The sequence below is a fragment of the Trichosurus vulpecula genome, chromosome 4 (assembly GCF_011100635.1).
Source record: "Trichosurus vulpecula isolate mTriVul1 chromosome 4, mTriVul1.pri, whole genome shotgun sequence".
Classification (NCBI taxonomy): Eukaryota; Metazoa; Chordata; class Mammalia; order Diprotodontia; family Phalangeridae; genus Trichosurus; species Trichosurus vulpecula.
In genome coordinates, this window is record NC_050576.1 from 307422494 (window position 1) to 307566672 (window position 144179).

At 36.7% G+C, this 144179-nt stretch overlaps 3 protein-coding genes across 7 annotated transcripts in view; 1 reads left to right on the forward strand and 2 right to left on the reverse strand.

The window, feature by feature from the left end:
- Window positions 1–5048: 5048 nt before the first annotated feature.
- On the reverse strand, window positions 5049–97576 carry NAA16 (N-alpha-acetyltransferase 16, NatA auxiliary subunit). 5 transcript variants are annotated; one of them, XM_036757642.1, is made up of 20 exons: window positions 97288–97576; window positions 83294–83378; window positions 81757–81861; window positions 78017–78174; window positions 74670–74804; window positions 72148–72301; window positions 66791–66910; window positions 63793–63888; window positions 57805–57911; window positions 28376–28448; window positions 28068–28237; window positions 27522–27674; window positions 24322–24450; window positions 19364–19577; window positions 18560–18753; window positions 16624–16732; window positions 11987–12085; window positions 11124–11267; window positions 10481–10578; window positions 5049–6558 (listed from the first exon to the last, which is right to left on the reverse strand). In XM_036757642.1, exons 1-20 carry the CDS (start codon window positions 97339–97341, stop codon window positions 6358–6360), a joined length of 2598 nt encoding a protein of 865 aa, XP_036613537.1. In that variant the 5' UTR covers window positions 97342–97576; the 3' UTR covers window positions 5049–6357. The 5 variants fall into 5 exon arrangements, with proteins under 5 accessions (XP_036613537.1, XP_036613539.1, XP_036613540.1 ...); XM_036757644.1 differs by lacking the exon at window positions 74670–74804 and having other exon boundaries at window positions 97288–97563; XM_036757645.1 differs by lacking the exon at window positions 27522–27674 and having other exon boundaries at window positions 97288–97563.
- LOC118845968 (60S ribosomal protein L32-like) lies at window positions 67987–68388 on the reverse strand (the record flags this gene model as incomplete). The annotated part of the gene is made up of 1 exon (XM_036754074.1): window positions 67987–68388. A coding segment is annotated over exon 1 (402 nt), but the record flags the coding sequence as incomplete, so codon positions are not given.
- Window positions 97577–115935: 18359 nt separating the features above from the next.
- Window positions 115936–144179, forward strand: part of MTRF1 (mitochondrial translation release factor 1) — a 34509-nt gene continuing 6265 nt past the window's right edge. The window contains exons 1-7 of the mRNA XM_036755955.1: window positions 115936–115979; window positions 118237–118656; window positions 127597–127688; window positions 129316–129397; window positions 131816–131923; window positions 133671–133843; window positions 138807–138924. Coding sequence (XP_036611850.1) covers window positions 118245–118656; window positions 127597–127688; window positions 129316–129397; window positions 131816–131923; window positions 133671–133843; window positions 138807–138924 — 985 coding nt within the window. The 5' untranslated portion in view covers window positions 115936–115979; window positions 118237–118244. The remainder of the gene's footprint in view (window positions 115980–118236; window positions 118657–127596; window positions 127689–129315; window positions 129398–131815; window positions 131924–133670; window positions 133844–138806; window positions 138925–144179) is intronic.

Sequence of the window (144179 nt, forward strand, 5' to 3'; positions counted from 1 at the left end):
TGTTACACACACCTCCTTTGATCTTCATAACCTCGGGGTGGGGGGAGTGCACATGTTACCACACCCACTTTACGGATGAAGAAACTGAAAAGTGGAGTTGCCCAGGGCCACACAGCTAAGTAAATATCTTTGGCAGTATCTGAATATGTGTTCCTGTTTCAGGGTGCCCGTGTCCTTCCCACCAAAAACATTATGCCTCATCTATACTTACACAGGTACATAGTACTCTCTATGATTAAAATGTAAGCAACTTATATAGGGACTATATAACCTTTATCTTTATATCCCTAGCACTTATCCAGTTGTTCGGTCGTTCCTGTCTCTTCATAACCCCATTTATTGGGTTTTCTTGGCAAAGATACTGGAGTAGTTTTGCCACTTCCTTCTGAAGGGTCCCTAATTTACAGTTGAGGAAATTGAGGGAGAAGTTACGTGACTTGCCCAGGATCATACGGCTAGCGTCTGAGGCTGGTTTTGAATTCAGGTCCTTCTGACTCCAGGCTCAACACTATATCCACTAAGAAAAAAAAAAATTTTTTTTCAGTCACATCCAACTCCTCATGATCTCATCCTGGGTTTTCTTGGCAATTTCTTTGCCATTTCCTTCTCCAGCTCATTTTACAGATGAGCAAACTGAGGCAAACAGGGTTAGGTGAATTGCCCTTGATCACAGAGCTAGTCGGTATCTGAGGCCAGATTTGAACTCAGGAAGATGGGTCTTCTTGACTCCGAACAAAAATATACTTACTATCCCACTAGGCTAGTCAAAAGTATCTATGCTCTTCACTCCTGCACTCATTAAAGCCATACAAGAAGTCATAAAATATTATTTCAGTATGGCAAATAAAACCAAACTCCTCACTAGCAGTAATTCTATGATTAGGAAAAGGGACTAGGCCTATAATCTCACTGGCATGATATGCTCCCAGATGAGAAAAATCCCTCCAGCACCTTCTCTGTAATTTATGGTCTTAGGTGCCTGGGTCAAAGAGCCTGTATTTGTCATAAACATGACTTCAAGCTGCGTCTTCCCGGCTAGCTACACCACAGAAATATACACTCCAGTGGGAGAGTGTATACTCAGAAATGACTGATATTAAAAATAAGAGGCAAAAATAACTTTTTTTTTTTAAAAAATGCACTTTTTTAAAAAAAGCCACCTCCCTTTTTCCTTTCTTTTTAAAGTCCCTATCAATAAAGAGAATAGAATTGGGATCCTATCTGCGGAAGCACAAGCAAAAGAGCAGTGGAATTCCGGTCAGGTCCAGGGTGGATTAGGCGACCTGGAGGTGCCTCCCAAATCAGAGGTTTTATGATTGTGACAGAGCTTGTGGAGTGTGTTGGGAGGTTGGGGGAGAACTCATTGAGGTCTCTTCTTTGATCTTAAACGTTCCCTAGATGCTCTTCTCCTTCAGAGATATGAGAGAAATGCAATACTTCAAGTTATAAACAGCTATACTGATCAAGTCAACAAACATCTAAGTTCCAAGTGCAAAGAACTGATTAAAAAAACTGATAGAAAAAGGCAGTCTCTAATTTCTAGGTCTCTTTGAGCTATCCAGAGCCAAAAACTACCTTCCTAAGCAAAAAACATTGCCTTTTCTGGTGCCTGTAAAGGCAATCAGTGAATGGGAAGATCTTTCCCACCCATTTGAGTGGGCTTCAAGGGTGGGGCTCTCACCTGGGGGGAGTGGCTAAGACTGGAGCCAATGGAAACCTGTGTGGGAGGAGCTTGCTGAACAGTTGGAGCAGAGCCAAGAGGCAGTTGGGGAGAGCAGTTGAGAGCTAAAGGAGAGAGGAAGCAGTCAGCTAGCTGGAACACAGCTTGGACCACAGCAGGTGCTACAAAAAGGCAGGACTGACCATTGTGGAGACCGAAGAGTGCTAAGCAGGGGCTTGAGGCCAGTGGGTGGTCTTCTTGCTGGAGGGCCCTGGCGTTGGGGGGAAGCACCAGTATGCCTTGGCCTGCTGCCATGTTTTTCTGTGGCCTCCTGGTCACTATTGTGAGATGGGCATACTGGTTTTGGAAGGTTCTTGCCAGGATGTCGAACTGGGGACACTGATCCGTGGGTCTGCTACTTTTGAGTTTCAATAAATGCTTTAACTCCTCTGCCTTCTACAGAGAATTCCTTATAACCTGCGATTCTGGACCATTCAGGCATATTCATGGTTATCTTTGAAGTCATGAATTCTGCCTTACTGATATAGTGCCAAACATAAATGTTCCAAGTCCCTCCAGCCTTCCTTCTTCTATATGCCCTGATGGTTCCCCAGGATTTCTGATGGGGAGTTGTAGGAGTATCTGATACAGCAGAGATTGCTTTGTTTTGAACTCTGTATCCCTAAGGCCCAGCACAGCACTGTGCACATTAGTTGTAAATTGATCTACCAAGTTCCATTGTATCTAAGCAATAAACAATGACTGGTAGATAGATCAGACTTTACCTCTTAGACTTTTGTTTGACTCATTTTTCAGGGGGCAGTACCTTCCTCTGCTGTGTTCAGGACTCCTTCTACATGAAGGGTTGGAGTGCACTAACATAGAAATACCATCCTAGATAACTAGAAGTGTTATCCTCACAAAAGCCTTGTCAAACAGGCAACTATTTTCATTCCACAATTGGCTCAGGTTTAAGCTGCCGTATAGTGATGTAGCAGGGACTTGTACATGGTTCTGTCTTCGCTCTCACTGCACCATGTGAGGCACTCAAATTCAATTAAGACACATTTAATAAGGCTTTGAAAAAATTTTCTTCATTAGAACAGATTTACAAAACTAATTTCTCATTCTGTCTTCGCTGCATTACGTCTTCAAGTATACAGGGTATCCCTAAAGTCTGGACACACAGGCAAAAATGCATATTTTCAAGAAATGAAATACATGAAATTTTCAACATTTTACTTAACTGGAATATTAAGAAATAACATCTTCAATATGATTTCCTTCATTTGCGATGCAAAGGTTGATGCATTTCGCAAGATTCATGTGAACTTGATGCAATAACTCCACACTGCCGTCAATTTTAGCACATTCACTCTATATGCATTCTATCAAGTGTGCTGCATCTGTGATTTTGAGTACACCTTCTCCTCTAGCATACCCCAGAAAAAGAAGTCGCTGAACAACATGGTCTTCGGTGAACCAGTTGAAATGTTAATGAGATTTCCTATGTGTCCAGACTTTAGGTACACCCTGTATGAGAAGCAACATGGTATCATACACAGTGCTGGGCTTGAAGTCAAGAAGACCCATGTTTGAATCCTGTCTTAGACACTTACTAGAGGGATGACCCTTGGCAAGGGCCCCAGTCACCTCATCTGTAAAAGGGAAGGTTTGGGTGAGATGGTAGATGGGTTCAGCAGTAAAGAGAAATGCAGGACCAGGGGCTGGTCTCACCGCCCCTGGGCTGCATCGAGGTGATCGTGAAGATCTCTCCCAAGGCACAGGGCATCACTCAGGCGGCACTGGTGCTCAAAGCCAAGGCCAGGAGCTCTTTGCTCAGTACCTGGCCACTTAGTCCTATACAGGTGGAAGCAGAATATTTATCAAATACTGCCAGAGTCAGAAATCTTTCAATTTCATACACATGTATTACCAAAGATTTTAGCCAGTAAACACCTGATAGGAAGACGGTAAGAATGAAAATAAATGGAAGAAGCTGCACCTTAAAACATAAAAAGCAGCACTTTATAATTAGCCTCCCTAAATTAGCCCACTTCTAGGAACAGCACCCACTCTACTGAACAGAGCTGATAAATTTCAGTCTCTTAACTTTTCTAGAGGTCCAAACAGATTATGTTTTCATCAGAATTTTAGATCCAATACTTCTATCCTCTCCAGCCTGAGGAGTAAAACAAAAGCCTCCAAGGTTCTTGGTCTACTTTATATTTGAAGCCATGACTGATCTGTGTATTTATCTCAATATCATCTTTGTGGCATCAGGCATTGATCTTCTGTACCTTTATGAAGTGCTTACCTTTTTTATTAATCGATATACAATTAAGCTGCTGTGACGATAATAAATGTAAATTAATATCATGTACATATTATGAAATTGTTTTACTTGTGGACCAAACACATTTTCAGTTATGTATGTAGTTCGTTGTTGTTCAGTCATTTCTGGCATGTCTGACTCTTCATGACCCCATTTGGGGTTTTCTTAGCAAAAATACCAGAGCAATTTTGCCATTTCCCTCTCTAGCTCATTTTACAGAAAAGGAAACTGAGCCAAACGGGGTTAAATGACTTGCCCAGGGTCACACAGCTAGTGTCTGAAGAAGGATTTGAACTCAGCCTCTCCTGATCAATGTCTGGTGCCTTATCCACTGAGCCCCTAGCTGCCCATTCGTGGGTAACATAACACTAATTTCTATATAGCAAGAATCGTTCACTATTTGCTGAGTCCATCTTTTTAACTATAAGGTTTTCCCATGCCATATTTTTTTAAATGTACTTAATTTTCCCCAGTAAAATGTTTCATTCATTTCATAAAGAGAGATAAAATGATGGGATTGTACTCAGTGATCTCTAAAGTCACTTCTTCTAAATCTATGAACAGACAAATAACCTCTCAAATACAGCCAACCAAGCACTGCATCACCATCTATGAAGAACTCATTATCAAATTCAAAAGTCAATTAAATACTGCTCCCTAGAAGTTCAGCTTTCAAAAGGCTGAGATCGATCAAACACATCATGGCTAGGTATATAGGAGGAGGGGAATGTTGGGTAATCAGTTGACACATTTTTGCAAATGGTCCTTTGCCATACACTAGAATTGTTTTTCTTAAAGATTAGGTAGAAACTAATGACAAACGCAAATAAGATGATTCAACAGCCGCATAAGGAACAAAATACAAAGCCTACTGCTGAAAAGTCTAGAAACTTAAATGTATTTGATCCCCAGGTGAGAATGACTCTCTACCACTTAAAAAGATTTAAGACTAGGTTTTTACCACCTCTGCATAAAATGAACATTATACAAAACAAATAATGCTCTATGGTCATGCAATTTATGTAACAAAAAAGCCAGCTCCAAAAGGACAACTGTGTACAAAATAATTTATTACAGCATTACATTGGTTGGCATGATTTTACAGTGAGTTTTTTATCCAAAAACTCAAAACCTAAATACACCAGGCAAAAAATAAACCATTTCAATTGGAACAGTTTACTTGTCTTAATAAAATCTCTCCTTGTTTTTGCCTTAAAGGGTCTAGTTAACATTACTGAAATATTTACATAGCAGTGAAATAAAAACAAAAACACTGACTGATTTCAATTTTTCTGTACAAGCCGCAGTACACTTTAAGGTTTGAGAGTCATTCCTATAGAATGAAAAGCTACTGCCTTCCCCCAAAAAAGCTGTATTATTGAGCAGGATCATATTTTATTAGCTAAGCCAATCAAAGTTTTAACATTCATTTTGCTATGTGGTACGTCTGAATACATTCACTAGTTAATGCACCACACACACAGAGTAAAAAAGTGCTTCATCATAATTTAAAGTCAGCCTATTGTCCCCTTTGAAGAACAACTACAAAAAGCACTTTTTTAATATAAATTCCTTAGTAGTACTGAAAGCAATTTAGTGAAGAAGCATTACATTTCTTGGCTACGACTTGTATAAAATACGTAAACCGATCAGTGAATTTCTATGACTGAGGAGGGAATTAATCTTCACATCCTTAGTAAATCACAAAACTGCAGTATCTTGGTTAAACTGCTAAATTAGTATTTCTGAAAACAAAAGAAGGGCATTGGTATTTGAGCAATACTTCTCACTGATAATGTGTGTTTAAAATGGTATAACATGAAAAATATAAAGAAACAATTCCAACTTATAATTTTGAAAAGACACCTCTATACAGTGGGATCCATATTTCAAAAAATCATGCAAACAGCCAGTATAGTCATAGTAATACGGTTTTTAAAAAATGCACCAAGGCAAATTAAAATTAAAAAATTGAAATAAAATGTAGGGCAAACACTGGTATTATATCCAACATAATTAGCTAAAATTGTCCAATGTCTAAGTTTACCAGTAAGAAATGATCATATTTTTGTAACACTAAGATGAAAACAGTCCTTATATACTGTAATGCTCATAATTTGGGAGTTCTGTTGATAAGACAAGTATAAGTATAAATATGACAAATGGTGATTACAGAAAAGATTTATATAAACAGTGACAGTTGGGAGTCAGGAGAAGAACAAAAGTTAATGGTATACTCCATTTTTAAATTTTACTACTCAAATAATTCACCTTATGTCTATGAGATATTAAAATGCACCCTTGAAAAGTAACCCTGATCTGAATCCAGCCATGAGATTGTAAATCAATTCTTTTATGATATTCAAATTTCATTTGCCATCACATCATGGTTAATAGTTGTATAGTTTATTGATGCAGTACTACTATCATCCTCATTTGCAGGAGGCAGAAAGGCAGGTGAAAAGGGAAACAGTTTATGGCATGCTGTCCGGTATTTTTCACACTGGGTATTACAGACCCCAAAGCTGCCATCAACCAGTGCTTCAAAAACTTTTGTTAAAGTCTAAAGAAAGAAGAGTAAAAGTATATAAATTAATTAAACATCCTCTGCCAATAAGCTGTTTAATCAAACCTATAATTTGTACACTAAGAAAACCTAGATGACTTCCATAGACTATACAATTAAGCACTATGCCCCTCTATAGTTGGGAAAATTTTTCCTGTAGAAAGATTGTTAGAAATCAAATTGTAAGGCACAAGAAAAGCAATACAATTTCAAAAGCATCCTTAAACAATGCAAAAATAAAATAAAAATAACTAAAAATGTAGGTGCTAAAAAAAAGCCTTTCTAAATGCATACTTAAAACAGCTCTCTTAGAAGGTTATTTTGTATCTATAAATATGAACACAAGTTTGAAAGTTCATCTCAACAATTCTGCACCTATTAAGTGCAAGGCCCCCCACAAAAGTGATGTTCTCTTGTTCTCTGAATACACAAGGGCTAGGAGAGAGAAATACAACTTCCATCATGTTTTACCATACTAGGGAGTCTTTAAGTATTGACTGAGAGACAAACTATGCCTGCTGCCTAGAGACCAGTCTAACTAGGGAGGGGCTCAGTAGCAGCAGGCTGGCCACTAAATAAAGAATTCTCTGGCCATGGTAATCCATGGAATAAAGAAAATGTAAAATGGCCTCAGTCTTAGTAGTTCTTCCTACTTCTTCAACAATAGTGACAGAGTGGCAAAGGGTGGGGGGATGGAGGGTGAGAAGAACATGAGGGGGAACACACATTACACTAAGAGTCACAGTTTAGAAATAATCTTTAAACATTAATAAAACTATTGTCTGTAAGAACTTTATCTAATGAGAGGCCATACTAAAACTGAAACACAGAAATACTGTCATTCTAATAAATGAAACCAGAAAATGAAATTCCAGGTAAATTTTTTTAGTATGTAAAGGATGGCTCTCTGGGAGATGGAAGTAGGGAAGGACAAGGTTACAGAGGGAAATTCAGACAATGTCAAAAGGTACAAATACAAAATTATTTTTAAAATAAATATAACAGATAATGGGGGGAAAGAAACTATAGTTACATCCTCTTCTCAGAGTAGAACAAAGAAGTTAAATGAACAGACGCACTTAAAGATAGGAATATCATTCTATGTGATACTTGGGCATCTGGCCTTAGAGGGCTCAAGATGAGTACAAGCAAAATATTACCATGAAGTTGCAGATTACGTGTCAATATGCACGGTGGAGGGTAAAGTAAATGAATTCCACAAAAAAATTTGACAAAATTCTCCAACTTCAACATATACTTTGATAGTTGGTAGCTTTGACATAGTCTCCTGGGGAGGATAGCAAAAACTATACTGTACATGTAAAACCAAAACATGCTCCAAATAGGTACACAATTTAAACATAAAAGGTAACATCATAAAAAAGTAGAGAAGTAAGGAAGATATATGGAAAGGGGACGTAGGGATATTTGGACATGAAACAAGACATAGACAAACATGGATAAAGAAGAACACAGAAGATAAAATGGGCAATTGTGATTACATAAAATTTTAAAAGTTTTGCACAAACAAAATCAATGCAGCTAAAACAAGGGGAACAGGTAACTGCAACAAGTTTCTCTGAAAAAGGTTCCCTTTCCAAGATATATATGAAACAATATCAAATTATAAGAAAAAAAAATCAATTCTGATATAGACAGTTCTCAAAGGAAGAAATCCAATCTATCAATAGCCAGATGAAAAAATGCTTCAAATGACTAATTGGAGAAATTCAAAATAAGGCAACGCTGAGGTGCCACCTCACAGCCATCAAATCGGCAAAGTTGACAAAAGAAGAAAATAACAAATATCGACGGGCTGTGAGAAAACAAACACATCAACATCAATTAATGCATTGCTAGTGATGCTCTAAATTGGTCCAGTTATTCTTAAAAGCAATTTGGAACTATTCGCAAAAAAATCACTAAATGGTACCTTGTACCAGCAATACCGCTACTAAGACTATACTCTAAGAAACCAAAGAAATTATGATATATGAATGCAATGGAACAGATTTTAAGATGTGATTACAGAGTTGATTTCAGAGAAATCTAAGACATGTATGAAGTGATGCAGAGTGAAATGAGCAGGACCAGGAAAACAATTTATACAGTAACACTGTAAAGACAAACAGCACATATGCGCGCGTGCGCACACACACACACACACAAAGATATAGATATATTCTACAGTATAATTCTATAATTTTTTCCTGTAGAAAGATTGTTAATGGAATAGAGAGCTTATAAATATTTTTGATTAAAAGACTTGAGCTGAATAGGAACTTTGAAATAAAAAGATAAGATTTCAGAAAATCTTAGAAAGGTGAATATATTTGAGCAACTAGATGGAGCTATATGATGATGCACTACTAACATTCTAATGAGGAAGAAGAAATAGGTGTTCCTTCAGAACCTTAACATCTTCAAAGAATACTGAGGGAATTAAAGAATAAAAACAGAGCTGGGGGGTGAACTAATTCTGTTCTAAAGGTTTGAGGAGGGGAGGAGAGGGAAAAAAGTTAAAAGAAAAAATAATGTAGTAAAGAGAAAGAACTTTTCATTTCTCATAGTTGGATTTTGTGAAGAGAAAATACAGAGATGGATGGAAAGGGAAGGTGAGAGAAGGCATCATATGAAACTCATTATTATCTGGCAGGTAAAAAATTTGAGAAAACAAATGCACACATTATTAGTATAGAGATACATTAAACTCAACAGGGAAACAAGTAAAGATAGGGCTAAGAGGGAAGATAATACCAAGGACGGAACAGTCCCAAGCAAATCAAACTTCCTGATCCTAAAGGAAGACAAAGAACTAGTGTCTAATGGAGTGCCTTGGATTGCCTCTTTAAAAATTAAGAAATGGCTAAATAATTTGTAGCTCAAAATGTAATGGAATATTATTGAGCTGAAGAAAAATGACACAAAAGAAGATTGCGGAGAATTCTGGAAAGTATGAATTAACTCAGAGGGAAGTGACCAGAAGGAGAACAATTTATACAAGGACAGAAACATTGCAAAGTAAAACAACTATGAAAGACTTAAACAATGCAATGACCAACCATGTCGACAAAGGACTTAAGATAAAACACATTTTACTGACCTCTTGACAATCATGAGAGACTCATGGTGCATAAAGAGACAAACATTTTTGGATGTGACCACTGTGTGGATTTGTTTTTCTTGACCATGTTTATTTGTTGCTCAGGCTGTATTTTGGGTTTTTTTTTGATTGGTTGTTTTTTTTTTTAAATCTCAGTTTTTAACTGAAAAAGGAAGACTAGGACAGGGAAAGAGAGGATAGTAATAGTGTTACCAAAAAAAAAAAAAAGAGGGCCATTGGAAAAAAAAAAAGTTTTAATGCACTTAAGAGAACAAAAAGAAGTTCAGAAGGAAACACAGAAAAGCAGGACAATTTTGAAAGTAATGTGGAATTCATTACACACACACACACACATTTTTTAAAGCAAGCAGTATGAAATACATTATTTTACATGTTTAATCCTCTTTTAATGTTCTGATATATATATGGAAATGCTCTCTTTTTGAATAGTAAATTTTTTTAAAGGGAGAAAGAAAGGAGGACCAATGTCCTGAGTATTGGATACCACCAGGATCTGGAACAGATGATAAATTTGGATAATATGAACCTCAATGGAAGAAAGACTGTGGAAAGATGGCAATAGAGGGAGAATCTGGAGAACCTGGAAATGGCAATGGGAAGCAAATAAATCATATGGTATAACAGAGGGTGTAGCTAGTACCAGAAAGATGACAAGCAATGCAGGGTCTTCCAAAGGGAGTCAGGTCTCAGTGAGCGTGAGAAAATGGCAAGAGTAAAAGAGAAAAAAGTAAAGCTATATATGGAAAGAAACACAAAGACATTCAGTTTGCATCACTTATAAACGTGAAAGTTTACCTTCACATTTTTATCTTTTACAGTTTCATCCAATCTAGTGGCAATAGCAATTGCTTTTTCTTGTCTTGATTCATCTAGGAAATACATCATCTTAGCACCTAAAATCACAAAACGGAAACGCATTTAAAGAGAAGTACAAGACACATGAGCTTCCTGATTTCTTTTACAAATATGTTCCTCCAAGTCACCAGTAGTCAAGTAATTATGGCCATCTTGGTGTTCAAGTCCCAAAGTTGTTTCCATTAAGCAGGCAGGTACGAACCAAGATTTTTACCAATATAATTCAACACAGATTCTACCCTAGACTTTCCTTTCCCCATAGTCTCTAAATAATTATTTTATAATTCATAAAGAACTCTGAAATAATTTTTAAAATCCCTATCTACATTATTTCAACACACATATACCATGTCAGGTATGCTGGAGGGTGATTTTTTTTTTCCAGGTATGGGTTGGACTAGATGTCCATTGAGGTCCCTTTTAAATCTAAAATTCAGTGATTCTACGACCACCAGGCTACCAATTTAATAGACTAAAACAGAAACTTTCTAAGTAGTATCCTAATGACTTTAAAGTTACTATGTCTATAAAGAGCTATTTAGCTCACTAGATTCTAAAACTAAAAAAATTACAGCGAGCCTACCTGAAAGTAGATGCCGAATAGAGGTAGCATTATGTTTGAGAAACTCTTCATTAAAACTTTCCAAATCTTTGTTGACAAAGATTTTCTGCATTTCTTGGGTTAGGACTTTGTTCACTATTTCTGGGAGATTACTATGATTAGACACTAAAAAAAAAAGTTTATCATTAACTAAGATATCATTAGGTTTATCTCAAACTATACACATATGTTCTCTCTCTCTCTCTCTCTCTGTCTCTCTCTCTCTCTCTCTCTCTCTCTGTGTGTCTCTCTCTCTCTCTCTCTCTTTCTCCTGTACAATAAGATAACAAGAGCAGTGCTAGACCTAGAATCATCATAGCTTCTGGATATATTGATATATACATATCCACATATACATATGTATGTGTATATATAAGTAAATACATGTTACTATGAATTTATTGCTATTCTTTAAGAAACACAAAGGGTAACATAAGTAATATAACTATTTCTTACTTTATAAGCTTGTATTAAAGATTCTTAATTTTTAGCTAATAGCAGTATATGTGGTGTGTCCCAGTGGATAGAGAGCCAGCCTGAGTCAGGAAATCTCTAAAACATATTGGCTGTGTGACCCTACAGACTGCTTAACCTTCTGGAGCCCGCGCAGCTTTGTACAACCTTAAGTTGCAAAGCTGGTGCTGAACTGCACTAGGAGAGGAAGTTTTGTAACCAGTAGTTACCAATACCAATGAAATCACACATCTATCTATGCTCCCTACCTGCCACTACCACTATTTTCTATATTGTGTTATTTGTCTTGTGGATGTATTTTTATTTAGCCACAACTATTTCCCTCAAAGAAAAATCTAAGAATAAGTATGGATAGTATTCATTATACTTACCAGATTTAGAGAATTTAATTAAACACTCATGTAGCCAAGGGTTGTTACGGTTAATAGCAAAAGCTCTTTTGACCGACTGCAACATTAACAAAAATTTTCCTGTATCATAAAATTAAAGAAAATTATTCAGAATATTTTATTTTTTGCTATATTTTAATTAAGTAGTCTTTCCTGCCCACCTCCCAGAGTACTCAGTTTATTATTTTCTCAAGCATATAACAAAACTAACTATGGAGGACAAACAAGCAATTTTGAATCAGAAAAAGAGTTTTCTCGATCCTTCACTCTGAGCAGCAACTATTATAAAATGGTATTCAACAATGTTGGGCAAGTGTTAGAAAAACAACTAAAAATAATAAATTCATTATTTTTAACTTCTTGATCCAAAAAAGGAAATCCATGAATATATTTCCTTAGTTATGTTTCTAACTAAAATGAGGACAAAACAACCATTTATATTTATCAATCCAAATACAATTCCAAAACAATCAACTTCCTTTAGCCCATCTTCCTAAGCTGTTCCCAGTGATACTGCATTTGTTACATGTCTAATACTCTCTAATGTGAACTGAAACATTCTTTCTGGTCACATAATCTTCACTGGTCTTTAATATAAGAAACGATTATTCAAGTAACTCGTATTGATATTTTTAAAAAAAACTGTTTGACTATAGAAAGTATTTGATATAAACCAAAATTCTCCCTTAAAGGCTTTGCTCCCAAAAAGGATCTCCCATTATTATGTTAAAATCATACAAGATTCCTTGAAAGATACAAGAGAGACAACCCAGCTCAATGACTCCTCAAATATAAACATCAAGTGACACAGAAAGAAAACCCATGTCCATCAAAAGTTGCATCACTGCTTTGGAGGATGTCCAGCAAAGATTAAATGGAAAAGGGACTTTGCATAGATTAAGTCCTATAAATGTTCCTACTCATAGATAGCACTGCTTTGATTACATCAAGCCCAGCCCTGGAATACTTAAGGGCTTTACTCACTGAAAATCATACTTTGACGGAGCAAACGGAAGCTAATGATTTTATGAGAAATCAAGAAATTATAAAACAAAACCAAAAGAATAAAAAATAGAAGACAATGTGAAATATTTCATTGGAAAAACCACTGACCTGGAAAATAGATCCAGGAGAGAGAATTTTTAAATTATTGGACTACTTGGAAACCATGATCTTAAAAAAAAAAAGCCTAGACATTATCTTTCAAGAAATTATCAAGGAAAACTGCCATGATATTCTAGAACCAGAGGGTAAAATAGAAATGGAAAGAATCCACTGATCACCTCCTGAAAGAGATCTCAAAAGGAAAACTCCTAGGAATATTGTAGCCAAATTCCAGAGTTCCCAGGTTAAGGAGAAAATATTATAAGCATCCTGAAAGAAACAATTCAAGTACTGTGGAAACACAATCAGGATAACAAAAGATTTAGCAGCTTCTACACTATGGGATAGAAAGGCTTGGAATATGATATTCCAGAGGTCAAAGGAGATAGGATTAAAACCAAGAATCACCTACCCAGCAAAAGTGAGTATAATATTTCAGGGGGGAAAATGGAATTTCAATGAAATAGAGGATTTCCAAGTATTCTTGTTGAAAAGACCAGAGCTGAATAGAAAATCTGACTTTCAAATAAAAGAATCAAGAGAAACATGAAAAGGTAAACAGGAAAGAGAAGCCATAAGGGACTTATTAAAGTTGAACTGTTTATATTCCTACATAGAAAGATGATATTTGCAACTCAAGAGACCTTTCTCAGTATTAAGGTAGTTAGAAGGAATACACACACACGTATCTGTGTATGTGTGTGTATATATGTGTGTATGTATATATGTATATGTGTGTGTACATATGTGTGTATGTAAACAGAGGGCACAGGGTGAGGTGAATGTGAAGAGATGATACCTAAAAAATAAAATTAAGTGTTGAGAGGAATGTACTGGGAAAAAGAGAAAGGGAGAGGTAGAATGTAGTAAATCATCTCACATAAAAGAGGAAAGAAAGAGCAGTTGCTTTGTGATAAACTGCTTAATCAATTGACATGATGACAACTCTAAAACAGTTAAAATAATGCAGCGTAGACATGGTTTCCTATGAAACCGCAAAGACAAATAGACTAGCCTAACATAAAATAATCAAGATAGCTTTTTTTTCTTAAACAAAATGTGCTAGGAAGAGAGCTTAAGAACCACAGCTACAAAAAGGACAGTCTTAATATCTCGACATTGTTAATCACACACATATCTTTGAACATAGGACTATAAGACCTAATGGTAATATACATACAGTCTAAAATTTTTAACAAATGACATCTGTAAAAATATAATAAATTTGTAAATTGCTCTTCCAATTTCCCCAAAGATTAGCAGCGAAGAGCAGCAATAATCTGGTATCCTGATAAGTGAGCCAGTGTTAGTTTGCAAGACTCCTCAAATTTAAAGTCTGCCAAATCTAGATTAAGTTAGCTCAAATGACCTTGAAAAAAAGGTTTTCATATAACATTTGGGGCACAAACTCCAAAGATGGTTGAGTGGATTTCCGTGCTCCATGTTCCCTAATATCCAAATTCCACACTTCAATAATTTCCTAGGGACAATAATAGAGTTGAATACATGTATGTCCTAATATGATCTTAATCATAACAGGAAGCATTTCTGTTGCAAAGTAGTAGTAGTGTAGACAGGGAGCAAGCCCCTTTTTCTGGATGATTAAGCGATATCCAATGAGTTCTGGTGGATGCCTGAAGTATCTCTGCCACACAGTGAGCAAAACATCTTAACCTGAAGGGAATAGCGGGAGGTACATGAGTGTAGTCACTTCACTTTCTGACTTGGGTGACAGTGGAATATTCCTGAGAATCAATATGGGGCAGTAATAAGACCTGGCTAATATCCATGAAGAGGAGTGATGAGAGAGGAATTCATGTTGGAGAGCAGAGGAATTTCCTCTAAGTTACTGGAGAAAAAAATCATTGAGAATAATTTCTTTCCTAGGTCTTAACAAGTTGGGATGAGGGGAAGTCATAAAACCTGTAGAAAACATAGATGCTGGATTGAATAATGGCTAAAAGACCCAAGGACTAGATCGGTAGAACCATAAAGATGACAATGGGAAACTGGGCTTAAGTCTTGGTTCTGAACTCAATGATTATTCCTGTTACTATGACATGCATTTTAATTAAAAGTTATTAATAAGTATGCTATTTCAACTTTCCAACAGAAAGGACATACCAATCAGGCTTTGATAACACAACAAAACAATCCAAAGCAAACATCCTTATGCCAACTTCAAGGTCCATGTGATAACCAATTTCTATGATGAAGCATCTGATTACATATAGTTTGTGGATCATTCCCATTTGCTAATTTACTTGAAAAGCTAAACTATGGACATTTTTGCTTATTTCTTCATAGTGTTTTTGAGTGGCTTCCATTGTTACTCACTTCTTCCCTTAAAAGAATTTTTGCCAAAAAAACCTAACTAAATTCCCAAGCAATGTATTAAAGAGAACTGAAGAAGACAAGTGAAGTACTCCTCCCGGGTTCTACACTTTAGGAGAGCCATTACAACTCATCCAGAGTAGAGTGGCTACTAAGTATCCTGATCAAGTCATATGAAGGAGGATGGTTAGAGAATTGCTGATGTTTAGTCTTGAGGAAAGAAAATTTGAGATGACATAATTGCTGTCATCAAATATATTTAAGACTGGCAAGTGAAAGAGACTTAATGTGGCACCGGGGTGGAACTAGGACCAATGGGTGGGAAAGCAGATTTCTGCTCAATATAAGTTAGAAATGTCCAAAAGAAGAATGCACGCTCTCACAAAACAGTGAGTGCTCCACTGAAGGTGTTCAAGTACAGACCATTCTGGGGTACTGTGGTAAAAAGGAATCATATGACAGGTAATCAGTTGGATAAAGTGATTGTCACTGGCTAAGGTCTCTATGAATGTGAAAAATTCAACTGGATCTGAGACCTCACAGATCTGGATGTTTTCTCCAGCAACACAGATGGCAAGCAACCTGACCACGCATGCCCATCCTGTGGGACTCCTATCCACATTTTCCCAAAATTTTACCACAAGAGGTCTATCCAATGTGCTGGAGGTCTCTCTTGCTTTTTTCCTGGAATTTCTAGGATATCAGTGGAACATGCTGGCTGCTCATACCATCATCTCTTCCTATCATATATTTACCTGACAGCATTTTTTGCTTGGGTTCTTCTCTGAAGTTTCTCATTGGTTAAAAATAACAGCTTGCTCACACCTACCATGAACCTCTCCATAGCTCTCTGTCTGATATTAATTTTCGATTGTTCAGTCTTATTCCAATGCCTCTTTGTAGTATAAAGATGACTCTGAGTTCTCAAAGATTGCAATAGCAAAGTATAAGCTCTGGGACGCCCCAGCAGGTTATAAACCAGTGAGTATGGCTCTGATAATATTAAGTGTGGTTTTTGAGGAATGACCAACTATAAGTACAAAAAGCCTCATCACCAGGCTGGACACTTGGTAATTAAATTGGCCATGGCAATCCAAATGGATAAAAAATGGTAAATATGTGTAGTTCCTAAAATAATCAATGATTCAAACTAAAAGAAAAAAAGCTTCAAATCACCTTACCTTTTCTAAAGTATATTTCAAATGCTAAAAGATGAGTGTCTATGTTATCAGCAGCAAGAGTCTTAAGTGGTCGAAGGAACTTGATAGCTTCTTCTAATGGATTTTCTACCTGTTTTAAAAGGAAAGTCAATGTCATTTAAAACATAGCACTAAGAACTGATTTTGTCTTCTTTTTACTCTTTTTAACATCAGTCATTTCTCTTCGTGCTCTCTTTTGCCCCACTGATCCCTTCTTTTCAACAAAGAAAAGCAATTCAGGAGTCAAGTGATACAGTGGCCACATCTGACATCACATAAAACTTTCTCCATGCAGAGTCCCCTGAAGTCCACTGAAGAAAAGGGAAATGTTTCATCATGTTCTCCTGAACCCATTTTGTGTATACTTGTTTTAGTCCAGCTATCCTTATCCTCTTCTCCTTTTTCAATACCATTTCTACTTGTCCATGCAGCACTTGGGGAGCTGTGAGATGGAGTTCTCATATTTGAATCCTAATAATCCTTATTCAGAGAACTGATTTACATCAGTTAAGCTTCTTTACAAACTGTTGGCTTGTCTTTTTTCAATGTCTATTTTTCAAAATCAATTTCCAATTCTGAAATATTAACAGCTTTAATAAATAATCCAATCTGAAATTATCTAAATCACAACTGTATCTGCTGTTTTTAATTTCTGCTTCCACTTTAGTACTGATTTTTGTCTCTGCTCTAACAAAACAGTGATTGGCCAAGACAAGTAGCTAACTCAGAAATTATTCCAATATTGAACAAATGACTTATCCATTAGAAGTCAACAAATCAAGAAAACAAACATTTGTTAAGCACCTACTCTATGCCAGATTCTATGCTAAAAGCTGGGGAAATGCAAAATCATCCCCTTTTCTCAAGAAGCTCCTCGTCTCATTAATGGGAGAGATACATTCAAACAGTAACTGCACAAACAAGACAGAGACAGGATCAATTTGATATAATCTTAGAAGGAAAGCATTAGCATTAAGGAGGATCAGGAAAGTTTTCTTGCAGAAAGTGGGATTTTAGCTGGGATCTGAAGGGAGTCCTAGAAGCCAAAACACAGGAGAAGTCTAGGCATGTGAAAATACAGGGAGTCACGAGATGGAGGATTGTGTGCGAGGAACAAATAGACTATAAGAATAGAAGTGGTTGTATTCTTTGTGATATTACTTGAAATTCACCAAGGCAAGAACCTTTCAATTCCCTTCTTGAAGAAAAAAGTTATAGAGTCAAAAAGCTTCTATATAGTTTACAAGTTTTCAGTCTCCCTGATTTCTTAGTTCTGGAACCATATTTTCCACCACCTCCCCCCCTGTGTCTACCTTTGCATTGAAATTACCAAAGATTAAATTATATGACAATTTATTTTGGAAGGTCTTATTAAGTTCTTATTGTAATATCATTATATAAATTGCTCTACCACCAACTACAACAGATATCAGAACATAATCTGCAAGTGTCTTCCTGAAGGTCTTTTTGCAAGTGCTTGCCATGAGTGTTGAAATAAGAGATGATCAAACGTTTCCTGTGAAATGTTTCTTATTGCCTTTAGATAGATGATAAAGTCAACTCCTTAATATGCTTCTTTAGGGAGAATTTGTGCATCATCTCCCGTTTAGCTACAATTTCCTTTGGCTTCTAGTTTCACAGAGTATCTACACCCTTAAAATAATTAGAACTTTGTGCAACTGTGAAAATAAGAATACCTCTAAAATATAAAGCATAAATCATAAAGAGGCCAGAATATGCTTAAAGTTTACAAAATACTTGTTCATGCAATTAATTTTTATCAATTGACAGTCATTTTTACCAATATTATTACTGATGTCAGGACTATGAAGTGACTTCTAAATCAAAGACGAAATTATGTCACTATCAAATAGAAATATCAGAACGTGGAGATATTGTTCGAATAAATCTGTCTCACCCTTTCAAGTTTTTCGGGTACTAATTCTTCCTTGGGACCACTGGTTTCTTCTTCTTCCTCGTCTCGTTTTTTCTTCTGATTTTTTTGTTGCCGTTCTCTCTCAGCATGTTTCCTCTCTTCTTCCAATTTAGCTTTTTTCTGGGCTCTTCTCTGCTTGCTGAGCATTTTCTTTAATTCTTTGGCTGAAAGGTTTTCTACAAATACCAAAATAAGCCAAAGGTTCTTATTCAAAGTTTCATACAGCAAAAACAATATTATTTTGCAATATCATTGAACTCATACAAACCACAGGCCTAACTTGTTGATATCAAGTTTTTGTAAACTATCAATACTGATTCCTCAGATATGTAATATAAAAATACTTTCATTTTTGATGCTGAGGAATTACATGGTATGTATGCATGAAACCAATAGGAATAAGAGAATATAACATTTAATATTCTTCTTATATCAAGAAGTTAATGTGAGATCATACTGCAATAAAATCTACATATAACCAAATCATGGTTTTCTTTTTCTTTGTCCTATTTTACAAATGACATTTTAATTCAAAAAGCCTTTTAATTCTACTCAGTTCATTAAATTTCATAAATTGTGTTATTCTTCTCCAAAGTCAAGTAAAATCATGACCTGAATATCTGTTAAATTATTCTCTACACAGTCTCACCACTGTTACAAAGACAGAAAATTCATGAGATTTATAGCAAGTCCATTTGGAATTAAATCTTCTCATGTAACTTGCAATTTGCATAAATGCTATTCTGAAGCTTCATCCCCTTGTCTTATATAGTTCTTATTAGTTACCTGAATTCACTTCTTGTTCTTTGCTTTCATTGGTTAACGGATTATCATGCAATTTCAAGTATATTTCAACTGCAGATCGAGCAGCCTTGAAATAGAAAGCATGTTTCCTGAGTACATCTTCTAATCGCAAAAGGTCAACGTAGGCACGAAGAGTCATCTTTCTCATGCAGTATGTATGGAAGTCAAACTGGTCGTCTGTTATCTCAAAAAAATGCTTAAAAGCAAAACCAGAAAATTATTACACATGGTCGTGACTCCCATTCTGACATAAACTGGACTAAGTAAACCTCTGAGGTCCTTGCCAGTTTTGAGGTTTTAGTATTTGATTACTAAAACCTGGAAAATTATTTTTATTTCTATATAGAAAAACACCTGGGATTTGAAAGCACAATTTAAAACATTCACAACTTCTCTTGGCAGCCCATTCCAGTACTGAATCACCCTTACATGATAAATCTTCCCTTGTGTTTAACCTATATTTCTCTTGTTGAAATCTACACCTATTTCCTCTAGCTCTATCTTCTTTGAATAGAGAGAAACAGCATTTCTTCATATTTGATACATTTTAAGGCAATTATCAAGTTATACATCAGTGGCCTAACATAAAGAATTTGCTATTTTTCAAGTTTTTGTTTATATTTTTCTTCATTTAAAAAAAAATTTCCTCATATGTCAAGTGCTCTCATCTGTCTTTCCCATGTATGAATCAATGGAGATAGAATGCTCCTCTAGAATCTCTGCACCTTAATTTTCCTTACTCAATAGTTCTCCTAATTTTTATGCCCCTTTATTAAAGTCAAATGAATGGAGAAAATTGAAGGGTTCTTAGCAGGAAAGAAGTAATAGGAGAAAGAGGTATATAATCTTTCGACAATTTTAGCCAGTTGGATAAGATAGGGACACATTCAACTAAACACAAGCCACACAATGATTAAAGATATAGAGTTGGAAGCAACCTTGGAGGTCATGTGATTCAGCACCCTCATTTTACATATGGATCACGTAGGTTAAGTGATTTGCCCAAGGTCACATAAGTATTAAGTATTAGAGATAAGATGTGAAGCCAAGGTCTCTGAACACCCAAAGCCAGTGCCAAGGCCACTGTGTTCTATTAAACTTTAAAGTTTTGTTCTAACAAAGGAATTTGAAGTTGAGGACTACATATGTATAACACAAGAAAATAAAGTGTATAAAGGACAAAGTTAATAAGTTCATATTAATTTGCAAATTTTTCAGAAATCATGTAGTAGGCATATGAACAAACATACATATGAACTTCCTTCCCATCAAAGAGCTAGTCAATTCACATATGGAAAAAAAATGTAATTGACTTATTTTTTGACAAAGGTGAAAAGATGTGCATTTTGCAATGAAGAGGTAGTTTTCCTTAATATGAACCAAGTTACATCTAGCACACCCGAGAAAAATTTTAAGTTCAATAACATTGTTGAGAAAGACCCAGAAAGGTGAAAAAAAAATCAGTACTTAAAGTGAAAGAATAACTATGAAAACCATTAAGAAATTAATGGATTTTTTTTCCCTGTTCATTTTTAAAATTGACAGGCATTAGTTTAAATAAAAAAGGCAACACATAAGCTTCTTACCAGTTAAAATATATTCCAGCAAACATATTTTAAGTCATGCTTCTGTTCACTAAGATAGGAGGGAACCATTTAGATCTAGAAATTTTTATATCATTTTCTTATCAGTAACAGCCCACAGGCTGCCTCTCTCCACCTGTCTTCCATTAGTTACATGGTTACACAGTTTAGGGTTGGCACAGTAGCTAGTTTAGGATTAAAATCACTTTGAACCAGACAAAAAAGTATACAGATAGCTTAAGCAATTTATACCATTTTGTTATTTCTGCTTTTTTGAGGGAAAAGGTATAAAGATGCCACATAGAAATAAAGACAAACTTAATAACCTGGGAGGATTTTTACTCTCAAATTTTATAACACTAAGAAAAGCTAGACAAGTTAAAAGCAAAGAAAATAAAGCTAATAACTAAAATGAAATCCCCAATAAGTCTACTAGTATATTAGCCAGTCAAGTGAAAGTCTGAAAATTAATCAACTGTAGAAAACTGTAGGAAAAAACACACATTTACCATATATGACAAAGGAGTGAAGCAAAGATCTATAATTTCGTTTGTAAGTAATGAAAGACACCAGGAAGAACAGATTTAATGAGTCAAAATCAGGTTTGAGTTAAACAAAATTTTTGACAAGATATTACAGACTCAAGAAAAGCCATTTACTTCTCTTTCCCAACATTCCTTAAACTTTCTCACTGTAATGGCTCAGACTTCCATCATGAGACTACAACAATACTGAGTTATGTGCAGACAGGTAACAAAAGACCTCAGGATTAAAGAAGTAGTAATTCGATAGTCACTAGACAATTTAGCAATGCCAGGTAGCTACCCACTTTATTTCCTTAATAAAGTAGCTGCTATTGATAAAGAAGACTTAAGCACCAATGGAACATAAGTAAAGTGATGAATTTCTTATGGTTCTGGATCTAAGCAAAGACTTTTTTAAGAACATGTTGTACAGACTGCAGTACTTTGGGCACTACAAATGCACAAGACAAGTGAAAACCAACTTTTTAAAACCTCAATTCTTTAAAGATGTAAGATGTACAAAATATATGATCCTGCAGCACAGATTTTCATTGTCTTCAATAAAAGGGGCTATTTTCCCTACAAAAGATATCAAAAAGAGAAAGATGCTAAATACGAACTTCTGGATCATCCTAGAACTCTAGCATGTTTATACATAAAGTACAAAAAAGAATGAAAGAACATTCAGAATAATGTTGTCCTTCACGTGAGACTTCTTGAAGTTAGATCGAAGAAATCAGACATGGATTTGAATTGTTTTCTCTTTACCCTCTGAGTTTTATTTTAGAGATATAAGAAAAAACAGGAAGAGAGCATTTAGCATATTTTAGAGATCTAAGACAAATAGGAAGAAAGTGAAATTTTGTGTAAATGGAAGACACTTGAGAGTCCTTCAAAAAAATTTTTTGATAAGCCTCACCAGCGACTACTGTAATGATGCCTTAAAGATGATAATTCAGTTTCTCTAATTTTTAGTTAAAATGAAGTCTGAGTTTCTTCTCAAGTTTATTACCTTTAACAAACTTTATCTTTTTAGATACTGAATTTATTTAGAATTCAATACTTAGATATTGAATTAACATTTTTTACTAAGAGAAGGGAAATAAGATTTTTTTAATTTTAATACAAATTTTTAACTGCAGAGGAAAAACTGGCTTACTAATGCCTTGATATTAACAGTGAAATCCTTTCTACAGTTTTTCCAGTTCACTCCATTTTTCCAAACACAACCAATTGCTACTTTAAGACTTATAATAATAGTTTATTTAATTAGCAATTGGTGTATATGTCCAGAGGGGGTGATTTTTGTCCCTGGTTATTCTATATAAGTATGAATCAATATATTAAACAGGATTTAGGGATTTTATGCTCTGCTTTTTGGCACAGTCTAAATCTAGTTTAAAGAAATCACTGACTATATTCTGGTAAATATAAAAGTATATTCTGTACACTATAGCTAAATCTATTGGGGGAACAGAATCTAAGGTAAAGAATATATAGCCTCTCTATACAATGTCACAGTTATGATGATAACTGGACATTCTGTATAGTGCTTTTTATCCAATTGTTCCAATTTAGAGCTGTAAGAAATTACCATTAGCAGATAAATGGCAGTCTCATGACCTATTTAAGGAGATGACCAATTTCCCATGGGTGTAGTACTGGTCATCAAAAACCTGCATTTTCTTCTTTAATGGAAAAGTTGGGGTTTTTTCAGTCATTTCCATTCCCACCCTGCCCCATAAAAAGACTAACTTATAATGTTCAGGTATTAAATGCTTGTTTCAGCCAGGAACCTTATAGGCTTCCAGAGTAACAAGAAAAAGATGAATAAAAAATGTTCCCACAGGTATTGGACACTTAGACAGACCGATTAAGACATCTACCAGCCCATGGGCACAAAATCTAGATTGTCCCTAGAAGTACTTGGATATAATTAATTCTAGTTGGTCACTCCTTTCAATGTCCCCCATTAAGATGTCTTCACTTTGGGTTGACACCCTCAGTGTCTTCACATGGAGAAAAGGCCAAAGTTACTGCCATGGTGCAGACATCAGGCTCACCTGACTACGATGCCTGTGGGTTTATACTGCGTCAGCATGGGAACAGTGGTGCAGAATGACCCCACAACTGAGGGCTGCTGAGAACTGCCACAAGTGGTGCATTTGCGGCTCTTTTCCTCCTGTTGTCCATTTTGAAGGAGAGTGCTTCAGAGATGACAAAGAACAGGAAAACAAAATTCACACAAAGGAAAAGAAAAGTCTCCTCAATAAACCTTTTAAAAGTATGGAACAGTAAGACATCTCACACACACACACATACACGTGCATGCATGCACATCCCTAAACATTTTTTTAAAAAAGCCTTCAAACTGGACACAGGTTGCTGTGAAAAGCGCTGCACATGAGTACGAATGTCCTGGGAAGACAGGAAGACAAGTTGGAGAGAGACTGGCTGGGGTCTAGATCCTGATGTACTGAAGAAAAAATAAATTCAATGGGCCCTACAGATTGCCATATGCTTAAATGGTCCCTCCAGACTAGTGGAAAATTAAATAACTGCCAAATTATAGGACAGAAACTATTAAATTATGATCATTATTAAATTATGCCAGCTAGTTGGTTTTTTTTTCCCTTCCCTAAGATGCAAATACAACAATTCTGTGAAAATCATGAAAACCTGAAGTGCCAAAAGGACAAACAACTATTCACAACTTCTGCAAGTTTAAATAGTTCCCAATGGAATTGGAATGGACAGGCACAGAGAAACAAACCTGCTATCTATGGCTAACCACCTCTGGAGACAGAAGATGCCAAAATGTTCAACCACTTACCCTTTCTATTTCATGGCACTTTTTTAAGGCTTCACCGTATTTTTCCAGTCTCTGATAAGCTGAAGCACATTCTGATTGATACCACATACACTGCATTTCATTTAGATTTTCCATGGCAGATGTCCCTTCCTGAAATGAGAGTATGTAAAACTTTAGTGAACATATATATATGAAGTCCTAAAAATCTCACTCTCTCTTATACAGAAAGTTCTGATCGCCATTCTATTAATAGAATTAAATTCTATTATATTTAAATTTGCTTTCTTCCACCTCTCAATATAAAAATCATAGCTGTAACTCATTCTACTCTGAATTAACTGTTTACGATTTCAATTAAGTAGAAATAATATAAAGGATCTACTATAAGTAATCTTCCCATCCTTTCAAAAGGTTCAAAATTTCTCATACAATTTAGATTCTCACTTCACTCTCCTAGTATTATCCAACACTTGGTGGGGAATTAAGTGTTTCACCAACATATATTTTACAAATAAGTACAGTTTATGCTTTGAAGCATCAAAGCTTCCACTTTTAACATTTTTAAGGGAAATCTAGGAAGATTGCTAATGAAGTACACAACTTCCCAGCACAAACCCTTTTTATGAGCATCCATTACTGCACAGTCATACAGTTCTGGGATCTGCCTTTTCTTCCCTATTTTCTCCCTGGATATCATGTCAGCTTTTATTTTTCTGGCATCATAATTAGCTAATTCCCTTCTACTTTGCTGCTCCTAATCTACTGTGGGTTAAAAAAAAAACCAAGTAATTAAGGATTGTATAAGGCAGAGGATTTCAGTGGAGGATTTCAGTAGACCTTTTTTGTTTACCTTGTGGTTTGGGAATATGTACAAAGGGATGGTGGATGTCTGAAGTCTGGCATTTTTCCACACCATAAAGGCAAAGTGGCAAAAGCACATTTTGAAAAGAATCTTTCCTCCCTTTCCTTTTGAACTCTCACTTCAATGTGCATAATTCTTACTCATTAAAAGTTCACTATAAAGTATGTATGAAAAACTGCTTGGTAGCAATGTGCTTTGTGGAAAGAATGATGAAAAAATATACAATTTGCAATGAGGAAATTATTTTGCCTTAGGAATGTTGGGAAGAATTAGTTTCTTGAAGATAAAGACTGTGTCTTACTTATTGTCCTCAAAATCCAACACATTACATTGTACACAGTATGCATTTAATAAATGTTTAAATAAAGTTATGAGGGTGATGTGGGCTGAGAGAAACAAAAACAAAAAGCCACTCTGGGGCTAGGAGAAGTTTAATGATTTTTTCCAAAGTTGTACGGCAAGGTGACAAGGAATAAAAAGGATCATAGGACCTTAGATTGGAGCTAGAAAAAACCTCTAGAGTAGGTGTCAAACAGACAGTCCAAGATCATAACACTCCCTCCCTAGTGTGGCCTGAAAAGGATTAGAAGGTACTTGGGAAATATTTAACAAAATAAATAAAACACAGATAATGTTAATATGTAGTTTTCTAAGCAAATGTATGGCCCACAGGGATACTTATGTACAGTTTAGTGGCCTCATGCATATTTGGATTTTGATACCACTGATCTAGACCAATTCTTTCATTTTACAGATGAAAAACTGAGGCCCAAAGAGTTTGTGACTTGCCCCAAGTCTGGAACTTAGGTTCTACACTCCTAGTCTAGGACCCCCTACGGCCTGTACCACACTAACCTCCTAAAATCTTCCGCTTTCAAATTTTGTAAGCTTTCAAATATTTAGAGCACTTTTCATACATATTCTTTTCTCTTACAATTTTTACAAATACTCAACCTTGATTACATTTTTCTTTCAAAATTTATCACCCTAATACTTTTATTCATTCAAACATTTATTGAAAGCCTACTACGGATAATGGAATGTGCAAAGTTCTAAGGGAGAGAAATAAGATGCAGTCCCTGCCCCTCAGAAGCTCAAACTCACAACTTCCCCAATAGTCCAAAGAAATACTACTTGGTAAGCTCAAGTCAGTACCTCAAAGACTCTACATGTGTATTTCAGAGCCATTAGTCCTCAATACTCCCAATTCTACATGAAAATAAAGATGGAAATTTTTATTAAAAGCCCTTTCAAAAATAATGACAAGTTAGCAGTTGTCTAAATATCAGACTATAATATCTAAATAGCAGATATTCATGAAAGGGTATTTTTCTATTGAAAATAAGCATTACCTCTAGACACTACTCTTGTTCTGGAAAAAAATACATACTATTAGAATACATAATAAACCTTCAACACTAAGAACAAATTTAATTTTACCATGGAAAATTTTATGCCAACAATATAAATTTGTAAATCTAATAAAATCTTGTGAATTAGCAGTATACTCATTAACGAACACCAATCTAACAAATAACAACAATGGACACCTCATACACAGTATTGGTTTTAATAATCATAATAAATATGCTTTTAGTCTTACAGTTGCTACTTTATTCAGAGTACCTACCACGGGTCATAAACCAAAGCCCTGGTCAATTTCATTCTTCCACTGCTGCTACTGTCCTTTGCTCAGAACCTTGCCTCAGTTTTACAGAATTTTAGAGGTGGAGAAGGTCTGGAAGTTATGTAGTCCAACCTCCAAAATTGTAAAAAAGCTTGTTAAACTTTGCAGAAGCTCATCTAATTAGTCTTTGTTCCTGATATTCTCTCCACTACTCCTCTTCAATGTCTCCAAAAAGGCAGCTTTTTCAATAACAGCTTCTCCTTCCCTTCATCTACCTTTCCAGGTCTAATCTTTTATATAGTCTGAATAAAGTTTCCTTTTCACACTTCCTCCCCCCTATAACTCAATACACTGAAATGGTCTTTGGTTTCACTATTTAATATGTGCCTGAAAACAATAAAACTCCACAGAAAAAGTAAATTAATTGTTATCAAGAACCTAGCCTAACACTCATTCTTAAAGGTCAACTGCATTCTATCATACTTTGACTATATGTAAGGGTTTACAAGTATAGGAATCCTACAAGTATGAACTTGTATGATACTATTTAATTTGTGGCATATTTGAACATATATAATAACAAGTTATGTTTTAATGGAATTCAACTGTATTTGATAATTCATAACTTTTGCTCATAATGATCATTCTTTTGATCAGTCCTAATTAGTGAGGTTTTACTATACTTCACATGCCCAAAACACAAATGTTCCAATGGATATTAATATTTCCTACCCTTGTGAACTTGGAACACATATCCTCTGCCTCTTTCACCATATTTGCTTGTAGCATGTATTTAGCACATTTCGAGTTTATGAATCTATCAGCTGTGTCCAAAGACTGTGCTTCATCCATCCATTTAGCAGCTTCCTTTAAATTACCTATGTGCTAAAAGAGACCAAGGGATCATCACTAAAGGACAAATATCATATCATAAAACATAGACTATAAGAAGTTTAATTTTAAATCTGCCATCCGCACTTTTGAAATAAAAGTTTATTTATATAGAATGATATCTTTGGTATTACCTAAATGTTTAAATCAAAATCCACATTGGCTCTAAAATACAACATTATTTTGCACTGAGAACACATTTCTAATATCCCTATCTACAATGTACCTTTCTCTCTCTCTCTCTGTATGTATATATGTGTGTGTGTATATATGTGTATATGTGTATATGTATGTATATATATGCAGCCACTTTAGAATGAATATACAATTTTATATATACAAATATACAAAAAATATACAATTTGAAAAAAATCAAAGTAAACTTACTTTATAAATTTTTGCCTTTATACAGAACAGTTCTATTAAAGTTGGAGTGCTTGCAATTGCAGCATTAATGTAATCTAAAGCCAATGAGCATTGGCCAAGTCTGTCAAAGTGCTGTGCCAGGAAATATCGAACCCAGAGGAGTGTTGTTGGAGGTTCCTTCTCTCCATTTTCTGCAACAAAAAAAAAGATAAACAATAAAGTCAAAAGCCAACAATGCTTGAAAACAACTAACACTGTATCATTCAAAAAAGGACTACAAATTGACTACAAACTGCTTAGAAATTAAATTCAATCTAATTTAGACTTACCATAAGGACTAAAGAAGTCACATGTTTTTAGAGAAGCTTCATAACTAGTAACAAGTTCCTGTATCATAGAAACCTATTGAAGAAGCAGTAAAAAAAAAAATCAACTCTGGAAAATGAGTCCTTAATAATATTTAAAATATGTATATTCATAATGGATATACTTTCTAAAGATCAATATAAAAAAAACCTTAAATTTGAAAAACTCGCATATGTCCTTTCAGAATCATGCAGAAATTAAAAGAATATTAGGCTTTTCTCAGATGCCTAATACATGAACAAAAATCTTCTCAGTGGGAAGATCAAGGAAAGAAAAGATCTGTGGATATTTAAAAACAAAACCTCAACAAGCTTTTATTTTACAAATTTCAACATAAAAGAAATATATCTTTTTTAATAGAGTTTATAAAAGAAACTATCACTAATTACTACTGAAATACACATTATCCTGCATTATTTCAGCATACATACTATAGAGATTTGCCATTTTCTTTCTAGGTTGGAAAACCCATTATATGTTAATGAATTCATGAGGCAGACAGAGGTGGCTACCTATATTCAGATTAAAAAATCAATACCATACAAACAGATTAAGCGAAATGATGCAAGTTATAAATCATAATGGCAGGATAAAATGAGGTAATAACTAGTTAATTAGAATACAGCACTTTTAGGGAACCAGCACTATCATCATAGCTACGTTAATACCAGATCTAAGGATAAATCTAAACACTGCAAGTGACTTTTGCAGGTCAAGGGAAAAAAGAAGAGTCCCTATCTTTAAATTATAACAAAATGTCTTTGAAAGTACAAGGTGAGAGGCAATAAAAATGATGAGTTTTGACAAGGACATTCTCTGCTGCTTCCTTTTATAGATCTAATTGTATAGGTTTAACAGCACCAAGTTCATCAATAAAAGCCACTTTATACTAGGTAGCTAATAATGAATTAGATGGCCCACTTGATGTTCTTATTCCTTTTAAATGCTTAACTAATCAATCAAAAAGCATTTCTTAAGCAACTAGCATTTACCAGATGTTTTGCTGGCGATACAAAGACAAAACTTAAAACACCTGTTCTCAAGGAACTTCAACACTAGAGCATAATTAAAACAGAAAACCAAACCTAGGGTGATGATTTCAAAGTGCTGATGTTGAGAAGACAATGAATGATGCTGTCATTGTTGACATATACAACAAGGTAATTAGATCAATTATGTGTACGTGTTTTGGCTGCCTAAGTTACAAAACAGCACAGACTGGGAATACACAATTCAAGTAACATGAAATTTTAAGTCCTGTCCTAGTAATGTAAGTTCTTAAAAATCACCTTATTGACAATTCTTATTGAAAAGCTAATCTACACTTTAATAAAACTTCAGGACTAAATTACCCATATTCTTTGATTGTGAAATCCCATTTCATACATAGTAAGTATGTCAAAGGCAAAAAAAGTAAGATTCTATATCTATCAAAATATTTACTGCAGTACTTTTTGTGGTAGCAAAGAACTGAAAAAGTAGGTAGGTGCCTATTGATTATGGAATGGCAAAACTATCAAACAAGAATAAAATGGAAAAATAATAGCAAATACTTTGGGATTTGCAAAGCTCTTTACATATATTCTCATTGGATCCTACAACAATCCTGAGAGGTTCATGATATTATTAACACTCCCATTTTACAGATGAAGAAACTGAAGTTCAGAGCTTTTAAGTGACTTGCTCAGGGTCACACAAGTATGAATTATCTGAGAACAGAATTTAAATGCAGGCTTCCCTGACTCCAAAACCAGCACTCTATCTTCCATGCTATCTAGCTATATCTTAACATTACTCTGCCATAAAAAAAGTTATTCAAGGAAACATGGGAAGACATAATTTGAAATGATGCAGAACAAAGTAAGAAGAAACAGGAAAACAATATACACAATGACTACAACAACGTAAATGGAAAGAATTTTTTTTAAAAAAAACCCAAACATTGTGTAACTATAATAACCCAGCTTTGCCACTAAGCAGAGCTGAGGAGTGCCACACCCTCCCTTCATTGTAGAGGTGGGGCATTATGACTACGGAATACTGCATATACTGTCAGATGTCAACTGCTTGACTTTGCTGAACTTTTTTTTTAAGGGAAGGTTAAGTAGATATAAGGGAGATATTTTCTGATTAGAATGTAACAAAATCAAAGGTATCAATAAGTTTCTTAAAATAAAATCTCAATAAATTACCTTATTTTCAACAAAAGAGGCATTTTCTGTTTCTAATGGTCAAATTGCATGATTTAGACATATACACTCATTGTTTGGTCCCATAATACTGGTACTCTAAAATGAGGTAAGGTGCCCCAGCTCTCTTGTATTTCAGACACAACTTCAAGAGAGGAAGCATGATGCGATAGAAAGATTATTGGACATGGAGTCAAGAGAGCTTCAGTTTTCAGATTCTACCTTAAACTTATTACCTATATGGCTAAAGGCAATTCACAACTTTTCTAAGCCCCCAATTTCATCATCTCTAAAAATGAGGATAATTAATGATCACACGATCTAATGTACATCAAATGCTATGTCACACTTCAGTTATTATTATCCTTGTTCCATATTTTGTTTATTGGTTCTGCATGAGTGACCTTATGTACTTACCATATATTATTATTAGCCAGTTACAGCTGAACGATTCAGCCCTTTTCTATACATACAAAGTCCTCCTTATTTAAATTTGTCTAAGGATGACCTCATTAACTAGTTGATAAACAAATCCACTTCACAGCTATATTCTCCAGCCTTCTTGGCATGGTACTCTTTTGGAGAAATACCACAAAACAAACAACAACAATAAAGAGCTGGCATGCATATACAAGGAATTTATATACATTAACTAATTTGAACTTCACAACAACCTTGTAAAGCCGGTGCTGCAGGTATCATTAGCTCCATTTTACAGATAAGAAACTGAGATCCAAAGAGGTTAACTGACTTGCCCCTAGTCAAAAAAACTAGCACTATCAGAGGCAGAAGCTGAAACCTCCGTTTCTGCTGACTCAAAGTCTAGCATTCTAACAGTCTAACACTGAAGGGCAGTGTTTATGCCTTAGAGTGGATACACTATAGAACATGCCCCAGAATGTACTCTGAGAAATTGATTCTAAAAGAAGAGAAAACATTTAAGAGAAGTAGAGGAGAAGGATAAGAGCCAGACAACAAAGAAATGGGAAATGATAATAAAAATTCCCATTGTTCCATAAGGTAAACTTCTCTATGATATTAGAGGCTGCAGTCTGGGCAAAGGGAACGAGATCAGGATACCATACTTTTACCACTGTTTCAGGGGATGCATCAAGTAAAAACATAATGGAACAGCATCCAAAGGAGAAAATAGATGCACTGAAAGAGACAGAATACCTAAATAGACACTAAAGAAAAAAAAATTATGAAAGTATTTTCAGTGATTTTTAATATGTCCTTAATCTATACCAACAACATTTTTCTAAACGTTTTGCAAAAAGGAGCTTCTGATAAGTCTACAAAAATCTCCAGAGTTCTTCGAGATTATGGAAGCATTTTCCAGGAAACAAACAGGACTTCCTCGCAAAGCCCTAAAAATGTCATTTAGGTATTAGACCTAATTTTTTATCATATGCCATAAATGAAGCTGTATCATTAGGTTAATCATTGTCATTGCTAATATTCTAAACATTTATGACCAGGGTATAACAATAAATGAAAGAAAATATATTCATTTCAACTATTCCACTGTCTGGTAAGTCAGTTTGAGGATCATTACACTAATACTTCCAAAGAATGGAGGAAAGAAAAAAATAAAATTTTGTTTGTTGCTGTTTGCAATGCTAATTTTTTAAAAAGCTGGCATCATAAATTACTATGATAACTGATTGTCTTGTTTCCTATTGTCACAGGTAATCAGAGTCAACTTGATCCTCAGTTTGCTAGGGAAACAAATCTTGAAAAAGACATGGACTTGAAATCTTTCATATTTAGATTCAAAAACCCAACTGCACACGTAAAGGATAAAGGAAGAAATGCCTCATTAAAAAGTACATCAATCGGGGAAGCTAGGTGGCGCAGTGAGTAGAGCACCGGCCCTGGAGTCAGGAGTACCTGACTTCAAATACAGCCTCAGACACTCAACATGTACTAGCTGTGTGACCTTGGGCAACTCACTTAACCCCAATTGCCCTACTTTCCCCCCTCAAAAAAAAAAGTGCATCAATCAATCAAATAAGTATTCCTTAAGAACTTAACGCTGCCAGGCATTGTGCTAGCTGTTAGGGATATAAACACAAAAAATAAAACAAGGCCTTACAATAAGCTTATGTTCTAATGGGGGAGAAAAGAAGTACGTAAAATATATATGCCATCATGAATATAAAGTTAATAAACACTAATATAAAGTAGCTAAATACAAGGTAGTTTGGAAGGGATAATACCAGCAACCAAGGGTAAGGAAAGTCTTCAAGCAAAAGATAGAACTGGGCTGTATAATAAAGGAAAAAAGGGATTCTAGGAGGTGGAGATAAGAAATCCATTCCAGGAATGTGGGATAGCCAAGACAACGGCAAAGAGATGGGAAATGGCGTGTCATGTACGTGGAACCCTGAGGTCAGTTCGGCTAGATCACAGAATGTAAGGGGGGCAGTAATGTCCAAGGAAATAGTTGAGGGCGAGACTGTGTTGCCTTTAAAAGGTAAGTAGAGGAGTTTAGGCTGTGACCTAGAAGCTAGTAGGGTTGCCTGAGTAGGGGAGTCACATGGTCTTATCTGCATCTAGGAAAATTATTTGGGCAATAGTGTGGAGAATGGACTGAAAAGTCTTGAGGCAGGGAGACTAATTAGGATGCTAGTGAGAGGCAATGAAGGAGTAAAGGTAGTGTGTGAATACAGAGAATGGGTCATACACAAAAGATATTGTGAAGTTAGCAGCAAGATCTGGCAACTGACTAGTGAAGTGGGGCAAAGGAGAGTGAGAAGTCTCAGATAATTCCAAAGTTACAAACCTGGGACACTGGAAGAATGGTGGTGCCTCTGACAGGAATACAGATGTTTGGAAGGGAGAGTTCAGAAGGAAAGATAATGAGTTCAACTTTGGACATATTAAGTTGAAGCAAGCAACTGGTAGTATAAGACTAAAGCTACGGGACAGCCTGGGGCTAGGTATGTAGATCTAAAAATTATCTGCATAGAGATCATTTCATCTGAATTATCTTAGGAAGATTCTGAAGATCACCTGGCAGGATGAAATACCAGACACTGAGATCCTTACTCGAACTAAAATGCCAAGCATTCAAACTCTGCTTCCGAAAGCACAACTCTGATCAGCTGGCCACATTGTTCGAATGCAAAACGTACGCTTGCCAAAGAGACTATTTTATGGAGAACTCACACAGGGCAAGTGTTCACATAATGGTTAGAAGAAGCAATATTCAAAGTCTCTCTCAAGAACTTCGGAATTGATTGTGTGATATGGAAGACATTGGCACAGGACTGCTCAACATGGCATTCCCACGTCAGAGAAGGTGCTGTACTCTATCAGCAAAGCAGAATTGAAACAGCTCAAAGGAAACGCAGGATGTGCAAGTTTGGAGTATACACCCCAAATGTTCACATGGACTATTTGTGCCCGACCTGTGGTAGAGCTTTCTGAGCTTGGATTGGCTTGATCAGCCATAGTCGGACACAATGAATCTTGACTGAAGCATAGTGATGTCATTTTGGTCCTCTTCGAGAACGAAGGACAACCAACCAGTATAGAGACCATACTTACGCCCATGGGAGCTGATGAGTCACCAAGATATCATAGAGGGAGAAGAGAAGAGGGCCCAGGACATCCTTGGGGAACATCCACAGTTGCAGGGGTAAGGACAAGGGGTAGTGGTATCACAAAATCCCAGGTATGACAGAGTATCCAGGAGAAAAGGATAATCCATACTGTCAAACGCAGCAAATAGTTCTATAAGGATTAAGACTGAGAAAAGATTACATGAGATTTGGCTATTAAGAGACCATTGGTTAACTGGAGAGAACAATTGCAGCTGAGTAATGATGTCAGAAGGCAGACTGCAAGGAGTTGAGGAGTGAGATAAAGTACAGACAGTGAGTATAGACAACTTTTTCCAGGAGTTGGGCTGAGGAAGGCAGGACAAAAATCTAGGACAAAGTTTGAAAGGATCATGAGGTCTAGACAAAGGTTTTTAAAGAATGAGAAAGGCTTACGCTTGTTTGAAGGAAGCAAGGAAGGCACCAGTTTATAGGGAGGGAATAAAAATTCAAGAGGTACAGGGGAAGTCCGAGGAATAATCTGCTGGAATAGACAGGAGGGAATAAGGGAGGTCTTGATGACGGCAAAAAAACAAGTTTAAGAGAGCACAGAAAGAGGTAGAATGATAGGCTAGGATCAGATAGGGGAATGTCAGCTTCTAATTAGAGAAATGTAACATTCATGTGAACATACCTATGTGGCTGGGGTAGAGTAAAGGAGTAAATCACTGGATTTTAGGAGGCAGAGGAAAAGGAACGTTAGAGAATTTAAGGGAACATCCACATATATATTAAAGTCCTTTATCACAAGGGATATATGTAAATTCAGGTAAACAATACCACAGGATTTGGGGGGTAAGGGGAGTGGGGGAGGCTCAATATGATTCAACACTGTAAAATAGTCAAAAAAGCTAATGTAATCTGTGACTACGTTAATAGCTGCACAACTCAGAACAAAAAAAATGTATAGTGTTATTATAGGCTGCCATAGTTTTATGTTCATTTTTGAGTGCCACATTTTAGGAAGGAACCAAAGGATCTCCAGAAAAAGATAAGCAGGATGATGAGGGTGACTTGGAACCTTTATATATGTATATATATATGTAACGATCATTTGAAGAAACTCCAGATGTTCAGCCAAGAAAAAAAAAAGACTGGGGAATGGTGGAGAATCAGGAAAAACGCAATGAAAACTCTTATTATTCATGTTTTAATTAATTCAAGTATTAATTCCCTATCCCTCCACTAAAGACAACTCTAATCAATGGCTCAATATGGCAAGAAGGTAACACTGGGTTCTAAAAAACTATGCAAGCAAAGTATGAGCTTTGGCAGGGGTGTGTGTGCATGTATAGTGTGTGTATTTAAACAAAAGAGGTTTATTACTAGTATTATATATTTTCCCTCATAGTTAAGCTTGAAAGACCATCTCTAAATAGTTACAGAAGAGTTGCGATTTAAATTAATGAGGGGAAACCTATACCAAGGAAACCATAAATCCTCTAGGTATTGCTATAATTCCCTATCATCTCACTTTTATGTGGCTTTTTAAGGTTTAAGATGTGTTAATTCATTTCCTATAACACCTCTGTAGTAATTCTAACCCACCTTTATGTAACTTCTTAAAGGTTTCTGATTCATGTTTATTTGTTCTCCTCACAACAACCCTGAAGTAATTGCCTATTAGTTCATAGTTATATTGCTTTTTACACTGTGATTGGAAGGAGCTCTCCAAAGTACCTAAATACTGACAGATCATTTATGTATTCTTATCACGCAGACAAGGAAACTTAGGCTCAAGAAGGTTCACTGATTTCTCCTCAACTATGTGTTAGATGGAAACAAGGTTCAATGTTTTTCTACTCAACTATGCTACTTTTCAGGAAAAATAAAGCTCCTCCATCTGTCCCAGATGAAGACTTTTCTCATGTTCTAACACAAAGAAATTCGTTATTGTTCTAGCATTAAATAAAGATCTTTCCTCACAAAAAAAGTGGATTTCTACACCCCTCAACTAAAGTGCAGTCTAATAATACCTAGGCTGTCTTGGGAACCTCCACCAACATACATTTCATTTCATCGTAAGCAGATTTGAATATCAATTTACTGAGTTTGAACTCAACTAGAGGGTTGCAGTTTTACACCCAATTTTATTTTTATTTTGGCTGAAATCATTTCAAAGGATAGCAGTAGTATGAAGTACTTTCTTAGAACTCTGACCCCTCTTCTTCCCTTCTAACAAATGCACAAGGTATGTTTCTAAAGAGAAGCTGGGAACCTTCATATTGCCACCAAAACAGAAGAGCAATAACTTCTCAACCACCACACATCTTATCAACCTCACAGATATTTTTGTTACCCTGACTGCCTGGCATAGCTCACAGTCTAAATTTCATTCTGCGATCGATGCTTAAAATATTTTTGCCACTTGATGTATAGGCAAAGACAAGGTATGAAAGGACCCTGCTCTCAAGGTTTTGGCTTCAATTTCAACTCAAATATCTGCAGAAAAGAAGAGTACAACTGAGTTTTATGAAAACATAACCTTTAAAGGTAAAATGTGAAAATGAACAGGGGTATAGTTCTAACCAAGTAACTGAATAAGATGGTTAGCTTAAAATAAATGGGCTTTTTTTGGTTTTTAGAAAGGAAATCTGGGGAGTAAGGATAAAAGTCTAATGCTTTTTTTAAAAATTCCTTCCCTATGATTCCTAATCATAATTTTAAACTCATAAAATCTTTATTTATCAGTATAGAGATTTGAGGATGTTGTATTTCACTTGGCTTTAGTTTCCTCATTTATAAAACAAAAGAGTGGGGCTGATGTCTCTACTAATATTAAATTCTTTTCATTCAGTCACCCTTCATGAGACAACATTGCCATCTACTGGGCAATTCCAAAAGCTTGATAACAGTTGTTTTAAGCTTACGGAAAGGTTTGCACCTCTAGAATGTGATTTTTATATTTCCCCCTCCACCCCACAAAAGCATAGAACAGCAGTACATATAAAAATGTTACAAATCCACCTGGATTTGCAGTTTCATATGCAATCATCTTTTTTGTTGTACTATATTATGGAAATATTTTATTCCATAAATTTTTTTCAGAATTAATTAAAAAATTTTTTTTCATGTTCACTGAAGTCAGCATTACATATGTTAACTACAAACTAAATTTCTGATACTAATTTTTCCATCCCTTTTTTCCATCCCACTTTTAATAAAAATGTATTAAATTTAAATTTAAAAAATGTCAACTTAATAAAAAAAACCTTAATTTCAAGACAACATGAAAGATTTAATAAAGAATCATTTAATAAAATATTTAAAATAAAAACAAAAGGTATTGATGAAAATTTACTTGGAATGAAATAGTTAGATATGATAAATCTGCTAATCAATTAAGCATAAAAAAAAAGTATAAAACAAAGTAAACCTCTAGTCCTAGTGGCAGCACTACTGGTGGGGGGCAGGGCAGATTTGAGGAATTATTTGAATTGCTTAGTGGATCCTTCCTAACTCAAATATGAATAAATTATATTTCCTTCTACAAATGAGAAAGACACTCAAATATTTACATCAACTTAACTATGGATACTTAGTAGTTTGCTTAGAATTTCTAACAACATAAAAACTACTGTATATTTTTTCTAAAAACAACAAAAATGTCATTAATTCTTCATAGTCCCATCAAGTAGGTTAGTGTGTGCCATTCACTGCATTCAGCACCCATTTACTGAATATTTACAATAAAGCAAGAAAAATGACCCACCTAAGTTAGTTAGTCCCATCATAGAGACAAAATACAAATTCTGGATTAAAGCCTCTGAACTAATGTCCCATTCTTTAAATCACAAAACTACATTTTCTTAGCATTTCAAAATACTTTAAAGTCCCACTATACTTCCCTCAATTAAACCTGTAGTTCTAGCATAGATGTATTTTGTTTTTTTTTTTAATTTTGCAACTGAAGAAAGTTTATTTTTGCTAATCAAAACAAGTATTTATACATTGTTTCTCAAAGTATCTGGTCTCATCAAAAGACTTTTTCTTTCTACAAGGGTTCTCTGCAATAGAAACAATCCTTAATAATTCTTCAGGAAAAGATTAACAATTCTACCAAAAGCTAGAGATTATTTCTTCATGTGACTATACAAAACGGTGATATTATTTTGTAAACCTAACAAGCACAACATGGACAAAGCTAGAAATAGCAAGAGCACTACCAAAGTTCAATCAAATGTTATTCTCCTTTCTTCCAATTTTAGATAAAAAACTCTTTTGTAAAGAAGAGGATCATAAATATGTTAGTTTCAGGAAAATATACAACAGCCTTGAAAACTGTCTCATAAGTCTTACAGCAGTACTGTACAAGGTCACTTGGTTCATTCAGTAAGCTACCTAAAGGCAGGGACTGTTTCATTTAGATCTGCCACAGCCTTTGTGCACTGCAATGAGTCACTGTATTTAAAATTTTTAAATATTTTTCTGATATATACAAGACTCTCAGGCCATTCTTATACTGACCAGAGACCCAATACCCTCAGACCACTCTCTTCTTATATATATTTTAATACTAGTCTGAATAATATTTAAAAGATTACAAAAGAGAAAATGGTTCTTTCATTGTAATGAATTAAATAAAATTCTGGTTTTTCTAGAGAAATATTTCTCTTCTATTACCTTCAAGAACTTCCCTGGTTTTTTTAAGAACATGAAATTTAAGCATTTTTAATAAGTATAAATTTGCGTTCTATTAATGCATGTAGCTATTATGATGATACTATATTTATTAACCTTTATAATTCTTGCAAGTTTCAGTCTCATAATTTCCTTCATAAAGTCTATAGATCACAGACTTAGAGCTGAGAGGGACCTAAACGACCATCTAGTCTAGCCTTCTTATTTTAAAAATAAGGTGAAAAGATTAAGTGATCTGCCCATGAATATCCAACAAATAAGTATCAGTAACAGGATATTGAGCCCAGGTCTTCCTGACTCTAAATCCAGCACTCTTACTAGGAAGGCAGATGAATAGCCCAAATTATTGGAACTGTTCTCAAGTTACACAAAATAGAACACGATGGGGATACGAGATTAGAAAACAAGTCTTTTCTTTATCATGCACTAGCCTATGACTAATTCCTTTGTCACAATGGTCAGGTGGTTCAGTTCTTCCCATTAAAATATTCTAAGATGATTTACACTGTTTGCATATTTCTGCAGTGAAAAGAAAAAGTGGAAGAGTAGAAAGACGTTAAACTTCTATAACTTTTTCAATGTCTTCTATGATTAGTTCAAAGTCTCTAAAGGGCATTCAGAAATAAATGTTCAATAATAACTAACAATCTTGAAATATTTCAATCAAGGATAGAATGAAATGCATCCTTCCTAAAATATGATAAGCAAAGGTCTTCAGAGGAAACAGCCTACCTTCCTGTGTAGACAGCCTTACACATCTCTTTCGAGACATCTGACGCTTCATCCAGCCAATGTATTCTCAGAGCTTCCATGTTGTTTTAAGTTACATACAGAGCACATGTGCACTAATGTCGAGCTTCAATGGAATCAACGCACCTGCAACACAACCGACGCAAACCTTGATGTTGACTGCTCTCAAGAGTCTCACACTCATAAGTGAGAGGAAGTACACAAAAACTAATGAGTAGTTTCAATGACAAGTGAAAAATGAAGTTTAAATATTGAATATTTTCTTGGAATTATTTGCTGTATAAACACTAAAGAAAAAATTATAATTTCTAGCTTTAAGAATTGAAAGTAATGAATACATTAACTGGATATCATGCATTGTAAATACTAAAATTTTAGCCTTACAAAGGAACCCAAAGCCATTATCCTTGCAAATCATCCACTAATCTCTTTCTCAATCAGGTCAACAGACTTTAAACATGGAGATATAAAGAATTTAAGAATCTGCAGGAAAGGTAAGGGAGAATGTGCAGAGCAGGTGCTATGTATGGAGTCCAAATGATTTTACTCTTGTACAAAACTGATATCCCAAAAGAAGTACATAGTATTAAGGAGGCACTACAGAGATGATAAAGATTAAAGCCTACCCTAAACATCTTATTTTCAATTAAACTTCAATGAATTCATGGGAGCATTAAGAATTACCTTTAATTTGGAGTTTTTATTTTTAAACAATTAAAAGAAAATATTCAATTAAAACATATTATGCAGAAATTCTAGTTAGCATAAATTATAGATTGTGGAAATTATTTTTATATTTGATATTCCTATTTAGAAGAGATGAGTTAGTTTTCCCCATTAAGAAACTCACAAAGGATAAAATCAAAGCCATTAAACAAACATTAAGCAAGAAAGTTAAATTTAAAATTAAGGTAAATTACATGTAAATTTATTTAAAAGAAATAGACAGAAGTATTAAAAGGGAATACTTTTCAGCCAATATAGAACTAAAGAGTAAATTTAAAGAATCCATCATGTACTTTGCCATAAATGGACAATTTATGTTAACAACATTTTAAGTTTTAGTATTTGTACTAATACAAAGTATTTAAGTTCTGTTAGAAAATCACTCTTCCTTTAATGCAGGATTCAAAACTATTTCCAGTATTTTAGGTATGACTTTATGCTAAATCTTTGAGTCACATATCCAACTATTGAGAAGATTTATTGTTTAGGGAAATGTACATTAAAGTCAATTTTAAAGAAATAAATTAATTCTATAATCCATGGAATATTTGTACTTGCCATGTGAAAATATGCTTCAAATCATTAGTAATTTAAAAATACCAAGTAACTCTAAGGTTTCACCTCATACCCTTTATATTGTCAAAAATGACAAAAAAGGAAATGGACAAATGTTGAGAGGGTTCAAGAAAATAGGTACATTAATGAACTGTTGGTGGTATGAATTGGTTCATTCAGGAAAGCAACATGGATGCATGTACAAAAAGTCAATACGATGTGCATACCCTTTAACCCAGCAAGTACTATTCCTATGGTTATATCCCAAAGAGATCAAAGAAAGGAGAAAAGGTCCCATATGTACAAAAATACTTATATGGCAGATCATTTTTTTTAGTAGTGAAGAACCAGAAACTAAGGGGATGCCCATCAACACAGGAATGGCTAAACAAATTATGGAATATGAACATAATAGAATGTATTATGTCATAAGAAATGAGGAGAGGGGCTGTGTTAGAAAAACTTGGAAATGGCTGTATGAAATGATGCAGAATAACGTAAGCAGAATGAGAACAAATTCATACAATAACAACATCATAAAGACAAATAACTTAGAAAGACTTAAGAACTCTGATCAATGCAGATGAAGCGTGATACCTGTCTCCTGACAGAGAAGTAATGGACTAAAGACACAGAGTAAGACATAACTTTTTTTTAGCAAGGCCAGTGCAAAATTGGTTTTGCTTCACTATAAACATTTGTAAAAGGTGTTTTGTTTTTCTTTCACTATTTTCAAATTAAGAAGACACAAGTTGGGGAAAGGGAAGGGGGCACTATCAACTCACAAAAAAATTACAATCAAGTAGGAGTTTTGAAAATTATAAAATGTATTATATACTTAAAAAGAAAAGCAAGCTCTAGATGAGATCCAGTTTCATATACAATTCTCTCCTGTCCCACAATGTACATGGAAATGCTCATTTTATTGTGTTTAAGTTCATAATTTTTAAAAATGGGAAAAACACCTGTGCTTGCAACTCATAATAATTTATAGCCTGGACCTGTGGTTTCATCAGTATGTAGAGAACTCCCAATGAGGGAACTACTATCATTGTAGATCCATAAACAATCCTGTAACTTAAGGTCTTAGAGAGTAGCTTGGGACACTAAACGATTAAGTGTTTTGCTGAGGATCATTCACAAAGCCAATATGTAGCCGAGGTGTACCTAAATCATCCTGACTTCGAAGCAAGACCTTCTCTCTCCACTATATCTTGCTGCCTCTCTTATAATAATGGCCATTATTGAATTTCAATGCAAATTATCCTTGCCTATTGCCAAATTTATTTTTAGACTTAACTTGCAGTCCTTTAAATAATCCTTAGCAGTTACACAAAATTACACACTGAAAACAATTAGCGAAAAATTTATATTCTAAATATGAAATGTCACAACTGATTCTAAATACTTTTAACATCACATTTGGAGCTACTTCATGCTTAAAGTAACTAATTGTGATGCATAAAAATCATTTCAGTAAATTAATGTTTAATGGGTAATTCAGGATTCACAAGGTGAAACAACAGGCCTAATCTTCTAAAATGAAGTGAGGGAGGAATAAATGTCAAGTGGTATAAACAAAAACTGGGGAAGTACAGGACTTGGAGAAGGGGCTAGATCAGGGTTGGAAGCAGACTACAAGTCAACAACATTGAAATGCAAAAACCTAATGTAGTCTGAGGCTTCAGTAACAGAAGTAAAGTAAACAGTATGGTTGGTGTACTCTGTAAAGACCAGATCTAAGGTACAGCTATAGTGATGATAAGAAAAAAAAAAAGAACCAAAGAAAAAAGCATCAATAACCAATTAAAAACACAAAGAAGAGAAGAGAGAAGTTCAGAATGAGACACAGGCATTGAGGGGAGGCTTTTATTGTTTTATATTCAATTTTCTTTTCTATTTTTATTTGTATACTGAAATATTCATGTCTGTTAATATTTAACTTTATGATAAAAAAAAATATTTTAAAAAGAAAAAATTTCCACGTGGACACAAAATCTGTCTTCTCTAGCTTGAAGCAGATTTCTTTTTAAGTTTTTTTTTAGATGATACATTAAGCTGTGTGCTTAAAAGAATATTTTTAAATGTGTACTGCAATGTCATTCAAAAAAAGTAAGATTTCCTCAGAATGTCTGCATTGTAGGCAAACTTATATAAAGATACAATGCACTGTGTTACCACTTATACTTTGTATTATGGGGGGTTTTTTGTAACTTTAACTGTCTTCATTGAACATGATACAGAATAAAGTACAACCTGTGGAAAATAAACAAAAAAAGACTACATCTGTGATAAGAGTATTCAGTTCCCCATTTTAGTAAGGACACTAACATGCTGCAACATATCATGGAAAGTGGTCAGAATTGTAAAAGAACTCAAAGGATTATCACCTAGAAGAGGCATTAGATTTACTCTACTTGAGCTACCACTGGGGACTATGAATATCCAATCACTAGAAATGTTTAAGTGGATGGTAGCTGGCCAGTTTTTTAGGGTGGCTTTAAGAATTACTTCATGAAAAGTTTGACAGAGATCCTATTATAGGATCTCTTCCAACTCTAAAAGATTTAGTATTCACTGACAAAAGAAAGAAAAGCACATAAGATTGGAGTGAACTTCAATATATTTCAGATGTAAATTCAGACTTTTTCTCTACCAGTGAGAAGTCAATTTATTTTTTTTTAACTATGGGAGATTTATGGATGCACCAAAAAACTTGAGAACGTTTTTGAAACTTCAGTTTTATTCATTTTCAAAACTATGATTACTGTTACTAAACCAACGAGCATTTTTGCACAAATTTTCATTTACATGGATTTTCAATACAAACATCTTCTGAAATGGCAAAAAAAAAAAAAAACCACGAAAATTATAATAACAAATCTACTACAAATTTAGGAGATTTGTGCTCAACATACACACACTAACTAGACACTGAAACAGAATATAAATGACAAAAATGGTTTCCGGTGCTGTACTCTGCACACACAAAAATGATGCTAGCAACTCACTCATCGGCAGACACTGTCTTTTGAGAGCTTTCTCTTTAGTATGAGTGATGACAGATTATACTGATGTATCTACTTTCTCATTCATCATCCAGCTGACCAAAGAAAGATTTTCAAGATGGCTCTGGAGGGTTAGGAAGAGTCAGCAACCCTAAAAAAGATTTTCTAATACTTCAGAGGTTTTAATCCTGTACATATACAATGCTTTGAATTGTTAAAATGGGTTTTCACAACTATGATCTTATGCAAAATCCATAAAGAGGTTAAGCCTACAAATTGGTTCTCATGGGCAGAATACTCTAACAAGACTTTTATTTTACTACAACAAACAATAAGCAGTTATTAAATTATTCCCAAAGGGTTAAACATGGCATAAGCTTTATTAAGACCTCAAAAACAAAGTTACATAATACTAGAAATAGTATTATGAAATCTATTTTTGATGACTTAAGTGTGGTCCTTTCCAGAAAAGATGATGATTCAACCTCTACTAAGTTAAAAAAAAAAAAAGCTAGGAGGACTGAAATATAGTCCTCTTTGATCTCTTAATGTACAATTATATAAAATTTCACAAAATTTAAAAAAGACCTATTAAATCAGCTGATCTCAATTTCATAAGTGGCAATTTTCATAAAATTAACATGCTTGCATTGCCCAAAATTGTTTCTCTTGGTATTTATCTACATTTTTAAAATGCTCCCCCTCCAAAAAAAACCCTGATTGTTCCTCAAACCTACATTAAAAATAACAAATGGAAAAACAATTTAAATCAAAAGAAAGGTTGCAAGCATGAAGACTTCTAAGACAAATGATTATAATTAGACATAAATCTCAAAGCCTTCAAATTCTGAGGATTACTCATCACATGATTCTCAAAGTTACAAATAATACAATACCCACTAGGAAAGAATCAGTGAGCAAAATAGGTTATATATTTTTAATATTTAAAAATTTTACCATTTATAACACCAAAAGTGTTCATCAAGGTATCTAAAATTACCAATATACAAGCTGTGACAATAAATTTCCACATATTATTATAACAAAATTGAGAAGAGATACATTATTAATATGCTAGATGAAAATAATTGTTTATATATTCTATCATCTAATTTATCTCTAAACATTAAAGAGTTTAGCCTTTAAGTCATTAGCCTGCCAGAACTGTTACCAGCAGGGCTAGCCAATAAAAGATGGTCTATACCTCAAGAAATTATTGGAAATATTAAATCGTGCATTTTGAGCCAGCAATACCACTACTAGGTCTATATCCCAAAGAGATCGTAAAAAAGGGAAAAGGACCTACATGTGCAAAAATATTTACAACAGCTCTTTATGTGGTGGCAAACAATTGGAAATTGAGGGGATGCCCATCAATTGGGGAATGGCTGAACAAATTGCGGTACATGAATGTAACGGAATACTATTGTGCAATAAGAAATGATGAGTAGGTAGACTTCAGAAAAACCTGGAAAGACTTGTATGAACTGATACAAAGTGAAATGAACAGAACCACGAAAACACTGTGCACAGTAACACCAACATTGTATGATGATCAACTACAAATGACTTACCCCTTCTCAACAACATAATGAACCAAGAAAATTACAAAGGACTCATGATGGAAAATGCTATCTACATCCAGAGAAAGAATGGATGGACTCTGAAAGAAGATCAAAGCATACTATTCTCACTTACTTAATTTTTTTTGTGTTTTTTTACTTTTGGTCTGTTTCTTCTTTCATAATTGTGACTGACATGGAAATGTCTTACATGATTGTACATATATAACCTATATAAAATTGCTTACCATTTTAGGAAAAGGGGAGGGGAGAGAGGAAAGGAGAAAAAATTGGAACTCAAAATCTTGTAAAAATGAATGCTAAAAATTGTCTTTACACATAATTGTAAAAAAAAAAGCTATGAAAAAAATTATTGGAAATACTGTAGATAATTTCTTTTTCTATTCTATGGAGGGACTTTGTCATATGACTAAAGATAAATAAACTCAACATATAAGGTCATCGATATACTAATTATATCTTGAGATCCAACTCAAACATTACTAAATGTGCTCAAAGTACTATGTTCAACTTTATTATTTTTGTCCCCTGCCCCCTCAAAAAAACCCAATCCAAAAATAAAGTATGGTTCAATAACACATGAAAATCTTAAAAATATGACAAATCCAAAACATTAAAATATCTCTGTATCCCTAAGTACAGTAACTTTTTAGAATACTAAATGCCTTTTTTTCATCAACATAGAATCTTACAAAAGGAGGAAGACCCAAGGTGGCAGATTAGAGGCAACCCAGCTGAACCTTCTCAACATTCCCCTCCAAATAATTTTAAAACAACACCACAAATCAAATTTTGGAGTAACAGAGTGAACAAAATGCCATTTTTCCAGTCTAAGAAAACTTTGGACATCAGCAAGAGAAGTTTGTAATACCAGGGTGGAAGCCTGTTCAGAGTCTAGTGGCCAGTTTCAGGAGTTCTCAGCCCAGAGAAAGTTAGGGGGTCAAAAATCTGGTCAGATAAAGATTAAAGGGGACCCTCTGCTGGCACTGGGTACAGCTGGTACTGACTGGTAACTCTAAGGTTGCAGTTGAAAGGCTGAGAGGAGTGCTATGGATGAGGAGCAAGGGCCCTATTCACACTTCCAAGGCAAAGAGAGTGCTATCGCTTGTGGCTGCAGGGGACATGAGGCCCTTCCTGGGTAAAGAACAAAGCATAGACCAGAAAAGCTGTGACCATACCTCTCCTAGGAACACATCACCTTAGAAACACCAAAAACTTGCAGACCCAAAAACTAGCTGTGAAAATATCAGTACAAAAAAGCCTGAAACTAGTGTCTCCCAACCTACAGGTGAGCAAAGCCCAACTTTAACATAAAGTTCAAAGTCAAGAAATAAAAAGAAAGAGAGAAAAAGAGAAGGAAGGGAAGAAGGGAAGGGGAAAGTGGGGAGGGAGGAGAGCAGAGGGAGGGAGAGAGAGAAGGGAGGGAGGGAGGAAGAGAGGAAAGAAGGAAGGAAGGAAGGAAGGAATTTGACCATAAAAAGCTTCTGTGGCAGCAGGGAAGAATAAGATATAAACTAAAAAGACAACAATGTGAAAATAGCTACAAATAAAACCTCAAAAAAAAATATGAATTGGACCCAAGTCAAACAAGAATTCCTGGAAGCATTAAAGAGATATGAGCAGTAGAGGAAGGACTGGGAAAAGAAATGAGAGTGATATAATAAAAGTATGAAAAGGGAATTAACAACTTTGGTAAGAGGCACACAAAAAAAAACTGAAGAAAATAACCCCTTAAAAAGCAGATGATTCCATGAGACATCAAGAAACAATAAAATAAAGTCAACAGAATGAAAAACAGAAGAAAATGTGAAATATCTCACCAGAAAAACAACTGACTTGGAAAACAGATTGAGGAGAGATAATTTAAGAATTATTGGACTACTTGAAAGCCATGATTTAAAAAAAAAAAGGCCTAGATATCATATTTCAAGAAATTATCAAAGCAAATGCCCTGATACCTCAGATCCAGTGGGTAAAACAGAAATTGAAAGAATCCACTGATCACCTCCTGAAAGAGATCCCCAAATGAAAACTCCTAGGAATATTCTAGCCAAATCCAGAGCTCCTAAGTCAAAGAAAAAAATACCTCAAGCACCCAGAAAGAAATAATTCAAATATCACAGAGCCACAGTCAGAATCACACAAGATTAAGTGGCTTTCACATTAAAGGAGCAGAGGGCTTGGGATATGATGTTCTGGAAGGCAAAAGAACTAGGATTACAATCAAGAATAATCTATCCAGCAAAACTGGGTGTAATCCTTTGTGTGGGGGGGAGAGGGGGATATTTAATGAAACAGAGGACTTTCAAGCATTCCTGATGAAAAAAACAGAGCAGTACAGAAAACGTGACATTCAAACAGAAGACTAAAGAAAAGCATAAAAAAGTAAACAAGAAAGTATAATCATAAAGGACTCAATAAAGTTAAATAGTTTATATTCCTATATGGGAAGATGATACATGTAACTTCTTAGAACTTTATCATTATTAGAGCAGTTAAAAGGAATTTACATAGTCAGAGAGCATGGATATGAGTCAATTATCTCAGAATGTTCTCTCAAAAAAATATGAAGGAATAAGAAAAATGTACTGGGAGAAGGGAAGGGAGAGGTAGAAGGAGGAAAAACTTTTCACATAAAAGAAGTAGGCAAGGAAGAGCTTTTACAGTAGAGGGGGATGTGGGGGAGAGGGGCAGTGCTTGAATCTCACTCTCATCGGAATTGGTTCAAAGAGGGAAGTACATACATTTCGTGTGTAACTTACCCAATAGGGAAACAGGAGGAGAAGGAGATAAAAGAAAAGGGGTAAGGGATGGTAAAAGGGAGGGCAGATTAAGGGAAGCAGTGGTTAGAAGCAAAATAGACATGAGGAGGGACAGGATAAAAACAGAGAGAAAAGAAGAAACAAGAAAATGGGAGGCAAGGAAAATAAAGTTGATCATCATAACTCTGAATGTGAATGAGATGAGCCCACCCATACAATGGAAGCATGTAGCAGAATAGATTAGACACCAGAATTCAACAACATACTGTTTAGAAGAGACACACTTGAAACAGAAGGGCATACACAGAGTTCAAATAAAGGGCTGGAGCATAATTTAATATGCTTTAGCCAAACTTAAAAAAAGCAGTAGTAGTCTCATGATCTCAAACAAAGCAAAAATAAAAATAAACCTAACTAAAAAGGGTAATGAGGACAACTACATTTTGCTAAAAGGTATCATAGACAATGAAGTAATATCAAAAATTTTACAGCAAGTTTCTCTGATTAAAAAAAACCTTACTTGTCAAATATAGACTAAGTATAGAACTGAATCAAATTTTATAAGAGCCATTCCCTAATTAATAAATGGTCAAAGGATATAAACAGGCAGTTTTCAGAAGAAGGAATCAAAGCTATCTATAGTCATGAGAAAAAATGCTTTAAATCACTATTAGAGAAAGGCAAATTAAAACAATGCTGAGGTACCACCTCATACCTATCAGAAATGACAAATGCTGGAAGGGATAAGGGAAAAATAGATACACTAATAAACTTTTGCTAGACTAGTAAGCTGGTCCAATCATTCTGAAGAACAATTGGAACTAGGCCCAAAGTACTTTGAAACTGTGTAAACTCTTTGACTCAGCAATACCACTACTAGGTCTGTATCAAGAAAATCAAGGAAAAAGAAAAAGGACCTGTATGTACAAAAATATTTATAGCAGCTCTTTTTCTGGTGGCAAATAATTGGAAATCAAGGGGATGCCCATCAACTGGGGAATGGCCAAACAACTTGTGGTGTAAGAATTGATGAGGGGGGTGGTTTCAGAAAAACATGGCAAGACCTATATGAACAAAGAGAACCCATGTATTAAAGGCAAGTGCAGCTTTCTATACACTATACTACACACAGGTGTCGAACTCAAATAGGAAGGGATCCCTGGAGCCCCTTATTGGAAATGTAGAAAACTATAAATTATCTATGTTGTATTATATTTTTATTTATTTTGTTAAACATTTCCCAATTACATTTTAATCTGGTTCAGGTCATATTCAGTTGAGTTTGACACCTTTACATTACACCATGCTTCCTCCCATGCTAGTATTATAATTCAGTAAATGTTAACATAAGCAATACCTCGGGGAGCTAGGTGGCACAGTGAATAGAGCACCAGCCCTGGAGTCAGCAGGACCTGAGTTCAAATCCAGCCTCAGATACTTTATACTTACTAGCTGTGTGACCTTGGGCAAGTCACTTAATCTCAACTGCCTTGCCTTCCTCCCTCCAAAAAAAAAAAAAAAAGATAAACAATAACTGTCGAAATCACTAAAATTGAGACATGTATATTAAATTGTTTTTACTACAAAAATTTAAAATGAAGAGTTCATTAAATAGGGCTAAAAATGTTTAAGGCAAAAGAAAACAAAGCAGTGGAAAAAAAACACACTAAGAAACAGATTTAGGCCTAGAAAACTAACAGTTCTAAATCTGAATGACATTTTTTTAAAGTATTTTATTTTGGGGGTGGAGCCATGATGGCAGCTGGAAAGCAGGGACTTGCTTAAGCTCTCCCCCAAATCCCTCCAAAAACTTGTAAAAAAATGGCTCTGAACAAATTCTAGAGCTGCGGAACACACAAAATACCAGAGGGAAACAGGTCTCCAGCCCAGGAGAGCCTAGATGGTCGCGAGGAAGGGTCTATCGCATGATGCTGGGAGCAGAATGCAGCCCAGCAGGGGCCACGCCAGGACAGACCAGACCGGGAGTCAGCCAGCCAGAACTGGCCTTAGGGACATGAATCATTATGCTGTGGCAGTTACCAGACTTCTCAACCCACAAACGCCAAAGAGCAGGTCAGTGGGAAACTGTGGGATGGAGTTCAGAGCAGTCCAGCCACCAGTCCTGGGGGTAGCAGAGGTGGTGCAGTGGTGGCAGCAGTGGCAGCAGCAGGAAGCTCCTGAGGCTGCTTCCGGAGCTCCAGCATTAGCGTCTTCCCACGTCCCTCGCTCACATGGTGGGAGGAATCTAGCAGCAGATCAGAGCGGGAGTGCAAGGAGCACTTTGTGGACACAAAGGCAGATTCTCTTGCTGTGCCCTGCTTGGATCTGAATTGCAGTCCTGGTTGGTGGTTCTTGCAGGAGGAGGAGCGCTGCTGTGACACAGCCTGCGGTGACAGTGGAGTAGAAGTAGCTCTGAAAACAGCCGTGCTTGGACCCTAAAGCTTGGGACAAAGTACTCTCTACTCCACAAGCAGTCACACCCTGACAAAAAGCTCAAGGGTCAAGTAGTTGCCTGGGAACATGAACAGCCATCGAAAACAGACTCAGACTCAAAAGCAGACTCAAACTCAAACTCTAGATTCCTTTTTTGGTGACAAGATCTTAACATAGGGCCAGAAGAAGTCAACAAAGTCAAAGAGCCTACATCAAAAGCCTCCAAGAAAAACATGAACTGGTCTCAGGCCATGGAAGAGCTCAAAAAGGAATTAGAAAAGCAAGTAAGAGAAGTAGAGGAAAAATTGGGAAGAGAAATGAGAGTGATACAAGAAAACCATGAAAAACAAGTCAATGACTTGCTAAAAGAGACCCCCAAAAATACTGAACAAAATAACACCTTAAAAAATAGACTAACCCAAATGGCAAAAGAGCTCCAAAAAGCCAAAGAGGATAATGCCTTGAAAGGCAGAATTAGCCAAATGGAAAAGGAGATCCAAAAGACCACTGAAGAAAATACCACCTTAAAAATTAAATTGGAGCAAGTGGAAGCTAGTGACTTTGTGAGAAATCAAGATATTATAAAACAGAAACAAAGGAATGAAAAAATGGAAGACAATGTGAAATATCTCACTGGAAAAACCACTGACCTGGAGAACAGATCCAGGAGAGATAATTTTAAAATTATTGGACTACCTGAAAGCCATGGTCAAAAAAAGAGCCTAGATATCATCTTTCAAGAAATTATCAAGGAGAACTGCCCTGATATTCTACAACTAGAGGGTAAAATAGAAATTGAAAGAATCCACCGATTGCCTCCTGAAAAAGATCCCAAAAAGAAAACTCCTAGGAATATTGTTGCCAAATTCCAGAGTTTCCAGGTCAAGGAGAAAATACTGCAAGCAGCCAGAAAGAAACAATTTAAATATTGTGGAAACACCATCAGGATAACACAAGATCTAGCAGCTTCTACATTAAGAGATCAAAGGGCTTGGAATATGATATTCCAGAGGTCAAAGGGGTTAGGATTAAAACCAAGAATCACCTACCCAGCAAAACTAAGTATCCTGCTCCAAGGCAAAATATGGACTTTCAATAAAATAGAGGACTTTCAAGCTTTCTCAATGAAAAGACCAGAGCTGAACAGAAAATTTGACTTTCAAATACAAGAATCAAGAGAAGCATGAAAAGGTAAACAAGAAAGAGAATTCATAAGGGACTTACTAAAGTTGAACTGTTTTGTTTACATTCCTACATGGAAAGATGATGTGTGTAATTCATGAGACCTTTCTCAGTATTAGTGTAGTTGAAGGGAATATACATACATATAGACAGAAGGCACAGGGTGAGTTGAATATGAAGGGATGATATCTAAAAAAATGAAATAAATTTAAGAGGTGAGAGAGGAATATATTGAGAGAAGGAGAAAGGGAGAGATAGAATGGGGTAAATTATCTCACATAAAAGTGGCAAGAAAAAGCAGTTCTGTTGGAAGGGAAGAGGGGGCAGGTGAGGGGGAATGAATGAATCTTATTCTCATCAGATTCAACTTGAGGGAATAACATACACACTCAATTGGGTATCTTACTCCACAGGAAAGAAGGGGAAAGGTGACAAAAAAGGGAGGATGATAGAAGGGAGGGCAGATAGGGGGAGGAGGTAATCAAAAGCAAACACTTTAGAAAAGGGACAGGGTCAAGGTAGAAAACTGAATAAAGGGGGACAGGATAGGATGGAAGGAAATATAGTTAGCCTTTCACAACATGAGCATTGTGGAAGTGTTTTACATAATGATACATGCGTGATCTATGTTGAACTGCTTGCCTTCCTAGGGAGGGTGGGTGTGAAGGGAAGAGGGGAGAGAATTTGAGCAGATGCTCAAAAAAAAAAGTTGTTTTTTGCATGCAGCTGGGAAACAAGATATATAGGGAATGGGGCATAGAAAACTATCCTGCCCTACAAGAAAGTAAGGGGAAAGGGGATGGGGGGGAATGGGGTGACAGAAGGGAGGGCTGACTGGGGAATGAGGCAATCAGAATATCTGCCATCTTGGAATGGGGGGAGGGTAGAAATGGGGAAAAATTTTGTAACTCAGAATCTTGTGGAAATCAACACCGAAAACTAAAATATTAAATAAAAATGATAAAACATTGGCTCAAAAAATATATATTTTATTTTTCCCCAACTACATGTAAAGATAATTTTTAATACTCATTTTGAAAAATTTCTTAGTTCCTAATTTTCTTCCTCCCTCCCTTCCCTCTTCCTAAGATGGTAAGCAACCTGATATGGATTGTACATGTGCAATCATGTAAAACATATTTCCACAATAGTCATGTTGTGAAAGAAAGCACAGACCCAAAGAAAAAAAGCATAAAAAATAAAGTGAAAAATAGTATGCTTCGAACAGCATTCAAACTCCATCAGTTCTTTCTCTGGATGTGGATAGCATTTTTCATCAGGAGTCCTTTAGAATTGTCCTGGAATAGCTAAGTCCTGAATGAGATTATTGGTAACAAGTATATTTGCATTTTTCCAAATGTACTATGTATAACTTATCATTATTTTAATATAACAGGACTATCCATTTAAGTATATTTTAGGTAGCTAAATGTTCTCATTTATGCTACAATTGTAAATATGCTACACATTTTAAAATCAAATAACAGCTATACAAATTTAAATAAAATTTAATAAACTATGGCATTTTATTTACTCATATAATTATTAAACTAAATATTATAGGATAGCAGTTTCTAAATATGTGGCAGTAACAAATGGGATCAAATTTTTTCCCTCTTTTATTCTTTGAGATTACATCTTAATAGTTTACTTTAATATATACCATTAATATGTTCAAAATTCTAAGAATCATAAAGGAAGCTCAATAAACAAAAACAAATATTTTTCCAAAGAAGTTGGCAGCTACATATATAGATAGCATCCTAACATATTCTCAGGCTGCTTTACCATAAAAAGCCTGGTTGCATAGTCAGAAAATGCAAATATTAAACAAAATAACAAAATAGGGACAAAATTTTTACAGAAGACAAATTTTTGGTAGAGCTATTACAATAACACAAACTTTTCTATTAATTGTTCCCTAAACTTGATACGCCATCTCCCGTCACATGCCTTTGCACACATTCTAGTACCCTCATACAATGCATTCTTTCTTCACTTCTGCTTCTTAGAATCCTCCAACTTCCTTCAAGGTTCAATTCAGTCTGATAAAGGTCTCATTTTTAAGATATAAGGAATGAGTCAAATTTATAAGAGTCATTCACCAATTGATAAATGGACAAAGAATATGAAGAAACAGTTTCAAAGAAAGAAATGAAGCTATCAGTAGTACATGGGAAAAATGCTCTCACCAACAGATAAATACAAATTTAAACAACACTGAGGTGCACGCCTCACATCCATCAGACTGTCAAAGATAACAAAAATGGAATGGAAAATAATGATGGGGCTGTGGCAAAAACAGGCACATTAATGTACTTCTGGTTGAATTATAAACTGGTCCAGCCATTCTGGAAAGCAATTTGGAACTACGCCTGAAAACCTATCAAATTATGAATACCCAGTAGTATCTAAGTTATACCCCAAAGAGATGAAAGAAAGAGGAAAAGGACCTATATGTACAGCAACACATTCCATGGAGGAAAAGAACTGGAAAGTGAGGGGATACTCATCAATTGGGGAACAGATAAACAAATTATGGTATATGAATGTGATGGAAGACTATATTGAGAAATGATGAAGGGGATGGTTTCAGAAAAATCTGGGAAGACTTGTATGAACAGATGCAAAGTGGAGTGAGCAGAACCAAGGGAAAAATACATACAACAATGTTGTAAACAAAGACGAACACCTTTAAAAGATTAAGGACATCTGGTCAATACAATGAAAAATCACCATTGCTGAAAGCTCATGATCAAACATGCTATCCACTTCCAGATAGGAGAGGTGATAGACACAAAGAGATGACTATGGCACTTTTTTTGGAAATGGATAATGCAAGAAATTGTTTTGTTCAATACAAATTTGTGCATATTTTTAATGGGTTTTGTTTTTCCTGTTTCCTCAATGGGAGGAGGATAAAGTGGGAGAGAATTCTAAACTGAAAATAAAATAAAATTGGATTTTTAAAAATGATTAATTAAGGTACCACCTCCTAGGTAAAGCCTTTACTGATGTTCCCAGTTGACAGTACTCTCTTGATCCAAATACTACTTTCCGTATACTTAGCTTTACATTTACCCAAACAGCATATAAGCTCCTTGAGGGCAAGGAATATTGTTTCAGTCTTCATAACATCTTGGCACATAGTGGGCATTTAATAAGTATTTGTTGAACTGATTGTCTTTTAAATCAAAATAGTGCTTTCTATATTTTCTTCACTATTACTAAGTTCTATTACTACAGATCAATTACTTCTTTATTCTGGAATCGGATCAAAAGATACCTAAATCTCAAGGCTTTATTTTTTCAAAGTTTAGATTTCCTAAGAGGTCACTGACAAATATCTACTTAAAAATCATTATATGACAGAAAAATTCATCTCTATCACATCAGTAATATCTAGCTACATGTACATTATTTTGCTATCATTTTACACTGAAATCTGACAAACTTATATAAATCTTTCTCATTACTCAAAAACACTATTGGATTCACTCTGTATGAGAAGAATAAGAGCTTCAAAATCAACTGACTTCTCTCTTTACAACTTATGCACCAAAATGACAAATTCTGAACATTTTTAAGAATATGTTTATAACTCATTTCAAACTTAATGTCATTAAAAACCTCATTTTATCACCACTTCAACTGACTTATTTCCATCTTTATACTATCAGACTTTAATGAAACACTGAATTATCCTTCCCAATTCTGTCTTCAAATTCTGGTTTTAGGATCGATCCCTCTTTTAAATATCCCATAATGAACTAAAAGTCAATTACTCATTATAATGTGAATATATATATATTATTAACATTAATATTCTTCCTTTTTAAAAGGCAAAAAAATTTGTTAAATCTTTAATTTACTTTATTGCAAATTTTTTCCTCAACAATTTTTACCTCTTTTCATAGTGATAAATTTCTGATCCACTACTGCACTGAGTTTCTACAGGTTATACTTCATTTTCTGCAATTCACACTAACTTCTCATGAATGATACAGAGCCTTACTTTTTACTAAAAAAAAATTCTCTGGCAAGTAGTGTGTTTACATATTACTGATCTATATATCTTTAGTCAAATGTAAGAATATATGTGTGCGTGTGTGAGAGAGAGAGAGAGAGGGAGAGAGAAAGAATGGAGAGGGGGAGTTATTATTATCAACTCACATTTATACAATACTTTTATTGTTTGCAAAGCTCTTTTCTCACACCAATCCTGAAGCCAGTCACGCCAAGAATTATTATCCATATTTTACAGTTGAAGAAAATTGTGACTTGCCTATAACCACATAGCTAAGAAGCTTCTAAAACAGGTTTTAGGTCCAGTTCTCCTGACTTCAAGCCCACTACTACTACTACTAAGCCTAAGTACTATGCCAAAAAAGTATAAGTTGCTCCCATATAAAGGTCTGAAATAAGTAAATCAAGAATTACCACTTTACTCTCTGCTGGTAATATATTTTACTAATGTACAAAATAGCATTCTGTGTGTGTGTGTGTGTGTGTGTGTGTGTGTGTGTGTGTGTAAAATTCTCTATTATTTCTAAAAATTTCCCCTGATTTTTCCAAAATTAATGGAATTGTTTTAATAAAAAATATAATAGCTTGGAGAAAGAACCATTGGTAGAAATTTAGCAAGATATGTAGAACAACTATTCACTGAACTCAGTGAAACGGTAGCTGAAACGTTAGGATCAAACCACATATACACACTTTGATGGTTTTTAATAGAGGAAATATAAACTATATACGTATAAGCCACTTTTACTAGTTAATTTAATGGTAAATTGAATTTCATCATCTTATCTGAAGTACTCAAACAAAAACTGCCACAATTAAGAGGCTTCATTTTTAAAGACAAAAAAATTTCCATTTAATTTGCCTGTATAATCCACCGTGGTAAGATAAATTCTTTAAGGTTCAAAGGAGAAACCAATAAGCTACACTTATCAACACATCTAAAAGCAAGTCTAATTCCAAAATTCTAATAATTACAAACTTATATGATGGAAGGATACCAGATTAAAAGATGAAAAAGTTAATTAACTTTTCCTTGACAGCTCTATTACAACACTTGTCTCATCAACTAACAGATTTTTTAAAAGGCTGTCATTTCAAAAAGAATTCGAGTTTGAGGAAGGTAATAAATAGAAGGCAAAATAATGGAATGTGAACATAAGTTTTCTACCAATTTAATATAAAATTTAGGTGCAATTTACCTTTTCTCTCTCTCTCTCTCTCTCTCTCACACACACACACACACACACACACAGAGAGAAAAGCAAATCATTCTGATATACCTTGACATTAAGGTCAAGCTAAAAATCTAACTTAATTTTTAATAAACCTAGCCTATTTCTAGGATTTTTTTTATCTGAACCTGTTATTTAATTGGTGTAGGAAAAGTCCCTCTCCCAATATACGTTAGCATTGATAAAGCCTATCACTATTCAAAGAGTAATACTTTGTTGGCAAATTAGCCACACACATTCTCTCTCTCTCTCTGTCCCCTACATGTCCCTACTATAAATCCAGTAGCATGCACAACAAATATGAATGTAGTATAAGCTGGAATTAAAGATACAGTAAAACAGCGGGTAAATTAATGGTTATATCTTTTAATCAAAATCATATTAATGTCTCAAACTATAAACTCACTAGAATTAGTATGCACATACAAGAAAGGATTTAGCTTTTTAAATCTTACATATGCTTAGAAGTCCCTTTATTTTACATGAGATTAACAATTACTTTGCATTTTAAATATACTATCCAAGTGTACATCTTCAGTCCATGTGTTGACAGGATAAAAATCAGATAAACTAATACATTATAAGAAGAAATTGTTAAACTATAATTTGTTTAAATTACTGGGAAATAGTTTCTATAATAATTTTAATTAAGTTAGTACAAAGACCATATCAAAACTGAAATAATACCAAATTTTACCTTTTCTGTATTGTAATATAAAGATTTCAAAGTGGTAAACAAGGGTGGACAGCCTTTACTGAAGTTAACCCTCAGGAACTTATCCATTAGTTCTCTAAATTTTTCACCTAGAAACAAAAGTGTATTTTGTTAAACTTCAATTGTTGTAAACAACTCTTAAAATGATCAGTGTTTAGATTTTAATAATGAAAATAAAACTAAAAAGAAAAAAAATTTCAGAATCATTTCTATCTGTTACTAAAAAAAGAATGGCAATCTCTTTCACTCATCAACAGTATCAGCTATCCTTAATTTTTTTCCTGCATCAAAAGATCAACAAGTTTTCTTCAAGCAGTACTTCAAACAAAGATGAGCTCTATAATAAGGTTTTTTCAGTTAAGAAAGGCTCATAATACACCTACAACCCTCTCTAACTATGAATACAATACAGTATATAAACTATTCAGGAACCCTATAAACAAGCGGAAAATAGTACCATGTCATTGAAGGGAATCCAAAAAGCATATAACTCAGTGTTAACTATGTTCAAAATTATACTCCAGAAGTATAAGGAAAGGCAATAATAATCAAAAATTTCCTTTTATGCTAAACAGTATTTATTACTATTATCCAAAATTAAAATATACGATTCACTTTAAACAACTATATAAATCAATTAAATGTAGAACCCTAATGGCTATATGAAGAAATTCTAAACAAAAAAATACAGCCTAGTGAAAATTATATTGGCTTTAGCATGAAAGGGCAAAGATGCAAATTCTCTCTCTGCTACTTAGCAGCTCTTGCATGTTCTTATCAAAATCCCTTCATTTTTCTAGGGCTCATTATCCACATCTATGAAATAAGGTAATCCTTTGGTAATATTACCTATGAAAGAAGAGCTTTAACCTCAAGATAAAGATGTATTAAGTTTCACAAATAACTGAAAGGACAAGGTAGCTAGTTTCAGGAGCTGATGAAAGAAATACATCTACATCTATATCAGAATATAAAATATTTTTTAAAATTCATTAAATGTTAATCTCCCATAAATTGCTTTTATATAATCAACAATGCTCATCTTTAGCTAACACAAAGCCTTCCCCAATTCCTCCAGTAGTTAGTGTCTTCCACCTCTCAAATTAACCTGAATTATACATACTTATGTACATATGTCATGTTTCCCCACTGTCAGTAAAATGTAAGCTCATAGAGGCCAATGAAGGTTTTTTTTTTTGTCACGGCACCCTAAGGCCTAGCACAGTACCTTAAATATTGTAGGAACTGAAATAAATTTTCACATCCAAAATATGTCTGTTAAACGGAATGCAGAAAACACGTAATTTATCCAAAATTTCACTCTGAATTTAAATTTTCACCTTCCCTCTTTGAAAACTCTAACGCTACCATGCTCAAATATATGCTTAAACTAAATGACTCCTTAAACTAAATAATAATGTGATACAAAAGCAAGAGTCAACAGTACTGTGTAGTGGCCAGATCAAGAATTCACATCTCTCTAATCAAAATGGCAAAGACTAGATATTAAGTTTCTTAAAGGTTCTGCTTTCCATAAATGCTTTCCTTCATGTAGTTAATATATCACTCGCTTTTCTACTGGACTAGTACTCCTTTGTTGTTTTATCTTCACTCTTCACTCAAATCATAAAACTTGGTTGATGAGAGTTTACTTAAAATTCCTAGATCAACTCTCAATTATTCACAATAACAAGGAACAAAAATCAAAAAGTTGTTTTAACATCTTCTGCAACTAAATTTTATCATATTTACTAACCATTTATATCATATTTTTCTTTTTATATCTCTTTTTATTTTCTTGACCACATTTTGCCACTAAGAAGTTAAATCATCCAAATGTAGTTAGGAGAGGAACAGCAGTGGCAAAGATCCTGATTAATCCAACTCTATAACAAAAGATGACTGAGTATTTTCCCCAACATTGGTTTGGACACTTTAAAGGTTCTTTGTTTAATTGTTCAGTCTTTATTTTTATATAAATGGCAAATCTAATAAAAACAAGGGTTCTGTCACCTTACAGAAGCAAAACTAATTCTAATGTTATAAAGATGAAGAGACTTGTAATGAGATTTGATAAATAAAAATCAAAGATACTATGAGTTTGCTGCCATAAATGTGTCAATTCAGCATCCACTAATTGGTTGTGTTCAGTTTGTTTTTTTCCATAAAAATGATTCATATGACCTAGATGAAAACATAGGTCACTACAGGATGAAATGAAGCATGAAGATATAAACTAGAGTAAAATTGGAGAAAGGAGTCAAATACCCTCTCCTCTTTAAATTATAAAATTATAGTCAAAGAGGAAGTACTCACCATCACCCAATCCCATCACCTAAAAACATTCCTGTTTTGCCACTTAATCTAAACCTCATTATCAGCCATTCTCCCAATTGTTTCAAGCGTGTTTGCACATATCAGTACTTGAGAAGGTATCTATATTTACTCAAGGCATAAACTTATTAAACAAGGCCTTATGATGAGGATGACAGTAAATAGACCTCACCTCAAGAGTCAAGCATTTCATTTGATAGCTATTTACACGGTTTTACTTGTTACTGAATTAATACTTATAAGCATGCCACAAAGAATAACTTTTTAAAAAGACAAATTATCTCCTTAAGTCTTTTTTCATCTAATACTTGGGTTCCATTATATCGTTTTGTCTAGGCAACTGAATTCATTATATGCTTCTTTGGCAATCCTTGTCTCACAAAACATAGTATTTTGTACCAATAGTTCACTTGAATATTGCATACTCAAAGTGTTCGGACTTAATTTCATTCATTCTGCTCAAGAGATTGGGAAATTTCACTGAAATATTTCTCTAAAAATTTCTCTACAATAACTACTGAAAGATAACAAATAATTTTTTTAAATCAGACTATTTCTATCCACATAAAATTCTGTCCCACAGAGTAATAGTCACTTAGGATTCCATTTTGAAATTCTTTACCCTCAAGATTACTCACACCACATAATAGAAATGTGGAAGGAAAGGATTCCTAGGACCTTTGTTGTACAAATTTCTGGAATACATCCTACCTTCAATCTCTTTAAACCTAGAGAAAGACCTTCAAAACTTTCTTCATACCCTCCCCCATCATATTCAATGAAATAAGACATTTCTACTATGATTTTCATTTTTTCCCCTTTCGAGGTTTTAAGAGGACAGTATTTCTTTCTTCAGCTCCCATAAACTGTTCCAGTCATACAGGCCACTGCCTGTACACAATCTTCCATCTACCACCTCCAGGCCTTTGTACTAGTGGTCCCCATCTCCAGAAAGCATTTCCTTCTGACCTCTGCTTAGCTGAAGGCCGCTTCCTTCAAAGTCCAGCCCAACAACCACCTCCAATAGACATCTTTTCCTGATCTCCCTCCAACTTCCTAGCAATTAGCTCTCTTGAAATTACTTTGTATTACTCTAAAAATATTTTGTACTTGTTTGTGTGAATATTTTAATACAGCAGTAGAATGTAAGACTGAGTTTGAGTTTTTGTCTTTGAAATAACCAATGCTGAGTAGTGCCTTCCCTAAACATAGTAGACGTATAATAAATGTTTTGAAATGAACTGTGGGTGGTTTTATGCTGGCAAAATGATAAAAGCACATAGAAACTTCATTTCTTTACACACAGGTATAATATATAACAAATCTAAGAGGTGTAATAATAATGATAATGACGATAATAGCTAACATTTATGTAGCACCTACTATATGCCAGGCACGATGCTAAGCACTTTACAATCACTATCTCATGTGGTCCTCACCACCACCCTATAAGGCAGGTGCTCTTATTATCCCCATTTTAAACATGAGGAAACTGAGGCAAAGAGATATGAAAAGACTTGCCTGGGATCACAGAACTGGTAAGTATCTGAGACCACATTTGAACTCGGATCTTCCTTACTCCAGATTCGGTGCTCTATCCACTGCACCACTTTACCAAAAAGATTCTGGTATGTTCTCTAGAATATTTTTAAAGACACCAGAACCTCACCACCAAGCTGTCTATAAGGTGCAAGCCACTAGACTTTTCTACCTCTCACATCTGATATTTTTCTTTTTTTTTTTTAAGTTACTTTTCTTTAAATGTTCCTTCAGCAAGAAAACCTTCCGGATAAGGTCCCGAATTGCCCCAGCTCACACTGAATTCATCCTCAGCAGACAGTGTTACAGCAAGGGGCACCATGGTATAGCAGATAAAGTGCTGGACCAGGAGTCTGGAAGACCATGTGCAAGTCACAACCACTCTGATCCTCAGTTTCCTCATCTGTAAAATGGAGTTAGTAATTGTAGCACCTACCTGACAAAGTTGTGATATATATTGACACTTAAGACTTACATGAAAAGTGCTCTGCAAACTTTAAAGGGCTATGTAAATGTCAGTTGAAGTTTCAGGGTTTACTACATGTCACTGGAGGGTTGCTTCAAGTGCTCCTATTAAAGTAGGTTTGTTAGATAGTTATGTCAAATAGAAGAATAATCCAATCCTAGACTATACCAATTTGGAACTTCAACTTCCACTGAGGAGTCCAGATTATTAAAAATGGTCTTAGAGTGTGTTTCCTTGCCAAAAGAAAAGGTATTTTAACATATTTTAAAGCTTTAAGCTAAGAACTGCGTATCAAGTATATCCTGATATCAGTACAGAACAAATCTGGGTATCCTGGAAATACCCAAAGGAAAAAAAGACTGGGGGAAGAGAGGTGAGGATGGGTCTTGTTTTTAAAAAAAAAAATTGCCATCAGTTACAAAAACAATATTTAACAATAAAACTCAGATGCTTCCAAAAAGGAATTTCTATCCAGTATCCAAGCCAAAAAAATCCTAGTTACATTGTGTTAAAAATTACTCCAGTTGGCAATGAGTTCTTATTTTTCTTACCTAATAGAAAAGCTAAAAACAATAAGCTCACATTTTTAAAACGAAGGAAAGAACTGCCAAGCCAACACAGGTTGATTTAGAAACACACCCCTAATAAAAGAGCCTAAGTGATTAATTTTATAGCTCACATGCCACCAAACTTTATTGATAATAAAATGGCTGACAAAGGAGGTTCCTGCCAATTAACATTCTTCATATTATAACCAACACCTCCTATTTCTAGGTTCTATGGATAGAACAATTTTAAAAAGGATTATAGGTTTTTGGTGGCTCATAAAACCTGGAACATAATATGCAATTATAGTATCTTTATAACCTTCAGAGAAAATTAAATGATCTGAAAACCTCAAATCCAAGAATATAATAAGGTACAGATGTTTCATTCTTAAATGGGAAGTTTTTTTCTTAGTTACATTACAGAGAGACACACATAGACAGATATAGAGACATAAATAAAGAAGTACATAAATAAGAGTTTAAAAAAAAGAGTCTCAACCTTGGAATCCCGATCAAATTTCTGCACAATTTCTGAAATTCTAAAGTGAAATATATAACAATTTACTACAAAAAAATAATAATCTTACTGAAATTTCCCAAGAGAATTTGTAATTACACCATTAGAAGGTCAGATCCTTGAGGACAGGTATTGGGTTTTTGTCTTTCTTTGTAACCCCAAAGTTTGCATAGTTACCTGGCACATAGAAAGCACTCAGATAAATGCTTGTTGACTAAACAAAAAAGGGAAAACATTACGGAGCTATCTTGAAGTCTAGAAACAATCTTAACACAATACATGGTAGGCAACAACCTAGAGTATAAAAAGAAAAATTTTTTACATTTCACTCGCCATAGCATGAAAATTGATTGTTGCATCTCTAAATTAAAATAAACTATTTTAAGATATAAAATCAATGTTTTCCTTGATAGTGGCAGGGAAAAAGCAATTTCCAAACTTTGCATAGGGTACAAAAATGCTTCCATACTGGCTCTGCCCAGCTGGGAAAAAAAAATCTTAAATCCTTTAAATTATGCCAATTTAGAAAAATGACAATAGTGATCTAAAAGATATCCAGATATTACCTGGGACAAAGTTTAAAGGTAATCTTCTGGGTGAAAGTGCTCTGGGGTGTCGCTTACTTATTTCTTCATAAATATGAAGCCTTTCCTCTAAGGTGCCTATTATTAATAAACAACACATATAAGATATAGTAAAATACAATGCATATAAGATATAGTAAAATAAAATGCATAAACAGCAGTTTTACATTTCTGAATTACAAACCTTTAATTATGACAACACCAACTTTTAAAATTATGTAGTGCCAAAATATTTAAAATGTCACCAAAATAGCTTAATAAACAATACTTTAAAAACCTATAGTATTATGTCCAGGAAGAACAGCCAAAAGTCCCAAAGCAGGACCAATTTTACATAGAACACAGATAACAGATTCTGTTTTTACCTCACTCTTTAATATGCCCTCCATTATCAGCAAAGTAACGATCCATTATAACATATAAATAATCATTAAGTACCAAATGTACTTCCACAAAACTATATGGAAATAAATGAAAGTTAATGGGATGGGCTTTGTAGCATCAAAATTCCTAAATGTCATGAATGTATTTGCATTTCATTTCAAAGGTAGAACATTGGAACTTTTGTCCATCTAATAAAACACTAAGGGGCACAACTGACAGAATAGAGAGAGGGCTGTACTGGGTATCACAAAGACCTGGGTTTGTCCTACCTCTGTCATATCAATTATGGAAGGACTTCTTTCTTCCCCCAAAAATACGTTTTGGAGCTCCAATGTGGTTGGATTTTAAAACTGAGTTATTCATATGAGAATAATTACTTTCAGATTATTAAAGATCTGGTGATAATTTGAAATATTAAGTATGCTAACTCCAAAAATTCTATGAAGGTTATTGCACAAAATGTGCTTTATATGGCCGTGCGTTGTCTTATAAAATAGCAAAAATATCTCTGTCACCAAGCTATGATTATATTCTAAAAAAGGTTACCCACTAGCTCCAGAGCAAAAGCCTTGTCACATAGTTAGAATTAGAATGTTGTCAGGACTAAACCATTTCAGTGCCCTATTTGATTTCACAAGTTGGAGCTCCAGAACTTACCATGGGAGAGAAAAAGTCCTAAGGATACCTAAAAAATAAAGTAGTATGGTTAGTTTTTGTAAACTGATGAAATTTACAGTAACATAGGATCCTGATAAACGGAAATTAATGCATTTTATTTTCTAATTAGACACAAAAAATATTAGCTATCTTTATCATTACTTACTATATTAGTCACCACGAATTTATGTTAACATTTCAGCAATTTAAAAAATATTCAAGGAAATAAAGATAAAAATTACTGACCTAAAATAACTACAGACACATATCTTATATCACTTTGATTTTTATACTCTACATCAAAAATTTTGAAGAACATCAAGGTAAAAAGGGACACAAGCAAGTAGTTTTGTTACTACTGTGTTAAGTTTGACATATCTTTTATAAAAACTATGGAAGAAATTCAGTCTCACGTACATCCCTCTTTTTTTGTCCTCCTTAGTATATTCAAAATGTTTGTGTTTGTTGAAGGTTAAGTTAAAAAAAAAAAGACAAGATCAAATCAATGTTCTAAATTCATCAACAATTTGATTAAGGAAAAGAGTCAAAGGCTATATTACAGACAGGTGTCTCTGCTCACAGTGAACACTTTGTTCAAGAGAACTGCAAAACTTATGAAGTGGAATAGAAATGGTTAAACCACCAATTTATAGTCAAAAGAACACACCCAATTTTGCTAACTGAAAAAAAAATTATAAATTTGGAACATACTAACTAGGGTAACTAACTTTTCAATAATATCTTTCGTATTAAATTTGTTTAACTTATTTCCAATGCTGTATTTCTAAAGTATGGGAACTATATAGGCAGGGCCAATTTCTGTCACAATATCTACACATTTACCCATGATAAATTTTGTTTTAGAAGTGTATATCTTTACTCCAGCAAGCATTTAATTTGAGGAAGTATTAACTGAAGAAACTAAAGAAGGATAATCATGAAATCTATGAGGCTTATCAAGTTTATATGATGACAAATTATACTAAATGTTTTTCTTCTGCACTCTATGAATAGAGAAAAAAAAATGTCCAATTTGACAGGGTTGAACGAGAAAGTGTATTCTTATCATTATCATTATAAATTACAACATACTCCAAATCTGTAGGCCTTAACTCTGTTTTAATGGTAAATTTAATACAAGTAAAATTAAGTACAAGTAAATTAACTACAGGACTAAAGACAATAAAAACTCATTAGTTTAGACCTACTAATTTAGAAATTCTGATAGCAAAAAGTAAATTTTATCTCTACTGAAGTTGAGAAAATTGTCTTTGAAGATAAAGTTAATAGAGAAATAAGATGGAAAGGGATAAAACTACTTCAAGAACCAAACTTAAGAAGTTATGTTCATTGACATTTGAACAGTATGTTCAATGAATTTAGCCTAATATCCTCTGACCATTTCTATAGCAGCTAATTATTAGCAGAGTTTATAACTTTGAGCAAATCCTAATTTCTCTGGCTTTAATTTTCTTCATCTGTAAAACAAGGATAATATTTACAGAATCTATTCCAGGGTTATTATGTGAACAGTTGGTTATAAAATTGAAAGTGCCACAAATAATGAGAGCTCTTGCTATTATTCTATGAACCTGAAACATATGAAACTACAATACTTTATAAACATCTTGTACTTATTTTTCATGAAAAAGTTGTATCTTTACCATCAATTAGTAACACTTTAATGTTATACAATGTGTTATCTAAAAGGTAATTTTTAATTCTCTCTAAAGCATTTAACACTTAAAATATTTCCTTAAAATTCAAGGATATTTAAACATTTATTAACATGAATTTACAAAACCGAAAAAAAGAAAGCCTCAATATTAAAAAATACCATTAAAATGTGTTGTTCTCTAGGGTCCAATAATGGAGTTTTACAGGTTATTGTTCAAAACAGTAACATTTTAAAAGCAGTGAAAATAAATTTATTACATACGAGGTTGCAGAGCTTTCTCTAAGCCTTCATAGTAATTCCAGTTTTCAGCATTCCGATCAATCAAGTCTTTGAATATTTCACCAGCTTCCTTCAGTCTTCCCAATTTCAACAGCATTTCTCCTAAGATTAAGTTTAATATTTTTATGTGAACCAGTCAATTTGTATTAAATTATCAAGTACAATAAATGGGGGAGGGGAGCAGGATATCCATGTATGTTTTCTTTCTAGGAATTTTGTAGAGGACAAAAATTTCTATTATAAGGGACATAACGATTCACAGTTTGGTGTCCAAAAGTCAAACTCCAGTTACACAGCTCATCAAATGATTGCTTAGAATTTCTATAACCAGTATTGTATAATTTCACAGAAAACTGAGTTGGAAAAGAAATCTCAACAGCCAACCCATACCTGAACAATAATTTTCTCTACAACACACTGTATGTAACAAATGGTTATAAAGTTTTGTTGAAAACATCTAGCGGAGCTGTGGTGGGGAGAACCTAATACCTGCTGAGGGAACCCCCTCACTTTAAAAGAACTTGTAGTAAATTTATTTTAAAACTAAAATTAAAATAAAATTTCCTAATTTAATGGCACTCCTTAAGTCAGTTCAAAGGACACTAGGGAGGTGGAAAATTAGGAATCTGGTCAAATTTTTTCTATGATTTGAGATATGGTTTTCGGGGTCAAATTACATCTTAAACTCTATTCTCTTGTGTTATACCAGAAAGTAATCGTAACCAAGAAACTTGTAGGTATAACATAAGGCAAATTTTTGGCTCAGAGCAAAAATAAAGTGCTGAGAATTTTTACCTCAATTTGGGCTGACAGGAGCCATAGTTTTTATTTGATTAGTATTTTATTTTTTCCAATTATGTGTAAAGACAATTTTCAATATTCATTTTTTGAAAGATTTTGAATTCCAAATTTTTTACCCTCCCTCTTTCCCTTCTCCCTCCCCAAGCAATCTGATATAGGTTATACATGTGCAATCATGTAAAACATATTTCCACATTAGACACATTGCAAAAGAAGAAACTGCCTCTGCCTCTCCTCTGCAAAGGAAGATAAATTTTGATGACCAAAAGCTGCCTAGTTAACTTGGGGTTTACTGGCTAGATTTCTTTCTCAAAGACCAAACCTTTTTTTTTCTTTAAGTATTTTGAGGATTTATTTAACACAAATAAAATGTGCAAATCTTTTTCCTCCTTTTCTTCACTCCTCAGTCTAGCATTTGGATTGGTGAGCTGAGGTGCTCTCTCAACAATAACTTTCCAATTCTTAGAAGAAACATCGTGAGCAATCTCAGCACAGTAAGATTTGTTGCAAATCAGGAGCACCTCGAGCTCTTTGACACTGTGCACCAAAAACTTCCTGAATCCACTTGGTAGCATGTGTTTTGTCTTCTTATTGCTTCCATAATCAATATTGGGCATCAAGATCTGGCCCTTGAATCGTCTTTGCACCCTGTTGTCAATGCCCCTTGGTTTATACCAGTTTCTCTTGATCTTGACATATCTGTCAGACTGGTACCGGATGAACTTCTTGATCCTCTTCTTGACAATTTTAGGCTTCAAGAGGGGTCTGAGGGCAGGCATGGTGCCAGCGAAGACATAGCGGCCTCTCCATGGGAAACACCGACAGAGAGACAGAGAGAAGGAAAGCCAAAGACCAAACCTTAAACCCATTTCTCTCTGGAGTTCATAGATTGGACAACAATAGGTCCCTGCCCAAGCACCATTTAATGGCTACCATATTTCCCCATGTATAAGACGTACCCTTTTCCAAAAAATTTGGGGTCTAAAAACTGGGTGCGTCTTATGCAGTGGTTGTAGATTTTTTTACTTGCATTTCCTGCTTTTTCATGCTTGTTGTCTTTGCGCTCATTGTTTCACATTTGTTAGCAGTATATTAGGTTACATTTTGCCACGTTCTGCCCAGAAATGGCTCAGAAAAGACTTTCATACAGTGCTGAATTCAAGTTAAAAGTGATCCAGTTTGCAAAAGTAAATGGAAATCATGCTGCTGAAGGTAAGTTTGGTCCTCCTCCAACTGAGAAAACAATCTGAGACTGGCTATGGGAAGAAGAAACCCTACTGAAAACGCCACAGCAGAAGGCCATGAGAGGCAAGTCAGCAAAATGATCTGATTTAGAGAGGGAATTGAAGATATGGATTGAAGAACAAAGGGCAATTGGAATTCCTGTGTCCAAAAAGATGGTTCAGCATGAGGCAAGAAGAATTGCTAATGAAAAAGAAGTTACTGATTTCAAAGGAGGACTGGTGCTTCAGGTTCATGAAATGGAGTGGTCTAAGCATGCGTACACGACTTGCCCAAAAGATGCCTGAAAGCTATGAGCAGATGAATAAAACTTGAGTTCAATAACTTTATGTAATACATTTTTTTTCAAATTTTGGGCCCCCAAATTAAGGTTTGTCTTATACATGGGTATGTCTTATATGTGGGGAAATATGGTATTTTGGGGGGGGCCCTCCTGGCTCAGAGTGAATGTAAATAGTAACTATTTCTCTTTTGGCCAGTCTGAGGATCTTCTCCTACCATTTTGATTTTTTTGTTTTTGATTAAAGGGGCCATCTCTTGAATCACTTCTTAAAGAGGTCTATTCACTGAATGGGCATAACCTTACTCAAAGTGTGAAAAGGCCTTAGCCTAAAAGGGCCAGGGTCGCCCACTGCATCCTGAGCCATCTCCAGTCACCCTGATGAATATCTGGCCACTGGACCCAGATGGCTCTAAAGGAGAAAGTGAAGCTGATGACCTTGCACAGCCCTCCCTCACTCAAATCAAAGTCAACTGCAAGTCATGTCACCATCTGTCTGATGTCATGGTCCTCTTCGAGAAAGAAGGACAAACACACAACAATTTCCACATTAATCATGTTGTGAAAGAACAAACAGAAGGCAAAAAACATGAAAAAAAAAACAAAAAGTATAAATAGTATATGCTTTGATCTGCATTCAGACTCTATCAGCGATTTCTCTGGATGTAGGAGCCATATTCCTAAGAGGCATATTCCACGTCCCACAACAAGCAAACTAGTATCTCACTGCAAAAACTTATCAAGTACGGTAGCACAGTAACAGAATGCCAAAGTATCCAATTTTATGTTGTATTCTTTACCCAACTACATTTATGATTAACCACTGAGCCTTGTTACTGTAATCTGTCATGATAAAGAGCAAAGAAACATGGGGCAGCTAGGTGGCACAGTGAGTAGAGCACCAGCCCTGGAATTAGGAGGACCTGAATTCAAATCCGGCCTCAGACACTTGACACACTTACTAGCTGTGTGACCTTGGGCAAGTCGCTTACCCCAATTGCCCTGCCCCAAAAAAATAAAAAGAAAGAAAATTGCCTTTATATGTAATTGGAAAAAAATAAAATATTTTAAAAGAGCCTAGAAACAGCATGGTATGTTTAGATGAAGATTTGTGATCAAATTGATTTATTTTGTTGAAGAAGACTTTATTACACTACAGGAGAGACATATTCTACTCCCTTACAAAAAGACATAAGATATTTCTGGGAGATAAAACAGCATATACGGTTATAGAAACATACTAATTCAGCAAGAAGATAAACTTGAATTGGGCAAACAGAGTCTATGATATTAATGTTACAATTTTTTGAAAGAATTACTAAACTAGTAGACAAGAAAAATGCTATGAATACAGCTTACCTAGATTTTAGCAAAGCTTTTGATAAATTATCTCATATTATTCTTGAAGATGATGATAATAGATGCACTCACGATAGGCTCATAATTGGAAAATATTTAACAAAATAAAAATGCAATAGAATCTAGATAATATTAATATGTAGTTTTCTGAGACAATATACTGCCTAAAGGGATCCTGGTGTATTAGAGGCCCTGGCTTCTATTTGAATTGGACATCAGTAAATGAGATAATAATCTTACAAAATGCATCTGGAACATGCTGAATGGCTGAACTCAAAGATAGTCATCAACATCAACATGGCAGGTCACCAGTGGAGTTGATCTAAAAACAGTCTTGAGGTTATAGAGGACTACAGGCTCAGTAAGGGTCAGTAACGTGATATGAAAGCCAAAAAAAGCTAATACAATAGCGGGCCACACAACTTCCAGGAACTGAGAGCTCTACCCTTTCGTAAGACCTCATATGGAGGGTTGTGTTCAATTCTTCATGCCACAGTTTAAGAAGAATTTTGATCAGCTTAAGTGTGTCAAGGGGAGAGCAACCAGGATAATGAGAGATCTTCCATTTGTGACATATGAGGATTGGTTAAAGGAATAAGACATGTTTAGACTACAGAAAAGAAGATTCTGGAGACAGGATAGCCATTTTATTTCAAGGGATGTCATGTGGAGGAATGATTCATTTGTTCCCAGGGGAAAGAACCAGAAGCAAGGCAGGGGAAATAGCTCAGAGTCAAATTGAGGCTTTATGTCAGGAAAAGCTTCAAAACAATTATAGCTAACCAAAAGTTTAATGGGTCACGTGAAGAGGCAGTGAGGTCCCCCTCCTTGAAGGTCTTCAAGCAGATGCCAGACAACTACTTGTCAGGGACATTATAGTACAGATTCTTTTCATGTATAATATCAATAACAATAATTAGCATTTACATAGCACTTTAAGGTTTAGGTTTGCTAAGCTCTTTACAAATACTATCTCATTTTACCCTCGGAAGCCCTAGGATGTAGGTGCCATTATTATTCCCATTTACAGATGAGGAAACTGAAGCTGAAACAAGTTAAGTGACTTACTTGGGTCACAGAGATAGTCAGTGTCTGAGGCCAGATTTAAACTCAGTCTTCCTAATTCCAATGCCTGCACTCTATCCCCTCCGAAACATAACTATGTGGGCTGAACTACTGAGGTCCCTTGCAACTCAAATTTTGTGATTCTGTGAAATATACAAAGTCTGAATTGCTAAAACAAATGAACTTACTAGCTTCACAGCACAAAAAAAAAAACCATCTTTAACTTACTTTATACTTAAGGTGCTCAGAAGTTCAAGAACTGTGCATGTGTGCGCATACATGCACATAATATTAAGTTCAATCTGTACTATGCCAGAGACAGTTCTTTCTCATTTCAAAGTTAATTTGTATTATCAGCTTTTTTTGTCACTTAAACTATATCACTGTTCTTCCTTAAGCAGTATGCAGGAAAAAATGTTTTCATAACTAAGATATTATAAGACAATTATGGTTAATTGGTGTCTTTACTCTCATAATTGTATACTACTTCAAATAATCTGGCAAGACCTAGTACGGCACAGGATAAATTCTAGAGGCATAAAAGTTCTTTTGAAGGGTGATTCTCAAAGAAAGAAAAAGCAGAGTAACTTACCCTTAATTTCTTCTACTACAAGTTTATCACAGATTTGATTTTCATATGTTTCTATATGTTCTAAAGATTCTTGAAACAGATCTGCTTCTCTCATCACTTGGTTCTGGTACAGTATCAATTCACTATACTCATAGTCTATTTTATTAGGCGGAATCTAGAAAAAAGGGGAAGAGGAACAAAATAATCAAATATGCAAAATAAAGTTTACCCTACCAATAGCTAAAATTCTGCCTTCTCATACTGAGCAAGTTTACTCAATTGGAGCAGTCTTATGGTGGAACTGTGTGATTCTTATCAGCGTGAGTCCTCTCACCGCCAACATACATCAAGACCCTGCCAAGAAGCCAAGGTAGCAGAGCTTCAAGATTTAAGAAAGGCACAGGGCAAATATATTTTCTGCTTATCATTTGTTAATTCATTTAGTTTCACTTTTTAAATGCTAAGCACTTATGTAATGTTCAGTAACTTATTTTGTGTACTTTTACTAATTTGTTACAAATCTATATTGTAGATTACCTTTTTTAAGTAATGTTTTTAAATTTATAATAAAAAATTCCCCCAAATTGATCGATTTCTCTTTTTTTATATTGCTCAGTTATCACCACACTTCCAAAACCTAAAGACTCTTTTTATCTTTTTGAAGAGAATATTCATGAATTAAAAAACATAGGGCTTCTTCAGAAACTACTCAGAAGTCCGTGCTTGATCCAAAACTTTATTTTCTATAAATTTTCACAGGGCCCTCTTTCACAATGAAATCTAAGAACCTAAGTGTATGCTGACTTAATTTGGAGCATCTTCTTAAGTTATCCCTGAAACTTCTCTACTCCATTATTCTGTGCAAAGAATTTGACTTATAAGTTGCTCTTTGTAGGCCATTAAACTACATTTCATTCACTGCCTTTAGGCACACAATAAAACAACACAACCCACCTTTGTTTACCTCTCTGTGAATCTAAAAACTATCCCTACATTTGTCTGAGATTTCTTTAGACCTTTTGATTTCATTTATAGTAAGAGTGTTAATTTGTTTGAGTCTTCCAATAATAGTCAACTTATTTGTGGTTAACCCAAAGTCACACATTTTCAATACCATAGTTAAATTAATGTTTATAAATAGTCTATAAATTGAGTTTTACCACCTTCTGCCTCCTTTTCTGCTATGGTAACTGAAAAAGCCTAAGGGTACTATATAGTACTAAGGGAAATTTATGATTTTTTTCATCTATTTAATTGGTTACCAAATTTAAAAAAAAAAATCACCTGGTAACCAACATCCTGATGTCTACCTTTTCCATACTAAATTAATCCTCAGCCAGACCCAATCTGTTCCCTACTAGTCCATACTCAAAGCCCTTTCAGTTGGGTCAGACCCACCAAAAACTGCACTCTACTGACACAGCCCTCAGAAAACTTCATCTTCACACATGATGAGGCATTAGAATAGCTCTTTAATAAAAGAGGCTTTAGTAATCTTACACATTTTTTTTCAAGTCCCTAATATACCTACCACTGGTTAGGTAAAGAGAAAATCAGCTCTGTGAGGGTAGACTGGGACTATTTCATCTTTGCATCCTGTGTTAGTAAGCATACCGAATTACTCATAGTAGGCACTTCATGAACACTTATGAAATTAAATTGGGTCCACAGTCATGTACAAATACAAACATAATTAGGAGTAGGCATAAGAACTCATTCTTCAAAAATAGGCCTCTTCCTCCAAAACCTTCTAAAAGCTAAACTTAAACACCAAATAGCAACAATTCAACGAGTCAGCAAGCATTTATTAAGCATTTATGTGCCAGTCCATTGAAAACAGTGTTAATGTGGTTAAATTTGATTTGATCTACTTTCACCGATAAGAGAATTAGAAAGCTAAGAAAAATCCTCCTTTAGTTTGAGGCATAAAGTCCTACACGTGGGTAAGGACCTCTGAAGAGCCATAAAGCTTTTGTAGAAGTATTTCTAAGCATTACCAAATTTTGGTCATTCATTTAACTCCAAAAAAACCTGCACTGTATTCAATATAATAAGCCAACCTTGCAGGCTGAACACGTCTCCCACATATATTATTCTTCAAATGAATGCAGATGTTATCGTAATTAATAAAACACAATTTTACAGTAGCTTTTAGCCCTCACATTCTCCTTAAATGACAAATACTAACAGTACAGAATTACTTCCATGTTCCCATGTGTCTGACAAATTTATTCAAGTTAAAAAATAGAGCATACACTTGGAAACAGCTGGAAACCATAGGACCAGCCCTTGCACCAATAAAAGGCTAAGTCTCCTACATAGGAATATTGCAATCAAAAAAGTTAATCATTTTCTTAATAGAATTAACCATTACTAGGAAAGGCTATCTTTAAGCAAACATATTAAAGTATTAAAAAAACCTCTCACAAACTATCATACTGATGATAAAACACGCCCTATTATTTAGCAAAGCTGGCCAATTTTCCTCCCTCCTCCCAACTGTTTTCAAACCATTATAAGGGCAGTCTCAAAATAAGTCTTACTTGCTGAGTCTTTCTAAATTCTTCCAATAGTTTTAGTGCCATATCATAATCTTTCAGCAAATGATATGCTATAGCATATCCAATCCATGAAGCACGTTGTGTTGGGCGCAACTGAAGAAGTTGATACCTTGTCTCCTTTAATACAGAGCAGGGGGAGAAAGGATAGAATTTTAGAATTGGAAGGAACTTTAGCCATCATATTTGACATGAGAGGCTTCATTTTACAGAAAAGGAATCTGAGGACAAACAGGGAAACATGATTTGCCTTATCTCTTTTTAACTCACTATGAAACAGCTGACCATGATTATAATAATTTCCTAAATTACTAAACTTTACATTTAGCATATATTTCTACTGAACTTAGGAGTCTATGCCTTTTTAAGTAAAATTACTTTCTAATAAGGATCACTTTAATACTTCAAGTAAAATATTGTTTATATTTGTCTAATACATTAAAATAAAGTCTTCAGGCCCAGAAAACTTTCAGTAGACTTTCAGATTTCTCCCCTCACCTTTCATTGTTGGTGATGATACTGATTTCTTATAATGAATTTTTTTCACACACTATTATATTGAAATTCTAGTTGCCAATTAGTCTAGTATTCCATAGCTTAATGATAGTTTTCAACCATGTTAATATTATCACATAAATTTATATAACTATAAATATAATTTCTAGACTTGAAACTGAGGTATGGTTAAAAATGAGAGAAAAAAAATAAAAATATAGTGGTAAGATACACCACTGCCGACACTGGAAACTACAGGCAAAAATCTCAAAATCTGACAAATTTCTATGGGCCTGAAGATTTTCATTTTTTGAAACTAACATTAACAAAGAGGCACCTTGGAGCCAGGGGGAGCTGAGTTCAAATCTCACATCTGACATATACTGACTGTGCGACCTAGCTAAGTAACTTAATCACTTAACATAAATCTCTAAGTTTCCATTTTGCTGAGCAAGTGCTCAGAAGACACTGTTTACAAACCATTTCAAACCTCCATCCTTTAATGAAATCACAAATTCAGTCGTGAACCTCCTGCCTTCTCCCCCCCAAAATAGTGTATGGAGATGAGAGTTTTGGGGACCTGGACCTGTGATTACACAAATTTTATGTGTGTACATAAATAGCTTACTTCTTGTTTATAGTGTCAGAGAACTGACTGGTCCATGGTCACCAGTTGCCATGTGAAATAGGCAAGACTTTACCTACCCCAGATCTTCCTGACACCAAGGGCAGCCCACCAAAAGGTGCTTGTCATATTGTGCATACATAAACCCATAGAAAGGAAGCTCAAAGAACCTCAGAGTTGGAATGGACCTCAGAAGCCATCTAATCCAAGTGACACCTGAACAAGAATACCTTCTCCAACAAGTAAGAAGTCATCTAGACTTTGCTTAAAGATCTCCAGTGAAGGAGTATTCCTTCTAACACAAGGCAACCCACTAAACTGCTAGACAACCACAACTGTTAGAAAGTTCTCCTTTATACCATATGAAAATGTCTCTTTGCACCTGCTACCCAATGTTCCTGGTTCTGCCCTCTGTGTGCAAACAGAACCAGCCTAACTCTCGTTCCACATGAGAGCCCATCAAATAACTGAAGACTAGAGTCTCCTCTTCTCTAAACTAAACATTCCTAGTCTCTTCACTTATCTAAAAGGTCAAGCATGACCATGTCCCTTGCCTGCTATTTCTCCAAGGAGCTTCAAGGGCTATTCATTGCTGTTAGAATAAAATATAATCAATGGCATTATCTTAGTCATCAACCCACCAAAAACAAATTATCAAATTCTTTTTTCTTCTTTTTATACTTTAATTGTAAATGCTAAATTAGAGACAGCACAGCACAGCGGAGAGAGAGCCAATTTCAAAATAAAGATGACCCAAGTTCAAGACTTGCCTCTGACACATATGTATGGGTATGTGCTGGGTATGTGACCCCTGGCAAGATTTATTTTTAGTTTGATTACAGGATTAAACTCTTCTCTTTAGGAAAAGCTAGCCCCGACAGCAAAGCCAGATAACAAAGATAATATCAAGTCTAGGTTACCTATGGATTCAGTGAATAGATAGATTGAGAAGACTTTATCATTTAGCAGTAGATAATTTGAATAAATATGTAATAAAATAATCATAGGATTACTCTTCTTGAAGGCTAAATTCCCCTTTCTAGTCTTTAGCAGAAAGGGAGGTTGACCAAAGATGAGGTTCACCTGTCTGGAAGCTGAAGAAAGGTCAGACAGAAGTTAAATTCCTTTTTCCAGTCTTAGTGGATAACCTCTTTTTTTCCTGAGCTAGAGTCTTAAGTTGAGTAATGAAATCTTCTAAGGAAAATATTGGGGGGAGACACTGACTGCTAACTACCGACCAGAAGGTTTCTCTTTCCCAGTACACTTTCTGATTACAAAAGGCACCACCTGTAAGGAAAGGACTCTTCTGGGGAGGATTAAGAAAGCCGGGGAGAAGCTAACTAGTCAGGTGACCTGCCTTGTCCAACTGAATTATGTTCAAAACAAGTTTCTATCATTCTGTAATTCCTCTTTTCTGTTATAAAAATCAGTTCGATAAATCATTCCTGGTCTCTGACCTCTGAGGAGTCAGGTGACCCTAGCTCTGTAAATTAAATCATAGATGGCTTGGTAACTTTGTCCACAGTTTCCTTTTCATTTCAAATAATTAATTTTTACACAGATCACTTAGTGTCAACATCTGAGGCAACTCTCTAAAAACAAAAGTTGCAAAATAAGTGTCAATTTGCATTATTATTAAAGAGTACCATTGAAATCACAGCCCACTCCCCCCAAAATTAAATCATATATACTTGTAAAATACAAAACTCAATTCACTAAAAGTTACATACTGAGCCTAGGTCAAAGGATATTATGTTATTAACTTAAAGTACAAACAATTGATGGATTTTCTTTTATTCTCACAGTTTCAGTTTCAGAGAGGACTAATGATTGAATTTCAAAGGTAACGATGAGGCTAAAGAAAACTAGAGATATATTGTCTTAATTTATTCCTTATTTAAACCTTCTTGAAATTATTTTATTCACTTTTGATCGAGGCATATTACACATCATATAATAGACACTGAATAAGTATTTGTGAGATGAATGAATGCTCTAATCTCACTTATAATTTAGAAATAAGAACTATGGCCATGATTTAATTGCCACTAGGAAACTCTCAAGTGAGAAAACTCCATGAGAAAACTCTCTCTACCAATGCAAGTTGGCATTTCTCTGTACCATACATTCAAATAAAACTACCTAGAACACTAATTCATCTTTTAAATTTTATCTGTTTCAAAACACACAAAGTCAACATTAGAATACTTACACGATAGCCTTCAAGGTCTCTCATTTGGATTTGTAACAAAGAGAGGTCTCTCAGGATCTGTAGATTGTCTTTATCTAATTTGAGGGCATTTCGATAACACTTTATAGCTTCATCATATTTTTTATCAGAACGCTGCAAAAGTCCATATACATGCCAACCTAACAAGTTAAAGAAATCAACATTCACAGACACTAGAAGATAACACTGTACTTTTCTTTCTCACATACTTTAGAAAGCCTTTTGTGTCAAAATTAGGGCTTTTTACTTCAAAGTGTGCTAGGCATTCATTCTTCATCATAAATATAAAACTAAATCTAAATACTAAGAGTGACCACAAATATTAGGTAATTTTTTTGGTAATATTTTATCTTTACAGTTTTCAGAGGAAGAAATTAAAGCCATCTATAGTCATTTGAAAAAATGCTCTAAATCACTATTGATTAGAGAAATGCAAATTGAAATGACTCTGAGGTACCACATCACACCTATTAGACTGGCTAACATGACAAAACAGGAAAACGATAAATGTTTGAAGATGTGGGAAAACTGAAACACTAATATATTGCTAGTGGAGTTGTGAACTGATCCTACCATTCTGGAGAGCAACTTCGAACTATGCCCAAAGGGCTATAAAATTATGCATACCCTTTTACCCAGCAATACCACTTCTAGGGCTGTATCCCAAAGAGATCATAAAAACGGGAAAAAGACCCACATGTACAAAAATATTTATAGTAGCTCTTTTTGTGGTGGCAAAGAATTGGAAATTAAGGGAAGGAGGGAGGGAAGGAAGGAAGGAAGGAAGGAAGGAAGGAAGGAAGGAAGGAAGGAAGGAAGGAAGGAAGGAAGGAAGGAAGGAGAGAATATGCTTCAATCTGTACTCAGAAGACATCAGTTCTTTCTTTGGAGATGGGACAGCATTTTTCATCATGCGTCCTGAGGGATTGTCTTGGATCGCTGTATTGCTAAGAATAGCTAAGTCATTCACAGTTGTTCATCATACAATACTGATGTTGCTGTGTACAATGTTCTCCTGGTTCTGCTCATTTCACTCTGTATCAGTTCTTGTAAGTCTTTCCAGGTTTTTCTGAAATCATTCTGCTCATCATTTCTTATAACACAATACCATTCAATCACAATCATATACAACATGTCCAGCCATTCCCTAATTGATGGGCATCCCCTCAATTTCCAATTCTTTGCCGCCACCACCAAAAGAGCTGATATAAATATTTTTGTGCAAATAGATTCTTTTCCTTTTTTTAAAATCTCTTTGGGACACCGACCTAGTAATGTTATTGCTGGATCAAAGGGTATGCCCTTTGGGCATAGTTCAAAATTGCTCTCTAGAATGGCTGAATCAGTTCACAATTCTACCAACAATGCATTAGTGTCCCAGTTTTTCCACATCACCTCCAACATTATCATTTTCCTTTTTTGTTATATTAGTCAATCCAATGGGTGTGAGGTGGTACTTCAGAGTTGTTTTAATTTGCATTTCTCTAATCAATTGTGATTTAGAGCATTTTTTCCTAATATTAAGTAATTTTTAAAATGATTTTATATTAATTCATCTGACCAAGAAAAATCTTTGTATGATCCATTCATTAAATTACTCTGACAGGTAACATGCACATAATATTAGGGTAAGGCCTCCAAGTCTCTTTTATTTATGACCAATTAAGGTTTTAGCATATCTTTCAAGCAAAAAAAAATACTTACATGCCCTCCTCATTCTGCAGAGAGCACTTAACTAAAGAAGCATTTAAATATATGGTTACCAGAGAGCCCTATTTGATAATATTACTATGCCTGCTGGGAAGACATATTAACTGATGCAGACTAAAGGCACCAGAACTAAGAAAACATTGTATGTGATAATGACAATGTAAATGGAAAGAACGATTTCTTCCCCACCCTAATAAAAACTAAGTTGTAATTACAATAATCAAGTGTGTCCCTACAGAAGAGATATAAAAATGCATTTCCCTATCTTAATTGGAGAAAGGGATTCTATGGTGAAATGTTATTTATACTGTCAGATTTCATCCATGTTCAGTATTTCTGAATTTTTTTCTCTCTTATTCTTTGTTATAAAGGGATGACCAGGGTGATATGAAGGCAATACATTGGGAAATAAAGATGATAAAAAAACAAAAGAAGTAAATTTTTTTTTTAGAAATACTGTTAAACCTAATCATATTAAATTAGGGTCTGACAAGCTTTTTCTTAAGAATACAAAGCCCCAAAATAAAATAAAAAAAAATACAAGGCCCACTTAAAAAGTTAAAACAAGGGAAAATTTTTAAAAGATCTTAAGAATGTCCATGTATGGGAAAGCTGACATTAAGTCAAAACAAATTTATATTCTCCAGCCTGAAAAGTACTTTTAGAGGATTTAGAGCTAGATCTTACAGGTAAACTAGTATAACTCCTCCTCAACTTTATAGATGAGAAAACTGGAGCCCCAGAATGAATGAATAAAAAAAAATATTTCAGTAATTACTATGTTCCAAATAAGGTGCTAAGCACTGGAGATACAAATAGAAAAATCAAGATGTCCCTGCTATCAAAGAACTCATACTCTAATCGGGATAGACCAACACATGAAAGAAAGTCTAGTTAACAGGCAGATAGAGAGGCCTATTGTTCCTAAGGATTCCACAATAGGCAAAATAGCAAGCAAGATCCTGACATCAGATGACAATCCTAGGAAGCTGAAAGAGGGAGAGAGGACAGATGGTAAGGCCTACTGTTCCTCCATCTCACCAGATGATAAAGAGTTAGATGAATAAATAAGTGTATTTGAATAGAATGGGATTTTAATGAACTGTACCAAATTATCAACTCAAGAAAAATATGGAAAGATTTACATAAAATAATGCAAAAAGAAAAAAGCCAAACCAGGAAAACGATAAGCAATGACTAATAGAATGTAATCAGAAAGTAACCAAAAAAGCAAGAGAACTAAAATTAAAGGCAATGATCAACACTTGTTCCAAATGAAAGATGAAGAAACACATCTCTCTCCTCTTTATAGGAAAACAGGCAGCTGTAATTTCTAAATATTTATGTTATGAGATGCAGTTAGTGTATGGACTGGTTTTGTTTAATTATTTTTCTTTGGGATAAGGAAGAGTTCCAAACAGAAGTAAAAAAAGATATATAAACAAACATCTCATATAAGAAACAAAAAGTATCAATAAAACGGGAGAGGAGGAGGAAGAAGGGGAAGGAAAAAGTACATTCTAACCACGAACTACTCCCATCTGTGAATTATTCCAAGGCTATAAAATGGCTTTAGAGCATGAGATGCAAGCCACAGATGAGCTCACATGATAGAGTATAAATAGTTCTGGATTTACAGCCAGAAGCCTCATCTTCAAATTCTACCTCTGCTACCTCTGTGATCTTGGACAATTCATTTAATCTCTATTTGGAAAATGAGGGATAGTACCACATGACCTCTAAGCTCCCTTCCAATTCAAAATCTATTATCTTGTCAACCTATGACCCTGTCTTGTTTATAGTGATAATTCTGTTAATATCTAGCACCTTTTTGCCCATAAATGCTTAATAAGTGTTTGAATTACAATGTAGCCCCTAGTGCGAGAAGGGTACCAATTTAAGTATCTGTTTTTTCATACTCTAACAGTTCTTGATTTCATTATTTTGACAGAGACAATAAAATACAACATAAGAACTAAAAATTAAACTATTGAAGTACTTCAAAAGGATACAGACATGGCTCTTGACATCATTCCGAAGTCCTTTACGAACAAATTCATATGCTTCTTCTTTCTTTCCTAAACAGTTCAATGTCAACCCTTTCATAGCCAAGGTTTCTGTAAAAGAATGATAAACCTATATATATATATATGAAATTAAAAACAATCACATGGAACAATTTCACTGCTAAAGGGATTAATTTTTTTCTAATTTGTTCCAAACTTTCTGGATCTATCATTCTCTCATCCTGAGGTAACTCCATGCTAACAGAAGAGAACATTTCAAACCCAAAGGTGATCTTTAGGCAAATTAGTTCAAGAAACACCGACCTCCGAAAGTGGGTTTCAATTTAAAAAATAAGATAAAACTGTCAACCCAATTACCCACAAATATGAAAAGATATTGATATTTCAAAATTACTTATTTGGAACTAGAATGGACCACTTTTTCCTCAGTAAATCCACCCTAACAAGTATTTTCTATTTAGAATAATTAACAAAAAGTTGATAATTCCAAGGCAAACACTGGAATAGAAGAGAAGTAACCCAGTAGCAAGCTGAGAAATTAAGGGAAAAACAGCATAGGATTCAAAACTTTCACCTAATGAATCCAAAAAGCAAATTAATTATAAACCTCTTCTTGGTGGAGTAGAACAACAACACTATGAAACAAAACATTCAAGTTCTGCTCCTAGTCTTGCTAAAGTCATTTAAGCTCTTATCTGTGAGATATAAAAATTCAACTATGTCTTCAGGTCCCTCCTATCTTTTATGGTTCTATAAACTTCAGTTTCTTTAATTACAAAATATCCTATTGTCTTCATAGAATCAAACAAGAAAACACTCCTGAAAATAGCTCTGTAAAATATTATATGTGTAGCATGGATGAGTTATTATATATGATATTAAGCTCCTTTTTTTATCTCTAAAACTCCTTGAAATGGCATCTCCACTTTTTTTTTTAAATGGCACACTCACTTTTTTTTTTTTTTAAAGAGATAGGCTTTTGTATCCCTAGAACTAGATAGTTCTGATCCTTATGCAGGTCCGTGAACATCTGTTATGGTCTACATCTCCAACCACTATCTTTAACCCAAACCTCAACCCCACCATTTCTCAAATATGTGTCACTGGTTATAATGGGTTGTAGATGAATTAGCAAAAAATATAACATTACTTAAAAAAATAACTCGGAATACAACTAGATGAAAACCACCATCATAAGACTATAAAGGACAACATACAGACACATATCATGGCTCCTAGCCTATTGCTCTTTCCAATAAGCCAAATCACTACTTTAAGTGAATCAAGATAAGTCTAACATAACCTAAGTTTAACATAAGAAAAATTATCTAGAATAAGCTCCATAGAGGGCTTAAATAATTTTCATTATTAAAAAGCTTCAGTCTTGCTTTTAAAATGAAGCCAGGGCATTGAATATTAGGAAGCATTCTTTTTTGAAATTCTGCAATATACCTCAGCTACAATGCTTCTCAAATTAGTTTTATTTTCCCTTGGGAATTTAATCTTTTAAATGATACAATACCTCCATGTTCAGCAAACTTTGGGTTTGACAGAATCATCTTACAGAATTTGAGACCATTTTTGTACTGCTTCTGTTCATAACACTTCTGGAGAGAGAAAAAAATAACAGATGAAAGATTATTTTACAAAATGAATATATGTTTATTAGCAAGGTCAAGCTTTTTTCAAATAACTAACAATTTACATTTCCTTTTTTCTTTTGACCATTTATCCATTATGAACTAGGAATTAACACTGTAACGTAACATTTTGTTATATATGTCAGATTTCAAGATTTTCTGGTAATGTTTGCCATAAATATTTTCCTAGTCTTTCTTCTTTCATTATATTTTTGTTGCATTTAATTTTAATATAGTCCAGAATGTCTATCCTGTTCCAAATAACTCCTGATTTTTTCAACTGAAAAAAGTCATCGATCTTCAAATGAAATACTTATTCTACTTCCTTCCATCTTTTCTAAAGCTAAGGTTTTTAATGTTTAAAGTTACAAAATGGTTCCTTTTGACTTTTTCCATTACTGCAACTAGACGGTAACAATGTAATCTAAAATGAAAAAAAAAATCTAGTAACAGCATTATACATAATAACAAAAGAAAGAGAAAGAAAAGAAAAAGTACATACTCTATCTAATAACATAGGAATGGTTAGTTTTGGTACATTAATACAAAAGAATACCCCAAATCAATTAATATAGACAATTTTGAAGAATACAAAGAAATTCATAAAGAACTCAAATAATGTAAAGTGGAAGAAAATTAGTAGAACCAGAACAGTCCAAAAAACTGGAATCATATGAGGAAAAAGTAAATGAGAATGGAAAAAGAATCCTAATGGGAACTTAACGGAACTGAAAAAGTATTATGGCACATATCATAGAAAAAATTTCCAGGCTATTCACCCCACCCTTTATCTGCATCTCACTACTCCTTGACATCACTCTTCCCATTTTCTCCTCTGGTCTCTGATGAAGTTAATCTATTTCCTTAACCACGGAGAATGATTACAAAGGTAAATGTACATATATATGTAAATCCCTTACAATCCAATGTTCTCCAGCAGAGAGATTTTATCCCACTTCTTATATGCCAAATATAATGGCTTCTTATCAATCTTCATACTTCCTAATCTCCCTACAGTATTTGACATTGTTGACCACCCTCCTACCTCTCCTACCAAACGTCTCTTCAATCATCTTTGTTAGATCATCATTAATTTTATAATGCCCCTAACTGTGGGTGTACTCCAAGGTTCTGTCCTAAAACCTCTTCTTCTCATTCTACACTCTCACTTAGTGACCTCATCAGCTACCAAGGATTCAATTATCTCCTTGCAGATGACTCCTACATTTACATATCCTGCCATAGTATATCTCCAATCCCACATCACCACCTGTTTAGTGGACATCTCCAACACAGAACTCACCTTACCATCTTTCTCCAAAGACTCATCCGTTCTCCAACCTTCCCTATTATTATCAAAAACACTACCATTATAGTTGCATGGATTTGTAACTTCATTGTCATTCTTTCTGCTACTCAATGGCTCTCATCTCACAAATTCAATCAGGTACTAAATCATTGTTTCTACATCCATAACATCTCTCATATCCATCTCCTTCCCTCCACTCACCCAGCCCCACTCCTGGCAAGGCCTCATCTCCTCTAACCTAGATTATTCCAATGCCTTCCTAACGGTCTTCTCATGAGTCTAACCATGTCACTCTCCTACTGAAACTCCCGTAGCTCCCTATCACCTGTTTGGTCTTCAAAGCTCTTCGCAACCAACCCCCAAGCTACCTTTCTGGCCTTTTCTCACATTCCTTCCCTCACATACTTCATAATCCTTCAGGCCTTCCTACTTGTTGCTCATACATGGCACACCATCTCCTGTCTCCATGCCTCTGCAAAAGTCTGTCTTATCCATGTCTGGAATACCCTCTGTCCTCACCTCCAATTATTAGAATCTTCAGTGTCTTTCGGAAATTGGGTCAAACTCCATGGTCTACAAGAGGCCTTTTCTGATTTCACTCCTCCCTCCCTACCCCTACCCCCCCACATACTCAAAATGCTGCAAAGGAGCTAGAATTACAACTAAGAATCACCTACCCAGCAAAACTGAGCATAATCTGCAGGAGAAAAAATGGCCAAACAATGAGATAAAGAACTTTCCAGCATTCCTGATGAAAAGAACAGAGCTGAACCGGAAATTTGACTTTCAAACATAAGCCTCAAAAGAAGCACAAAAAGGGACACAGGAAAGAGAAGTCATAAGTGGCTTAATAAGGTTAAACTGTTTACATTCCTACATGGGAAGATGATACTGGTAACTCATAAGAACTTTCTCATTATTAAGGCAGTTAGAAGGAACACACACACACACACACACACACACACATACATATACACAGAGAGGAGTTGAAGGGATGATATCTAAAATAAAATTATCTAAGATATAAATAATATTAATATAATATATATGATAATATATAATATAACAATATAAATAAAGTAAAATATCTAAAAAAAAATAAAGGGGCAAGAGAAGAATGTACAGGGAAAAAGGGAAAGGGAGAAGTAGGATGGGGTAAACTGTCTCTCATAAAAAAGGCATGAAAAAGCTTTTACAATGGAGGGGAATAAAGGAGAGGTAAGGAGGAGTGAGTGAACCTTACTCTCATCTGAAGTGACTCAAAGAAGGAATAACATACACACTCAATTGGGTATAGAAATCTATCTTATCCTACAAGAAAGTGAGTATAGAAATTTTGTCCTACAAGAAAGTAGGAGGGGAAGAGGATAAGATAAAGGGGATAGATGGGAGGGCAGATTGGGGGAGGGGATAGTCAGAAACAAAACACTTGAGGAGGGCAGGGTGAAGGGAGAGAGAGAATAGAATAAACTTGGGGAAAATAGGATGGAAGGAAAGAAAGTTAGCAACAGTAACTGTGAAAAAAATTTTGAAGTAGGTTTCTCTAATATGGGCCTCATTTCTCAAACATATAAAGAACTGAGTCAAATTTATAAAAATAAGACCATTCCCCAATTGATAAATGATCAAAAGATATAGTCAGTTTTCAGATGAAGTAATCAAAGCTATCTATAGACATATAAAAAAATTCTCTAACTCACTATTGATTGGAGAAATGCAAATTAAAATAATTCTGAGGTACTACCTCATACCTATTAGATTGGCTAACAGGGCAAAAAAGGAAAATGACAAATGCTGGAGGGGATGTGGGGAAAATGAGACATTTAATGCACTGTATTTTGGTGTTGTGAACTGATTCAACCATTCTGTAAAGCAATTTGGAAATATGCCCTAAGGTTTATAAAACCATGCATACCCTTTGACCTAGCAATTCCACTGCTAGGTCTGTATCCCAAAAGAGATTAAAAAAAAAAAGAAAAAGGACCTATATGTACAAAAATATTTATAGCTGCTCTTTTCTGGTGGCAAAAAATTGGAAATTGAGAGGATGCCCATTAACTGGGGAACGGCTGAACAAATTGTGTGATGTGATTATGATGGCATACTATTGTGCTATAAGAAATGATGAGCAGAATAATCTCAGAAAAACCTGGAAAGACTTATATGAACTGATGCAAAGTGAAATGTACCATGTACAAAGTAATAGCAATATTGTACTATGATCGGCTATGAATGACTTAGCTATTCTCAGCAGTATAATGATCCAAGACAACTCTGAAGGACTTAATGGTGAAAAATGCTATCCATCCCCAGAGAAAGAACTGATGCTATCTAAATACAAACTGAAACACACTTGTTTTTACTGTATTTTTCTTGAGGGTTTTTTTGTCTATGTTTTCTTTCACAGCATGACTATTACAGAAATAGTTTGCATGACTCCACATATATAAAACCCATGTCAAATTGCTTGCTTTTGGCGGGGGGGGTTGGGAATTTGGAACTGAAAGTTTTAAAAACAAATTTGGAACTCAAAGTTTTACCTGTAATTGGGGAAAAAATAATTTTTTTAAAAAGAAAAGAATGGATAAAAATACTCAATAATTTAGTGCAAACAAGAAACACATTTAAAACATAAGCACATACATAGTGAAAGTGAAGGATCCAAACAAAACTCATTATGCTTTACATAACTACAAAAAGGCAGAAGCTACAATCACAAATTCTGATGAGACAATATAAACTGATAACATTAACAGAAATAAATGTGAAAATGACATTGTGTTTCAAGGAATTATTTACAATGAAACAAAAATATTAATATGTGGAAACCAAATAGTATAACTTCTGAAAAGGAAAATCTAATTTATCTTCAAAGACATGATAATAAGAATAAATATGAAAGACTTAAATATTTCACTAAGACCTAACAAAGATTAATGAAAAGGGAAATGAGGACATGAACGGAATCAAGAAAACAATAAAATTTGAAAGACTTCTACCAATTTCTGAATGAAAATTGGCTTTCACATGTACATATCAGCATTGTTTACTATCTTTACAAAAATTAATCCTATGCTAAGGCATAAAAAATAATAAACATAAGTAAAAATAATAAAAAAATTTAGATTATAAAACAATAAAAATATAAATGAATTTTTAAAAAGTCAGAGCTGAACATAAACTAAAGAATGACATCCTAAACAATGAGTGGATTAAAGTACAAATCATAAAAACTAGAATTATTCTACTAAAGAAAATAACAATACACAACAAACTAAACTCATTTCTTTCCTTTTTTTTTTGGCCTCATTTCTTATTAAGCCTTAGTCACTGAATGGGCATTGCCACAGTCAAACTCAAACTGTTAAAGCCCTTAGTTCAAAAAGGCCAAGGTCCCCCACTGCCTCTAGGACCATCTCCAATCATCAGGACCTATATATCTGGCCACTGATGGCTCCAGAGGAGAAAGTGAGGCTGGTGACTTTGCACAGTCCCCTCTCACTTAAATCCAATTCACTTGCATGTCGTGGCATCACCTATCTTATATCATGGTTCTCATCAAGAATTAAGGCCAAACAATAATAACACTGATTATGACAAAGGTATTACTGTCTTTTAAAATGTCAGTGACGAGGTGCAAGGTCACCAAACTACTGAGGTGCAAGGTGTGTATGTGCCATGGTGTCATCTGGAAAGAATTCGGTCAGGCTATCTCCAAATCAAGTAAAAGCATTTATTCCAGGTAACACACCAAAGCAGGCTCCTCCTTAAGGGAGGCAGCAGCCCCTTAAGGGAGGAGGCTATTTAAGGGACATGCCCCCAGCCAGAAGCTAGGGATTCTTATAGAGGAATTGTGCCCTGTGGGCAGAGACATGAGGTAACCTGGGATACCCAGGCAAGAGGCTGAAGCTTAGAGTTTTGATTCCATTGTCCAGCAGGGGTGGCAGGGGAGGGGGAGGGGAGGGCAAAGAGGGTATTAGTTTCAGTATTTCATTGATCAGCCTATTTGAATCTCATTATCTCACTGACTAGTCTATTTGAATCTCATTATCTCATAGACCAGTCCATTTACCTAGGGCTGTGGGGCCTGTTTTTCTCCTTATTTCCAAAAAGGCTTCAGCTAATCTCATCATTAGCAACAAGGGCTGAATTCTCTCCTTTCTTTAAATCTCCATATATATACTATTAGATGAACTTTGAGAATTTGCATACTCATATTCTCACACAAGGAACCAAAAGTAGTTGAATGACCCTAGGCATTATCTAAAATCAGTAATTCTTTAAACACCATACTATTGTTCTTGTAATATTTTTGAACGGCTAGGTTAAAAAAACTTGAAAATCAGTCTTCAAACACAATTTTAGTGACCCATGCTTTCTTATTTGACCATAAAAAAAATGGAAGAGATGGTTGACCAATAAACAAGCAATGATTTTCATTTTAAATTCTTTCTCTTCTACAAGACCTCTCAATAGAAGTGTTAGGCAAACCTCAGAGCAGGGGTGGGGAAACTGAGGCCTTCTAAGTCCTTGGGTGTCTTTTGACCCAGTCCAAATTTTACAGAACAAATCCTTTTATTAAGGGTATCTGTTCTATGAAGTTTGGATTCAGTCAAAGGGCCACACTTAAGGCCTCAAGGCCACATGTTTCCTACCCCTGCCAGACTTTAAACACAGGTTGAGTTTTTTCTTTCTTAGAAATATAAGTTCTAGAAGGCAGACTTTTCTAGAATAAACCTGTTTTATACACATTAAAATTAATTGATCAGTGGCTACAGTAGTTTTAATATGCAACTGAACTCAATTTTTAAAGCAATCAAACCAAACAACTGCATGCAGTAAAAGTTTTTTCACTATCCACTTAATTTCCATTTTCTTTTATTCCCTTAAAAACCTTGAAATTTTGGTCTTTTGAAGCAGTTAGATACCACAATAGACAGAGTGCTAGGCCTGGGGGTCAGAAAGAGGTGAGATCAAATCTGGCCTCAAATCCTAGAAAAACCTGTAAAATGTGGGTCATCATAGCAGCACCCACTTCATAGGATTGTGGTGAGGATCAAATGAGAGAATATTTGTAAAGGTATGTAGTAGGCACTATTTAATGTATGTATCTCCTGCAGCCCCACCCAAATCCCACCCCACCTCAGGCAGTGTTTCCATAATAAGTATTCTTCCTTTTGTCCATTTTGTTAAAGGCTCTTTATAAAAAAATATAAACTGATAACACTGTAACTAGCTTTCAGTGTCACACTGATTGAATCATGGCTCATATGAAATGAGAACTGGTATCATTCTATGTTGTTCTTGTTACTGTTGTTCAGTCATTTCAGTCATGTCCAACTCTTTGTGGCCCCAATTGGGATTTTCTTGGCAAAGTTAACGGAGTAGTTTGCCAGTTCCTTCTCCAGCTCATTTTATAGATGAGGAAACTGAGGCAAACAGGTTTAAGTGACTTGCCCAGAGTCACACAGACGCTAACTAGTGTCTGAGCCTGAGCCTCAAAATATGAGTCTCCCTCACATAAGGCCCTGCACTCTATACACTGTGCCACCTAGCTGACTTGCATCATCCTATAACTTGCACCAAATCAAATTTTGCATTGGCTCAGCTAAAAAGGGATATCCACTGATTATGGCTACATACAAATATGTAATATGACCCAAATTAATTTACAAATTTAGTATTATACCTGCCAGGGTAACACTTTATCAAGTTAAACAAAATATTAAGAAAAATCATTTGGAGGATCAAAATTCTTTAATATCAAAGGACATGGTTTTTTAAAAGTAGGAATTAAAGAGAATATCATTTCTAGAAATCAAGTTATACTATAAAGCAGTAATCATGAAGATTGTTTGGTATATATTTAAAAAACAGAAAAATAGATCAGTGGAACAGACTAGATAAGGATGCCAGGAACAATTTAAGTCAATAACCACAGAGCTCAAGAAACCAGGGCACTTGTATTTGGGGAAAGAATACCTTACCAAACTGGGCATACCCTTTAACCTAATAATACTGTTACAAGGCAGATAGCCCAAAGGGATCGAAGAAAGTAGAAAAGATAATCCTTATATTTACAAAAATATTCAGAGCAGCTCTTCCTTTAATGATTAAAACTAAGGGGATGCTCATCAATTGGGAATAGCTAAATTATGGTATATGAATGTATAGGAAAATTTATTGTTTTATAAGACATCTGGGAAGACTTGTATGAAATAATGAAGAGGGTACTGAACAAAATAAGAACACTTTAAACTAAAATATAAAATGACCATTTTGAAAGATAAAAGAAATCTGATCAACACAGTGATCAAACATACTCTGAAAGACTAGTGATAAAGAATGCTACCTCATAACATAGAGGTGATATGTTAATATGCAGAATGAGACACATGTTTTTGGACAAGGTCAATGTGAGAACTTATTTTGATTATGTTTATCTGTTACAAAGGTTTTGTTTTTCTTTTGAGGGGATAATGTTATGCTCAATAAATGAATAAATTTATATTTTTAAAAAACATCTGCAGCTGGATCTATATTTGATCTTAGAAGCCAATTAAGTTTATTGAGTAGGAAATCAACATAGTCAGATACCAACTTTATGAAAGTCATACTGACAACTGTGTGGAGGATGAATTTGGAAAGGGATGAGACTTTCAGGCAAGGAGACCAATTAGAAAGCTCTTGTCCTATAGGGTAGTGGCTATATAGAGAGAAGAGAAAGAATGAGAGATGTTTTAGAAGCAGAAATGGTGAGATCTGTCAACTGACTGGATACATAAGATAAGAGAAAGGGAAGGGAAGAAGGTGACACTAAGTTTTGAAACCTTTATAGAGGACAGGATGGTGGAGAACTTAACAGAAATACTTAGGTTTCGATGACGGGTTGGTTTAGGGCAGGCCTGCATAATAGAAGGCCTGCCAGGGGAGCCAAAGGATTTCAGGCAGCCCTCGCCACTGAGCACGCTCATGCTTGTCACGTGACCCACAGCAACCAACCATTGCTGGTCTGTCTTTAGTCTAATCTATCTGCAGCCCTAGGAAGTTTACAAGCTGTGCAGGTCTGGTTTAGGGTTACAAGCGTTATATTTAAGGTGCCTACTTTTGAACTATACAATTCAAAATATCCACTAAGCAGGTGGTAATACAGGACTGGAGTTCAGGGAAGAGACTCTGCCCCAGGAGGTTAAAGGTTAAAATATTTATTAAGCATTTTTTGTAGTAGCAAAGAGCTAGAAACAAAGTTAACGATCCGATGGTCTTTTCTCAGTCCTAATCCTTTAACTTTCTGCATCATTTAACATTGTTGCTTACCCTCTCCTACTGGATACTTGCTCCTCTCTGAGTTGGCCTCCCATTGGTCTGAAAGCACTTTATCCAGACTCCCTTGCTGGCTCATCATCCCTATTATGCTCCCACAACTGTGGATGTTCTCCAAAGTTCTCCTCTCCCTATCCACTGGTTCCTTCCCTAATGCCTTCAAAAAAAAAATCTTAAACAGACTATAGCATACCTTTAAGCATTAGCTTCCTATATAATCTCTCCTACTTTGCTCAGCTTATCTCCTAGAAAAAGCTGTTTATGATGATGTAAATGGTGTCCCCATTTCTTCTCTCATTCACATCCCTTGGCAAACTAGTTTCTGACATCACTCAACTGAAATCACTCAGCAATCTCCACAGTTATTAAGGATCTCTTGACTGTCAAATCTGATGGTCTTTTTCTCAGTACTCATTCTTCTTGACTCCTATGTTGCATTTGACAGTGTTGATAACAATTTCTTCCTGGATATTCTCTCCTATCTGGATTTTCCTGACACTATTTTTTTTTCCTGGTTCTTTTTTTTTTTTAAAAATCTTCTTTTTTTGTCACTTTCAGTTTTAATGATGTTTTTGATTTACATTACATACATTTGCAGATTACTACTACTTTGGGAAAGACTTCTTATAACAAAGTAAAACTAATAATACAGTAACTCCACCTAAAAGTTGCATGCAATGTATCACATATGTAGCAGCCCACCATCTCTATTTTCTAAATTAACAGAAATCTATCATCCCTCCCTCCCACTCCACAGGAAAAAAAAGAAAAAAAAACAAACTTATTCTAACAAATATGCATAGTCAAGCAAAACAAATTTCCCCAATGCCTGTACACAAAAATCTATGTCTCATTCTGCACCCTATATTCATCACCTCTCTGTAATGGATAAGCATTAGTCTTCTGGAATCAGGAATAATCATTGTTTTGATCATAGTTCTTATAGTTTTCATAGCTGTTTGTTTTTACAGTGTTATTGTCACTGTATAACTCATTCTCCTCATTCTGCTCATTTCATTCTCCATTAATTTACAACAGTCCTCAAAAATGTTCATTTTTATAATACTGATATTATAGTGAAAATTGGGGGGTTTTTTTGGTTCTGCTCACTTCATTAAAGTTCTGGTTTGGTTCTGCTTCAGTTCATAAAAATCTTATGATGAAGTTATCTATTTCCTCATTTCTTACAGCACAATAGTACTCCATCACATTCAGAACATGATTATATCATGTACCATAATTATTCAGCCATTCCTCAACTGTCAGACATCTTCATAGTTTACAATTTTTTATCAACACAAAAAGAGCTGCTAAAATTTCTTTGTGCATAAAGGATTTTCTCTTCTTTCACTGGTATCTTTTGGATATAGATCAAGCAGTAGATGTATAGCTGGGTCAAAGGGCATGCACTGTTTAGTAACCTTTTCTGCATAATTAAATTGTTTTTCAGAATGGTTATATGCTGATTTTCTTCCTACCTGGCACTCCTTGGTCTCCTTTTCTAAATCTCCTTCTCCAACTGTGAGTGTGTGCCCTCTATCTGTGGGTACATCTCAAGGCTCTATGCAGGGCCTGTAACAACAGTATTACTTGTAGCTACTGTGGCTGTGTAAGATCAACAACACCAGCACACAGGAGGGCTGCTAGCACAAGTTCTTTGATCTGCTTTTCTAAGGAAAGGTTTATAATCTCACTTTGATCAAACATACATATATCATTCATTTAGTTCAAGGGGAAATGCCAGCACCCTGAACTTCAGTGTGGTTTGACCAAGGCAGAGTGAGGGAAACTAGCACCATTCTCCTTCTGTATACTTCTATTTATTCAGCTTATGGCCACATTAGGTTTTTTGACTAGCACAACCTACTACTGACTCATTGAATTTGCAGCCCTCTAAAACACCCATTTTTTTTTTCCCATGTGAATTACTGATATCCCCATCCAAAACTCCTGTCATTGATTTTTTTTTCCAACCCAAGTTTGGGCTTGGTTTAGAATTAGCTTCAATTCATCACCATGTTGACCTTTTTAAACCCCAATTCTGTCATCTAATGAGTTAGCCCTTCCAGCTTTGTTTGCATGTTGTCTTTGAGTTCCTTTGAAAGCAAAGGCTTTTTTGTTTTTGTTTCTGGCTTGGCACATGATACTTAACGAATACTTGTTTACTTGACTCGTGTCACCCACAAATTTAATAAGCCTGACTTTTTATACCTTCATCCAAAACACTAATAATGAGTGGCTAGAACAGGGTGAAAAACAGATGCCTGAGCTCAATACTCCACTAAACTCTTCCTTCATGGAAGAATATGAACCAATTATTCATTCCTCTTTGGATCTAGTCCTTCAATTTCAAATATACCTAACTAAACCATCATCCTGTCCTCCATCTATCTCCACCTGGCCCACAATGCAATCATAAAATACTTTTTAAAACAGAGGGTCCAACACTATGCATTAAGCAGACTACTGACTAAATTTAAACTACTTGAGGACAGGATCTTTTTAAAATTTTCTTTGTAGGCCATGTACCTAGTACCATAACCAACATACAGTAAACAGTAAATTCTGGTTGAAAATAAAGTTAATCTGACCACTCTAAGACCCTGTGTTGCAAAATCTTATCCTTTTCACCTCCACATCTCTTCTTACACCAGTTCTCCTCTCTCCATTCATACAGCCAAACCTCTAGTTGAGGCCCTCATATCTCCTGGCTAAAATACTGGAAACAGCCTCCTTTCAGGCCTCCCTGCCTCAAGTCTCCCTCCAATCCTATCTATCTTCCACAGAACTAGGGGGATTTCCTAAATGACAGTTCTGATCATGCAGCTCTGCTACTGAAACTCTAGTGGCACCTTACTACCTATACAATCAAATATAAAACTCAACAGCTGTTTTGCATTTTAAGTCCTACACATCCTGGCCCCACCCAACCTTTCCAGCTTTATCTCAATCTTTTCTCTTTATTCTCCCACCCATCTTGCTATTTCTTATATTCTGCCTTCTACTCACTGTCTCCATGCTTTACACTGGTTGTCTCCAATGCACGGAATGCACTTTCTGCTCACCTCCTCTTGGAATCTCTAGTTTCTTTCAAGAATCAGCTCAATTATCACCTTCTCAGTGAGGTATTATTCTCAGATGCTCCTCCTACCCTCCCCTCCTCAAATTATCTTGTACCTATTTTGTGTGCACCTATTTATGTATATGTTGTTACATTAGAATGTAAGTTCCTTGAAGTCACAGGCTGTTTCACTTTTGTCTTTGTATGCCCTTAGTGTGGGGACATATATAGAAGCTAATTAATAAATGTTTACTGATTACTTGATTATCTCTTATGCATTCTGTATTCTCAATGACAGGTACTTTGAGAAGGGAAGAAACAACATTCCCCAATATCAATTTGGGGATAAAAGAAACACCATAAAATTTAATAACCTCTAATTTCAAAACCTCAAAGGTCAGTGACTTCAGTGCAGGTACTTCTTCCACAAACACAGGTGGCAAAGTCAAGTCGACAGGTATTTCATTAAGCATCTACCATGTGTCAAGCACTTTGCTAGGCACTGAGGATACAAAGAAAGGCAAAAACAGTCCTAATCCTCAAGGAGTTCACATGGACATGCCAAGAACTATGTACAAAAAAAAAATATATATATATATATATACAGAATAACCAGGAGCTAATCTCAGAGGAAAAGTACCTCACAGAATCATAGATTTAGAACTGGAAACGACTACATTAGTCACCTAAAAATGCATCAGTTGGCAGGCCAACCCCTATGAACTTAGCTAGGATTGTCTTCTACCAAAAAAAACTCTCACCAGAGCCTTCTTAGATTGGTTAGGACTTAATAAAACAAAAAGTAAAATTTAGTGAAGGTATCGGTTTCTTGCATAAAACAGGAATGCATGTAATGTCTGTCTTTATGCTGATCATATCAATCTTTTCTGTCCAGAAAAAAAAAATATGAGGAGAAAAGCTTTTAGTCATTTTTAAGGCATACTGCCAAATGCTCTTAAACAGCTTAATTACTACTTCACAAAACAGCTTTATGTTTCCTGCCAAAAGTGAAAAATCTAAAAAAGAATAAAAATGCAGTTTACCCAATTCCATCCCCTGAAATGGGATGATGCTACAATGAACATATTGTCTCATGAAACTGTTCTTCCTGAAAGTGAACCACAATGCTCGTATTGAAGATTTTAAAAACGTCTTTTCCCTTACAGAGTAAACGTCTCCTTATCTGTTGGCTAATCTGAAAAACGTTGCATAACGGGTGACACTTTGAAAGTCCTATTATGTATATTTTTTGGTATTCAGGAACAATGGGTGAGGGCTAGCTTAGTTTAAAACTTGGAGCAACAACTCTGAATTTTTCTCCGCCTGCGATTCATTCCTCTAACGGTTCTAAAATTAGTGGTTTATTTATAGCAGAGAGGTGGTGGAATCTAGACAGCCCGTGAACAGTTTTAAAACGGAAAGGCTAGTTTTAGGCAGAATGCGGTTTTTAAAAAAGGGAGCTAGACCTATCAACTAACTCTCAACACCGGTTAAAATGTGGGGACTAGTAGTCCTAAATGTGAGGCTTACAGAGTCCTGGAAGTAAGAAAACTCCATTTAAGCCTGTTACACTTGCCTCCCGCATCAGTAATAAAGCTTGAAAGGTGAGGAAGGCTGGCACGCATGCACACGACCTTCTCTCCCTTCCTGCCACAGCAGTTGCTATCGATCACTACCAGGATAACACCCCCACTCCCCCGGGCCCTCCAGCAGCAGGAGCATCTCCGCGGCTCTCCCGCCCCCAGAGCAGCGGGGACCTAGCAGCGGTTCCCGGGAAATCCCTTTTCCGAACAAGTCGGTACAAGGTGAGCGGTCTCCAAAGGGGGCAGCACCAAGCCTCAGCTATGACTCCACTTTTTCTTTAAAAGCTCCTCGCTACGCATTTTCCAGGGGCAGGGGGCCCAGAACACTTGACCGGCCGCTCGTGCCGGGTGGGCTCTAGCACGCGTCCCAAGCCCGAGACCCCCGAAGCGCGAGGATCCGGGCCAGAGCGGACCGGGAAGTGCGACGACCCCGGGGGAGGATGCTCCCTGGCCGATCCCGGGGAGGAGCGGAGGCCGTGACCCGGCCCGGGATCGAGGGGCAGCGCCCCGCGCGCCCCAGGGACCCGGGACAAAGAAGCGGAAGCGAGGCCTGGGTAACCACGGTCCATGAACCGCTCTCTGGAGGCTCCGGCCACTCACCAGGATCCGTTTGAAGAGGTTACTCTCCTTGGGAGGCAGCTGCACGGACGGCATAGCGGGGCCGGAGGGAGGCGGCCGCGAGGCCCCGGGGCTCCGGCTTCTGGGGGTCCGGCACTGGGTGGCCGCCGCGGCTTAGGGGGCTCTCCTCGGACGCCCACCCGCAGGGTCAACTCATCAGCCCCGGGTTTGGACGCGGCTCCAAGGTCAAGGCCGCGGGGGAGGGAGAAGATGTAAGGAAGGAAGGACGGGTCGGAGAACTCTCTCCGACCGGCTCCTCTTACAGCTGCCCGGGCGGGGGAGGGGGCGGGGATGGAGGAGGAGGAGGGGGCGGAGTCACCACGCGCCGCAATCGTAGCCTCCGGCGTTATCCAGCCCCGTCCTAAGCTCCCCGGAGTGCGCGTGCGTACGGAGGCTTGGCTAGGGGCGGGGTTTCAAGCGTGATCGAAAGACGACCGGAAGAGGGCGCCCTGGAGCAGGATCCCTGTTCTTTCCCTCCAGGCTTGGGCTTCTTAAATAAGACCGCCCTGGGGATTTCATTGATTCTCAGAAGTGCAGACAGGGGTCCAAACTAGTGTCTTAAGAATATTGTTGAATATATAGATAATATGGTCCAACAATGCATAGATGATAAAGTCCATTAACATTCTCCTCTTCCAGCTACCTGTCTCTGTGAGGCTGGATTGTCTTCAAGTCCTTCAACCAAAGCAACGCGTCAGCCAGTCGATCAGTCAACAAGCATATACGTGCTTACCATGTGACAGGCACACAGATACAAGTATACAAATATTGTGACAGACTGAATGCAGAAGTAGAGAAAGTAGAGAAGCAGATCTAGCTGCCATCTGTCAAGTCAGATATTAAAGAGAGCTGCAAAAATATGTAAAAGGATGCTACTCTTCTCACTAATTTTTGTTTTTGGAAAATAGTGATTTTTTTTCATTTTTACAAATAGCACGTTAGCATATATAATGTTTTTAATGAATTAATATTTTTAAATTTATCAGTTATAAAAGTATATTAAAGTATGTAAAGCATATAAAATTATAATTTCTAATACTGACGACATGTAATATTGATAACCCAAATCAACAAAATCTCTTGGGGGAGGGGAAAGAGGAGGTCTCAGTAATTTTTTAAGAATATAAAAGGGTCCTAAGACCAAAAAGTTCGAGACTACCAGACTAGGGGACTCCATGCTGAGGAGAGTCCTTCTACCAAGGCAAGTCAGCACGTTCTCTTCAATCAGAGAGTTGACTAGAGCAGGGGTGTCAAATATGCACCATCCTGCTGATTGCTGCCCTGCTGGAACCAGATTAAAATGCAAGTGGGAAATATTTAAAAAATAAAAATATAGTAAAATATAAAAAACACTGTATCTTAAAACATAAGTCAGTATGCTGCCCACATCCTTTGGTATGTATTAGTAGCCCCCATTTCTATTTGAGTTTGATAATACTGGCCTACAGGACTGATGAGTTAAGTGACTCGCCCTGGAACATACAGATAATGTCAGAGGTGGAAGGTGAAGGCCTCTTTTCCCTGCTGTCAAACTACTACAGCATGCTATGTATGAGAATAACTGATATTTATATAGCACTTTAGAATATGCAAGTCCATTAGCTCATTTTACTCTCACAACAACTCTGTGAAGTAGGATTATCACCCCCATTTCAAAGATGGAAAAATTGTAACTTACTAAGAATGGTTGACTTATTCATAGTCACACCTCATAAAGATCACGAGGGGATTTGAACAGAGGTCTTTTTGGCTCAATGTCCAGCATCCTGTCTGCTAGCTATTAAACTTCTTTGATTCTTATAATCTAAGGTACCGTCTAAGTAGCCAAGTGGCCTGTGACTCTATAGAGAGCTCAGGGCCTGGAGTCAGAAGGCCTGAGTTCAAATTGGTCCTCAGATACTTACTAGCTGTGTAACTCTGGGCAAGTAACTTTACCTCAGTCTTACTCAATTTCCTTATCTGTAAAATGGGGGCAATGGGGGCAGTTGTTGTAAGGATCAAATGAGATAATATTTGTAAAGTATTTTTCAGACTTTAAAGCACTATGTAAATGTGGTTTTGTCCTACAAGACAGTTATTTTTATTATCCCATATGGCAAAAGAATATGTTTGCCATCTCCAGGAGAAGGAAGCGTGTTGCTGCTTTGGGGTTTCTATAGTGCTTGTAATACAAAAACAAATTATCATTTAATTATATGCTAACTTTACAGTCTAGCAGCATTGGCCTTCTTGTAGACTTTGAGCTCCAGCTCTCCACTCTGACTTTTCACTAATTGTCCACCGTGCCTAGAATGACTCTTCACTTCCTCTTACTGGCCTCTTCTGTCTTCCTTCAAGACTCAGTTCAAATCCTATTCAGGGGAGGGTAGCCACCCCCTTCACCCTATCTACCCTTCCCTCAAATATTACTTTCCATACACTCTGTATATGTCTTTCACCCCAACAGTATCTTACAGACTGTATGTGAATCATCCAATGGATGGACAAGGATGACATCTGCATGGAAGTAGCACTGACCTAACTCAAATGTATATATTCTCTTCCCTGACCTGGGTGCATGCAGAGCTTCCTTAGCCAGCTTTCTGTACCAAATCCTAATAGTGGTGTTCCTCTGCTCTCTTGCTGGTTGCTAAGAGTAGAGAGGGCTCCCTTCCCCCAAATTAAGCACACATGAACCCACATTTGTGGTAGTGGTCAGTGTCAGTTGCTCCTGAGAGATCTCCAGTGATCCCTTATGCATACTTAAACATTTCCTGAAGTTATTTTTCTCTGTCCTAATAATAGCACTTTTTCTGTTAAAAAGAATCTTATGTGCCTAGGGCTGGGCTAAACACAAAAATAGAGATGGAGGGTTAAAACTTTGTACAATGCACTAAGAGAAAGGGAGAAAATTGGAAGAGAATTTGGAAAATCCTGGCTTCTGGGTCACTAGTTCTCTGTTGTAAAAATTGTTCAATTGAGTTTTTGAATTACACTGATTTCCCAATCAATCAAGGCCCTATTTTTTTTTTTAAGATACAGTACAACAGTGTGGGAGGTAGCCAAAAAAGCACTGGAGTCAGGAAACCTAAATTTTAGTCTTGCCTCTAACACTCTCTAGTTCTTTGACCTTTGACTAAGTCACTTAGTCACCCTTCACTTAATTTTCGTCATCTTCGGAAGGAGGAGAGTAGACTCAGTGATGGTTAAAATCCCTTTCAGTTCTAATATTTCATTTTTTTATTCTATATGTTATTAATTGTCCTCCTCTGGAAATTGATGTTTTCATTCTGATATTTTTGTGTATATAAATTGTTCTGCAGAAACTCTTTCAGGGTAGGGTACCGGTTAAATTATCAGTGTGAGAATTTATACCTCTTTTACAGATTAGGAAACTGAGGCAGACAGAAGTTAAAAGACTTGCCAGGGTAACAAAGGGGTTTTTTAAAAATAAATTTATTGTTTATTTTTAGTTTACAACATTCAGTTCCACAAGTTTTTGAGTTCCATAGTTTCTCTCCCTCCCTCTTGTCCCCTCTCCCTCCACCAAGACAGCATGTAATCCACTATAGGTTCTACATATAGCTTCACATTGAACTTATTTACATAATAGTCTAGTTGTAAAGAAGAATTATAACCAATGGAATGAATCATGGGAAAGAAGAAATGAAACCAAAAAAGAAGGAAAAAAAAGACAGCAAATAGTTTGCCTCAATCTGCAGGCTCCATAATTCTTTCTCTGGATGTGCATAGCTTTTCCCAACATGAGTCTTTTGGAGCTGTCTTTGAACTTTGCATTGATGAGAAGAGCCAAGTCTATCAAAGTTAGTCTTTACAGATACCATGTGTCTGTAATCGTATATAATGATCTCCTGGTTCTGCTCCCCTCACTCAGCATCAGTTCATAGAAGTCTTTCCATGTTATAATGAAGTTGGTCTGCTCCTCATTTCTTATAGCACAATAGTATTCCATTACATTCATACACCACAAATTGTTCAGCCATTCCCCAATTGATGGGCATCCCCTCAATTTCCAATTCTTTGCCACCACAAAAAGAGCTGCTATAAATATTTTTGTACATACTAGTCCATTTCCCACTTGTGTGATCTCTTTGAGATACAGCCCTAGAAGTGGTATTGCTGAGTCAAAGGATATGTACATTTCTATAGCCCTTTGGGCATAGTACCAAATTGCTCTCCAGAATGGCTGGAACAGTTCACAACTCCACCAGCAATGTAACAATGTTCCAATTTTCCCACATCCTCTCCAGCATTTATCATTTTCCTGTTTTGTTGTGTTAGCTAATCTGAAAGGAGAGATGTGGTACCTAAGAGTTGTTTTGATTTACATTTCTCTAATCAATAGTGATTTAGAGCATTTTTTCATATGCCTATAGATATCTTTAATTTCTTCTTCTGAAAACTGCCTGTTCATATCCTTTGATGATTTCTCAATTGGGGAATGACTTGTATTCCCATAAATTTGACTCAGCTCCCTGTATATTTTAGATATAAGGCCTTTATCAGAGACATTGATTATAAAGATTCCCAATTTTCTGCTTCCCTCCTAACTTTTTGCATTGGCTTTGTTTGTACAAAAACTTTTCAATTTAACATAATCAAAATTATCCATTTTGCATTTTGTAATCCTCTCTATCTTTTGTTGGGTCATGAATTCTTCACTTTCCCATAAATCTGACAGGTAAACTATTCCTTGCTCTCCCTAATTGCTTATAGTATCAGCCTTTATTCCTAAATCATGAACCCATTTTGACTTTATTTTGGTATATGGTATAAGATATTGGTCTATGCCCAGTTTCTGCCCTACTATTTTCCAATTTTCCCAGAAGTTTTTGTGAAGTAGTGAATTCTTAACCCAGAAGCTGGATTCTTTGGGTTTATCAAAGAGTAAATTGCTATAGTTGTTGACTACTGCGCTTGTGTACCTAACCTATTCCACTGACCCACCAGTCTGTTTCTTAGCCAATACCAAGTAGTTTTGATGATAGCTGCTTTATAATACAGTCATAATATCTGGTATGGCTAAGCCACCTTCCCTAGCATTTCTTTTCATTAATTCCCTTGATATTCTGGACCTTTTGCTCTTCCAGATGAATTTTGTTATTATTTTATCCAGCTCTAAAAAAATAACTTTTTGGGTAGTTTGATTGGTATGGCACTGAATAAGTAAATTAATTTAGGTAAAAATGTCATTTTTACAGAACTCGTGTCTTCCTAACTCTAGGCCCAGTGCCCTAACCACTGAGCTAGTTTCCTGCCCCAAGTGATGGAAAAAATGTTAATTATGGAGATTAAAATTTTAAAGTGTATCCTGTATGCATTTTTCTTTGCCAGCGCACTGCTGGGTACATAGTGGGACTCTTTCCACCTTAGAAGTCCACTCCAATCCAATAAACATTTAGTAAGCACTTCTTATATGCCAAGCACTATGCTAAGTGCTGGGGATACATTAATAAAAAGAAGTTAGTTGGACTTACTAGAATCTAAGTTGGAAGTCAGTCTAGGGCTGCATTTAGACTATACCAAATTGGGGGAAAAGAGGAGGAAAAAAATTAAATTCTTGAAAGTTCAAAACAGCAGTGAAGACATAAAATTTGATATATTGAAATTTACAATTCTAAGTCTAGAATAAGAAGCATGACTATTAACTCATAGGAAAATCTCTAAAATGACTTGTAACAGGGATAAAGTTTGCTAACTGGTGAGAAACATAGCAGTGGCTGTCCCCATGAACAAAATTAGAAACAACATCAGTCAATATTAGTTCAAAAAAATCAAAATCATGGCAGGATCTTCTGGGATTCTTTAGTTCATCTCTCCTGGTCTTCATATCAGGGAAACAGCTGAACCATACAAAGAAGGACAGATTATTTTTCAAAGTCTCAAAGAGTCTGTTAATCTGTCAGCATCTTATTGTGTGACTGCCCTAGTTTTAATAAAAGTCAGTAGGGAGAATAGAAATAGTTTTCCTTTCTGTGAAAATTTTATCTCAATTTAAGCCAACAAGGGTAGGTAAGTAACCAGACCTTTTCTTCTTTTCCCTGGACTTTTGTTTTGGCTTCATAGTAAGTACAATAGATTTAGAGCTGAGAGGGACTTTAGGGTCATTAAGTAGAACACCCTCATCTGACATTTAGCTATGGGAGTCACTGGCTGAATGCCAAGCTGGTAAGCAGACAGGCTGGGCTGTCAATCACCTGAGCTTTCTCTCCTTCCTTTCTGCAGGTCTAGCTTTTCCTCTCCCTGTGGTGTGACTTGCTCTCTAGACACCTCCTTGGCACAAGTGGTTTCTTTTCAAACCAAGAAATGGTAATGACAGATGCCCAGCTGTCCTTTCATTGTTCTTGACTCGTTGCCCAGAGAAACCCCGAACAAAAGTATTCTCTCTGCACTTGGGCACAGTGGATAGCTACGTGACCTTGGGCCAGTCCCTTAATCATTGTCTGCCTCAGTTACCTTCCTCAGTTCTAAAATGGGGATCATAATATCACCTATCTCCCAAAGTTGTTGTGAGGATCTGTGTCACAGATAACACACAGGAGGCACTGGAGGTTTCAGACTCCAGTCCCAACAGGTTCACTCTTGATCTAGTCAGACAGGAAAACAGCTTCAAAGGGGTTAATAATAAGCTTTATTAAAATCTAGTCTTCTCTAATACAGTTGCTGATAACAGAAACACCACAAACTCCTACAGCATTTCCTAATCACTCTTCTTGCAGGGGCTGGCGAGAAGGGGCAGGGGGCCAACTACATCTCGATGGGGTCAATAGAGACAGGCACAACTTTATGCATTCCCCTAAATCCCCTCAAGGCTTGATGGGGGCCAGTCAAGGCACATATTCCCCACATGGATTCCCCACTCACTGACCGGCGTCCACCTGTTTTATAGGGCAACAGACAAAGAAGGCATCTTGCCAACATTAGGCTCACAAGTTAACTTTAGCAATATCGTCATTCTGCGCAAGCGGAGTAAATATCAATTATGTCACTCCCATATCTCACGGCTCAGCCTCAGTAGGACTGTCTATCACTATTATTCTAAGAATTACTATCTAGGATCCCTGAGACTATCCTAGGAGTTATTATCTAACACCTGGAAAGTAGACATTCCCATGGCCATGGTTCCTGAGAAACTAAACTCCAAAAGGATAACAAAATCCTCCTTACTGACAAGATCAAATGAGATATTTGTAGCACGGTGCCTGGCACATAACAGGTGCTTAATAAATGTTTATTCCCTTCCCTAGGTGGTGTGGAGAAAATGGACAAAACCTGTGCACTGTGTGTTGGGGAGGTGGAACATCTCCCCAGAAACAGTAGCCTTAGAAGTCAAAGAAATGGAGTCTGCAGGGTTATATAAATAAAGCCATTCTCAATCTGCTTCCATCTCAAAGGGATGACTTCACTATCTAGGGCCTTAGGTCCAACCTAAACTTTCTGAAGGTCTTATGAGATTAACTACTGAGAAACACCCCTACCCTACCTGGAACAGACCTGATTTTGGGAGACACCAAGATTACTCCAAAGTTGACATCTCCACCTTCCTCAAATCACCTGATGACTTGTCTCTATTACTTAACCTCCCTAACAAAGAGGGTGAGTGAACAGCCCTACCTGAAAGCTGCCTTTTGCCCTAAAGCTATGTAAAACCTTGTGTGTGTGTGTGTGTGTGTGTGTATCTCCCTTTGTTTTGGGATGCTGCAACAGGCCATTACCTAATGCTAATTAAACTGTCTTCCAAGCCTAGCCTGATTTATTGACCACTTAAAGGTACCTATGTGGGATTAATTGTTCTCCTGCAGGATCTTAGAACCTCTAGGCTGAGAAATGCCCCAACTGTGGCAGAATGCATAGAACTCTAGACCTGAGTTTGAATGAGCCTCAGACACTTATGATTTCTTTGACCCTGGGCAAATCACATGCTTCAGTTTCCTCACCTTTAATACAGGAAAAATGATAGCACCTACATCAAAGAGTAGTTGTGAGGAGCAAATGAGCTAACATATACACAAATAGTTGTATACATTTGCACAGTTGTATATTTGTGGGGTGGTGAGACCACCTGAGTACCCCAATATTTCACAGAGGCTTCTCAGGTAGGGACAGAAAAGGCAAATCTCAAGAAATTTGGGCATCACCTCCACTAGGATGGACTAGTGGAAGGAGGCAGATCACAAAGGCAAAGCACCAACATACATCCTATCACAAAAGAACTCCCACCCACCACTATCCCTCCTCTCCATTGGCTGGGAGGCAGGCTTACAATCTAGGTGCAAAAAGTTAGACAAAGAACCAGGAAATCAAGTATAGCCAATCTGAAACATATCTCCTTATTTAGCAACTAGCTGTTGATGTGGCAATAATATGGCTAAGGTAAAGAAGAGGAATAAGGAAAGAGGGTGGGGGCTTCCTGGAGCAGGGAACTAACAAACAACCCGTATGCGGCCCTTTTTGTCCTTATTTGGTAACAACTCTGTGCTAGCACATGGGTGGGGTGGGGGTGGGGGAGGAAAGGTGGGGGAGGGAAAGAGACAGAGGCAGAGACAGAGAGAGAGAGAGAGAGAGAGAGAGAGAGAGAGAGAGAGAGAGAGACAGAGACAGAGACTTATTGTCCAGGCCCAGAATTCCTGAGAATTAGATAATCACATTCCTACAAGGTTAAATCCCAAGGTCTATTCCGTCCTCTCACTGCCCCTGCTTACTCCGGAAATTTAAAAAAAAGTAATTCTTATATTTTCTCTCTCTGTGAAGTCTTCACAAGAATTATCTCCCACTCAATCCACCCTCTTATTTCATACTATTTGAAGACTTCACACACCACTGTCGATATAAATTATCCACCAACCTATCTTCTTCATTTATCACACTTTCATTACACATTTTTTTCTCCATCATGCGTGCATCCCCATTACCCTTCTCAGACTGGTTCCCCTCCTCCCCTTTTAATAAATATGGGAAGGATTGATCTACACATTGACAAAAGGGGGAAGTCCCCTTTGTAAATACAGATACAAAGACCCAAAGGCAAAAGAACAATACAATTGTCAATGAGGTGCTCTGGTCCTTGAAATCTGTTCCAACCATCTTCAGCATCTTCTTCCTCTTGTCTTCTTGCAGGAACCAGCTTTCTGTCCATCCTCCTAAAAGTCACCTTAGCACAATTTTAAATGACCATTTCTAATCCTTATACTCTAATCATTTTACATTTTCAAAATTGGAACTTTTGACCAATTGTCATGTTTAAGAAATTCACATCACAACCCAGTTTCTTATATTTTACATTAGCCCATTATTAATTCCCCTACCAGGAGGATGAGATTTCTCTAAGGAACTAACAACAGGCTCCAGTACATACATAAATACATCAAATAATCAATTTTTAACACAGTACATATAAAATCTTAACCTTTTAGTCATGCCACATTTCTTTGATGACATTACAAAATAAACCACAAGCCATTGTTCTTTTAACATTACTAATTGTAACAAAACTAGACAAGCTTGATATTAACCAAATAACAACCTCACAAGCCCTTGACCTAATTGTCTAATTGCCTCCATATCATTACCAAGAATTAAAGGACCCTAACTTATACAGGACCACACACAGGAACACTAGTCCCAGTCCTATAGCAATCTAAGATGTTCCATAATTAATTATTTTAATAGATTTGTTACTATACTTACAAAGCCTTGTGATTATAGAAATTTGCCACCAAGAGATTAGGGACTTAGAGTAAGGGGACAATATTTTCCACAGCTTCCTGTCAACTCTAGGCAGAGGTTATGTCAAACTACAAGCTGCATTGAGCCAGGCCCAAAGTCTGCCAGATTTCAGTTGAGGAAGTCAAGAGAGTCCCACCTCAGCACATGCTGAACAGTTGCCCTCTTAACTTTACCATGAAATCATACCTGCTCTTCACAGGGCTACTGGCATCTTGGGTCAGCCTTCCTTGATATTCACACCTGGAGTTAGACTCAGAAAAACAGTCATTTAACAGTCCCATTAAGTCTTTGAATAGCAAGTTCCTATAATCAGTTTAAGATATAACTATAATCTCACATTGCTTAAGATATAACTATAATCAAACATCCTTAAAGCTAGCTCGAAATAGCTTGCATGAATTTCCTCCCTTATTCATAAAATCTTCCCATTAAGATCATAAGTTATTGCTCTAACACTTTTGCATCTGTCTCCCAAGCTTAATGAGAAGAAACATTTAACACTTTACATTAATGCAAAAGTATTCTACAACTTATCTTTCTCTAAGAAACTTACATTGAAATTCTTTCCCTAAACTGAAGATGTCTCTGATTTAGTTCTAGTAATTAATTACACCATTTGTATTAATACCTAATTGCTCCTATATCACTTTGAAATATTTAAGGAGCTTATTCCACATAGATACAATGTAACTTTAAATCCCAGCCTTAGTCTATGGGATAACGATTCAACATTACATTTTCAGTCTTATCTCACAAACTTCTTTTCCTCTTGTCCAAATTGTTCCCATTAATATTTAGACAGAATGTTATCTTTCATATGACTATACAAGAGTACCAATGTACCCAGTCATTTGATTAAAAACAAGATTTCACATATTTGCATTAATCCAGTTTTCCATTTCTCCCTATAAAACCATCTAGGTCTGTAGGTATATACCTTTCCTTTTATCACTAAGTACTCATTTTTGATTACAGAGACCTGCCATAAAAAAAAAAGCAGCATTATATCATCTCCCCCTGAGAGTGGGTTCTTTTACATCAGATGGCAAGTTTCACTAACAAAAACTACCAAGACCAACATCTCAAAATCTAATATTATCCTAAATCAGTTCTGCTGACTTTAAAAAGCCAGGTTTGGAAGGGGGCAGGGGTTGGCTTCTAACCCCCAGCTGCTGTCCCTCTTTCAGTGCAATTCAAATCCTAGTAACTGCTGCCCCTCCCCCCAAGACCTCTATAAGCATTAATTCCCCAAATATAAGGTTCTCACCCAGAAACTCAGAAAATTCACAGTAGGTTCGAAAACTGCAACAAATTAGCTTACAAATGGAAATTCAGCAGGCCTTCTAAAAATTATACAAAAGATTTCACAAAACATTTTTCAAAAGTATTTTCCCTTCTTTTAAAAACAGTTTAAAATTTATCCTGATATTAAAAGGGATTGTCACTAAACTTTCATGAAGAAAATCATTTGGACACCTCTAAAATGATATTTGTCTCTCTCCTCCTTAAAGCAAAAATAACCTTTAAACATTGGGATTCATTCATAGATTTGCAAAGTGCCATCACAAATTAGTCCATAAACTTCCAGATTAACGTACATAAATATATCTTTAGATGATACAGGCTTGAAAATCACACCCCTATATTTTCCAGGGATTCTCATTTGCTCAGTAGGAATTCTACCACACCTAAACCTTTTGCACAGAGAGAGTTTGGAAATCTATCCTAATTTATTCACTCTTTGTTACACACACACACACACACACACACACACACACACACACACACACACACTTCTTAGTCTAAATTCTAGATTATAAGAAAAATTGCTTCTTCATAAATTCCCAAAGTATGGTAACAACTCAATTCTTTGTCATTACAGAACTTCTAGAAATCACAAAGTTTCCTTAGTCAAAAAGGTATTGTAATGGGGAGAACACTTAGTTTCTATAAATTACATGCACAATTAAATTAGCCTTATCACAATAACAAAGTTTACCAAGACTTCAAAAACTTTCTCCATAGGAATACCTCTACACAGAAAACTACACAAGATTGATAAGAATTCATGGCTAGATGGTGCCAACAGTCCTTGTTTCAGTTAACAACTTCAGTTTCTTAATTAAGTATAATTCTGAATCTAACAACATCTAGATAATAAGAGGAATTGTTTTTCTAACATAGGTAATGCAATGTTAACCAAGTTGCACAATACAAGAAAATTTAGAAATATAAGCATACCACAAGCAATTATCATTTATTTAGAAATTGACACAGAACTAATTAATTACCAATCAGGTGACCATAACTTCGTTGGATGAGCAAATCAAATCTGGATTCATAATCACTAGTGGTAACATTTTAATTTCTAAGGCCCAATACTCTTAGCACTTTAAAAGAAAAGATTATTATTTACAAAATCACATTTTTAACAGTTTACTATGTACCCTGAATTGACAGAAATTATAAAAGGACCCAACAAGGCCTTTGTATAAATACTTGATTTATAGCAAAAACAATTTTAAAAGTAATATTACTTGTTCATAACCAAATTTAAGTTTCAAACTATCACATTTTTATCACACCCTTTTTAAAATATCAATCATATATATGACAAAATTTAGACTTCACAAAGATCTCTCAAATTTTACAGCCTAAGAGAACTCTAAAAATACAATTTGGAAATAAAATGACTTCAATTACATTTTCAGATTATCACATATGGAAATCATTGATCCTATTTTCGTATTTATATATCCCCTTGTGTGAGGTAAATAAAATGTGAAGACTTCACAGGGAAAATATGTATGAATATCTATATCTGTGTCTATACGGAGAAATGTTTAAAAATCAAGAAATGGGCAAGTGAAAAAAAAATTCTGAGGCCGTGAGAGTCTGATGGCTCAGCCTCTGGGAAAATTTACCCTGAAACTTTTTGTTCTTTCTTCTGGTTCTGGTTTAAAGATTTGCTCAGTGAGAACAGCGTCAGGCCATAAAGACCTGTTTTTCTCTACTATGAAGAATGGAAAGGGTCTCCTCTTCCCCTTATGCTATTCTCCTTCTTTAGATTTATAGATGTCACCTCAGTTGTAATCATTAACTAAGGGAATGGGAAGTGGAGTTTCTGTGCCTCAATTTCCCCCGGTTCTTTGTCTAGCTTTTGTGCTCAGATTGTAAGCCCACCTCCCAGCCAATGGTGAGAAGGGTCAGAGGTGGGCGGGAATTCTCTTGTGTTAGGTATAATTATGGGTGCCTAGCCCCTTGTAAAGCGCCTCCCTTGCTGGATTGGTTCTAGCGGGGCATGCCCAATTCTCGAGAACTGAATAAAATTTATTTCTGTTCCCATCCTGATATGGCTCCTTATTAACTTTTAATTGGTGAGGGTCTTTCATCCCACACACCCTTAAATACATTTTATTTAGCACTCAACAGTTCTTCTTCTGAGCTACCCACTACCTCTGGCCCAAGTATCAGGAGAATTTGCCTAGCCATTTGAATTTGGCCTCCTGCTTTCTCCAAGCCTCATTTTATACATACTGGCAATTAACAAAATGCCTAAGGATTGGGGGCAGGGGGAGGGCGGCGCAGTCACTTTCTTCCAAGTGAAAAAAAACCCTTTGGATTCTTTAAGTCCCTTAGTCCAAAGTATTTTAGGTTTTTTTTCTCCATTTGTCTGCCTCATAATTTGAGAAATGATTTTTCTCAATTGCTAAAGAGTCTAAGAATTATACAAATCAGTCCCCGATTGACTCACCCACGGTTTTCCAATGTGGGGTGTGTGGGAGGGGTGGCCAAGAGCACATAGCACCCAGAGCCACGTGGACTCAGCCAGCCTTTTACCCCCACCCAAATTCCTCATCTCTAGCTTCTATCTCTCTTTCTTTCACAATTTTTTACTGAAACATTTTACCCTCTGCATTCCAACTTCAATCTCTTTCCTAATCTTGACCCAAACAACCTCAAACATTTCAAATAAATGACAAAAAAAATGTTATACTCACCAAACTTCTTCTGGCTTTTATCTTAAAACTCAAGAGTTAAATGGCTAACAATTTGCTTACTAAAGGAGCTTACCCCCCCCCCAACACTGTTTCTTCCTCCACCACCTTCCAGGGATCCTTTTTGCTAATTAATTCCTTTTAACCTCTCAGTTCCTAGAATTTAAAAATTCCACCATGAACACAGAACATAAAACTTTTCTTAAACACACAGACAGGACATTAGACAAACATTGCACATGAACAATTTAGAATTCAAATTCAGACCCATCCCAAGCATTAAATTAAAAATAATATATTTCATGCTCCACATCTGCCCTCGCAGCGAGAAACCTCCTTTTCCATGAAGCAGTGAAAGGTATTGAAATACAAATCAATCTACCCCTCCCTGAGAGAGAATTTTTTTTTTACTATCCAAGCTTCCAAATCCCTTCCCCCCACTCCCCAACCCATTAGTGCCTTTCCTCAAATCACCAGGAGAAATCCATTCTCCCAACCTAGGTCAAATATTTTAAGAGCTCTTGTCTATGGCCATTTTCCTTTCTATTTTGGTAATTCATCTCAATTTTGGCATCTACTTCCCAATGGGCTATCTACAGGTTCCTTGCATTTCGGCTCCAAAGTTATCACTTTGGACTGCTCCTTTCCCATCTTGGAAGGAGGACTTGGAAGGAGACTCAGCCCAATTCTACCAGGGAGGTAGCCCTACCCTCTCAGTCACCCATGGAGCCCAATCTAAGGAGCCCTTCTGCTGAGTTGTGGAACTAGGCAATCTAACCTTCTGGACCACCTCCAGACCCTTCCACCGCTCACCTCTGGGTCATATGTGTAAAACTTACATGACTGTTCTCATCCACCCGTCGGCAGGATTTTGCTACTTTCCTTTTCCCCAATCTGTTGGAGCCTGATCATTTTCTGTCCCTCCGAGCTCCTCTCTTGGGGTCCTCTCCTCTTAGCAGGCAGGGACTCTCCTGGCTGATCTCAGAATCCCCAGGAACTCCCAGTGCAAGCTGGGTTCCAATTTCTTGGAGAGAGCCCCTCCTCAAAAAGGGGGAGCCCAGGCGAGCCCCCAAAACTGTGCAGGGTGGTGAGACCACCCGAGTACCCCAATAATTCACAGAAGCTTCTCAGATAGGGACAGAAAAGGAACTAAACTTTATTTGACAAATCTCAAGAGATTTGGGCATCACCTCCACTAGGATGAACTAGTGAAAGGAGGCAGAGGAATGAGGAAAGAGGGAGGGGGCTTCCTGGAGCAGGGAACTAACAAGCTGTATGTGGTCCTTTTTGTCCTTATTTGGTAACAATTCTGTGCTGGTAGGGAGGGGCGGGGGGGGGGGGGGGGGGGGGCACTTATTGCCCCAGGCCCCGAATTCCTGAGAGTTAGGTAATCACATTCCTACAAGGTTAAATCCCAAGGTCTATTCCATCCTCTCACTGCCCCTGCTTATTCCAGAAATCTAAAAAAAGTAATTCTTATATTTTCTCTCTCTGCGAAGTCTTCACAAGAATTATCTCCCACTCATATACAACAAAGAATTGTGTGTTGTCTCCCCCATAATTTAATTCATTGTGTTACAGTTTAAACTCAACTTAAAAAGAGAGAAAGAGGCTGATGGGGTGATGGGACCTGGACCCCTAAAAGGAAAATATCATGTCTTTAGAAGCAACCTAGTCCCTGAATTTTCCCATACATTTCAGCAGCCAAGATAGCTGGCACCCTTGCCCAAGGCAACTTCAGCCCACCTCAGCCCACCTACATCCCCTAATTGGCTTACTTGACATTGCTTTCACTGTTGTACCTGGCCCACTCCAGACTACTTACCACTCCAAAATCCCATTCAGATCCTTTTGCATATAAGCATCAATTTTACCCCCATTAAGTTGCAAGTTCACTAGGAACCTCACCCTCTACTACTGGGGTTATAATAAACCTTGTCATTTGACTGCAAGAAGGTTTGAGTGCCATGAATTCATTCTAGGAGAACGCCACCTTGTACCCTGACATTTTGGGGTTCCCAGCAATCCTAAACTGCATCAAGACCATATCAGCACTCCATAACAGATATCAAAAATATAGTGTGTATTTAAAGAAAATGATTCAACAAGAGAATTGTAGACATTCAACTATTCAATTCTCACGTCAGAGAGTAAATGTTTCCATTGTAGCAGCCCTTGTTGCTAATTTAAACAATGTGCCACTTCCTCTATACTAACTGGACTTGCTTCAACCGCTGTCCAGAGGTTTTTTATCTTTGCATTTGTCAAATCAATAATGTGAATAATATGTTTTCTGGGTTTTTAATGCAGCAAACATTTATTGAACAAGGCACTGTGATAGGCCCTAGAGATACAGAGACAATAGCAGTACAGCCCTTCTTCCCAAGCAGCTTACATGCTCCTGTGAGTAGTAGTACCTGCCCAGTGGGGACCCAATTGGCCACTTCAAGTTGAGCAATGCAGCTCCTCCCTTCCTTCCTCTCTTCTTCCTTCCTCTCTTCTTCCTTCCTCTCTCCTTCCTTCCTTCCTTCCTTCCTTCCTTCCTTCCTTCCTTCCTTCCTTCCTCCCTCCTTCTCTCTGTCTTCTCCCTCCCTCTCTCCTGTACCTCTGTCCATATAGGGAATTATACCCTTACCTGCAGGTGCTCTGCCCAAAGGAACATAAATTTTGATTATTATAACTTCACGAGGTATCTTGGGGTTTACAGGCTAGATTTCTTTTTTAAGGACCCTGCATTAAACCCAAATCACTCTGGCTCTCATTGATTGGCCAACAATAGGTCCTATCCCAAGCCTCACTGGTCATTATTTGGAGTGTAAATAGCAATTGTTTCTGTTTTGGTCAAAAACCCTGAGGGTCTTCCCCTCCCAGATTGATTCCCCCCGCCCCCCACCAGGTGAAAGAGGCCATTCTTTGCCTCATCTCTTACCTAGCCTTAATCACTGAATGGGACTGAGACCTGGAAAAGACTTTAGCTTAAAAAGGCCAAGGTCTCCCACTGCATTAGGGCCATCTACAGTTGTCCTGATCTATATCTTGCCACTGGACCCAGATGGCTCCAGAGGAAAGAGTGAGGCTGATGACTTTGCACAGCCCTCCCTCGATTAAAATCCAATTTATTTACAATTCATAACATCACCTCCCTGATTTCATGGTCCTCTTCTAAAAAGGACAAACAACAACTTGCTACTGGAGAGTGGGGAAATAAAATACACAGAAGAGTAAATAAAATACACTTTCTAAAAGGACAGAGATCTAACATTTGGGGACTCAGGCATGGCCTTGGGTAGGAAGGAGCACCTAAGCTGATCTTTGAAGGAAGATGGGGATTTTAAGAGGCAGAGATGAGGCTTGGGTGCATTCTGAGAGTTTAAGGAGAGTTAATTCTGGAAATCAAAATTATTTCATTTCTCTTGGTAATCTGTTTCTCTCCTCTGTTCTCTGGCTTTCTTGTCTGGAATACATTCCCTTCACATCTCTACCTGTCCTCTCCAAAGCTTTAGCTTCCTTCAGAGCTCTCAATAAGCATATCCAGATTGTCAATGCTTTGTCTTCTCAAATTATCTTGTATTGACCCATCTGTTTGTTCATTGTGTCCCAGAATAGAATGTAATGTCCTTAAAGGTGGACAATTTTTTTTTTGGTCTTTGTATGCCCAGCACCTGTCCAACTGTATGAGGGTAGGCTTGAGTGGGAATGTGGCCTTGAGTCTCACAGAGAAGATAAACTAAACTACCTTGGGTAAGTGTAAACAGCAAAAGAAGCTACAACTTGCTAGTGACCTTGGGCTATCCTGGCACTATGCCTTCTTTCTTCTCTTTCTATATAATACCTAACCTGGGCTGGGGTTGATTCAGGGATCCACGATTTTACTTTGTCCTGTTGTTGCCCAGGATGACTGGCTTCTTCAGAGTAAACTCTCTTAACCCAATTAACCTAATTAACCCTAATAACACCTTTAGTAACTGAGCTGGTATGAGCCCCTTTTTGTTTTGTATCTCAATATTCTCTCAGAGGGTATGCCATCCTACAATTGGCATAATTAAGGCAAGATAGCTTGCCCTCCTTACACTAACACTAGGCTTTACACTTAGTAGGTATTTAATAAATGGGTTTTGAAGGTCATAGGTATAGAGTGCTGTCTCTCTCGAGCCCATCCGCAGTTTCTTCAAAACCCCTACATCTGAATTTTTCTCACTTTCTAGTACTTGGGTCAAAGGTCCCATATACAAAATGAAATGAAGAATTGAGGAAATCAGATAAGTCAAGTCAAGAAAAGATGATCTGATTAGTTGGATATTTCAGGGAAAAAAAAAGTGTTTTGGACTTAATTGTTCAGATACAGTATCTTCGCCAAGAAAAGCCTAAATGGGGTCGAAAGTCGAGCACGACTGAAACGAATGAACAATAATAACACTCTCTCAGACTAAATCACCTGGAAGGTGCCTGAACTGCATTGATAGGAGTTCCTTTACCTGGGAGTTCCACATACCAGTGAAATCAGTCAGTCAAACATTTACTGAGCACTTATGGTTGTGCTATGCAATCACAGATCCAGTCCCTATCTATTCACAGACAATAAGCAAACTAATTTTTCTCTTTAAATGTTTCTGTATAGCCAAAGACATCCTTTCGATATTAATAGGGAAGGATATTTTCTCCAATTCTCAGATGGAAAAACTGAGGCTAAATTTCAAAAACATTCCAAGTAACAGAGTTTTCTGATAAATATGAGTACCATCTAAATAACTGTACGTTACCTCCTCTAAAACTACTGACATCATTTGTTTGCACTTAGACACCGATCCCTTATCAATTTCAGTCTCCCTTTCCCCGTTCCTCTCACAGCATGCTGGGATTTGTAGTTCAGCCTTCAGCAGCAGGAATTCTGGGAGATGTAGTTTACCTCCCCACTCCCCTTTCCTTTTCAATGGCTGCGCTCATGTCAAGGTACAGTGTTGGGTTTTAGCGGCGTTTCTTCTTCTTTCCTTGTCATTGATATTCCTTTGGGGCTTAGTCCTTTCCCTCTGCTCCCTCTTGGGGAACGGACTGCCCAAACGACCCCAGATTTCTAACCTAGTAGCCCAGAAACGGGTGGAGATGAAGTCCTGAAAGAAGAGATACAAGAGGGTCTTTGGGAGGGCTCCCCAGAAATGAAAGGGACCTTTAGGGAGGCGTGGCTGGGTGTGGAACGTAAGAGAGGTATTGAGGAGGACCGCGAGGTCAGCTGTCACTTAAAAAGCCTGGGACGTTTGCCACGTTCCTGAGCTACCCGGCTTTTTAATTCCCCTGGTTCACGTGAAAAACCCGGAAAGCTTGGCAGAGGTTGCATTATTGCTGCTTCAGCTTTTCAGGCTCCAGAAGGAAAGTTACGTGATGCGAGAGTCTGAAGCACCGAGTGATTTCTCCTCCTCGGGGAACTGTATGCCTCTTATGCCTAAGGACAGCCAGATCACACATGCGTCTTTTGTGGGATGAAGCTTCCCTCCTCCTGCATACGTGAAGAGTTTATGACTAGCATGTCAGAAGTGATGCGGAATCTGAGGGCTGTCAAAACCCACGCAGCCTTCTTATTTCTGTAGGGCTGGGCAGAGTTGCTGTTCCTGGTGAATGAAAGCTATCTATTCTTTAGAATCAGAAGTTCTTAACCTGGGGGTCTGTGAATTTAAAAAGAAATCGTAGTTATTTCAATATAATTGATTTCCTTTGTAAATCCTACATATTCTGAGAAGGGGTCTATAGGCTTCATCAGACGGCCAAAGGAACCCATAGCATAAAAAAAAAAAAGTTAAGAACCCCTGCTCTAGATTTTAGAGTAATCATTGTAGTTTATGTTCTCATCAGTGACCAGTCATCCTGATGAATATCTGGTCAGTGGACTCTGATGGCTCTGGAGGAGAAAGTGAGGCTGGTGACTTTGCACAGCCCTCCCTCACTCAAATCAAAGTCAACTGCAAGTCATGTCATCATTTCTTTGATGAACTGGACCTCTTCGAGAACAGTTGACTTTGATTTGAGTGAGGGAGGGCCTATAATCTCTCCTGAAGACTGTATGTATGGTTCCCTCCTTTTTTCTCCAGTGCAACACTTGTCTAAGAGTCCTTGGGACAGTGTTAGTCAAATATGCTTGAGGCCTCAATACAGAAACATCAGCTATGGGTTTTGAATGGTTTTCACTTTCCTCTTTTCCACCACTGGTTATAGGCTCCTTCTAAGTGAAATTCAATGAGAGATAGTGGTATTATGAAAAGAGCTCTGGGCTTGGAATCACACAGCCTGGATTTGAGCCTTGGCACTTTCAGCTTTTCTGAAGTTCAGTTTCCTCATCTTTAAAATTGGGAACGATAATAGTTCTACCTACTCCACAGAGTTATTGCGGTAGTCAAATATCTGTTCAATGGTTCTGTTTATTAAAAATAATTTATTAAGTATATTGCTATATAATATGTAAATTATATAAATTATATATTATTTCATATACTTTCTATCGTTACATAAATTATATATAAGATATTGTATAAATAAGAGCTAATACACTGCTAATCACAGAGCCCTGAATAGTTGATTTCTGGTTAACTTTTTTTTATTTCTGAATTATATTTTTCCTGTGATTCAAATCAGTCTGATTACATCTATTAACTCCATCAACATAACAGCTTATGGGTTCCAGACACATTATATTTTTCTTATATTACCCATTTCTATCAAATTTTATTCCCTTTATTATCCTATGAAACCACTATGTGTTATACACTAGTTACCTATTATGGTAATAAATGATAGCTACCCTACAAAGATAATCCTCAAACTTCATTTTTAACACAGTTTCACCCCTTACTCTCAACAGATCCTCTACCAGGCCTATTCTCACTGGAATTTTCTTCCTTTCTGACTACTTTCAGCATAAGGGCTAAGGAACACAGCCCTACATAAATGATCTCTATTCTTCTTCTTCTTATATCAGAAGCCCTGATCATTTGCCTAAATGGGCAGAGAGAAAATGATGTTACTTTCATTCAGTTGTTACCCTCATTTTGCTACTTGAAGAACCGTGGAGGGGTTATTTTATGAGTTGACAAATATTAAGACTTTCAGTGGGTGAGGAGACTAGACAAAATTTTTGAGGTACACCTCACTTTATAACTCTCTTGCTAATGTAATAGAAGCAGCAGGTTTTGTTTCAGCAGTTGTGTTTATAAAATTTCAGATGCTGAGATGAGTCGTTACCTGGGTGTTTGGATCCTTTCAGTTAATTATAACCAGCAATGTCGCTTCTATCACCTTCTTCCTCATCTATCCAGAAGGAACAGGCTTAACCCAAGGCAGTGTATTTTTAGGCCAGACTGGAACCACATATATTGTTCTCCATTACATAGAAACTGGGCCAGAAGATACTGTCAGCAAGATACCAGGATACTGTGGAAACATAAGGCGCTACAGAAATATGTAGAGGACCTGAGGGGAGAATATCAGAGGCTTGATGGATTGTTGCATCACGTCTCTGTGAGTGAAGGTGATCGAAGGACTATGAGCAGAAGACACGCTGAGTTGGCTCAGTTTACTGCCATCTATGAAGAAATTCAAGAGTGTGAGAGAGCAATTGAAGAATTAGAATCAATGTGTAAAAGTAAGTAAAAATATGTACATACATATCTATATACGTATATATATTTTAGCGAGCATTTACATAGAGCTTTAATGTTTGTAAAGCACTTTACAAATCTTATTTTGTCCTTGCAACAACTCTGGGAGGTAAATACTTTGATTATCCCCATTTTGCAATTGAGAAGAGGTTTAAGTGATTTGCCCAGTGACTTGCCACAGCTAGTGTCTGAATACAAACTTTAACTCAGGTCTTCTCTACTCCAGGTGCAGCATTCTATCCACTGTTGCCTTGTATAGTCAAATATAGGACCTTTTAAAAAAAATATTAATGCCTCAGAGCACCAAAATTGTTAAAAGCTTCCAAGTTAAAACAAAGGGAGAGAATGTAAATTCTGACAGTAGGAAAAGCAAGTGTTCTCTGCTTAACATATTAATAATATGGTGTGGTGCACAGGCATCAGGAAGGCCTGAGTTCAGATCTGGCCTCTGTTTGCCTTAATCCACTGGAGAAGGAAATGGCAAACCACTCCAGTATCTTTGCAAAGAAAACTCATGACGGCATTGGCATACTATGATCTACAGGGTCACTAAGAGTTGGACATTACTCCACAACAACAACACGTTCACCGCAGTATAAGTATTCTGTATTACCTGCTGATGGTGCTGATAATTATTGTGGTAGAATCACAAATTTTCCCAGCTTTGCCATTTGGACTTAAGGTATCATAACCTGGGAAAGCCAAACTCCATCTTATTTACCAAGATTCAGAACTACGTGAATGTTGCATACTTTGTGGTCAGCTGGTCAGTTCTGTGACTTCAGCAAACCAAATGAATTCAAAAAGCATTTATTAAGAGCCAATCACTGTGCTAAATCTCAGGGATACAAAGAAAGGCAAAAAAACCAGTCCGTATTCTCAACAGTGTAATGGGGGAGACAACATGCAATCAACTATGTAAAAACAAGCTGTGTACAGAATAAATTGGAGGTAATCTTAGAAGGCATTAGTATTAAGGACCATGGGAAAGGCTTCTTGCAAAAAGTGAGATTTTTAGCTAGAACCTAAAGGAAGCCAGGAAGTAGAGATGAGAAGGGAGAGAATTCCAGGCATAATGGACAGCCATGGAAAATGCAGAGTCAAGAGGTGGAATCTTGTGTGCAAGGAACATTGTGGAGAGTTTTAAAATTTTAAATCATGGCCCATACAGAGAAATGACAAAACACAGTTGCTGAAAGTTTAGATACTGATAAGGAATGGAACCTGGGGGCACTGAAAATAGCTGTGTTGATATAATTTGGCAAAAATGGTGCTAGACTAGAAGGTAGGAGACCTAGGTTTTGGTTAGTCCCCGACTTTGTAATTTTAGGTAAGTCCCCAGAAACAAAAAAACAAACAAAACTACAGAAGAATATGGATCATTATAACATTTTCTTCTTCAGGTCCTTCCAAAGAGAGGAAGCTCAACCCAGAAATCACAGTTGGAGCTAACACACAGAAAGATGAATTTCACTTGCTTCTTGGGTTCCCCCCCACACTTTAAAAGCTGACCTTAAGAGACCTCCTCAAACCAAGTACAATAGTCTAATCTCCATTCTCATCTTAGTTCAATCTGGCCAACATGTCTAACATGCATATCTGCAGCTTTTTTAGGGGTGAAGTGTCAGTTATCCATGTTGGCAATGGTTTCTAATTACATGTTTCACAGAATGTTAGAGCTAAAAAGGACCTTAGAACTCATCTAGCCAAAGATGAGTTTGGCCCAAACTCATGTGGTCCAAACCAGATTAATAAGTAATTGGGAAACATTTAACAAAATAAGTAAAAATACAGTACAACATGGATAATGTTAATTTGTGGTTTTTTAAGTCAATGTGCCTCCCGTTTCTATTTGACTTTGACCCCACTGCTCTAGTCCAAATTGTTTATGTTATGTATAGATAAGGAGGCTGGAGCCCCAGAAGGTGAAATTGTTTGCCATGGTTTCACAGTGAGCTAGTAGCTGAACTGGAATTAGAACTGAGGTTGATAGACCCATAGATTGAGAAATGGAAGGGGCTTTCCAGGTCTAAGCTCTTTCTTTTACAGATAAGGAAACTGAGACCTAGAGAGGATTAGTAACTTGCTCAAGACCCCTGTAGGAAAAGGCCGACCCAAGATTGGAACCACGACAGATTTCGAGCTAGAAGGGCCTTAGAAGTCAAGTCCAAATTCCTCGTGTTACAGATATGGAACCCAAGGCCCAGAGAGGTCAACGACTTGCCCAGCATCACACAATGAAGAAGCGTCCAACATGGGATTTGAACCAAATCTTCCCTACTCCAAGTCCAATGCTCTATCCTCTACCCTATCCTGCCTCTCGTGTCAGAGGTTCTTTGATGACAGATCTAGAACCATGTTAATCACATACTTTCCACTGCACCATGTTTCTGACTCCGTCAGACACTTTTATTACAACAGCACCATGCGTCCAACCTTTCTTTCAGGAGGTTACAGGATAGGTGTCCCAACTCTAAAACATTACATTTAAGATACATGGAACTTTTTTACATGAGTATCCTTAATAGTATTTTGCCCTTCCAAGGGAATTTTGGCCAAAATGTACATGTCTGGGGTAATTCCAAGTGTGATGCAATAATAGCCAGCCAAGCTGATCTGAAGTAGAAATTCATTGTCAGTGTAAAATGACCATTTATTTCTTGTGTATTTATCACTGAGTCCTAGGGCACATGAAAAATAATCCTTACAAAAAGCATTTTTGAGATTTGATATAATGATCATACATCCTTTGGGGATTATTGGTTGAAAGCCACTGTATGCCCATAATCTTGTTGCGATTATTGGCATTGGGTCATTTAAACATTTTAATATAGAGACGGGGAAGAGAAGAGAATGATCATTTATTAAGCACCTATTATGTGCCAGGCACTGTAATAAGCACTTTACAAATATCTCATTTGATCCCCTGACAGCCCCGGGAGGCAGATACTATTATGATCCCCATTTTACAGTTAAGGAAACCGAGGCCAACCGTGGTTAAGTGAATTGCTCCGGGTCATATGGCTTGTAAGTGTCTAAAGCTGGATTTTAACTCAGTCAAAGCATTTATTAAACTCTGTACCTGTCACTGTGCTAAGCAGTGGTAATACAAATACAGGCAAAACAATCCCTGTCCTCAAGGGGCACAAATTCTAATGTGGGAAAACCTCCCCAAAAAGGAAAATCATGGGCTGAGCCATGTTTGAAGTGAGCATGCTTAGCATGAGTGCTTCCTCGAATGGAGAGGATGGGGATGAACCAATGATGATATTCGAGGTAGGCAGTAGGACATAGGATATTGCTAGGCAGAGCTGTGTTGGAGCATGTACAAACCTTTAAGTTTCAATGTGAGCATTGCTAGTTTGGAAATCAGCAAATGCTACAAATAAGGGCTTAATTTATTTTTTTGTGGATTTTTAGACTTAAGAAAACAATGAGGAAAACTGTAAATAAGGAAAACTAAACTTAGAAGTGCTTAAAAGGTTTTGGTTTGGTCAGCTAGCAGCACACTACTGGTACCAGGTGAAATGGTAGAAAATTCTTATCTCAGGTCTGCTCAGCTTAATGCTGACACATTCAGAGGCTTTATTAGGTTTTCCTCATTTTATGCTAGTTGTAATTTTATGCTAGTTATGATTTTAGCTAGTGTGAAAATTCTTTGTATTTGCTAGATTTAAATATTTGCCAAGTTTTTAAAAACTCTTTTCTTCAACATTTTTACAATTATAGGAATCTTGGTTATCATCATGATCAACAGATAATATATGTGAGCGTTTTTCTCTGTGTGTCTGTATTTCACAAGTAACACACAGAAGGCACTGAATTTTTTACACTCCAGCTTCTAATAGGTTCCCTCTTAATCTGTCAGACAGGAAGGACAGGAAGATAGCTTTGGAAGGGTAAATAATCTTACTTGATTCTAGTCGATTCTTCTCAAAAGGGTTGCTGATAATGGGAGCACCAACCCCTACAGCATTCCCTAATCACCCTTCTCACAGGGGCCGGCGTGAAGCAGGGGCAAGTACCCCTACATCTTGATGGGGTCAGTTGAGGCAGGTACAGCTTGTGCACTTCCCTAAATCCTCTCAAGCCTCAGTGAGGGCCCAATGAGGCAGGTACATGCATTCCTCTATACATTATCCAGATCCCAAATGGGTTCCCCTATGGATTCCCCACTCACTGACCAGTGTCCACGTGCTTTATAGGGCAACAGACAAAGAAGTCATCTTGCCAACATTAAGCTCACAGGTTAACTTTAGCAATGTTGTCACTCTGTGCAAGTGTAGTAAGTATCACATTATGTCACCCCGTGTTTCACGGTGTAGTCTCAGTAGGACTGTCTATCACTATGATTCCAGGAATTCCAGGATCCTTGGGGTTGTTCTGGGAGTTATTATCTAACACCTGAAAACTAGACATTGACATGGCCATGGATCCTGAGAAACTAAACTCTAAAAAGGATAATGAAATCAACCTTATTTACAGTCACTGTGAGCCTCTGTATATAGTTGCTTAATTCAGACAAGGCCGTCATTCTGAGGTCTTCTGGTGAACTAGGTCCTTCTGACTGTCAGTTCCAGAACATTTTAAAGTCAGGACGTAAGTATATTCAGTTTGACAATAAAGACTTCCAAGGTAAAAGCATCAAACACTGCCTTCTCATCCCAAACAGAAGTTTAAACCTGACCCATTTTTAGGATTTGAAAAGATTTCTTACGGCATTTTATATCTCACATTGAATTAGGTGACAGGCAGTGTGGCATAGTTAATAGAGCTGGGCTGGGATCCAGGAAGACCTGGGGTCGAGTCCTGCATCCGACACCTACTGGCTTTGTGGTGCAGCACAAGTCACTTAACCCACTGACATTCTGGGCAACTCTCTAAGGCTAAGTTTTGCAGAGAAGGTGCCAACCTGCATAGGAAGAGGGAGTTCCCTCTTCCAGCAATACCTTATAACAAATATATTGCACATCTAGGTCCTGTTGCATGATGTGATCAAATACATTAGATTGGGTTTTTGTTTTAATCTATATTCTTATGAGAAAAAGTACTTGATTGTAATAAGAATTCAAACATTTACATGGGAGCTGTTAGCTGAATTTACTGACTGCCCATTGTGTTCATGGGACTATATTAAACTTTGTAGGGAATTATAAATGGAAAGAAGGAAACAAACACCAACTCCCCCTTCCCCCCCACGTTGTTGTGAGGATAAAATTAAATAATAATTGTAAAAGCATTTAGCATAGTGTCTGGCACAACTAAGACTGTGGCCAAAGAAATCCATCCAAAAAATCCAAATTCAAAGAAATCCTGACCTAAAGAGAAGTCTCTAGTAGAATATAAGCCCCTTGAGGGACAGGATTTTTTTCCTTGTCTTTGTTTCTCTAGCACCTGCTATTGCCGTTTGTCCTCCATCCTCAAAGAGGACCATAACATCAGGGGGGTGATGCCATGACATGCAAGTGAATTGGATTTAAGTGAGGGAGGGCTGTGCAAAGTCACCAGCCCCACTTTAATTTTCGTGCCAGCTGGGTCCAGTGGCCAGATATAGGTCAGGATGATTGGAGATGGCAAGAATCAATGGGGGACAGGTCTTCAACTAGTCTCAGTTTGACTGAGATTAAGGCTTAGTTGTTGTTGTTTGTCCTTAGTTCTTGGAGAAGACCATGACTTCTAGGAGATGAAATGAGGCAGAGAATGTCCTCTCTTAAAAAAAAAAAATATGTTCTGGGAGAGGAAGACCCTCTGGATTTCTGGCCAAAACAAAAACAATTGCTATTTACATTCATTCTAAACCAATCGGGGCCCAAAGAAGGACCAAGTAAAGCTTAGCCTGGGACCTATTATTGGCCAATCAGTAAGAGCCAGAGTTATTTGGCATTAAGGCTAGTCTTTAAGAAAAAAGGGAAAAAAATTTAGACCTCTGAAGGGAATGTAAATTTTGATCTCTACCACCTAGCTTGGGGTCTAACACATTATAATAGCCCCTTAATAAATGCTGAATCCCTTTCTTTTTTTTAAAAAAAAAAATTAAATCATTATTTATTTATTTAATATTTTAGTTTTCAGTGTTAATTTTCACAAGAGTTTGAATTACAAATTTTCTCCCCATTTCTACTCTCCCCGCCACTCCAAGATGGCATATATTCTGATTGCCCCATTCCCCAGTCAGCCCTCCCTTCTGTCACCTCATTCCCCCCATCCCCTTTTTCCTTACTTTCTTGTAGGGCAAGATAGATATTTATGCCCCATTGCCTGTATATCTTATTTCCTAGTTGTATGCAAAAACTTTTTTTTTGAACATCTTCTTTTAAAGCTTTGAGTTCCAAATTCTCTCCCCTCTTCCCTCCCCACCCACCCTGCCTAAGAAGGCAAGCAATTCAACATAGGCCACATGTGTATCATTATGCAAAACCCTTCCACAGTACTCATGTTGTGAAAGACTAACTATAGTTTGCTCCTTCCTATCCTGTCCCTCTTTATCCAATTTTCTCCCTTGACCCTGTTCGTTTTCAAAAGTGTTTGCTTTTGATTACCTCCTCCCCCCTATCTGCCCCCCCTTTCCATCATCCCCCTTTTTTGATCTCCTCTCCTTCTTTCCTGTGGGGTAAGATACCCAATTGAGTGTGTATGTTATTCCCTCCTCAGGTCAAATCCTATGAGAGCAAGATTCACTCATTCCCCCTCACCTGCCCCCTCTTCCCTCCCAACAGAACTGCTTTTTCTTGCCACTTTTATGCAAGATAATTTACCCCATTCTATCTCTCCCTTTCTCCCTCTCTCAATATATTCCTCTCTCATCCCTTAATTTGATTTTATTTTTTTAGATATGATCCCTTCATATTCAACTCACCCCATGCCCTCTGTCTATACATATATATGTATGTATGTATGCATATTCCCTTCAGCTACCCTAATACTGAAGTCTCATGGATTATACACATCATCTTTCCATGTAGGAATGTAAATAAAACAGTTCAACTTTAGTAAGTCCCTTATGAATTCTCTTTCTTGTTTACCTTCTCATGCTTCTCTTGATTCTTGTGTTTGAAAGTCAAATTTTCTGTTCAGCTCTGGTCGTTTCACTGAGAAAGCTTGAAAGTCCTCTATTTTATTGAGGGTCTATATTTTGCCTTGCAGCATGATACTCAGTTTGGTTAGGTAGGTGATTCTTGGTTTTAATCCTAGCTCCATTGACCTCCGGAATATCATATTCCAAGCCCTTCAGTCCCTTACTGTAGAAGCTGCTAGATCTCGTGTCATCCTGATTGTGTTTCCACAGTACTCAAATTGTTTCTTTCTGGCTGCTTGCAGTATTTTCTCCTTGATCTGGGAGCTCTGGAATTTGGCAACAATATTCCTAGGAGTTTTCTTTTTGGGATCTTTTTCAGGAGGCGATCGGTGGATTCTTTCAATTTCTATTTTACCCTCTGGCTCTAGAACATCAGGGCAGTTCTCCTTGATAATTTCTTGAAAGATAATATCTAGGCTCTTTTTTTGATCATGGCTTTCAGGTAGTCCAATAATTTTTAAATTATCTCTCCTGGATCTATTTTCCAGGTCAGTGGTTTTTCCAATGAGATATTTGACATTGTCTTCCATTTTTTCATTCCTTTCGTTGTGTTTTATAATATCTTGATTTCTCATAAAGTCACTAGCTTCCACTTGCTCCAATCTAATTTTTAAGGTGGTATTTTCTTTAATGGTCTTTTGGACTTCCTTTTCCATTTGGCTAATTTTGCCTTTCAAGGCATTCTTCTCCTCCTTGGCTTTTTGGAGCTCTTTTGCCGTTTGAGTTAGTCTATTTTTTAAGGTGTTGTTTTCTTCAGTATTTTTTTGGGTCTCCTTTAGCAAGTCATTGACTTGTTTTTCATGGTTATCTCGCATCATTCTCATTTCTCTTCCCAGTGTTTCCTCTACTTCTCTAACTTGCTTTTCCAAATCCTTTTTGAGCTCTTCCATGGCCTGAGAGCAGTTCGTGTTTTTCTTGGAGGCTTTTGATGTAGGCTCTATGACTTTGTTGACTTCTTCTGGCTGTATGTTTTGGTCTTCTTTGTCACCAAAGAAAGATTCCAAAGTCTGAGTCTGAATCTGAGTCTGTTTTCGCTGCCTGGCCATGTTCCCAGCCAACTACTTGACCCTTGAGTTTTTCGTGGGGGTATGACTGCTTGTAGAGTAAAGAGTACTTTGTTCCAAGCTTGAGGGGATGCGCTGTTGTTTTCAGAGCTATTTCTACACAGCAAGCTCTGCCACACCAGTGTTCCTCCTCCCCCAAGAACCGCCAACCTGGACCAGACTCAGATCTTAAGCAGGCTCTGCACTCCTGCTCAGATCCACCACTTAATCCCTCCCACCAGCTGGGCCTGGGGCTGGAAACAACTGTAGCTGTAGTTCTGTAGCTGCGCAAACCGCTGCTGCCCCTGGAGCGGTGGCCGAACGGTGAACTCCTTTCACTCTGTCCCCTGCAGCTTTTCCCACTAACCTTCTCTGTTGTCTTTGGTGTTTGTAGGTTGAGAAGTCTGGTAACTGCCACAGCTCACTGATTCAGGGCGCTAGGGCCTCTTCCTCCCGGCTCCCAGTCTGGTTGGTCCTGCCGCCTCCCACGCTGGGCTCTGCTCCCAGCTCTGTAAGCAATAGACCTTATCCAGCAACCGTCCAGGCTGTCCTGGACTGGAGCCCTGCTTCTCTCTGCTATTTTGTGGGTTCTGCAGTTCTAGAATTTGTTCAGAGCCATTTTTTATCAGTGTTTGGAGGGTCCTGGGGGAGAGCCCTAGGCACGTCCCTGCTTTCCAGCTGCCATCTGCTGAATCCCTTTCTATGACCACTGAAATAGAAATATTCTAATGGGTGAAATTAGTCCTTTTATGGTTTCTCCAAGCAAAATAAAAGTTGTAACCATCATTTCTGTTGCTGCTTTTTAGGTTTGGACAAACAAGAAGAGAAACAGCTACTTGAACTTGCTTTAGAAGAAAGAGAAGCCATTGATCAAAAGATCAACAGGTTATGCAGAGAGGTAATGTCTAATCTTCGTAGACATCACACAGATCAGTGCTTTTACTGAGCTCTCTTGGCTTTGGAGTTCACATTACTTTCTAGATACTACTTCATTGTAAGTCTTACAAAGACTGAATCATTTATCATTATCATTATTGTTGTTAGTAATAATAATTATAATTGGTAGTATTTATATAGTATTTGCAGGTTTGCAAAGTGCTTTGCAAATGTCTCATTTTACCTTCACAACAGCCCTGGGAGGTAGGTGCTTTTACTAACACTATTTTACATTTGGGAGAACTGAGGCAGATAGAGGTTAAGTGACTTAGCCAGGGTCACACAGCTTCTTAGTATCTGAGGAAGGATTTAAACTCAGATCTTTCAGACTTCACATACAGCTCACTCAAGAGGGAGAATAAAAGTAGGACAGTGGGGGGGGGGGTGGTTTTAGTATGGTCTAGAGGAAAGAGCAATGGATTTTCAATTGGAAGACCTTGACTTGAATCCTGGCTGTGTCATTTACTACCTGTGTGACCTCAGTTAATTCACAGCCCCTTCTCTGGGCCTCCATTTCTTCAACTGTAAATCTAAGAGATTAGACCAGATCAATTCCAAGATCCCTCCTGGATCTACCAATTTATAATGCATTAATGAATCCCTTCTTTTTCTAAAGCTGGCTTAGCTAAGAAACCAGAGTAGAAAACATGCCCTGGTGCCTGGTGGCCACCAACCTGCTTTTATTTCTCACCAAACTAGAAATCCTGGAAATGAGGTAGAGAGATGGGATGAAGCAGAGGTGGCAGAATTAATTTGTTATTACCACTGACTTAAAAATGAGATTACAACATCAAGACAGAGCCAAGATTTCTGATTTTCAATACATTGTTCTTCCTAATAGACAATATAGTTTAAAATTTGAGCTCTATATCTCAGAAAAGAGATAGCTAGCAGAATCTCAATCAGTCTTGCTAGCACTTATTAGTTTCATTGGGAAAGGTGTTTGGGAAGCTGAGAAATGTTTTCCCTTCTTCCCTGGGTTATGTTTTTATGAGGAAATCTCTATTTCTAGTTGTGCCTCAGAAATTCTGTTTGTGCCTTTTTGTCTGAGAGTGAATTCCAAGAAAACTCTTAAAACAGAGAGTGACTGTGAGGAGAAGTCAAGGCAAGGGCATGGTGGAAGAGAGAAGAGGAAGAGAGGAATGAACGGTCATATCACAAAAGCCTTTATCTCCAAGGAAGGGTTTTCAAAGCTTCATTTTTTTCCTTTGGATGAATGAAACTAGTGTTTTGGAAATCATTATAATAAACCCAAACTGGGGGAAATTGAATAGAAGACTTTGTCCTTTGAGCCAACGGTCAACATTTTAGAAAATTAAGATAATACGATAGCAGGGAAATAGAATCTCTCAAATTCATTGTCAATGAATTGTTAACGTCAAATGACCACTTATTTCATGTCCAATATCATCCTTATCACAGTCTATTTGGCACTTAGAGATCATGAACCTTAGTTACCTTACTAATTAAGTGCTTTGCAATTTTTGTGACGCATCTCTTAGGTGCAAGTGTTATTCGAAGTGAATGAGGGAAAACGGACATACACTCATAGCGCATAAAAATTAGATGTGTTTCTCCTCTCTTTTCAGCTTTTCCAGGCTCTAGTGCCAAAGGAGAAAGATGACAAGAATGATGTTATTTTAGAAGTAACATCTGGGAGAACAACTGGAGGTCAGTAAAATCATTCCATAGAGAAAATTCAAATCGATTTTTCCAAGTATCAATTTTATTTTTCTTTCATTTGCCTTCACTTGGACTTTTAAAATATGTCTTTGAAGAAAGGTAAACTTCTAAAAAACCAAATACATGTTTTGAAAGTTTAAAAAAACTAATGAACACAAATCAAGGCAATATATGACTTGTGAAAACTGATATGAATTACACTGCATGGCTTCTTCCTACATCCCAACATTATAATGTATTTGAAATCTGGTTAAGATGAACACACGGGGTATCTTTGAAGACAGAACAAGAAAAATAATACCATATAGCGGTTTGGTGCCTTGTTGTTTTCAGAGTAGTTTTATAATAAAGGGCCAGCCTGAAAGGTACATGGGGAACAAGGAAAGGTAGTGCCATCTGCTTTCTCTTGAGCTCTCTTGGAATATGCTCAGGAACTGGAGTTCAGCTGTAACCAGATACTTGACATAGCTGACCTGAAGAAGACTGAAGGGGAAGAATGTCTGAAGGATGTAGGCAGAGGTCCGCATGATTGGCCAGCTGAAGTTGTACGCTAGGGAAATACCAAACTGCCCCATCATTTTGGGAGAGTTAAGAAGCTGAAACGACACATATAGAACTGTGCTTAAGTAAAGTGTCTACGGGGAAAGTCCCTGTGAATAACATGTCTAACAGTTATAATATGTAATAGCAGATAACTATTTTTCTGTATTCAGTCAGGGATAAACAGAGAATGTGGGAGCACTGTAGCTAATTTTGTTATCTTATCCTAGGTTGCATGGGTTAATACCATTGTTTTTGAGTTTAAGAAAGGAATGCAAATTTCATTTGAGGGTGGAATGAGCAAGGTAGTTAGTTGTTGACCATGCCAGCCTCAGGGGACCCTTTGGGACTTTGAATAGGCAGGCAGCCAGGGCAGCCCTGTCCCTTTACATGGTGCTGAGTAACACTGACCAAATTTTTCAAGCCTGTATTTTTTAGTACACTAAGCTTTCCCTCCAGTTCTTCTTTTTTTAAAAAAAAAAATTGTGTTTTTTAAAAATATTCCAAATTTAATATGCACTAAAATTTAAATTGAATCCTTATTTAAAAGAATGGCCTTAAAAATATGACCTAATTTATGGGGCTTTTTTCCAAGGAGGAAGAGAATGAAACAGAAGGGGAAAGAGGCTGGTCTGGGGAGGGCAACAGCTGACACCTGCAACAGATGCTTAAGTCTTCCCTTCCATCCCTCCCCAGCCTTGCTTTGCTTCACCAGTGATGGAGGAAGAGGAAATGCACAGTTTTCCTGTCTTAAACACGCCTAACAATACTCCTCACAGGAGCAAAAGGAACCTTAAGGGCGCCCCTTTTAGATGTTTCCCTATCATTTATCTTTTTTTTTTCTTTAAAAAACAAAACAAAACTGTGTGCTGATGATTTTTTGGGAACATTGCTTTCACTTCCCGATGACTACCCCCATGAAACAAAGAGGCAAAAACACACTGACCAAGTCTGAGGACACGTGCTCCATTCCTCACCCATAATCCACCATCTCTTTCCTGAGAAAATGAGGCACACTCCCTCCTAAAGCACGATCCACTCAGTGTTTCTGATTCTATCATTTTTCTCACATAAAATTTTTGAAACTTCCAATTCATCGCCAATCCTCTAAGTCTCCAGGGCTAAACGACTGCTCTACCCCATCTCTCTGCTGGCTCTGCTGTTCCAGCATGTTCTGGGTACTATTTATGATTATTCAGAGGTGAATATGGGAGAGCCACAGTGATTTACTGCTTACTCCCCCACTGTGGCTCCCAGAAGTCTCAGCTGCATTTCAGAAACCTTCCCCTCTGAGCTACCTCTTTGATCTCTGCCTGTTGAGTCACTGGGAAAAGCTAGCAGGTACAAAAGCTAAAAACAACAACAATAATAATGATGATAACTAGCACTTATATAGCACCTACTATGTGCCAGGCACTGTGCTAAGTGCTTTTACCCCTGCCTGTACCTGACAGTGTACAGGTTCTAGAAGGTCCAACCGAGCTGTAAAGACTTCCAGGCTAGTCCCAGTAATGTGCTTTGTGTCTGGTATCCAGAGCTTAGCACAGTGCCCAGCACACAGTAGGTGCTTCAGAAATACTTGTTGACTTGACTTGGTGGCTGAGGACCAGTCTGGCTTTCTTTGGAGCAACTCATTATCAGTTTGGCCACAGAATGATGAGTTTTTGTAGCTATGGAATCTTGCAAAGGTCATCTGTTAAAGCTGTAGAGATTGCAATCCGCATAAGTAGAACAAATACACCAGCAAAACATTGGGTTCTTTCCGTTAAGCCAGGGGCCCTGTGGACTTCAGAGGAGGAAGGTATAAAAAGGTTTTTGTTTCTTCTAAAAAGCTGGTGCCAACTGAATAGTCTTTTTTTTTTTAAGGTGATATCTGCCAGCAGTTTACCGGAGAAATATTTGAAATGTACCAGAGCTATTCGTGTTACAAGGGCTGGAACTTTCAGATTCTAAACTACACCACAGCTGACTATGGTATGAACACTTATTCTACCAGTCTTTGAAATCTGCCCATCCTCTCTCTGATTTTTATCATCACCATGACTTGGGCAGTTTTTGTACTAGCAGGGGAGTTACATATGAGGCTTTCCAGAACAAGGAAAAAACATGATTCTTGTCTTCAAGGAGTCTATAATTTGAATGGGAAAGACATTGAATAAGTATGAATTAAATGTCCATTATGTGTTCAGCATTGTGCCAGAGGTTGTGGAGATAAGGAATGCATGTACAATCTGGTCCCTTTCCTCTAGAAACTTAAAATTCAATTAAAATAAAAATGGATTGATTGAGTGCTTACTAGGTTCTATTGGCAGGCAGTGTGGCATAGTAAAAGAGAGCTGACCTCAGAGCCAGGAAAACCTGGGTTCAAGTCCTTTGTCTGACATTTTTCCGATTGTGTGACTCTGGACAAGTCACTTACCTCTCAAAGCTCCAGGAAACTCTGAGTATGAGCAAATTTGGCCACTTACCTCCCTCTGTCTACCAGCTGGTTCTAGACATCAGACTATATTTCAGCATCATTTCCCACCCTGGTTATCTTACCTGTGTACCCACCCACCCACGCCTCCCCAGAACAAAGCACCTCTCCCTGGTAACCACTCCCCAGCATGTATTGTCTTCCCCAGCTAGAAGGCAGGCTTCCTGAAGACAGGGCCTGTATTGCTTACTGTATCGGTGATCTCAGAGAAGATGCTGACTTGCCTTGATAGTAGGAATCACGGGGCTAATGAAATATTAATAATAGTAATAATAATAATAATAATAGGAAGCATTTATGTAGTGCCCGCGGTCTGCCAGGCACTGTACTCATAGGCACTTTATAAACTGTGTCTCATTTGATCCCCATAACATCTCTGGGAGATACACGCTATTATTACCCCCATTTTATGGTTGGGGAAACGGAAGCAAAAAGAGGTTAAATGACTTGCCCAAGGTCACACAGCTAGTAAGTGTCTGGGGCTGGACTTGAATTCAGGTCTTCCTGACTTTACACTTCGTGTTCTGTCTGCTGCACCAACTGGCTAAAATCACAGCTCTGGTTCCTAATCCCTATCCTTGGTTTTATTTGTGAAAAACAAAACTAAACTGTGAAACCATGGTGAACAATCCTAGACATAATATAAGCTATGTGCTGAATTGTATATATGAAATGATAGCAGGAAGACTGGAGTTAAAATTTGGTTTCAGACGTTTACTAACTGTGTGACCCTCTTTGCCTCAGTTTCCTTATCTGTAAAATGGAGATATATAACACTTACTTCCCAGGGTTGTTGTAAAGATAAAATGAGATGGTATTTATTTATAATAATATATATAATTTAGAGCACTATATGGATGGCTTTTATCATCATCATTATCATTATGTTTGTATCAATGCTTGGTACAATGAGCTGAAGCTGAAAGTAGGGGGAAGCACTTGGATCCCTCTTCTCTTACAAGGAGTCAGCCCTCGCTAAATGCTGTGAAATTTTCTACTGATGATCTCCCTAGAAATCTTTGGGAGTTGATTTTATCATAGTTCATTTAAGAATTTTGAGACCAATTAGATTAGTCAACATTATCAAATAATGCTAGTGAGCATCCCTCTTGCATACAAGCCCCCAAACAGCAGAGCACCTCAATTCAGACAAAGCTCTGGTTTTTTAAGGGTTTACACTAAACTAGATCTTAAATAAGAGCCATCTAGGCCTCAAATCAATGTGCTATTTCTTTGTATTTGAAGGTGGGCTGCACCATGCAGCGGCTCGAATTTCTGGTGACAGTGTCTATAAGTATTTGAAGTATGAAGCTGGGATTCACCGAGTTCAGAGAATTCCCGAGGTCGGCCTCTCCTCAAGGATGCAGCGGATTCATACTGGAACAATGTCAGTCATTGTTCTTCCTCAGCCGGATGAGGTAACCTCACTAAAGCAGCCAGGCTAAATGGGTGTTATGTGCAAGATTTTCCTTTTCTGGGAGAATTGGTTATTTTCATGATCTCAGAATGTGTCCCATAACCCAAAAGGGGAGCCTTCAGGTCTTGTCGGTGTGAAGGATATTATCAGTGAGCCAAGAAGCATTCATGAAGTGCTCTCTATCGGTGAGGCGCTCTGGGATACAAAGAAGGCAAAAACACAATCTCTGTCTTCAGGGAGCTCACATTCTAATGAGGGAGACAAACAAATACGTCTGTACAGGATCTAGTCAGTATAAATGGGAGGTGATCTCAGAGGGAAGGCATGGTAGTGGAGGGGATGGGGAAAGCCCTTTACAAGAAGGTGGGACTTGACCTGAGTGTGGAAGGAAGTCAGGGAAGCTGAGAGACAGAGGTGAGGAGGGAGAGCATTCCAGGCACAGGAGACAGCTGCTAAATAGGGACAGAATTGGAGATGCAGTGTTATGGAAGCCAATGTTTGTTGGATCTTAAGAGTATGTGGTCTTGGGGCAGCTAGGTGGTGCAGTAGAGAGAGTACCAGCCCTGGAATCAAGAGGACCTGAGTTCAAATCTAGCCTCAGACACTTACTAGCTGTGTGACCCTGCACAAGTCACTTAACCCTGATTGCCTCCAAAAGATTTTTTTAAAAGAGTATGTTGTCTTGAACTTGGGTTTATGAACTTAAAAACATTTTTTCATAATTGTAATTTAATATAAGTGGTTTCCTTTGTATAGAGGCAGCTAGGTGGTACAGTGGATAGAATGTTGGGTCTAGAATCAGGAAGACCTGAGTTCAAATGCAGCCCCAGATACTTACTAGTTGTGTGTCGCCAGACAAGCCACTTAATCCTGTTTGCTTCAGTTTCCTTAACCGTAAAACAGGGATAATAATAGCCCCTACTTCCCAGGGTTGTTGTGAGGAACAAATGAGGTAATATTTGTAAAAGCACCTAGTTTTGACTAGATAACCCTCTATGACATGCAAGCCCAAGTGGTCACTGAGTCAATACTTGAAAACCCCCAATGACAGGGAATTCAGAATCACCGGAGGCAGACCATTCCACATTTAGACAGTTCTAAGAAGTTGACATTTATATTGAGACTAAATCTGCTTTTCTGTAACTGCCTGTTGTGTCTGTTTCCACCCTCTGGGGGCAAACAAGCCAAAACTTCTACCATGTGACAGCCTGCCTGATGCTTGAAGACAACTGTTATGTTTCTCTAAGGCTGCTTTCCTCTGGGATAAACATTACCTGTTTCTCAAAAGATTCTGTTATAGCAGAATTTAAAGTTCCCTGATTTTTGTGGCCGCTCCCTTTTCTGGAAATGCTCTAGTTTATCAATGTCTTTCCTAAACTATGGCCCTCAGAACTTAATGCAATACCGCACATGTGCCAGGGCAGAGTGGGAGCATCACTCTCATTTCCTCTGGACACTACTCTTCTATTAATGCTTCCTAACCTTGTGTTAACCATTCAGCTGCCACGTTATATTCTTGTTTCCTTTTGGGCTTTCGGCCCACTAGAATCCCAACATCTTTTCAAATAAAATGTGCTCTGGCGATGCCTCCCCTAACCTGTGCTTGTGCTGGTGGTCTTCTTAACGTGACCGTAAAACTTTACATTCATCTCCATGGAAGTCCTGCTTAGATGCCTAGCTGCGGTGTGGAGGTGACCAAGGCTCTATGCCAGCCTTTATATACCAGGCTCTATAGAAGCCCTGGAAGGCTGGAAAGACTATGCAGGGGTCCAGCAATGGAGCAAAATTCAGTGAGGTTAACCCACAAAAGTTGAGCCACCAGGTGAAGAAGATATGTCTGTAGCAACTGATAAAACTATGTGTTAAGCTATAAAGAGTTGTGATCTGCTAGGTGAGGAGACTTTTCCATCAGTGAAATCACAGGGTTATTTTAAGCATTGATACAAATTTCATCCTTTTAGACTGGGCGCGTCATCTAGTTTTTTAAAAAGTCTTCATGAAGTATTTTAGGTTTTTTTTTTAAAGGAAGCCCAGTGGTGCAGTGGATGCAGTGCTGAGCCTAGAGTCAGGAAGACCCAAGTTTAAATATTCAAAATTCAGACACTTAATAGCTGTGCCACTCTGGGCAAGTCGCTTAACCTCTGTCTGCTTCAGATTCCTCAACTGTAAAATGTACATCCCAGAGTTGTTGTGAGGATCAAATGGGATGATATTTATAAAGAGCATAGCACACAGTAGGCACTTAATAAATGCTTGTTCCCTTGTTCCCTCCTCCCTTTTTACATCACAGTTATCACCAGATATGTCGTCCTGCTCCACTCATCAAACACTCCTTTCTAACAAAGAAGAACAGTGTAGGGGCAGCTAGGTGGCGCAGTGAGTAGAGCACCAGCCCTGGAGTCAGGAGGACCTGAGTTCAAATCTGGCCTCAGACACATGACACATGTCACATGTAGTGGCTGTGTGACTTTGGGCAAGTCACTTAACCCCACTTGCCCTGCCTTCCCCCCTCCAAAAAAAAAAAACCAGTGTATACAATATTCCATACCCATAGTCTCCCACCTCCACTGAGCAAGGTCTGTTCATCATCTGTTTTCCAAGATAAAGATTAATCAGTGCAGTCACTCGGAGTTTGCTAGCCCATCATTTTAAAGGGTATATCAGGAGCCTCCAAAGTTTCCCTTCCTTTCTCCTTTAGCAGCTCACTTCTCCTTGTTGGCTGGAATCAGGTATAATGGCTATTCATTTGTACCACTTTCTCTAACTTTTCATGAAGGAAAGTATCAATAAGACAAGTCAAGATTTTTCTATCCATAAATCTCATCTCTCTTTAATATGAATTTCCTGTTTTTCGGTTTTGCTCTATCCTGGGTCTGAAAAGTATCTTCCTTTATATAGAAAGTAAGTAAAATAAAATTTGTATAGTTCTGCCTTTTCTCTCTGGTCCATTATCAGTATTCCATCTAGCCTGGACAATGGTTGTATCCCTTCTTACACAGTTGTCTATACGCAAGTGTACGTTGCTGTTTGTCCTTCTTTCTTGAAGAGGACCATGACATCGGGAAGGTGATGCCATGACATGCAAGCGCATTGGATTTAAGTGAGGGAGGGCTGTGCAAAGTCATCAGCCTCCCTTTCTCCTCCAGAGCCATCTGGGTCCAGTGGCCAGATATAGATCAGGACGACTGGCCCAGGATGCAGTGGAGGACCTAGGCCTTTTCAAGCTAAGGTCTTTAGCAGGTCTCAGTTTGATTGAGGCTGTGCCCTTTCAGTGATTAAGGCTTAATAAAAATGAGGCAAAGAATGGCCTGTTTAAAAAAAATAGAAGGGTATGATTATAGGTAAGAAACACAGTCTAATAGAAGGAAGGATACTTGACCTCATAAGTATCACTAAGACTTGGTTGGATGAAATTTATGACTATAATTTGGCTCTGGAAGTGTGCGTGTGTGTGTGTGTGTGTGTGTGTGTACATATGTGCATATATGTACACACATCCACACACACACTTCCAGAGCCAAATACATACATATATATGACTTAATGATAAATTTATCCTTCCAAAGATGGAGAACTGCTATGCTAAGCTTGATCCTGACCAACAAAAAGAAGACCATTGTTGAATTAAGAATGATATTGTGGGGGCACATGAGCATTCCTTCATAGAGTTATTGATTAAGAAAGAGAGGGAGCCTGGACGTAGTCTTGTGCTCCTGAGATGTTAGCAGAGCCAATTCCGAAGGGCTCCTAGAAAGGCTAGGTGGGGAGCTAGTGGTATAATATTTTGCAGGGGAAGTTGGCTGAAAAAGAATGGAAAGATACCAAAAATTAAATTCTGAAGACAAGCAGAAGTGATTTCTCTGCAGATAAAAAAGGAGAGCTGGTTGAAAAGACAGATTTGCACATACAGGGGACTTGCTGACAAATTCAGATTGTGAAAAGATGTGTAGAGAGTATAGAAGGAAAGGTAGGTAAAAACGTTGAATGCAACAGGAGCATCGAAGCAGATCACAGCCTATTCATCCATCAAAGCCGTTATCTGCCTGTCTTGTGCCATTCTTGTCCATCTCCTGTAAATCCACCCCAGGACTCTCCCCGCTGTCCCGGGGACCACCTTCTTATTCTCTTGACGTTGTATGGACGCTAATTAAGCCTGTTGACACTTCATTGGTCGTTTTCTGCTCTTGTTGAATGATTGTCCTACCTTTTATTTCCTGGGATCATAGAATCATAAGTTTGGAGCTGAAGGAGACCTTAGAGGCCAACTAGTCTGACTCTTTCATTTTATAAAATAACTGAGACCCAGACAGGTGAAATAACTTGTATGTAGGTAATAAGTGGCAGAGTCAAGATTTGAACCCAGGTCTTCTGACTCTAAATCCAGCACTATTTCCACTGTACCACATTTTTACACTGCTTCTTCTGTGTTTTCATTTGTAATGTGTTGGAAACTGCTCAGGATCATCATTCACCTCTTTATTACCTTTTGGATTGTCCTTAGCTTTCATTCTTTGGAAGGAAAGAAAGGAGAGAGAAGAAAAAAATAGGGGGAGGAAAAGAAGAAGGCAGCAAGGAAGAAAGGAAAGAAGCAAGCATTTATTAAGTGCCTACTATGCATTTTAGAAATAATATCACTAGAAGAATATTGATATACCAAAAATACTGATATTTAGGAGCATCATATAGTATTCTTCTCCATTATAACTCTGTGATTGATAAAGAAGTAAAAGTTTATAAAATATTAGATTACCTATGACTTGATAACATTTAAAATTAGCATCACTAAATAGCAAGCAGTTGGAAGTTGGTAATAATTTTTTATAAATTTTTTTCTTATCAGTCTTGGGTAATAAATTGGTAATAAATTATTGCGAAACAGATCATTTATTGAAAAGGTTTCAGTATAAAATTATTATCATGAAAATTTCACTAAGGGCAGCACTTATAAATGCCTTTGATCTTAGGTAGATATCAAAGTGGAACCCAAGGATTTGCGTATAGATACATTTCGAGCCAAAGGAGCAGGAGGGCAGCATGTTAATACAACAGACAGTGCTGTCCGAATTGTTCATATTCCCACAGGTAAGTATATCTTTTCTCTTTTGGATGTTTTGCTTTTTTCCCAGTTAGAATCCAATGAACTTCCAAGGTGTTTGGGCTTCTTAAAGGTCTCTCCTACTAACTGAATTCAACAAATATTTATTAACCACCAACTATGATCAAGGCATGGTACCCAACACTACCCATCCAGGAGGAATACCTTTACCAGAGGATGTGGACAGGATGGACACCTGATCAGAGACCAACAAAGGCCCTTTAATCTCGAAGGATTGACCAGGAAACATAGGAATGAAAAGGTTGGCAGCCGAAGTTGCAGCTTAAAAGGCAGTTGAATCTTTCTGGTAGTTACTGGAGCATCTCTTGCCGTGGCTGCTTGACTTGGCTCCAAATGCCTCTTCCGTACCTATCCTCTGACCCAGTCCCTAAACTTTAGATTTCCTAGAAACCATCCTAGGTCTCCTTACTAAGGATTAGTGCAGGGTTCTTAACCTTTTTGTGTCATAGACACCTTTAGTAGTTTGGTGAAACCAATGGACTCCTCAAAATGATGTTTTTAAACACACACAGTAAGGTACATATGATTGCAAAGGAAACAAAAAGTTAGTGAAAATAAAGACATAATTTTTTTCCCCAACCAAGTTCACAGACTCCCTTTAAATCCATCCAAAATCCCACTGGTTAAACTGACCCAAGTTTTAAAACCCCAGGACTACTGGTATTTTATCTGTCCCCCAACCATGGATTTAGGCCTGTCTCAAGCTTGTACAAAATATCAGCCCTAGGCAAGGAAGATATAAGGAGTCCTAACTATCTATAGCCCTTAAATGTTAGTGATTCACCATCAATATAATCTTATTCATAGCCTGACTTTGATCTTGGCACACCAGTCCCTATGTTTACTATCTAGATACTTCAGTCTCCCAACGGCTAGACCTGTTGACACTTCCTGCCTAACTTCTCTGACATAGATGTTGTATCTGTTTGAACTCCCAGTAATTGTCTGCTCTTTGAACATCAGCCAGACTCAGGCTTTATTTTTTTTTTGACCAAATATACGTAATTTATTGCTTACCACTCCCAAATGCCAACCTGCACACTCCCTTCCCACTAATCTAACCCTTCTCTGTGGCACTCGCCTCCCACACCCTCACACCCTGCCAGGTCCTGAGCCTCTGAGCTCACATTGTACTGTATGCTTGAAACAATGCCCCTTCTTATCAACTGCATTCTGTCATCCCTCCTCTCCTTTATCTGTAGGTCAAATTCACTTCCTCCAAGAGGCTTCCCCTATAATTATGTGAACCTGGTTTCTCATTTGCCAGTATATTCTTTTTTTTCCTTTCTTTTGTAATTTATTTATTATTTTTAGTTTTCAATATTCACTTCCATAAGATTTTGAGTTTTAAATTTTCTACCCCTCTCTCTCCTCCCCCCTTCTCAAGACCGCATGCAATCTGATATAGGCTCTACATATACATTATATTAAACATATTTTCACATTAGTCATGATGTAAAGAAGAATTAGAACCAATGGGAAGAACCACAAGAAAGAAGAAACAAAACAACAAAAGAAAAAGAGAGCAAATAGTACGCTTCCATCTGCATTCAGACTCCGTAGTTCTTTCTCTGGATGTGGATGGCATTTTCCATCATGAGTCCTTTGGAATTGTTTTAGGTCCTTGCATTGCTGAGAAGAGCTAAGTCTATCAAAGTCAGTCATCACACACTGTGGCTGTTACTGTGTACAGTGTTCTCCTGGTTCTGCTCACTTCACTCGGCATCAGTTCATATAAGTCTTTCCAGGTTTTTCTGAAGTCTTCCTGCTCATCATTTCTTGTGGAGCAATAGTATTCCATTACTTTCATATACCACAACTTGTTCAGCCATTCCCCAATTGATGGACATTCCTTCAATTTCTAATTCTTTGCCACCACAAAAAGAGCTGCTATAAACATTTTTGCACATGTGTGTCCTTTTCCTGTTTTTATGATCTCTTTGGGATACAGCCCTAGAACTGGTATTGCTGGGTCAAAGAGAATGTGTAATTTTATAGCCCTTTGACCTCCAGCCCTATTCTTGCTTAGATGGATGCCCCTGATCTAGGACTCTTTTTTAGATCCTGGCTGACAGCACTCACATTCCAGCTTTTCTTTCCCTGATGAACTAATGTCTTGGTATTGCACTTACTTTCTAGACTTAAGCCCTCATGGACCCACCCTTGGAATAACAGTTCCCTAGCTTTGATCCCACATTTAAACCCCTGGCTTTTCCCAAAATCTGCAAGATTGCCTGAACTCTTGTTCCTAACTTTCCTGATTTGTTTCCTAATTCTGGAAGTGCCCAGGCTTTGCTAGCAATTTGGTTCCAATGGGTATTTATGATAGCAAGTGCTTTAAATTTTAGGTATTAGAAAATATAGATCTGGAACAGTTCTCAGAGATTATCTTGTTCAACACCTTCATATCATATAGAGGCCCAAAGAGGTTAAAAGACTTTTCCAGACCAAAGTTAATTGTCTGATTAAAACTAATACTTGGGGCAGCTAGGTGGCATAGGGGGTATAGCACTGGCCCTTGAGTCAGGAGGACCTGAGTTCAAATCTGGCTTCAGACACTTGACCCATGTACTAGCAAGTCACTTAACCCCAATTGCCCTGCCAAAAAAAAACCCCAAAAAAACTAATACTCATTCTCTACATTCATTCTGCACCTCCATCCACCTACTCCAGTTGCTAAAAGTTATTCTTTACTTTCTCTAAAAAGAAAAAAATCCTCTCTTTAGGTAAGTTATGCCAATATCTCAATGTCTGCTAGAGCCCACATGTTGAGGCCTTTGACCAGATATCTATATTGGAAGTACTGCAATGTTTGTCATGTGTTACCTGAAGTAGAAAAGCACCTTCTTATGCCCTTTGAAGGTCCTGGGGTTGGGGGAGTATCTACTATAATCCCTCCCTTCTAGGAATGAAACTTTAGAACTCCAGGTTTGTAGAAAAGAGGAATGAGCCCTGTATTTGGAGTTAAAAGACCTGGGTTCAAATTCCTGCTCTGCTATAACCTTCTATATGACAGTGGGGAAGTAATTTTTCTTCTTCTGTCCTCTCCAGTTTATTCATCTATAAAATGAAAGGTTTGAACTCAACTAAGGGCCCTTCCAGCTCTTCTCAGGTACTATTGGATCTCTGGTCCCTGACAGCTCTCTATCCACCTGACTCTTTTTCCCTGTGTAGAATATAGAGACAGGCTAAAATGTTTGTTTAGGCTTAAGCAAGTTGGAAAGATTAATTAAAAGCTGCTTGGGGGCAGTTAGGTGGTACAGTGCATAGAGCACCAGTCCTGGAGTCAGGAGGACCTGAGTTCAAATGTGACACTTAACTAGTTGTGTGACTCAGGGCAAGTCACTTATCCCTGAATGCCTCCAAAAAAAACCCTGCAAATACTGTTTTTTAAAAAATAGATTAACTAAACTTTTCAGTTGATGATTCTTTTTTTTCCCCTAGTGTCCTGCTTTAGTATCTTCAATAATTAAGAAGTATTTCTAAATTTCTTTCTTTTCTTTTTTTAGAATGCAAAATTTGAAAAAAGTCCATTTGGTCTTTGAAAATTCTCACTATTCTTCTCTCTCATTTATTATAATAAGATTTTCTTTTCTCATTGCTAACTAAACTATTGGAACCACTTTCCTGGACAGTGCATACGAAAGGCTAACAAAGTAATTTTCACTAAATCTCTTTTTTTAGATTCCTTACTGACCAAAAATCTTCAAATTTCCATAGCTCTCACCTAATTTTTTTCATTCCAAAGTCATCTGCTCCTGGCCATAGTGCTCGAGATGAACTTTTCCTCCTAGAGATGATCTTTATTTCATTTCAATGTGTGAACTAGAAAATTCTGAATTGGAAGAGTGTATTTAGGTGACTTCTGGGATTCTCCTCTCTTTGGAAATAACTAAGCCATTCAGTGGGTCAGTTTGCACCTGCGTAAATAGGAATAGATGTCACTGAGCTTTAGGTGACTCACAGGCAAGAACCAGCAAGGGTCAAGTAACAAGAAATGCAGTGTGGAGGATGAGTCAAGAAAAGCTCATTATTCTTGAATTTTCAAAAGAAAAAAAAGTTAAAGGGAGCATGCAAAATGCAGAAGAGTTTCAATTCACTACATGCCTATGGCAGGCAAGACTATATCTGTGATCCAACCCTATGATGGCATGGTAGGTAGAATCTACTGCAGGAAATTTTTGTGTGTAATGGGCCCCTTTGGCAGCTTGGTAAGGCTTATGGACTTCTCAGAATGTTTGTTTTTAAATTTGTAATTGAAGGAAATGCTAAATTTCAACTGGAGTTAAGTGAAAATAAAGATGTAATTTTTTCCCATCCACATGAATGGACTCCCCTGAAATTTATCCATTGGGAGGACTAATGGATCCCAGGATATGAACCTTTGATCCAGGTGCCAGTTCAGAACAATAAGGGAGAAACCCTAGTTCTCCAGTAAAAATAGTGCTAGCCACAAGCAACAAATTATCAATATGGTTAGAAAAAGGAAACTAAATCATGCAAAAAAATGGAATTTCCTGTGCCAGGTCAGTGCCAGCAAGTGATAAAAAGGACAATAGCAGGAGGAAGTAGGTACAAAATGAAGCATAGTACAGCTTGAAGACAGGAGGAGAAAAGATGACGATGATATTTGGGGTCAGGCACTGGGATCTGGGTTAGATGAAGACCCATTCAAACATACACTGTGCAAAATGTCTGTGGCTCAGAACTTAGATTAGCCTGAGATACACAGTTCAGAACTTTATGTGCTAAAGATTCTTCTCACACTTTCTTTTCTTATTTTCCCCTACATTGGTCTTTTAGTTACAAATCTTTTTTAAACTTTAACTGCTTGTATATTAACTTAAAAAAAGAGAATTTTTGTTTTTTAAGTAAATTTTTATTAATATCTTTTGGTTTTACATTAACTCATTTTCCCCTGTATCCATCCCCCTCTCAGATAATTATCTTATATAACAAAGTATATTTTTTTAAGGAAAAATAAAAAGAAGAGAAGAAAAAATCAGCAAATAAGATCTTTGGTGCACAATTACTGTTTTGGTGAGGTTTGAATGGTCATGATCAGAGCAAAGGTCTCAAATAAAATCAATATATTTTTAAAAATCTAAAGATATATGCCATGCTCCACAGCTGTGGACCTCCCACCTCTGCAGGGAGGTCGGGGAGGTGTTTTCTCAAATCTCTTCTTTGGAGCCACACTTGTTCTTTGTAATTTTGCAAC

Bases quoted from the DNA above. Each gene is read 5' to 3' on its own strand.
- NAA16 (XM_036757642.1), bottom strand. From the start codon at position 97,341: ATGCCGTCCGTGCAGCTGCCTCCCAAGGAGAGTAACCTCTTCAAACGG. The intron at 16,733-18,559 runs GTGAGACAGATT...CTTTTAAAACAG, and splicing joins TACCCGAAAAACTTGAAAGG to GTAGAAAATCCATTAGAAGA. The intron at 6,559-10,480 runs GTAAACTTTCAC...TTCTTTCTTTAG, and splicing joins TAAAAGATAAAAATGTGAAG to ACTTTAACAAAAGTTTTTGA.